Consider the following 109,178-nt stretch of genomic DNA (forward strand, 5'->3'; position numbering starts at 1 on the left):
GACATTTCTCCCAAGGATGAACCAGACTTTTTTCTGAGGTCTTGGCTGATTTATTTTGATTTTCCCATGATGTCAAGCAAAGAGGCACTAAGTTTGAAGGTAGGCCTTGAAATACATCCACTGGTACACCAATTGACTGAAATGATGTCAATTAGCCTATCAGAAGCTTCTAAAGCCATGAGATCATTTTCTGGAATTTTCCAAGCTGTTTAAAGGACCAGTCAATGTATGTAAACTTCTGACCCACTGGAATTGTGATACAGTGAATTATAAGTGAAATAATCTGTCTGTAAACAATTGTTGGAAAAATGACTTGTGTCATGCACAAAGTAGATGCCCTAACCGACATGCCAAAACTATAGTTTGTTAACAAGACATTTGTGGAGTGGTTGAAAAACAAGTTTTAATGACTCTAACCTAAGTGTATGTAAACTTCTGACTTCAACTGTAGTTCTCTTTCAAACATACTCACACAAATAGCTCACTGGACACAAACTGGTTAAATCGTGTAAGCGTAATTTGTCAATGTATTTTACCTTGGAATCTACGTGGAAAACACATTGGATTTGAAAAAAGTAATCAACGTAATCTGTTGTTTTCAACCACGTAATTCAGTCATCATAGTAACCAAATTTCAACATAGACAAACCTTGTATAAAATATGTTGAATTTGTACCTTTAAAACAATGTCAGATCTTCAACGTTATATCCACTATTAAAAAATATTAATATAGGCCGGGCAGCAACTCCTACTGGAGAACTCATCCATCTACAGCTACCCCTAGGTCTCTCATACAGAGTTTTAACCAAGCCCAGCCCTGCTTAGCAATGATATTTGTCACGGACTATTACCAATGTTCTATCATGAGAACGATTGTTGCGAGACCTCTGCTTAAAAACTAAATAGATTCACTGTTGTTATCGAAGTCATTCCAAAGGGTAGGTTTAATAAGCCACATACTATTGACTGGGGGTTATTTTGACCCCAGATGTGTATTTTTGATTACAGAGCAAAGGTGGTATATGAAATTCTTAAATATTTTCATGACTTTGCCAACTAGTTCTTAATCTAAATCACTGTTTAGTGTTTCTGTACCAATAAAGACTAACAAAATTCAAAACCTTTGGGGTCATTTAATAGATAGGACCTTTGCCTGAATCGAGGTTTCTCTGGAGACATAATAACAAGCTATACATACCATCAGGGGGTCGAGGAGGATCTGTATCAGTGATTTGGACCATCTGCACATATATAGCTCCCGATTTACTCACCTAAGATTTTCTATACCATGTAATGTATGACTGTACAAAACCAAAATTACCTTATTTTTGTACAATCTGCCAATGGTATAAAACGTCTGCCAATGATAGAACTGCAATACAGAACTCAGATACACTCTGAATTTTTTTGATAACATTATATAAATGTTAAATGATGTTTTGATAAGAAGTAGGTTGATATTTTACTATTATTAGTTGCTTTTTCCAATAGTTTCTTTTTAGGATAAAATTACCCCAGTGGATAATCCATGTATGTAAATAAAGTACCAGTCAAAAGTTTGGACATACCTACTGGTTCAAGGGTTTTTCTTTAATTTGACTATTTTCTACATTGTAGAATAATAGTGAAGACATTAAAACTATGAAATAACACATATGGAATAAAATAGTAACCAAAAACAAATCAAAATATATTTTAGATTCTTCAAGGTAGTCGCCCTTTGCCTTGATGACAGCTTTGCACACTCTTGGCATTCTCTCAACATGCTTCAAGAGGAATGGTTTTCCAACAGTTGAGGGACACTTGAGGGAGTTCCCACATATGCTGAGCACTTGTTGGCTGTTTTTCCTTCACTCTGCAGTCTAACTCATCCCAAACCATATCAAATTGGGTTTGGAGTCGGGTGATTGTGGAGGCCAGGTCATCTGATGCAGAACTCCATCACTCTACTTGGTCAAATAGCCCTTACACAGCCTGGAAGTGTTTTTTGGGTCATTGTCCTGTTGAAAAACAAATGATAGTCCCACAAAGAGCAACCCAGATGGGATGGTGTATCACTGCAGAATGCTGTGGTAGCCATGCTGGTTAAGTATGCCTTGAATTCTAATAAATCACTGACAGTGTCACCAGTACAGCACCCCCAAACCATCACACCTCCTCCTCCATGCTTCACGGTGAGAACCACACATGCAGAGATCATCCGTTCACCTTCTGTGCGTCTCACAAAGTCACAGCGGTTGGAACCAAAAATCTCAAAATTGGACTCATCAGACCAAAGGACAGATTTCCACCAGTCTAATGTCCATTGCTCATGTTTCTTGGCCCAAGCAAGTCTCTTCTTCTTACTGGTGTTCTTTAGTAGTGGTTTCTATGCAGAAATTTGACCATAAAGGCCTGATTCACGCAGTCTCCTCTGAACAGTTGATGTTGAGATGTCTCTGTTACTTGAACTCTGTGAAGCATTTATTTGGGCTGCAATCGGAGGTGCAGTTAACTCTAATGAACGTATCCTCTGCAGCAGAGGTAACTCAGGGGTCTTCCTTTCCTGTGACGGTCCTCATGAGAGACAGTTTCATAATAGCAATTGGTTTTTGCGACTGCACTTGAAGAAACTTTGAAAGTTCTTTATATTTTCCAGATTTACTGACCTTCATGTCTTAAAGTAATGATAAACTGTTGTTTCCCTTTGCTTATTTGAGCTGCTCTTGCCATAATATGGACGTGGTCTTTTACCAAATGAAGCTATCTTCTGTATACCCCCCTACCTTGTCACATGGATTGGCTCAAACACATTAAAAAGGAAAGAAATTCCACAAATGAACTTTTAAGAAGGCACACATGTTAATTGAAATGCATTCCAGGTGACTACCTCATGAAGCTGGTTGAGAGAATGCCAAGAGTGTGCAAAGCTGTCATCAAGGCAAAGGATGGCTACTTTGAAGAATCTCAAATATAAACTCTTTTGGTTACTGCATGATTCCATATGTGTTATTTCATAGTTTTGATGTCTTCACTACTGTTCTATGATGTAGAAAATAGTAAAAACAAAGAAAAACCCTGGAATGAGAAGGTGTGTGCAAACTTTTAACTGGTACTGTACATATGTTCCTTTTTTACCCCCACGCTAAACTGTCATGCCATACCACCAGGCCCCTCTCTCTCTCTCTCTCTCTCTCTCTCTCTCTCTCTCTCTCTCTCTCTCTCTCTCTCTCTCTCTCTCTCTCTCTCTCTCTCTCTCTCTCTCTCTCTCTCTCTCTCTCTCTCTCTCTCTCTCTCTCTCTCTCTCTTCTCTCTCTCTCTCTCTCTCTCTCTCTCTCTCTCTCTCTCTCTCTCTCTCTCTCTCTCTCTCTCTCTCTCTCTCTCTCTCTCTCTCTCTCTCTCTCTCTCTCTCTCTCTCTCTCTCTCTCTCTCTCTCTCTCTCTCTCTCTCTCTCTCTCTCTCTCTCTCTCTCTCTCTCTCTCTCTCTACTCTCTCTCTCTCTCTCTCTCTCCTCTCTCTCTCTCTCTCTCTCTCTCTCTCTCTCTCTCTCTCTCTCTCCTCTCTCTCTCTCTCTCTCTCTCTCTCTCTCTCTCTCTCTCTTCTCTCTCTCTCTCTTCTCTCTCTCTCTCTCTCTCTCTCTCTCTCTCTCTCTCTGCTCTCTCTCTCTCTCTCTCTCTCTCTCTCTCTCTCTCTCTCTCTCTCTCTCTCTCTCTCTCTCTCTCTCTCTCTCTCTCTCTCTCTCTCTCTCTCTCTCTTCTCTCTCTCTCTCTCTACTCTTCAGCTCTCTGGTGAGAGAATGCCAAGAGTGTACAAACCTGTCATGAAGGCAAAGGGTGGCTACTTTGAAGAATCTCAAATATATTTTGATTTGTTAAACACTTTTTTGGTTACTACATGATTCCATAAGTGTTATTTCATAGTTTTAATGTCTTCACTATTGTTCTAAAATGTATAAAATAGTAAAATAAAGAAAAACCCTTGAATGAATAGGTGTGTCCAAACGTTTGACTGGTACTGTACTGTATGTTGGTAGTATGAGTATTCATCAACAAATTGGTAGCAGATGGATGGTTTAAACCCATGAATTCGGTCCATAGAGAGTTGATGAGAGAAAAGACAAGTTGACGACTGATTCAAAGGACGGGCGACCTGTTTACTAGGAGCCATCGGGGATTCAACTCGCCTTAGGAAACTGATCTAAAGAGCTCGACAATATAAGGTAGGCAGAAACCTGTTAAATCAAAATCTGCATATTATATCATAGTCATTATCCAAATTATTGATCAGAAGTACTAAAGGCGTAGGTATGAATTCCTGTTAAATTTATGGGAAAAATTATCCGATAACAAAAGGCATTCCGTAATGATATCTGAGTGATAAATTGTCATTTCATATTCAAATAGCCTGACAGTGGTTGATATGAATCAATCAGGTGTACAGTGAGGAATTTGATGACTCTGTGATATATGGTAAATCTTATCTACATAGTCTGACACTAGACGATGTGACGATCGTATAGGTGTACAGTGAAGATTTGATGACTCTGTGATATATTGCAAATCTTATCTACATAGTCTGACACTAGACGATGTGGCGATCGTGTAGGTGTACAGTGAAGATTTGATGACTATATATTGTAAATCTTATCTACATAGTCTGACACTAGACGATGTGGCGATCGTATTAGGTGTACAGTGAAGATTTGATGACTCTGTGAAATGAAATGTGAAATGTTTTGTTAATTGATCGAGACGTGTAGCCAAGACTGGGACTGGTGGAGCTGGCATCCCACCAGGAGCCTCGGTTATAGATTAAGATTGGACTAGGAGTGAAGGAATTAAACCTGATCTCTCCAGATTAATGTCACTGATTGACCATTTCATGAGACCGAGTGATACTGACCACTGACTCTAAAATTGACCGCCGAGTCAAAAGTGGAGCGGGGTGCTGTGTAACGAGTTGATTTTTGTCCAATTCGAGCTGTTGGTGTTGCCTAGAATTAATTCGACCAATATTATAGAAGGCAGTTGAATACATTGACACTGACCCAAAAGTAGGCGTTAGGGACACTAACATTTGGCCAGGCAGTAGAAATGTGGGTAGTTGTAGAATTACAAAAAAATAAAAAATAAAATAACCTTAGACGCATAATTATCTCGCGAATATCCCTTTTCAATATTTTAGTACAGTCTACTCCAATAAACTATCCTAGACGCATAATTATCTCGCGAATATCCCCATCGATATTATAGTATAGTAATTCTACAAAACTCTTTGTGCACGAGGGTGAGACACAAGAGATAAGTCTGTGTGAGCACCGTGAATACATCGCTGGTTTAGACTAAGTGACGGGCTAAGTGTATGAAGATAGTTATTAAACCCAGACATAGTTAAACGACAGAATGGCCACAACCACCATTCCCAAACTCAAATTCAACGAATATTTAGATCTGAGAATACAGGAGAGATCAGGGGGAAAACAGGAATATAATTCTATAAAGAAAGTATGGGAGGGAATTAGGCTGAAATGGACACAGGCAGGTTACATTAGTGGAGTCGCCCCGTCAAGGGAACAGCTCGTCGCTATGGAGAGAGAATTTGATGAAACAGTGGAACACAGTAAAAACAGAGAAACAGAAGTAAATAGAGCCATTTTTTCAAAAATAAAGGGACAAAGAATAGGAAGAGCGCGGAAGCTAAGCTAAAAATAGGAACGTGGGCAATTCAAGAGACAAAAAGGACACGCCCACACAAAAAACCTGATATGATGGGCGTGCTTGCCGGGGCCTCAGATGACGTCAGAGAAGGCACAATCAACAACCACAAACCACCACCGCCCACCCCATCAGCCCCGCCCTCTCTATACCCACCACTGCCACAGGAAGAGGAGACTGCAGTGCCACCTCCCTATTCACAAAATCCATTCACACACCTCCCACACAACCCGTTTAAAACCCACACCACCCCAGCCACCGTACATGCCCCGGTCTTTATGGTGCAGGGAGGACAGCTAAAAGAGAACATGACTGTGGGGTTGATGGCGCTACCTTTAGCTCAGTTTAACTCCCATGTACATCACCACATCACCCAATTCAACAAGGAAAAGGGTGGAGCGGATACACAAGTCCAGTCCCTACAGATTCAACTTCTGAAACTTCAACTGAAAGACGCGCAGAGGGGAGACAAACCACAGAAACAGATGGTGGCCGAGGCATCTACAGACATTGCCGATATAATCACTAAAACAGTCACCCAGATGATGCAGCAACAAACTGTCCAGCAGACCTCCGCACCCGCTCCTGCCCCTGCGCACTTAACACCAATGCCAATGGCAGCAGAGGGGGGACCACAGGTTGCATTCCAGCCACAATGGATTCCAGGACTGCCTAAAGGGGGAGTCTGCTACAACTGTAGGACGCCCGGTCACTACTCAAGGGACTGCCCATATCCACTGTCTCAACCTCAGTCCCCACCCAGGGGAAGAAGGCCCTTCTACGGTCCACCTAGAGGGAGGGGTGGCTACAGGCCATCCCCTCAGCCACAACCACAGCCGCAATCAAGAATTGAGAGTGAACAACCTGCATACAACCACCCAGTGCCATTTGCCTCCTACCCACCACAGCAGGCGCCGTTCCAGGGTATGTCAGGAGAATACCCACCTTGGCAATGAAGCTGCCCATCATCACCACGAGAGAAGGACCTGACTCCTGCACCGAAACAGCTGCTAAAGAATTTAAACTAAGACCCAACCTGGGAAACACACCACTGACCAAACCTGACCTATGGTTATACACAGGTGGCTGCTGCTACAAAGGAGAGAATGGTGATGTGGCGGACTATGCAGTGGGACAGCAGGCCCAGACGGCTCATACGTTACCCTTGAATCAGCCATCATCCCTCAACCAGCACCTGCCAAATTAGGTGAAATCATCGGATTTGACGCAGGCCCTCATCAGAGGAAAAGGAAAGACTGTGAATATCTATACAGACTCAGCCTATGCCCATGGAGCAGTCCACACTGATGGACCCAGAACTTTTACGAGAAGCACATAGCCACACACACGAAGGCAAACTAAGGATTTTACAGAAGGTGTCTCACATCTGGTGGCACCCACACATGAAAATATGACAGATTTTTTATTTTATTGTTATTATTTTATTTGACGATTATTTATTTTCTGACAAATGAAATGTTTGTGACAGACACAACCCATTGAAATCATATCAAACACCAATGGGCTCATACTCAGTACCTAATGCATGTTTTCAGGATATTAGTATAGACCACACCGACATGGGCCCCGACAAGGTATTCTAAAGATAAACGCTATCTCTTAGTTATGATAGATAGGTTCACCAAATGGGTAGAAGCAGTACCAACAGCAAAGAACAAACCAAACTAATACCCAGGTATGGCATCCAAAGAAAATTCTAATTTGACTATTTGGCTCACATTTCAATAACAAACACCTGAGACAGGTGGAAGCGATTTGGCATAACACACAGATTTGGTTCTGTGTACCACCACCCGATCCCAAGGTCTCGTGAAACGCAGGTCAACAGTTTAAATCCAAAATAGCTAAAGTATGTGCCGGGTCGAAGTTGAAATGGGTCGAAGCCCTGCCCCTGGCGTTGATGGCCATGAGAGCCTCACCAGGGTCAGGCACCCATCTCTCTCCTCATGAGATAATGACTGGTAGAGTCATGCCTGGTCCACCAAGGGAGGGAGGTCATATGCCCGCCCTTGATGTACAACAAATTGAAATGTCTGATTATGTGAAAGAACTGACGGTTCTTTCTGCAGCCCTCTCTGTTCAGGTTCGCAAGGTCCAGGAGAGAGAACTGCCGGAAGCTCCAGCACCACTGAAGGTAAAATTTGGAGACTGAGTAAGGGTGAAGGTCCACAAAAGAAAGTGGCTGGAACCCAGGTGGACTGGTCCGTACGAAGTGAAGGAGGTTACTTCACACTCAGTCCAGGTCAAAGGTAAATTGGGCGCACCTTGGCACCACCTCACACATTGTACACCAGCTCCAACCCCTTCCCGCACACTGACGGAAGTCAGAACTGACCTAAGTGGTCTACATTCGGTCCCAAATTCTACATCTATTTAGCCAAGGAAAATGGGAGGTTCAGCCCCATACTCCCTGACTAAATCACACTTTTCCCCCTGGGAACGGTTGGGAATCTCGATACCCCAGTTTGTTATTTTTCTTCTCATAGGAGGGGTCACTCTACTTACACTCACATGGCTCATAGACAAGCAGATGCACCCACTACCGATTCACACACTGAATTCTACTCTGCCAGGTGAAACTAACTCTCTCTCTCTTCCCTCTTATCTACCACAAGACCATACCGTTTCTAGGCGTGAGGTGAGGGTCACTAAGTGCACCCCCCAGGAGTTGAAGAGCACCACCTTGTGTTTGCCTTTCAATGCCACCACCACCGCTTACCTGCCTTGGAGCCTTTTGGGTCATGCGCGAAATAGTCTGGGGCTACCTGCCTGGACCTATTCCAGTTTTAACTGGTATATAACCAAAGGGGGATATGGTGAGTGGTCTTGGAAAAACCTGGTGGCAGAAACAGGATATGACTGGTCCAGCTATTCCAAGGGACGGGCTGTCCTTGCCTGGCGCAAACGGCTTACACTTTCACGCACTGGTTTTCAAATGAAGCTGATTATACGGTCTGGGACCACTATGGGTTGCCAGGTTTTTACGTTGGCCCCATATGTAGATAGCAGCAGGGCCGAAGTCTATTTCATACTATATCTGCTTTACGCCACAACCACAGCCTACTTCTGTGACGGTGCGTGACGATATGGCGAAGCCACATACCCTACCCCTGCACAGGGATGGGTGGGGTTCTGCTGTTTTAGTGGCCACTACCCCTACCCCGGATGAGAACATTCTGGTTGCTACAGGTGTCTCAGGTTTGTCTAACAATTGGTTATTATTGACCGAACAAGCAGCCAATACAACCCCCACGTAGTTTGCATGGGTGCAAGACCATTGCTCCGCATTGTCCCGGCCACTGTCAACATCGGATGTTTAATGCCCCTTATGGACAAAGACAATCCGACTGGTAATTGCTCCTTGTGGGATGCAGTTTACCCTGTTGTCTCCGCTACGGTCAGGGCACCAGTATTTTCCTCTGATGTTGCCAGGGCCGAATTCTCCTGTATTAACATGACAGGGGGTATACTACAGTTAGGTTTGCTCCCTGTGGGTTGGTGTACAAATACTATCATAGTAGTGGGTGGTTTTAAGCCAGTGATCAGGGCTGACATCTGGTGGTGGTGTGGGGGACCTCGGATTTTTGACAGAACTCCCAATAATGCCACGGGTACTTGTGCGCTTGTAACACTTCTGCTGCCTATCTCTGTTTACCCTATAGGTGTGGGTGATTTGGTGACCCGGATACAGGCTGTGGACCCACAGTTTCTGCCTACCAGAACCAAGCGGGAAGCAGCCCCGACTGGTGGGGATCCCACATATATTGATGCCATAGGGGTTCCTAGGGGGGTCCCTGATGAGTACAAGCTGGTGGACCAGGTCGCCGCAGGTTTTGAATCATCTCTCTGCTGGTGGTGCACTGTGAATAAAAATGTTGACCGCATTAACTATATACATTTCAATGTCCAAAAATTAGGTAACTGGACTCAACAAGGTTTTGAGGCCGTACATGGTCAACTGGCTGCCACCTCACTTATGGCTTTTCAAAATCGCATTGCCGTTGACATGTTGCTGGCTGAGAAGGGTGGGATATGTTTTATGTTTGGGGAGCAATGTTGCACATTTATCCCTAATAACACAGCCTCTGATGGCAGCCTCACTTTGGCGTTAGAAGGCATGCGTACCCTTAATGGTAAAATGAAATCCCACTCTGGGGTTGATACCAGCATGTGGGACTCCTGGATGGATGCATTTGGTAAATATAAGGTCTTGGTCACTTCTATTCTGGTCTCTATCTCTGTGTTTGTCGCTATATTAACCCTCTGTGGCTGTTGTTGCATCCCATGTGCCCGCTCCCTGCTTTTTCGTGTTATTACTTCTGCTATTCCACCAAATAATGACCCTGCACTGATGTTCCCCCTCCTACAACAGGAGGATCCTCTGGTGGAGTTTGAAACATGCACATATGGATAGTTGTCACGTCTCTTTCGAGACGTAAAGAGGGGGACTATAAATTTTACTTGCTTTTAATTCATGTCACGTCTCTTAGGAGACGTGAAAAGGGGGATTTGTAATGAAGTGCTATTTCCTATGCAAATGACCAGCTTACTGCTATTGCATTGCTATAACTGTGACAACACATAGCAACGTATTTTCACAGTAAAACATGGAAGGGCCATACAGAATCTCTCACACACGCACTCACTGAAAAGACACACAGACTTGCCAAGACAGGAACACACACATCCACACACACGCAGCCCCTCCCCTTCTGGATGGGCTCCAAAGACAAAGAACTCCGTCGAGAACCAATGGGATACTGACACCAGGCTGGAGGAGACTGTCTATCATCTGCAAACAACCTATCAGAAAGCCAGGACTACTAGAATCTACCTACGTCATTTCAATGTATAAAATGAACTGTACGATTGTGACCGCTCTCTTTTCTTTTTCCAATGGTTCACATGAGAACTTGACGAAATGGAGCCGTGCACGTAATTGCCAGATATCATTACCCTTGAATAAACGGCCTTTACTATACCGTATCCACCTTGTCCAGCGTCTCGACTTGGTCTCGTTTCTCATATACCTATTCATCAACACATCCCATCTTGATTTAGCTTAGAGGGAGTATCATTTGTTTTTCAACAGGACATTGACCCAACACACCTCCAGGGTGTATAATGGCTATTTGACCAAGGAGGAGGAGTGTGAAAGAGTGCTGCATCAGATGACCTGGCCTCCACAATCACCTGACCTCAACCCAATTGAGATGGTTTGAGAGGAATTGGACTGCAGAGTGAAGGAAAACAGCCAACAAGTGCTCAGCATATGTGGGAACTCCCTCAAGACTTGGAAAAACATTACAGGTGAAGCTGGTTGAAGAATAACAAGTGTGCAAAGCTGTCAAGGCAAAGGGTGGCTACTTCAAAGAATTGTGGTTACTACATGATTCCATGTGTTATTTATAATTGATATCTTCACTATTATTTTACAATGTAAAAACTAGAGTAGTTGTGTCCAAACTTTTGACTGGTACTATATTAGAATGGAATTAGCAGATCTTGAGATGGCTAGTCAGTCAGGAGGAGAGGCGTCCTGCGCTTCAAACCTTCTCTCCATAGCAAAACTAGCTTAGTTTCTCACTGTCGCTAAGTTACTCACTACTATCCTTGTTTGTTGGTGATTAAATGGCAAAGACGCACCCAAGAAACACCCACATTAAACCCACAGTAATGGTCTCTCCATTTGTTATTAATCAGCACCGGAAGAAACAAACGCGGATTTGTGAGTGCAGTTCACCTTTTAATCTTGGAATGCATGACGAGGTAATCTTTAAAGAGGGATGAAAGTAACATTAAACAAGGTGCAATATGCAGAAATCTCCCTTTCGTGGTTGCTAAAATAGTTAGTGGGGCAAAAAAGTATTTAGTCAGCCACCAATTGTGCAAGTTCTCCCACTTAAAAAGATGAGAGGCCTGTAATTTTCATCATAGGTACAATTCAACTAGGATTTTCTATGAATTTGCAAATTATGGTGGAAAATAAGTATTTGGTCAATAACAAAAGTTTATCTCAATACTTTGTTATATACCCTTTGTGGGCAATGACAGAGGTCAAACGTTTTCTGTAAGTCTTCACAAGGTTTTCACACACTGTTGCTGGAATTTTGGCCCATTCCTCCATGCAGATCTCCTCTAGAGCAGTGATGTTTTGGGGCTGTTGCTGGGCAACACGGACTTTCAACTCCCTCCAAAGATTTTCTATGGGGTTGAGATCTGGAGACTGGCTAGGCCACTCCAGGACCTTGAAATGCTTCTTACGAAGCCACTCCTTCGTTGCCCGGTCGGTGTGTTTGGGATCATTGTCATTCTGAAAGACCCAGCCACGTTTCATCTTCAATGCCCTTGCTGATGGAAGGAGGTTTTCACTCAAAATCTCACGATACATGGCCCCATTCATTCTTTCCTTTACACGGATCAGTCGTCCTGGTCCCTTTGCAGAAAAACAGCCCCAAAGCATGATGTTTCCACCCCCATGCTTCACAGTAGGTATGGTGTTCTTTGGATGCAACTCAGCATTCTTTGTCCTCCAAACACTAGTTGAGTTTTTACCAAAAAGTTATATTTTGGTCTCATCTGACCATATGACATTCTCCCAATCTTCTTCTGGATCATCCAAATGCTCTCTAGCAAACTTCAGACGGGAGCCCCAGATCGAGGGAGATTATCAGTGGTCTTGTATGTCTTCCACTTCCTAATATTTGCTCCCACAGTTGATTTCGTCAAACCAAGCTGCTTACCTATTACAGATTCAGTCTTCCCAGCCTGGTGCAGGTCTACAATTTTGTTTCTGGTGTCCTTTGACAGCTCTTTGGTCTTGGCCATAGTGGAGTTTGGAGTGTGACTGTTTGAGGTTGTGGACAGGTGTCTTTTATACTGATAACAAGTTCAAACAGGTGCCATTAATACAGGTAACGAGTGGAGGACAGAGGAGCCTCTTAAAGAAGTTACATGTCTGAGAGCCAGAAATCTTGCTTGTTTGTAGGTGACCAAATACTTATTTTCCACCAGAATTTGCAAATTAATTCATTAAAAATTTTTTTTTTAAATCATGTGATTTTCTGGATTTTTTTTTCTCATTGTCTGTCATAGTTGAAGTGTACCTATGAAAATTACAGGCCTCTCATCTTTAAGTGGCAGAACTTGCACAATTGGTGGCTGACTAAATACTTTTTTGCCCCACTAACTTAATATTTCAGTTTGTGACATTGTAGAGAATCATTGTACCATGTAAACCGCTGCGAATTATAACCAAAAATATATTTTCAGCTGGTGTACAAAACTGAAAGTAAAACACGTTAAAAAAAAATCAACTTAATGGGAAGCATAGAAAAAGCACCCATAGAACCAATCTACCGCTTCGTAGACTTGCTTTCAATGAGTGACAGATCTATAACTCATTCATGAATTTGGTAGTTACCCAAAAGGTTACATACCTTTTTAAATAGAATAACTTTTTTTAAATGATCAGTTACAAGTTATTGGCAATAAGGTAAAATAGAAAACACAAGATAGATAAGGAGTGTAATATGTTTTCTTTATTAGTAGCAGTTATTGGTATATGACTCATCCTTAATTACAGTGGAGTATTGATAATTGGCACAAACAATATTCATATCCAGAATATTCTCACAATGAGACTTCCTGTACACAATAATACTGATTATTGATTACTGATTCCAAAAATAAATATCCAAAAAAATGAAATGAACATTAAAATGTCAAGTAATGTTGTAATGACAACTAGAAAGCGTTCAATAGGCCATCTTCTCTTCAGTGCAAACTGTAGCAAATTAAAAACAGAAAAAAAGTACACAATCGAATAGCCTTTGTGGAATATGCAGCCAGCCTGATAGAAAGGGGGGAGCAGACACTGTAAAAGACCGCTTCGGGCTACATGACTTCAAAACACAACATTTTCGGAATACCAGACTGAGAAATTCCCATTCTCTGAGCAAATTCCTACAGGACTGGGACAAGGAAAGCAACTGTTATTGGTCGTTCACTGACCAATTAAAATGTCTCTTCTTGAGACAGAAAAATCGAGAAGAGATTAAAAAAAAAAAACACAAGTAGCACTCTTCACAGCATAAGACTTTACAGAGGGGTTGAGGTGCCTCCTCTTAAGGAAATCCAATATGATTTCATTTTAAAACCCAAAAAGAATACAAATCAAGTCTTAAAAAGAAAAAAAACCTATGTATTCATGAAGAATAAAGGCAAGCAAACTATTTTATACAATCAGAAAATTACTTTTACATCGTGTGTACATGGAAGTAACTTGTAACACTTCAGTATCTCTAAAACGGTTGGAGTATGTCTCCCACTACTGGTTCAAATCAGTGTCACACTGCATACAGCAGCAACACACAAGTGCAGTAGTCTCATGCTTTCAATTTAGACTCAATAAAAAGGGAACTCCAAATAAAACCTGCCCAAAGCAAAAAGGAACCCATAAAGCACGCCCAGTCCAAAAATCAACTCCTTACGTTCAAATTAACCCAACACAGTCCTGGATATGAGAGGATCAGATAGGTATTAGACAAAGCACAACATGGTGGAAACTCAACCTAATCTACAAGGAAGCTAGGTGGTGCTCTTGTCACAGGTTTTTTAATATTTTTTTTATAGCTAATCCCATGCAATCCTTTGCACTCTACCACAGTATCTAGGAGAGATTGACAAGGAGGTGTCTGAGGGTAGGGACAAGGTTAGGGTTAGATTTCAGACAAGGCAATAGTTTAAAGGGCATTTGATTAGATGCCCTAAAGAACACTCGTCCAAAAACCCACCTGTATGCTATGGATGTATACATATTTTTTAAGAAAAACACTAGCAGGGCACATCGTTTTAACAGTTTTAGACACTATTGGAAGATCATTTATCCACAGTATCCTTACATCTAACAGGGTAAGCCAGTTTCCACCATGTTTGAGGTGGCTACTGTCAGATGACGAGGATATGCTAGTTTAGCTGCTCTCTTTCAGAGAAACAACGATATGGTCGAGACCCTGGATTAACAGACATCTGGGCCCCGTGTCCTTAAAGCGCCTCAGCGTGGGAGTGCTGATCTAGGCCCTTCAGATTTGATTCCTTGATATGATTATACGGACAGGTAGGGTCCCGATCCTAGATCAGCACTCCTAATTGGAGACGCTTCGTGGATACAGGCCCAGAAGTAGAGATATGTCATGCATAACTAACCTATTCAGGAATATAAGTAGTGTGTGACATTAGTCATATAGGCTACAATAGTTGACAACACCTAGTGTGACAATTTAGGACTATGATAGTAGTTGATCCCTCAGATATTTCACCAGTCAGACTGGGGTGCTCACCCAGGTAAGAGCCAGACAGCCTGAAGGTCTTCCTAATAAGGCACAACACCACCCTGATGCCACTAACGCTAAATGTCCACACGTCCTGTGTGTCCGCCCAATTTAGAGTAACCAAAAATAACCCTAAAGCACAAATCTAACACAATTCAATTAAAATGTTTGGTTGTCAGACACAGGAGAGTACAGTATAGCTAGGCTAAGCGCTGCAGTGTAAGACATTGATGTTATTGATGGTTATAATATTATGATGATTATGATTATTGGTTCTGTGGTTGCCATGGCATCATAACATAGCCTAGGCAAAGAGCTCTAAATATTTGTATTTATTTTGTGGGTTTTGACTGCTCTATATCCTGTGGTCTTGACTCTCAGATTTGCAGGATTGTGATGAAAAGTCCATCTTTTGGCTTGATAGCTAGCGGTTTGTCTGGATTCAAAATAATCCGTTTTTTTTGTTTAATCCGTTTGGAAGGATTACAGCAAGAACTGCATTTTGTAGCCAGAGGTAGCAGAGGAAATTCAGGGACCGTTCAGGGAATGCTCCTAACCACTGTCAAGATTTAGTGGCTTTTCAGCAGCTGTGGCCTCACCCAGGTGGGCGCTACATTCCTGACTCCAATCGAGTGACTGACCATTCAGAAAAGCAGGTGGTGCGCACTGTTGTAGAGCTCTGGGCCTGTTTTTTCAGACTCCCTTCGTTTCTCCTTGGCTGTTCTGTCGATGCCCTCTCCTCTGAACCTACAATGACTTTCCAGCTCAAATTGCCTCAACTTCATCCCAAAAACAGCAGATTTTCAATCGCCATCATTTCAATGTTTCACTTCGTGCACGCTTTGAAAAGTGTTAACCCAAGTATGCTAGGTCTGTGTAGCAGAGGCCTACTATGTACTGTCTGTACATTTGAGTCATTTAAATAGGACCATTAACGTTGTCATCCTCAATGATTTTAAACGCATTATCAACATGTGGTTGTACTGAGTTTTAAATGAATCAAATAAATGTTTGTGATTAGAAGTGGTCATAGAATGCTAAATGTCATTCTGTCTCTATGCAGTTGGGTCAACAGAGAGGAGGGGGGGGGGGGAAACAGAAGTGTGGTCATGTTCCAAAAATATAAACACGCAGACACAAAAGGTAATGACGCCTGAATCTGTGGGTCTTTCTGCTGGACTTTCTGTTCTGCACCGAGTGAGAAATGGGTAGAGTTGTTCAGAGGGAGAACACACACACACCGCTCTGTTCATCGCTCTGCCAGCGCGTGACCAAGTGTTTATCAGTCTCGATGGGAACCACTGCTCCTCAACAGCAGAGTGAATGATATGAGAAACCTTGGCATGAGCTTAACACAGTTAGAGATCTAAGTGCTCCCAGAATGTCCTCCGCTTTCCGGGGACGACAAGACCGCCTCCATGTACAGACAGACTTCCCAAAGGGGATAGGGGCATGGCCCTATAGACTTCCACAGACAGCGGTGAGACTGATCTCCATAGTAAGGACATGTTGAGCAGAGCTAGTCTGTCCGGTCCACAACTATTTTGCACCCCTCCCTCTCTCTCCCTCTCTCTCTCTCTCTCTCTCTCTTCCCTGGCCTCCCTGCTCTCTCCTCCAGACATGCCTAGTCCGCTATAGTACCTTCCCCTACATGGCAGCCTCAAACTACCTTCCAATAGAGAGTAGATAACATGCTGACTGGAATGCTGCCCTTAAAACACTGATCTAAGGCCAGTTTAGCATTGGATAACATAAGGACTCAGGCAGCTTAAGCTGATCCTGAGAAAGAATGAGTCTCCAATAATCCAGCAGGAATCTCCTGGCAAGACGCAAAAGCCCTCGCACAGTGAGTGAGTTGAAGAGCCAGGGTGGATGCCCTATGCTCCTAAAGGGACCAAGAGGATTAAGTCAAGTCAATCCAGTGTGAGGCCTTGGATAGACAAGACAGAAGGCTGTAAACAGTACAGGAGGAAGGAAGCAACACATTTTCAGTTCAGTTAACAGGCCATCACTGCCATTACCTCAAACAAAACATGCACTTACATACACTGATGTCAATGACTATACAACCTCAAATGTAAGCAGCAGGTTAAATAAAAAGTGCTGTTGACATGAAGCTGGCCATACATATAGTAGAACGAAACCTGTGAGTTGACATGAAGCTGGCCATACATATAGTAGAACGAAACCTGTGAGTTGACATGAAGCTGGCCATACATATAGTAGAACGAAACCTGTGAGTTGAAATGAAGCTGGGCATATATAGTAGAACGAAACCTGTGAGTTGCGCTTAACTGGCAAGAGTGACTGTCCAGAGGTCCTTGGCTGTGTCTGTGTGTGTGTGTGTGTGTGTGTGTGTGTGTGTGTGTAGTAGCGTACAGTAGGGTGTAGATCGGGACAGTAGATTCCGGTATCATTGTGACTCGCCGTTGTTGCTGGCTATAGCTGTAGTGGCAGTCTTCTTCTTTGGCATCTTTTTCACCGTCTTAGTAGTAGTAGTCGTCTGACAGGAGGGAAGAGATGCAAGGAGTTTACCGAAGAGAAAATTAGAATAAAAAAAAATATATATATATTCAGAGAACTTGGACAAGGGCACAAGAGCCGTCTAACTCCACATTTTCAAAGTGAAAGAAAGTTAAAGATTTGCCAAATAAAATTTTTACAAATCAACTGAAATATCATAATTGAATAAGTCTCCACCCCCCTGGAGTTAATACCTGGTGGAAGCACCTTGCAATTACAGCTGTGAATCATTTTCATAACACTTTTACCAACTTTGCTCATACTCAGTAAATTTGGTTGGGGATTATTGTTGGACAGCGACATCACATTTATTTCAGCACCCAAAGAATAGCTCAAAATGACACAGAACAATGTCGTGTGTAATTGCGGGCTATTCTTCAGGTGCTGAAATCTGTCATTTTTTAAACTATATATTGTGTAACGTCGACGCTCCAGTATGTCCACATTAGTCGCTGCTAAACGCCATCGTAAATCGTGGAGGTGAATAATATATATATTTTTTTTAATTTAAGAGTAGAGTAGGATGAGGTTTCCCCTTACATACTGATCTAAGGCAAGTTTAGCATTTCCCTCCACTAAGATTAAAGACTCAGCTGATCATAGAACTGTGTCTAGGGCAGCATCTACACAGCTGCCGGAGAAGGCGAGAGCTGATATTCATACATGATAATATATGAGAGTATTTCTATTGGAGGATTATACAGTTATACTGTGGGTGATTTGTGATTTGCACACACTTAAACATATTAGGGGTTAAGAGCGGGGCGAGACTGAATTGATCCTTCACTGAGGGTTGCGCTGTGACTCCTTAAAACAGTGGTATGTGCAATTTTCCTTTTTGATTTCCACATTTACACTCACAATACAGGCACACACAGCCAGTGCACTTAAAACCATGACTTTTCTGACTCACCTCAGTGCAGAAGAAGCAGTCACTGTCAGAAATAATGCATAAGCCCCAATCCACTGTGTGTGATCCCCTACCTCTGTCTTGGCAGCGGGAAGTTTTTTGGTTGCCCTGACGCTGGCTGTGCGTTTTACGGGGGCCTTCTCCAAGACGTCCTCGTCAGAATGCTCCGTGGTGATGCTCCTGGTGTCTGATTGGTCCGAGCTGTGCTGCGACGATTCGTCAAGATGAGGAACCATGGAGGAACGAGCTGTGGGATTGGACAGAGGGATTGTCATGAGTGAAAATCATCATCACATTCCCACTAGTGTGCCAGGGGTGTATTCATTAGTTGCAAAACATTTTGCTACTGCGTGCAACAGAAACCGTTTACACCAAACAGAAAAAGTTTTGCAATGAAAACAAGTTCAGGTAGGTCCCTCCCAGTTTCATGCTGTTTGCTTCATGGAGAATACATGGCAGGTTTCTAGGCTCTATCAGACATGTGGTTGGTGAATGAGACGAGAGTACATGCCTATAGCCACTAACAGGAGCTCACGCGTTAAACCCTCCAGTTTTGGTTACGGACATATTCAATCTCTCCCTATCCCAGTCTGCTGTCCCCACTTGCGTCAAGATGTCCACCATTGATCCTACCCAATAAAGCAAAGGTTACTGAACTAAATGACTATGGCACCGTAGCACTCACTTCTGTCATCATGAAGTGCTTTGAGAGGCTAGTTAAGGATCATAGATAGATCCACAGACCATCGCACTGTATGCTGCCCTATCCCATCTGGACAAGAGGAATACCCATGTAAGAATGCTGTTCATTGACTACAGCTCAGCATTCAACACCATAGTACCCTCCAAGTGCATCATTAAGCTCGGGACCCTGGGTCTGAACCCCGCCCTGTGCAACTGGGTCCTGGACTTCCTGACTGGTAGGAAACAACACCACTTCACTGACCCTCAACACAGGGGCCCCACAAGAGTGCATGCTCAGCCCCCTCCTGTACTCCCTGTTCACCCATGAATGTGTGGCCATGCACACCTCCAACTCAATCAAGTTTGCAGACAACAGTAGTAGGCCTGTTTACCAACAATGACAAGAGCCTACAGGGAGGAGGTGAGGACCCTAGAGGGGTGGTGCCAGAATAATAACCCTCTCCCTCAACATCACCAAAACGAAGGAGCCGATCGTGGACTTCAGGAAACAGCAGAGCACGCCCCTATCTATGTCAACGGGACCACAGTGGAGAAGGTGAAAAGCTTCAAGTTCCACGGCGTACACATCATTGACAATTTGAAAATGGTCCACCCACACAGACATGTGTGTGTGGAAGGCGGCGCCACCTCAGTAGGCTGAAGAAATTCAGCTTGGCCCTAAGACCATCAAACTTTTACAGATACACAATTGAGCGCATCCTGGTACAGCAACTGCACCGCCTGCAGTTCATCTAAGTCACAACAATAGACAGTGTGCTTGAAATAATAAACACAGTATTTTTCTTGTATATTTTGAATACCTAATTTAAAACAACCACAGTGTAGATTGGAAAAAGTATGTGAACCCCTAGGCTAATGACTTCTCCAAAAGCTCATTGGAGTCAGGAGTTAACTAACCTGGAGTCTAATCACTGAGACGAGATTGGAGATTTGTTTAGAGCTGCCCTGCCCCATCAAAAAAAACTCTAAATTTGAGTTTGCTATTCACAAGAAGCATTGAATGATATGAACCATGTCTCAAGCAAAAAAGATCTCAGAATATTAATTGTTGCCTTGCATAAAGCTGGAAAGGGTGACAAAAGTATCTCTAAAAGTCAGTCCACGGTAAGACAAATTGTCTATAAACAGAAATGTAAGTACTGTTGCTACTCTCCCTGGGAGAGGCCGTCCTACAAAGATGACTAAGAGCACAGCACAGAATGCTCAATGGGATTAAGAAGAATCCAAGTGTCAGATTTGACAGAAATCTCTGGAAGATGCTAACATCCCTGTTGACAAGTCTACAAAACGTACACCACGGAAGAAGCCATTGCTGTCCAAAAAAACAACATTGCTGCACATCTGATATTTGCAAAAGTGCACCTGGTTGTTCCACAGCGCTACTGGCAAAATATTCTATGGACAAATTAAAATAAAGTCCTGTTTGTAAGGTTGCACATTTTTGGGGAATATTTAGGTGTAAACTTTCCGTGGGAATTCACATTATTAACACCATTTAAAATATGTTTTTTGCATTGGATATATTTACCATATGGAGACAGAAAAGAACCTTACCTTATCATAAGTAGACAATTGCAAATGATTAAATCCTTCCAATAGAAAAAAAAAAGTTTAGTTACAAATTTAGCTTTAATTAAATGAGTTGACTATTGACATGGGATGATTTCACTGAACAAAATAAATATTGAATGATCTATCTCCCAAAAACATTTAACATACATCTGTAACATGATCTAGAAACCAAAGCTCAGGTATTCATGTCTTCTCCCTGGACCTCCTCATTGTCCACCTCTTGAACATCCGACTGAGGCTTCATCTTCAATGTCCCTTTCCAACCTTGATGATGGCTCGTTGTCAGGCTCAAAAAGCCTCAAATTTTCCCAGATGGCCATCAATTTTTCAACCCTTGTATTGGTCAGCCTGTTGCGTGGTTTGGTGTGTGTTCCCAAACGAGGTGGCTGATGTTGGTGGGATTTGGAGGATGATGGAGGCAACAGGGGAATGAGCCTCAGATCCACAAAGTCCCTTTCACCAGGTGGATGAGATATATTGCATCTCCATCCCAAAGCTCTTGCTTGGAAGTGTACTTCACCAGACTTCACCAGACCAGACTTTCCCTCATCCAGGACAAGGTGGCGCAAGACAGTAGTGATGACATCATAGGCCTTGTTGATCTCTACACCAGACAGGATACTCGTGCCAGTATACTTGGGGTCCAACATGTACGCTGAGGTGTGTATGGGCATTAGGCAGAAGTCTTCATGCTTTTTGATGCATTTCAGAACTGCAGTTTCCTCTGCTTGGAGAAACAGTGAAGTGGGCAGGGCAGTACGGATTTATTCTCTTACATCTGCAATCTGTCTCTTAATATCAGACAGGATGGCATTCTCTCCCTCAATCCGTGCAATGGCTACTGCTATAGGTAAGTAGCATGAGTTTCAGGCTGCTTCCCACACTCTCCCTAAATACATCATCCAGAAGGATCCTCTTGATGGCCATTTCTTGGAGCAACTCCTTCCCCTCCAGGAGACAGTCAAACATGACAACCCCAAAGGTGGTGTTGAGAGGAAGGCACTAGGCCAACCTAGTGTTTTTTTGCTCGTTTATTTGCATTGTTTGTAACTTCTTTTTTTTTAAATGTTAACTTATTTTGTACATAATGTTGCCTCTACCGAACTTCTAGACATCAGGTCTGCAATTACTCACCACGGCTAGCAGAATCCTTTTTATCCCCTTTCACGACTCTGACGAGCCCGACGTGAATGATAAACTGCTTTCTCGGGAACAGGCCCAGATTCCCACGATTTGAGTATAGAGGTGGAGAAAAAAGGGGCCAAAAGGCAGGCTGCCTTCTGAGAATTTGTAGGCGATCGAATAAACTCCCACTTCCCTCCATTCTGCAAGCAAATGTGCAATATTTGGAGAATAAAAATCGACGAGCTACCCGGAAGATTAAACTACCAACAGGACACTAAAAACTATCTTATGGACACTCATAACTATCTTACGTCTTTTAGTCGTGGCTGAACGATGACACTCAACGTACAGCTGGCTGGTTACATACTACACCGGTAGGATAGAACAGCGGCATCTGGTAAGACAAGGGGCGGCGGACTATGTATTTTTGTAAATAACAGCTGGTGCACAATATCTAAGGGAGTCTTGAGATATTGCTCGCCTGAGGTAGATTATCTCATGATAAGCTGTAGACCACACTATCTACCAAGAAAGTTTGCATCTGTATTTTTCGTAGCTGTTTACATACCACCACAGTCAGGCTGGCACTAAGACAGCATTGGATGAGCTGTATTCCACCATAAGCAAACAAGAAAACACTCCTAGTAGCAGGGGACTTTAATGCAGGGAAAATTAAATCAGTTTTACCAAATTTCTATCAGCATGTTAAAATGTGCAATCAGAAGAGAAAAAAACAAAACACTCGGGACCACCTATACTCCACACACAGATGCATACAAAGCTCTACCTCGCCCTCCATTTGGCAAAAATTAAAGCAGGAAGCACCAGTGACTAGATCAATAAAAAAAAGTGGTCAGATGAAGCAGACGCTAAGCTTCAGGACTGTTTTGCTAGCACAGACTGGAATATGTTCCAAAAATTGAGGAGTACACCATATCAGTCTCTGGCTTCATCAAAAAGTGCATCGATGACGTCGTCCCCACAGTGACCGTATGTACATACCCCAACCAGAAGCCATGGATTACAGGCAACATCCACACTGAGCTAAAGGCTAGAGCTGCCGCTTTCAAGGGGCAGGACTCGAACCTGGAAGCTTAAGAAATCCCGCTATGCCCTCCGACGAACCATCAAACAGGCAACGCGTCAATCCTGGACTAAGATCGAATCATACAACACCAGCTCTGACGCTCGTCAGATGTGGCAGGGCTTTCAAACCATTACAGCCTTTAATGGGAAGCACAGCCGAGAGCTGCCCAGTGACACAACATCAGATGAGCTAAACTACTTCTATGCTCACTTCGAGGCAAATAACACTCAAACATGCATGAGAGCACCAGCTGTTCCAGACAACGGTGTGATCACGCTCTCCGCAGCCGATGTAAGACCTTCAAACAGGTCAACATTCACAAGGCAACATAGCCAGACGGGTTAGCAGGAAGTGTACTGTGAGCATGCGCTGACCAAATGGCAAGCGTCGTCACTGACATTTTCAACCTCTCAGAGTCTGTAATACCAACATGTTTCAAGCAGACCACCATAGTGATCTTGGGCACAGGCACTAAATGACGAACGACCTATAGCACTCACGTCTATAGTCATGAAATGCTTTGAAAGGCTGGTCATGGCTCACCCACTCCAATTTGCATACCGCCCCAACAGATGATGCAATCTCTATTGCACTCCACACTGCCCTCTCTCACCTTGACATTTCCACACCATATTGATGAGCTTTGAGGGCACTAAGGATCAAATGGAACCTGACGGGCTGCCCCCAGGTGTTAAGAGTAGGTAACACATCCACCACGCTGATCCTCAACACTGGGGCACCTCAGGGGTGTGTGCTCAGTCCCCTCCTGCACTCCCTGTTCACTCATGACTGCACGACACCAACACCATCATTAAGTTTGCCAATGACACAAGTGGTAGGCCTGATCACCGACAATGACGAGACAGCCTATAGGGAGGAGGTCAGAGACCTGGCCGTGTGGTGCCAGGACAACACCTCTCCCTCAACGTGATCAAGACAAAGGAGATGATTGTGGACTACAGGGGGAAAAAAGGACCGAGCACGCCCCCATTCTCATTGACGAGGCTGCAGTGGAGCAGGTTCAAGTTCCTTGGTGTCCACATCACCAACAAACTAACATGGTCCAAGCACACCAAGACAGTCATGCCCTCATGACAAAACCCATTCCCCCTCAGGAGACGGAAAAGATTTGGCATGGGTCCTCAGATCCTCAAAAGGTTCTACAGCTGCACCATTGAGAGCATCCTGACTGGTTGCATCACCACCTGGTATGGCAACAGCTCGGCCTCTGACCGCAAGGCACTAGAGGGTAGTGCGAACGGCCCAGTATATCAATGGGGCCAAGCTTCCTGCCACCTAGGAACTTTATACCAGGCGGTGACAGAGGAAGGCCCTAAGAATTGTCAAAGACTCCAACCACCCTAGTCATAGACTGTTCTCTCTGCTACCGCATGGCAAGCGGTACCGGTGTGCGCCAAGTCTAGGTCCAAGAGGCTTCTCAACAGCTTCTACCCCCAAGCCTTAAGACTCCTGAACATCTAATCAAATGGCTACACAGAATATTTGCAGTGTGCCCCCCCCCCCCCGCCCGCTGCTCAACTAACCAGTGCCCCTGCACATCGACTGTACCGGTAGCCCCCTGTATATGGTCTCGTAAATATTTTTACTGCTGCTCTTTAATTACTTCTTATTGTCTGCATTTTTTTTTTTTTTTACTGAATTGTTGGTAAGTAAGTAAGCATTTCCCTGTAAGGTCTACACCTGATGTATTAGGTGCATGTGACTAATACAATTTTATTTTATTTGTTGTTGTGCTCCTATTCTTCTTATTTTGCTTGGTGAGGTAGATTGCTGCTATAACTTGAGGACCCTTCACATACCTAACCAATTCCTTGGCTCTGTTGTAGAATGTATCCATTGTTTTCAGTGAGATGATATCTTGAGGAGCAGATTCAATGCATGAGCAGCACAGCCAATGGGTGTGCTGTGAGGGAAGGACTCCTCCACTTTAGACCAAGCAGCCTTCATGTTCGCAGTATTGTCTGTCACCATTGCAAATACCTCCTGTGGTCCAAGGTCACTGATGACTGCCTTCAGCTCATCTGGAATCTGTTGTCCTTCGTGTCTGTGCTCTTGTAGAATACTGGTTGAGGGGTGGAAATTATGTAGTTAAGTATTCCTTGCCCACAAACATTCGACCACCCATCAGAGATCACCATACAGTCTGCTGACCTTCACTTGAACTCTGTATCCAGCAAATGAGTAGATTAAGCATGTCTGGTTGGAGGGGTGTTTGCTGGGCGAAGAACATTCAGAAATCTCTTCCACTACACATTGCCTGTGAGCGTCAGACGTGAACCAGTTGTATACACAGCTCGAGCAAGACATTCATCAGCATTTCCCTGACTACGTTCCTCCATTGAGTTAAAAAAACGGATTCCAGGAGGACCATGAGCTGTTGCAATCGATGAGGTGTCGGACTCATCATTTTCACCTCGAATAGAAGGACTTTTGTCAGAGGTTGCTTGTTGTAAGCACAGAGGGAACTTTATGCACTTGGCCAGATGATTCTGCATCTTTGTTGCATTCTTCATATAGGATTTGGCACAGTATTTGCAAATGTACATAGCTTTTCCTTCTACATTAGCTGCAGTGAAATTTCTCCACAAATCAGATAGTGCCCGTGGCATTTTCCTGTAAAGATTAGGAAAAAATGAGTAAAAAAATAAATACAATTTCATGTACAGATTAAACAACTCTTTTGTAAGATAAATGTTTTTAAATTAAATATATGGAAACAGGTGAAATAACACTCCTCAGTTAGCAGGCTCAAGTGAGCTAAAACCCACATGGTAGCAAAAACTATCTAGCAGAAATTATTTTAGGCTACTTTGCTGTAGGCTACTATTTACTCCACCCAGTATTGTAATCAAAACTTATCAGAAAGCATGTATTCCTTGGCTCAGACAGTGTAGTAGTGTGGGCTCAATAGCATCTTATTAGTGTGTAAGATCTTGAGAATCAGCTGTACATGTGATGGAAGATTGCACTGTGCATGCAGAGGGTTGCAATTCCATTGAATTGGGGATAGTTTAACCAAAATATGCCACAAGACCTAGAATTGCCTTGTGTATCCCACACAAAATGCCACTGTTATAATGAATTTAAGCAAAATTCCCCAAATTCCCAACTTCCAAATGGAAAATTCAGGATATTTCCTGACCCTTTGCAAGCCTAGTTGTTTGTAAGGAACACAAAACACTGTGTGGAGAACAAAAAGGCACAGCACACCAACAGCAAAAACTCATCCCAACTGTAAACTTTGGTGGAGAGAGCATCATAGTTTGGGGCTGCTTTGCTGCCTCAGCGCCTGGAAGCTTGCCATCGACGGAAAAATCAATTCCCAAGTTGATCAAGATATTTTGCAGGAGAATGTAAGGCTATCTGTCCGGCAATCGGAGCTCAACAGAAGTATGGTGATGCAACAGGACAACGACCCAAAAGACAGAAGTAAAACAGCATGGCTTGAACAGAAGAAAATACACCTTCTGGAGTGGCCCAGTTAGTCCTGACCTCAACCCAATTGAGCTGCTGTGGCATGACCTCAAGAGAGCGGTTCACACCAGACATCCTAAGAATATTGTGGTCTTCAACAGTTTTGTAAAGAGGAATGGTCCAAAATTCCTCCTGACAGTTGTGCAGGTCTGATCCGTAACTACAGAAAATGTTTGGTTGAGGTTATTGCTGCCAAAGGAGGGTCAACCTGTTATTAAATCCAAGGGTTCACATACTTTCACCACCCTCCAGTGTGAATGTTTACACAGTGTGCTCAATAAAGACATGATAAATTATAATTGTGTTTTATTAGTTAAAGCAGACGGTGTGCGTCTATTGTGACTTGGATGAAGATCAGATAACATTTTATGACCAATTTATTCAGAAATCCAGGCAATTCTAAAAGGTTCATACTTTTTCTTCCCACTGTATTCTAGTCAATGTCACTTCGATATTGCTCGTCCTAATATTTCCATTATTTTACTTTTAGATGTGTGTATTGTTAGACATTACTGCACTGTTGGAGCTTGGAACACAAGCATTGCACCACACCCGCAATAACATCTTCTAAATGTGTATGTGACCAATAAAATTTGATTATATATTTTTTGATGTTACCGTTTCCTGTTCTCTCTCTTTTACATGGTCTGTCTCATCGCTACACTAGTTCTCTTCTTTCCTGGCTTTCATGCCATACTGCCCATGAACTAGATTTATTCCCTTTCTAACCCATCCTCACTCTCCTTTTCTCCCTCAGTGTTTCCCCCTGTATTCACAATCTGCCAGCCCCACAGAGACAGAGCTGTGCAGTCAGACACAAAGACGCCCCACTGACATCACATGCTATCTCTCCCCCCCATCTCCTCCCCTTCTGGAGTGTTTCCTCCCTGGCATCCTGCAGGTTTTTTTTAAATCACATGACTTCACCAACTCCCTCCCTGTACCGATAAGAGCTGTTCGACAACAGGCACAAGAGTACAGACAGACAAGTCAACGTACTGTAATACTATGACTAAAATGGCTGTCATTTCTCGCCAACTTTTTTGACCACCGATCTGACAGGGGTGATCAGTTCCACATACCCCAATATTCACAGTGATCTGTACGCATGCATTATATACTCTGCCCGTATGGAAGGAGGAAGAGGACTGGCCACCCCACATAGCCTGGTTCCTCTCTAGGTTTCTTCCTAGCCTTTGGCTTTTCTAGGGAGTTTTTCCTAGCCACCGTGCTTCTAAACCTGCATTGCTTGCTGTTTGGGGTTTTAGGCTGGGTTTCTGTACAGCATTTTGAGATATCAGCTGATCTAAGAAGGGCTATATAAATACATTTGATTTGATGGCGCAAGCCAGCATGTGTGAGAGTGTGTGTGTTACCCACTCTGGCGTGTGGCTTTGGCGCGGGGCAGTGTGTTAGATAACGTGCTACTTCCAGTAACTGTGTCGTCCATGGCGTCTCTTCTCATGCGCGGGTCAGAGGAACGCAGGCCCAGCTCCTCCCCATCGTTGATCAGAGTCAGGTCCTGCATGCTGAAACTACGCAGCTTCTCCGACAGCACACCCTGGCCCTGCACAGCATACACATAGCTCAAACACTGCAGACGCCCTAGAGCATTCCAGTGCTAAGGCACATGAAGTGAGCATACAGTAAGAGCACACACCTCAAAACGCCTTGGGGTGACAAACACACAGGATGGCATATGCACATTGTAAGTTTCGTCCTCTCTTGCACACGGAAACACCATGTGCACACAGACACGCCCCCCCGGTCGGGGCCCGGCGCCTTGCTTACCTTGCTAGCTGCGGTGACGGCGGCTGTAGCAGCCAAGTTCAGCCCCCTCTTTCCAAACCTCATCATAGTCTCATAACTACGGTCTTTGGCCTGGGTGATGTACTCGTCTATTTCCTACAGGACAGAAGAGATGAGGTAAAAAAAGAAAAAGAAAACAGGAGAGAAACAAATGGAAAGCAAAAGCAGGTGACAGTTACACAAAACAAAGAGGAGACAAAGAAAGAGGAGTCAGCGCATCTAACCAGTAGAGAATTGACAGGCAGACAGAGCTGGATCTTATTGTGACCTCTAACCCTCTCCTTGTCAGACAGGGTTAGAGTTCACGGTTAAGAGTTACACATTACCTTCTCCTTGTTGGACAAGGTGGGGTGGACGAACTTGCGGTAGAGCACGCTGGAGCCCTTAGTGTACGGAGACAGGAGCCAGATCACAAAGGCTATCTTCAACTCAAAGTAGAAAGGAAACCTGCATGGACCACCACACCAGATACTTAACAGGCTGGAAAGGAAAATGAGCTAGGACTCGTTCAGAGACCAGAGGGTGTACCAAGCATTTGCTCTGATATCTTGGTACTTTTCAGAAGGCAATAGCCTACCTAGACCATGACAAATGTAAACAAACCCGAAGTTGATTTAAATATAGCAATCCTAGTGAGCACATCTTTTCAACCATGAATACGTATTGTCAAAGTATTTTGATCCTAGGGGCTAGTGTTGTATAGTGGCTGTAGGGCAGTGGTCAGAGATGACTCACCAGGACATGAACAAGTCAGTGAGGGTCTCCACTGTGGTGAATAACGCAAACACTATCCAGTACATCATCCATTTCACCTGGACACAAACGACGGAGAGAGCGTCACAAATATAGCACATGAAAGCATAGCCTACAGTAAGCTGCCGTAAGAATGTGACAAGACACACGTAGCGCATTCACGGTCTCCCGCACACACACAAGCATGCACGTTACAGCCCTTATAAACCGAATCAGTATGCATGGTCTATCACTGCCAAAGGATGGGCATGGAAATAAATCCAGTCAGTGGGTGGAGAGTGTACCATCATTTATTGCAATATAAATAGCAAGATGGTATGGATGAATCCTATAAGACACACTGACAGAGTGCAAACAAGTTAATACAGTGCCCTTCAGAACGTATTCAGACCCCTTCCCCTTCCCCACATTTTGATACGTTACAGCATTATTCTAAATACGGATTAAATTCATGTTTTTCCCCTCAATCTACACACAATACTCCATAATGACAAAGTGAAAAACAGGTTTAGAAATGGTTTGCAAATGTATTAAAAATAAAAGACATACATAAATATTCAGACACTTTGTTATAAAAGACTCCAAATTGAGCTCGGGCACATCCTGTTTCCATTTATCATCCTTGAGACATTTGTACTTAGAGTCCATTTGTGGTAAATTCAATTGATTGGACATGACTTGGAAAGGCACAAACACCTGTCTATATAAGGTCCCACAGATGACAGTGCATGTCAGAGCAGAAATCAAGCCATGAGGTCAAAGTTGTCCATAGAGATCAGAGACAGGATTGTGTCGAGGCACAGATCTGGGGAAGGGTACCAAAACATTTCTGCAGCATTGAAGGTCCCCAAGAACACAGTGGCCTCCATCATTCTTAAATGGGTGAAGTTTGGAACCACCAAGACTCTTCGTAGAGCTGGCAGCCCGGCCAAAATGAGCAATCTGAGGAGAAGGGCCTTGGTCAGAGAGGTGACCAAGAACCCGATGGTCACTCTGACAGAGCTCCAGAGTTCCTATGTGGAGATGGGAGAACCTCCCAGAAGGACAACCATCTCTGCAGCACTCTACCAATCAGGCCTTTATGGTAGAGTGGACAGACAGAAGCCACTCTTCAGTAAAACTGCACATGACAGCCAGGTTGGAGTTTGCCTAAAGGACTCTCAGAAACAAGACTCTGGTCTGACAAAACCAGTGAAATCCAGGAAGCTTGTATGTTCAGTCCAGATTGACACTACAACACAAGATCAATGCTCTGTCATAGTCAAATGTGTGACAAACGTCATGAGAGGCTTGTGGCTGTGGTGAAATGCGAGGCATCCACTGGACAATACTTTGTCCAGGTACTGAGTGAAGTACTGGAAAACATGAAGCCTGACATCAGCAAGCGCATTGGCAATTCCACTAATGGAGCCTCCAGTATGCAAGGCCAGTATAAAGACTTCTCTGCCCTGCTCTCTGCAAAGTCCACCAATCAAGTGCATGGGTGGTGCTATGTACATACATTGAACCTTGTTTTGGCAGACACAGAGTGTGTCTTGGCAAGTGGGTCACTTTTTTTCTCTCTCAATAACAACATAGCTATCTTCCTCAGTGAATCCTACTAGAGGATGAACATTTTGGAGAAGGAGAGCAAGAACCCAAGACAGACGTCTTGCTCCAATCGGAGAGACAGGCTGGTGGGCTAAAGACAGTGCCTTAAAGAAGGTCTTAGGAGCTTTTGGAAATCTGTATGTTGATGTCCTTCTCACTCTGTCAACCATACAAGATCAGAAAAACATCACTACTGCATGGGTCAAGGCACAAGGATACATTGAGGGGGTTGCTGAAGTATGAAACAATACATTTTTAAAAAATGCAGATATTCCAGGTCACCTCACCAATCTCAAAATATCTTCAAAACGAATGGACATTCTGTCCGTGCATCATATTGTTGTGTCAACAGAGGAGCAGCTGAAAGGAATGGCAAGAGATTTTGAAAAAGTCAAGGCAGCTGTAGGCACATTTTTTCAGTGGGCAAACAGGAAGTTGCAGGAACTGGATGAGGAAACAGAGCTGGAGTTAGAGACCACTCGGCCAACGAAAAGGGCTCGAAAGAAGAAAACCCATGCCTGGAGAGATGGCACAAGATGAGACTTTTACTGGGGTAGAGAGTGCATACAAGAGTGGGGTCCATAATCAAATTCTGGATACAGTTATAGATAGAAATCGCCGATGGATGCTGAGTAATGGCACTTTGTATGCCGACATTGCTCTTATATACCCTAAAAGCTTTAGTCAGCTAACATTCAGTGCCAGTGGCTTTCCACAAACAGCCCTTCAAGAACAAACGAAATACTTTATCCCTATTTGTTATATTGTTCAGTAATCTTGTTTACATTAAGTGTGGCGTGGGTTGTGGTGTATTGCTGGGGGATATTTGGTGGGCCGGTCTGAGACAAAAAGTCCAGGTACATATTTTGTTCTCAGTTTGTCCCTGCCTGCACCATCCCTACGATGAAGCATGGTGGTGGCAGCATCATGCTGTGGGGGCGTTTTAAAACGGCAGGGACTGGGAGGATTGAGGGAAAGATAAACGGAGCAAAGTACAGAGAGATGCTTGATGAAAATCAGCTCCAGGGCACTCAGGAACTCAGATGGGGAGGTTCACCTTCCAACAGCACAACGACCCTAATGCAGGAGTGCCTTTGGGACAAGTCTCTGAATGTCCTTGAGCAGCACAGCCAGAGCACGGACTTGAATCCGATCTAACATCTCTGGAGAGACCTGAACATAGCTGTGAAACGAAGCTCCCCATCCAGCTTGAGAGGATCTGCAGAGAAGAATGGGAGAAACTCCCCAAATGCAGATGTGCTAAGCTTGTAGCATCATACCCAAGAAGACTTGAGGCTTTAAAAATCGCAGCCAAAAGCTGCTTCAGAGTAAAGGGTCTGAATACTTAAGGATAAAATAAATAAATCACATTTACAAAAATGTCTAAAAACCAGTTCTGTCATTATGGGGTATTGTGTGTAGATTTGGGGGGGCAATTGAATCCATTTTAGAATAAGGCTGTAACGTAAACTAAATATAGAAAAAGTCAAGGTGTCTGAATACTTTACGAATGCACATAAACAATTCAAAGTACTCAACCCAGCTAGGGAATGCAGTGAATAGCCTGAGAAGTTGAGTCACATTGGGGGGGGGGGGAATATAAAAACAGGGCTAAAAATGGCATCCTCCTCTGTATCTCCCTCCCACTCCCTCTGTCAGTCTGCATGTGCCCCCGCTCAGATATTGAGAGTGGGGTTTCTATAGCAACCAGAGGGAGGAGACTAAGGAGAGTGCTTGGCAGAGGACCCCTCTTCCTTCTCTTTCTCATCCCTCTGCTCGTTGACAGGGATGAGGTAAGCTGGGAGGTTCCCCTTTTAAACAGATACAGTTGAACTGCTCCCGCATCCTCAGAGACAATGGAAACTTGCAGCATCCCATTGGAGAGAGTAAAATCCCACACCCCATTTTAAAAAAATTTAAAAGTCACTTTTTCCAATAAGAATATGAGCTGGCTGGCTACAAAAAGAGACTTTAAAATGGTTTATCCTACACTAATATACTGGAATAATAATACAAATAAATAGGTACAGTACTCACATATTCCTTCACATTCTTCGTCTTGACAGCCTTGTATGAGGAGTAGGCCGGGTAGAGGGTCCCGAAGGCCAGGCTGAAGGATGAGGAGGAGACATGGGTCAGAGGTTAAGGTACAGTAAACAACATCACCCGGGCAACATGACCTCAAGATGCCAACACTGAACAAAAAATGCCCCCTCTGTTTCAATATTTATCTAGTCAAATGTTGCTTAACACATGACTCGAGTCTAAAACCCATGATCTCAGTGTTAACATAAATAGGTTGTGTTCAAAGAAAGTAGGCCATATTCTGAACAGGCTCTAAAAATGTGCACTCATAAAAATAAAAAACACTGTTAGCCTACTTAGGGTACCAGCTGTATTGCAATAATACATGGTGACATTTAGACATAAAAAAAAAAGGCCAGTTTGTTGGAACAAATTCTCTCTCCAGGAAACAGAAGATTGGAAAACCATGGAGAGCGTTTCTGCTACTGTACTGATAGAGGGACAAAACACAAAAAGGGCTAACGACAGGTCACCCACCGTATGTGAACCTACCTGCAACACACACACAAAAGGAAAAATAAATCCAGTCACACACACACAATACTCTGTCCCGTCGGTCCGGCAATTACTGCTGATGTGACAGGAACTGAATGCTGAGCGAGGGGAGATCTAGGAGGACCACGCCTTACTGTCTGCCACACACACAGCCATCAGAGGCTGTCTGCTATCAGTGTATGTACATTATGTGCATTTCTACCACTGTAGGTTAAACTGTGATAAGGTGTACCACCCTTCGGTCAGAGTGATACTTTGTGTATTCCAAACTCTCTCTTAGGCTGTCTTGTGGAACTCTTCCTGCTATGGGATTTTCTTGTTCCATTGGTGTATGTCGTGTACACTGGGTCCATGCATCTGCCTAGGTCTGAGTGATATGCCCAGTCATACATGTTGGGCCAGGGCTGCACTGTGTTAGCTTTACATTGCGGTAAGAGGAGACGTTGGGCAGGGCAGGCCAGAGGACACCCATGTGTCACAAGTTTGGACAGCACAGTAGAGTACACTATAATGTACATATCTACTTTACTGTACTCTGGTCTACTGTACTGGCTACAATGGGAAATTATAGTAGTCACGAACTACAGTTGGGTCATAACAACCACCTCATTGACACAACTCTGCAATAAAGAAGTCTGGAGTCTGATGCCCAGTCCCATTGGCAAAAATGTATTAGAAACCAGTGGCCATCGACGGCCTTTATTTAAATTACTATTGCGGCCGCGAACGACCTTGTTTATCTATCAAAAATATCTGTGTCAATATCGCTAAATTAACTTGCTAACCACCTGTTGTCGTATTCGTGTGGCTGTCATCACATTTTTATGATTGCGTGCTGTCTCATGGAAATAGTCGCAGTGTTTAGCCAGCTAACTAGTTGGTTGTTTGTCTCGTTTCTACCGATGTCATTTATTTGAAAACGGCCCAAGCTGCTTTCTATAGCTAGCTAGCTAGGCTGTCAGGCAATAAAAGTTGTGTGTAGTGATACATTTGGGCAGCGCTCACGAAGCGTCAACCTCAGCTATCACTTTTACTAGCTAGCCATACAGAAAACCAGTTTACTAGCCACCGAAACGAAGGCTGGATTAATTGGTGTTTATCTGTTGGGCTTAGGTTGTGGTTTGTCATGTTTGCTAGGTGCAGATATTCATAGGCTATACATTGCCTCGTTTGTCTATTATTTGACCGCTTAGTTGTCGTATTAGAGTAGAAGATGCCTGCGCAGTGGAGCGCATATGAGTAGTTGGCTATTTGTTTACATTGCCAGCTAACAAGTTGCTTGTTTGTCCTGTTTCTACCGATGCAATTAATTTGGAAACTGTTCCAGCTTCGTAACTAATCAGCTAACATTGGCAAACTCTGCAGTTAGTGAGTGAGAAATGAGAAGCGTGTAACTACACATACTCATTAGGAAGAGAGTATGTGTATGGTTGAGAAATAGAGGAAGGAAGAGAGAGACTATGTTCCAGAATACAATTGTATCCCATTTGTTTTGTTGCTCCTCTCTTTGTTACTCTCGGTCAGTGAAAAAAGTGATATGGAGAGTCAAGGCTCAGCAGAAAAGGGCAGGGAGGAATAGAAGTTAGAAATGATTGGAGGGCTAGAGATGCGGAGCGAAAGGAGAGAGGACACCCGCGAGGGGAGCCTACGTGTCCATGGCGTGTAACTGCCCCAAGTCTCACCATTCACCCATGAACCACGAACCACAAACCACGGGGCTAAAGTGACAGTGGTAGGGGTTTTGGAATTGTTTTTCCTTTAAACATGGTAAGAACTTATGTTCCAGAGCTTGTAATGGATAACAAGAAAATGGGTGGGGTTGACCATCTTGACCAACTGAGGAGCTATTACAATGTTGGACGCATAGGCACAAAATGGCAGAAGTATATGTTTTGGGGGAGATGCTCAACATAGCCCTCAATTGCGTACATTGTGTGGGGGGGACCCTGCAAAGGCTTCTTCCCAGAAATCTCTTCTCTGAAGGCATTGAAAATGCAGCTTGTGCATTCACTTTGTGATATGGCTACAGTGGCAGGAAGAGGGGAGACAATAATGTGGCACCATGGCGTGTGGCCCGAGTTGTAACTCATATGAAAGCAGGTGAAGTTTGAAGGACACAAAAGAAGGTGTGTGGTGTGCATCCGGAGTGGACAGAGTAGGGCAACGAGTGGGAGATGTGTAGAAACCTCCTTTGTGTGCCACTTTGCAGGATGGGGCCGTGCTTCCAGGCGTTCCATGACATGTTGTAGTCTAAATGCAAACACTAAAGTGATGGTGTGAAACAAAAATATTTGTAGGACAAATTTGATATATCTAATACTTGTTACATTCACTGAATAGTTGTCAAAATAGGTTACTATTTCAACATTGTGTCAGGCCTGATCTGTACTAAATCTTGAGAGTAGTTACCTACACAGTTACAACTGTGACGTAGCTTCTTCCCATTTCCCGGCAACATCAAAGACAGTTCAACATGTATAAAGTCTTGGGACTTACTGTCTATATTTCAATTTTCACATCAATACATATATTTAGTTAAGACGATCGGGTTTTAACATGCCCACAATGGATTTGTTGTAGGAGAAATCGACCTTGGGCAATGATTTCTCTTGAAACAATGAGCAGTCTTTCGACGCGGACATCCATTACATTTCTGAGATAGTCTATTTGCAAGCTGGCGAAGGGATTTAGTGTGTCGTCAAAGTGCTGCTTTTAACCAGGGCAAGGTGACCGGAAACATGACCGAATACAAACAGTGTAGCTATTCCCTCCGCAAGGCAATCAAACAAGCTAAGCGTCAGTATAGAGACAAAGTAGAGTCGCAGTTCAACAGCTCAGACACAAGAGGTATGTGGCAGGGTCTACAGTCAATCACAGATTACAAAAAGAAAACCAGCCCCGTCACGGACCAGGATGTCTTGCTCCCAGGCAGACGAAATAACTTTTTTGCCCGCTTTGAGGACAATACAGTGCCACTGACACGGCCCGACACCAAAACATGCAGACTCCTTCACTGCAGCCGACGTGAGTAAAACATTTAAACGTGTTAACCCTCGCAAGGCTGCAGGCCCAGACGGCATCCCCAGCCGCACCCTCAGAGCATGCGCAGACCAGCTGGCTGGTGTGTTTACGGACATATTCAATCAATCCTTATCCCAGTCTGCTGTTCCCGCATGCTTCAAGAGGGCCACCATTGTTCCTGTTCCCAAGAAAGCTAAGGTAACTGAGCTAAACGACTACCGCCCCGTAGCACTCACTTCCGTCATCATGAAGTGCTTTGAGAGACTGGGGTTGAGATGAGTTCCAAATCATTGAAAAGTGAAAGACTAAAGTTACATACATGGGATGCTTTAGTGAATTTCAGAATGTCTGGAATAGAAAAGGCAGAAATAAAACAATTCAATAAACATTTGCAGCCAGTCAAGGACCATATCACCTCCACCCTACCTGACACCCTAGACCCACTCCAATTTAATTACCGCCCAAATAGGTCCACAGACGATGCAATCTCAACCACACTGCCCTAACCCATCTGGACAAGAGGAATACCTATGTGAGAATGCTGTTCATCGACTACAGCTCAGCATTTAACACCATAGTACCCTCCAAACTCGAGACCCTGGGTCTCGACCCCCGCCCTGTGCAACTGGGTACTGGACTTCCTGACGGGCCGCACCCAGGTGGTGAGGGTAGGTAACAACATCTCCACCCCGCTGATCCTCAACACTGGGGCTCCACAGGAGAGCTCAGAACGCACCCTCCTGTACTCCCTGTTCACCCACGACTGCGTGGCCATGCACGCCTCCAACTCAATCATCAAGTTTGCGGAAGACACTACAGTGGTAGGCTTGATTACCAACAACGACGAGTCGGCCTACGGGGAGGAGGTGAGGGCCCTCGGAGTGTGGTGTCAGGAAAATAACCTCACACTCAACGTCAACAAAACTAAGGAGATGATTGTGGACTTCAGGAAACAGCAGAGGGAGCACTCCCCTATCCACATCGATGGGACAATAGTGGAGAGGCTAGTAAGTTAAGTTTCTCGGCGTACACATCACAGACAAACTGAATTGGTCCACCCACACAGACAGCATCGTGAAGAAGGCTCAGCAGCGCCTCTTCAACCTCAGGAGGCTGAAGAAATGTGGCTTGTCACCAAAAGCACTCACAAACTTCTGCCTTATTATTATTCGACCATGCTGGTCATTTATGAACATTGAACATCTTGACCATGTTCTGTTATAATCTCCACCCGGCACAGCCAGAAGAGGACTGGCCACCCCACATAGCCTGGTTCCTCTCTAGGTTTCTTCCTAGGTATTGACCTTTCTAGGGAGTTTTTCCTAGCCACCGTGCTTCTCCACCTGCATTGCTTGCTGTTAAGGGTTTTAGGCTGGGTTTCTGTACAGCACTTTGAGATATCAGCTGATGTACGAAGGGCTATATAAATAAATTTGATTTGATTTGATTTAGATGCACAATCGAGAGCATCCTGTCGGGCTGTATCACCGCCTGGTACGGCAACTGCTCCGCCCACAACCGTAAGGCTCTCCAGAGGGTAGTGAGGTCTGCACAACGCATCACCGGGGGCAAACTACCTGCCCTCCAGGACACCTACATCACCCGATGTCACAGGAAGGCCATAAAGATCATCAAGGACAACCACCCGAGCCACTGCCTGTTCACCCCGCTATCGTCCAGAAGGCGAGGTCAGTACAGGTGCATCAAAGCAGGGACCGTGAGACTGAAAAACAGCTTCTATCTCGAGGCCATCAGACTGTTAAACAGCCACCACTAACATTGAGTGGCTGCTGCCAACACACTGACTCAACTCCAGCCACTTTAATAATGGGAATTGATGTAAAATATATCACTAGCCACTTTAAACAATGCTACTTAATATAATGTTTACATACCCTACATTACTCATCTCATATGTATATACTGTACTCAATACCATCTACTGCATCTTGCCTATGCCGTTCTGTACCATCACTCATTCATATCTTTATGTACATATTCTTTATCCCTTTACACTTGTGTGTATAAGGTAGTAGTTTTGGAATTGTTAGGTTAGATTACTCGTTGATTATTACTGCATTGTCGGAACTAGAAGCACAAGCATTTCGCTACACTCGCATTAACATCTGCTAACCATGTGTATGTGACAAATAAATTTGATTTGCTACGGATCGGTAAAAGGGTCTAACATTGCCATGTTGCGCCATGACGTTGTTTGCTATGGGGAAAGCTCAGAGAAGCCGTTTGTAAACAAACAATGGATATTTCACTCACCCTTTTTGTGGAATTAGTTGTATTTTTATAATGGAAGATTATATTACTGCATAAGATATCCCATGAGAATGTATACAACATGCCTAAACAAAAAATTGCTTGCTAACATATCTGCTTGTTTTCAGATGAGACCACTAGTGCTGCCTCCACCACAGCTGTGCCCAAGACACCAGCTGTGGTGTCCTTTCTAGTTACCTTTCTAACCATTTAAACCTGATGTAAAACTCTTAACTGTGCTAGGTACATCATGGTTAAATCAATTCTCCTAAAAAAAATTTTTAAAAAGAGATCAAAACCAAAAAAGTTGTAAACCAGAGTGAGTGGGGGGAGGTGCCTCCCACCCGGGAGACGTGTCTTCAGGGCATTAAATGTACTTTTTGAATGACCTCTGCCAATAGAAGAATAACTTTCATCTGTTCTAATTATTAGCTTTAGTCGAACAGGGCGAAAATGGTCTTCTCCATGCTGCAACCCATCTTGAGTTTTAATTCAGAGAAAGATGTTGAATTGAAAAGTAATTCCGATGGAGTTTAAACTTCTCTTTCTTACCTAAAACACTCTTTCGACTCGTTCCCTTCGGAGTTCTTTTCTGTCTTTTTGTTTTCCACAGCACCCCATTATTCAATATGACCCTCTAGTGACAACATGCTACCACCTCCGCTAGGAAGACATTTCTTTCTTGGCCATGTTGCGTATGTGCAGTACCAGTCACAAGTTCGGTCACATCTACTCAGTTCATCTTTATTTGTACTATTTTCTACATTGTAGAAAAATAGTTAAGACATCAAAACGATGAAATAACACATGGAATCATGTAGTAACCCCCAAAACAGTGTTAAACAAAGCACATGCGCATCAAGTACGGAAAATACAGGCTAGACATCTGGCAAATACAACATATGGTAAAATGCATGTGCAGCTGGTGGACATTTGGCAATAATCACTCTACACACTAAAGGTAATAGTTGCCTTAGATGTTATTATTGGTTATGTAATACAATGCAAAGTCAGACAGTAGGCTACATCAATATCCCTCTTCAAAGGGGGAGACACCCTGGACCCAAACTGTTACAGACCTATATCCATCCTGCCCTGCCTATCTAAGGTCTTCGAAAGCCAAGTCAACAAACAGGTCACTGACCATCTCGAATCCCACCGTACCTTCTCCGCTGTGCAATCTGGTTTCCGAGCCGGTCATGGGTGCACCTCAGCCACACTCAAGGTACTAAACGATATCATAACCGCCATCGATAAAAGACAGTACTGTGCAGCCGTCTTCATCGACCTTGCCAAGGCTTTCGACTCTGTCAATCACCATATTCTTATCGGCAGACTCAGTAGCCTCGGTTTTTCGGATGACTGCCTTGCCTGGTTCACCAATTACTTTGCAGACAGAGTTCAGTGTGTCAAATCGGAGGGCATGCTGTCCGGTCCTCTGGCAGTCTCTATGGGGGTGCCACAGGGTTCAATTCTCGGGCCGACTCTTTTCTCTGTGTATATCAATGATGTTGCTCTTGCTGCGGGCGATTCCCTGATCCACCTCTACGCAGACGACACCATTCTATATACTTTCGGCCCGTCTTTGGACACTGTGCTATCTAACCTCCAAACAAGCTTCAATGCCATACAACACTCCTTCCGTGGCCTCCAACTGCTCTTAAACGCTAGTAAAACCAAATGCATGCTTTTCAACCGGTCGCTGCCTGCACCTGCATGCCCGACTAGCATCACCACCCTGGATGGTTCCGACCTAGAATATGTGGACGTCTATAAGTACCTAGGTGTCTGGCTAGACTGCAAACTCTCCTTCCAGACTCATATCAAACATCTCCAATCGAAAATCAAATCAAGAGTCGGCTTTCTATTCCGCAACAAAGCCTACTTCACTCAAGCCGCCAAGCTCACCCTAGTAAAACTGACTATCCTACCGATCCTCGACTTCGGCGATGTCATCTACAAAATGGCTTCCAACACTCTACTCAGCAAACTGGATGCAGTCTATCACAGTGCCATCCGTTTTGTCACTAAAGCACCTTATACCACCCACCACTGCGACTTGTATGCTCTAGTCGGCTGGCCCTCGCTACATATTCGTCGCCAGACCCACTGGCTCCGGTCATCTACAAGTCTATGCTAGGTAAAGCTCCGCCTTATCTCAGCTCACTGGTCACGATGGCAACACCCATCCGTAGCACGCGCTCCAGCAGGTGTATCTCACTGATCATCCCTAAAGCCAACACCTCATTTGGCCGCCTTTCGTTCCAGTACTCTGCTGCCTGTGACTGGAACGAATTGCAAAAATCGCTGAAGTTGGAGACTTTTATCTCCCTCACCAACTTCAAACATCAGCTATCTGAGCAGCTAACCGATCGCTGCAGCTGTACATAGTCTATTGGTAAATAGCCCACCCTTTTCACCTACCTCATCCCCGTACTGTTTCTATTTATTTACTTTTCTGCTCTTCTGCACACCAATATCTCTACCTGTACATGACCATCTGATCTTTTATCACTCCAGTGTTAATCTGCAAAATTGTAATTATTTGCCTACCTCCTCATGCCTTTTGCACACATTGTATATAGACCCCCCCTTCGTTTTCTACTGTGTTATTGACTTGTTAATTGTTTACTCCATGTGTAACTCTTTGTTGTATGCTCACACTGCTATGCTTTATCTTGGCCAGGTCGCAGTTGCAAATGAGAACTTGTTCTCAACTAGCCTACCTGGTTAAATAAAGGTGAAATAAAATTAAAAAATAAAAATTTGCATGGGACTAGTATTACTACAGATTGTTGGTTACGTAATTATTAACCCAGAATATCTGTTATTCCAGAGGACGATTTGAGGGGATTTATTTTTTCAAATGAGTGGATTTGGCTATTTCAGCCACACCCATTGCTGCCAGGTGTATAGAATCGAGTAGACAGCTATGCAGTGTCCATAGACCAACAGTGGTAGTAGAATGGCCTTACTGAAGAGCTCAGTGACTTTCAACGTGGAACCGTCATAGGAGTCCACCTTTCCAACAAGTCAGTTGCCCTGGTCAACTAAGTGCTGTTACTGGGAAGTGGAAACGTCTAGGAGCAACAACGTCTCAGCCACGAAGTGGTAGGCCACACAAGCTCACAGAATGGTTCCGCTGAGTGCTGAAGCACCTAAAAGTAATCTGTCTTCGGTTGCAACACACACTACCGAGTTCCAAACTGCCTCTGGAAGCAACGTCATCACAATAACTGTTCGTCGGGAGCTTCATGAAATGGCTTTCCATGGCCGAGCAGCCGCACAAAAGCTCACCATACGCAATGCCAAACGTCGGCTGGAGTGGCGTAAAGCTGAATTGATGAATCATCCTTCACCATCTGGCAGTATGACTAGGTTTGGCGGATGCCAAGAGAATGCTACCGGCACCAATGCATAATGCCAACTGTAAAGTTGGTTGGAGGAGGAATAACGGTCTGGGGCTGTTTTTCATGGTTCGCCTCCCTCTTCATCTCACCAAAACATAATTGGTCTCACCTTATGAAACAGCATCACTGTCACAGCGACAGCTCCATGATAACACATTACACACCATGCAAGAGTGCTTTTTGTTTTGGATGATGTTAGGCTGGACAATAGAACGAGTCAAAATTCACCCAAGGCTGAAAAACGGCTTTAGAACGTTGCCTAAACTGGAACACTACATTAATAATGTATCCCTTTTAATTTTACCACTACAATCTGTTCTTAGGACGAAACTGAAAAACAACTCGTGTAGAAAGTAAACATCCGCACCTCAATGGTGCCAAGTGTGCCTATGTCTGCATAACGAGGAAGTAGGGGGGAATGGCAACTTCTGACTATTTCTGGTCTCGCGTTTGACGACAACGAGATACACATTGCGAGATATTTGGCGAAATATACCAGCATGCTTCTCCATCGGAAAACAATGGGGTTAGCGTTTGATGACGAGATACACTACCCAGCCTTACACAATTAGAAAGAGGCGATTCTCATGATTAAAATGGAGTCCATTTTTTAAAATCTAAATATACACATTGCGAGATATTTGGCAAAATAGACATACATACCTATATGTCCCTATAGTAAACAACGGGACGACTTCTGAGTAACGAGTAATTGTTTGTTGTTTGCATCTCAATTGCCAACTATATCGAAACTAACATTGTGACTATACAACAAAATGGGATTAGAAAGTTCGGAAGGCGAGTTGGTGCCACAGTGCTCAATAGAACTAATAGGAGCTGGCAGGGTGAAAAAATCCCTTAAAATAAGGCCTGTTTGTTTTCGTGATTACTTAAACTACGGCAGGCAGCTGGGGTATATGGTAATATTATGAAACTGGGCTCCACCGCGGATGCAATGAGCTACATTTTATTAGAAATAAAGCATTGTTACATGTAATGTGTCCAGCCTACTGATGTGTAGCCGACATTCTTCGGCACTTGACGCATGTGTTTCGCCTGTACGTCGGTTTGTAACACCGCACGAGTTGAAAATATTGAACGCAGGCAGTACACAACGCACCACAACCTAGTGTTGTGGACTGCTCCATTGACAATGAATGACTTCCGCCGGAATGCAAAGAGTGAAGCATCTGGTGGACATGAGGCGTTAAAGCTTCAATGTGTAACTTCTTTGAGCGACGGACCAAAATCACAGAAATGAGTTCTAGATCTGTCGTTCTCATCGAAAGCAAGTCTAAGCGGTAGATTTAAATAAATAATGTACAATGCTTCCTGTTAAGTTTCGGTTTTGTATACCAGCTTCAAAAAGCTGAAAATACAATATTTATAGCTATTGAAAAGATATTTAACAGCGGTTTACATGATACATGGATTCGCTACACATTGCTTGTTTTGTCAAAAACTGAAATTAGGCGAACTATTCGAATTTTAGCAACCAGGAAATTACGAGCTATTTCTGCATTTTGCACATTTAAGACAACTCATGAATGACAAAGCTCAATAATGTAAAATATTGACTTGATCTTGTTTGAGGTAACATTGGAATAGTGCATAATCCTGAATAGTGCAGGCCTGGCTTCTATAATCATCAAAACATATGACCGCAACTGCACTGCTAGCAAGACACACGACAGCCAGACAAAATCATTAATGATGCTAAATTATTTGGCTGTCAGCGTCATGCTAGCAGTACAGTTGCTGCCATGTTTTGTTGATCATAGCAGCCGGGCCTGCATTATTCAAGATTGTGCACGATTAGCGATAGCCAAGACTAAAGCATTTTTGCATTACTGATTTAGTTACACAACCAATATATGAATTCGTAAATTAGCTTCAGTAGATGGCATTAGCAAGCTTGTTAGCCATTTAATGTATTCCACCTTCACTTCAGTTGGCTAGCAGCGTTGTTTTTTCAACTAACCACATTAGCTAGCTAACGTTACCTTGCCAATTTTGCACTGGCTAACGGTGTTGCTGTAACGGTGTTGCAATTTGATTACCATCCTGGCTTTATGAAACACCAGTGGTCAAAATGCACATTTAGATAGATAGATCTACATATAAACCAACGACAATTTAATTGCTAGAAATTTGCTTGTTCGCTAGCAATCTGGCTATCAAGAAAACTGTTCGCGTGTGCTCTGGGCACAAGCCATGGCAGCGAACAGATGACAGCGCGAACTAGCGTATGTAGCTATAGAACGCGATAACAAACAGACGCTGCAGAATGCATACTCACACTACCATCCTGGAGATAATCCACGACACCATCTTAATTGTAGTGCGCTTTTCCTTCTTATCGGGAAATCTAACTAGCTGTACACCCCCCCATTCCTCCGTCCACGACCGTGTGGTTGTGATGCAAGTGCAGTTAGTTGCCTGCTGCTCCTGCTCTTGAATGCTCTATTTTACTGGCAGGTAGGCTACTGTGGATTCTGACTCTGCAGCATTCAACTAGCTGGAACTCCTCTTCTCTTAAAGGGGCAGGTCCACACTGTTTTGTCTTGTCCGTAGAGAAGGCAAAAACAACTGGTTACTGCCACAATGAAATAGGTCCTATGAAGGCTGCCACTGACCCCATTAGCTGAATTATGTAAGCCTAGCTAGATAGACAATACCAAAAAAGCTCTACAGTGAAACGTCAGATGCACTGATGTCCCAGACCATGTCTAGGCCAGGGCTCTCAAACCCTGTTCCTGGAGAGCTATGGTCCTGTATGTTTTCACTCCATCCTAATCTAGCACATCTGATTCTAATAATTAGCTGGTTTATAAACTGATTTAGATTAGTTATGACTGGGGTTGGAGCAAAAACCTACAGGGTTGGCCTGCTGTAGGCACGAGGCAACTGCCACAAGTCTGTCTTCATTCATTCCCTCGTAAAGAATATGGCAGGGTAGTGTGTGCAATAATCTTAGCACAAGATAGTTCTATGGCATTATGTAATACAACATCCGTTTGGGGTTTGGTAATTGAATTAGTACCACAACAAAGCACATGCGCATCCACAAATCCATCCAAAACATGTGGAGTGGAACTTTTTTTTTAATGAGCTAAATCATGCTGGTGCGTTATATGGACATATTGTTTACATAATCTTTAGCACCTGATACATACGTTACAATGTGAAGACATGTAACAGTTGTTCAACAATTGAGTCCAATGACACACAATAAAGTTGTATAAAATCACCTGAAATGACCAGTACATTTTATTTGTTGTGAACTTTATTTTGAAAAATCAAACAGACTGCTAAGATCATCAACATATATATTGATACACTGTTAACGGCCAGTAGTTTCTGTTCAGTTGGAATCGTGATTCTTTTACAACGTTTTGAAGTCTGCAAGTTCATCCATGCAAACCTTGGGACAACAAAGATGACCAAATAAATGGAGACATTTCTCTAAAGCCCCTCTCTGTCAAGCATTCAAAAAGCCAATACTCTGAATTATCCTCCGGTGTATAAAAGAAAACATGTTTAAGAAGTCCTTGCTTTTAATTAAAAATAACTAAAAACTAAAAATAACTAAAAATAAAAAAAACTTTGGTCTAGTTCACTTTGATACTTGTTACTTGCACAAGTCTCAATTCCACCACTAAAGATTAAAACTTCAACAAAAAAATATCTAAAAACAAGTGAACCCTCTCTTCTAAGGAAGAATAATAATATCAATTGTTGTCGCTAAAGGAAACATAGCCCAGTGCTCACATCTAGTCAGACGCTACAGAGATGCTGAACCGCCTCACGTCACATGCTCTCCTCTTCCACACACACAAACAGGACACACTGACCTTAAATACAGAGTTAATCAGAAGTGAATTGGAAAACAACTAAGACGTGTAGAGCATGTCGTGTAACAGCGATGATGTAGTACTGCCTTCATCCAAGCGCTGACTATAGACCCCCCCCCCGCCCACACACACACACACACACACACACAAAATAAGAGAGTTGTGAGCACATCACCGTGCCTCTCTCTGCACACAGACCTCTACTCTATAACTGCAGCTTGTGTGTGTGTGTTTAGCGGGCACTAAGAGCGTGCTAGCTTGGGTTCGTGGGCCCTCAGTGTTCCCACAGCGTCCTTTACAGCATGGTAGATGATGTTCTTCACCTAGAGAACAGAGATCAAAATTCCCGTCAGAATTGCAATTGTACCACAATATGTTACTGATTGTTTTAGCTGATTGATCAATCGACTCAATCCTTCATTCGTTCTCTCAAATAATTGGCCTATACTATAGTGGAGTCAGTTATAAGTGCTCTACTTTTGACCAGAGTCTAAACTAGTGCACTACATAGTGAATAGGGTGCCATTTGGGAGGCGACCGAAGTGTACCTGCAGCTTGTCCTCGTGGTTGGAGTGTGTGGTGGATAGGTGTCTGAACTCCTGGGTCAGTCTGAAACAGTGCTTCACATGCTCAGGGGACACAAAGTCCTCTGCCACCTTGATACAGCTGTACAGGTTATGCACCTTGGGGGCACATGAGAGAGGAGAAAGAGGCGAGTGTGTGATTTGTCTGTTTGAGAGTGCGAGTTGGCGAGACAGAGAATGTGTGAATGAAAAGAAAAGCAAGAGTATAGACATCATATAGCTAAAAAGGGATAACATAAGGGTATGCTATGCCCCTATGTAACCATTAAACAACACAAAAAGTCTCATTCTAAACCTCGACTGGTACGTCCAGTGTTTCCCCTAGTACCTGGTGGGGAGCCCCGGCGGGGATGAAGACAGCATCTCCCAGGAACTGTACGATGGCCCAGCCCTGCACGCCGTACTCCTCGTACAGCCTCCTGCGCAGCACCCCGTCCAGGTACCAGCTCTGGTCATGGATAGGGTCGTGGTCCGGAGGGTTCTCCTGGCCCTGCTCCTCACCCACCTACCACAGTCAAAGGATAAGAAGATATGGTAAATCATAGTAACATGGTATGGTATATCAGAGAGACAATGTCTACATCCAAAATGGCACCCTAATACCTATATAGTGCATTACTTTTCATCAGAGCCCTATTGGCCCAAACGTAGCACACCTGTATAGGTAATAGGGTGCCATTTGAGACTGATTTTATCATGGGAACAGTAGAACTAAAGAAGTCCAGCCACCATTTTAGATTATTTCCTGAAATAATGCATTGAAAGAAAATTAATGTGCATATTGACATTTCAAGGAATGTGGTGATTGTGAACCCTGACCTTGCGGAGCAGCTCCCGGATCTTCTCTGCGTCCTTGGCGGCATAGATGTGCCACAGTGCCCCGGGCTTCTCCTTGGCCTCGTACACCCTCCTCTTGGTCATCTCGTCTACATCACCCTCCTCGATGGTGCTCATCACCTCTGCGGGACCACACACAGAGAGAGACAGGGATGAGCAAACTCCAGCACCGGTCAGTCACTGACAGAGTCCATGTTCAAAGGGAATGATGTAGGAAAGAAGAAGTGCAACACTAAACATCACAAAGCACAGAAGTACCGCACACCTTCACATCCTACAGTTGTAGACACAGGAGGGAAAACACTACAATCCTTCTAATCTATCGGAATCACGAGGCGCCATCTCAAACGACACCCTTTACCTATTCCCCTATGCAGTACACCATCTTCTGACCATAACCTTGTGGCCCCTAGTCAAAAGTAGCACACTATAGGAGGAACAGGGTGTCATTTGAGACACAAGCCTAGGTGAAGTGCTGATTCATCATCAGTCATCCACAATCAGAGATGCGCTCGGCTGGCAGGGGGAAATGGAATCTCCCTGTTATAACATTATTGTTGGCCAGTGGTAGCTCTGGGTTCAACCACAACACAGAGGTTCCAAATGGCACCCTATTCCTTCTGCAATACACTACTTTTGTCAAAATGGGTACCATTTGGGATGCAATCAGAGCTGCTCATCATTTACTAATCAAGCAAACATTTAGGTGGCTAGTGATGAACAGGACTAAACAACACTAACGGAGCTACATGTTTTGTTCAAATTCCGGTCAATTGGACAAATTATCCAGATTGCCATAGATCAAGTTGCCTGCGTGGAAGAGAGAGTGTGTGAGTGTGTTCAATTGCTCTGACTTTGATCTCGGTTAGGCATAGAGTCCGGTACAGCTACATATGCTTGTCATGGTGATGTGTGTTTATTTTATAATCTCTCCCCCCGCATCTCTCCTCTAGGAAGAGATATCAGTCAGGGGGGAATGTGACTCCAAAAGATGGGCAGCTAGCAAGTTGCTGCTCTTTTCTCTCCTTGAGAGTCAGTGAACCTGTGCAGGGATACAGATAGTACCTACACCTTCATACATCTGGCCTTCCCCAGTCAAGGCCAGAACACCAGTTGTCCCAGATAACAGAAGATGTAATGAAAGGAAAGACGTACTAACATCTAACAGCATGAAAATAAAAACAGCATAAAAGTTGTGTTAAAAGGTTTTAAAAAACAGAGTTTGGCTGACTGACTATCAGAGCATTACTGAAGGTCAGCTCTACACTGGAGGGAAGACCGCAGGCAGACTCCACTCAGACCACAAATAAACCACAAACAGACAGATGAGCCACAGTAGTGTTCTGGCCCCAACCGCACAGGGAGAGGACATGAGGATGGGGGAGTGGGAGAAAGAGAGAAGGGAGAAGTTAGTCAAGAAAAAAGGCATGCTAAGGAGGTGATGTTATAAAAATGCACAGACCTTTACATCCAGCGATATCCGTCTCTGTGAATGAGAAATTTGACCACAATCAACACGTGAGACCCATTAAAGGGCCTTACCAGGGTCCTGTCCATTGATGCATGGGGAGGGGGGCTGGGTTAGCCTCGTTGGGCTTGTTTCACCAGAGTAGGACAGAAAACAGCATTTCTTACCTTTTTTTTTTTTATGGGTCTCTACTAAGGTGCAGGTGCCTTAATATGCATTTATGATGTGTATGTCGTTGTTCCTCGTCTAGTCCTTCTAATCATTAATGATGCTAGTGTTGATATAACAATGTCCCAAGTTGGGATGAATAAAGTTACTCTAGTCAGAGGCCTCTAGTAATATACAGCAGGGTGGGAAACCTAGGAAAGTCTATAGGAGTGACTGAAGACAGGCTTAAATGTAACATTTACACCATTATTCGGTCTCAATGCTGAGGAATGGCTTCCTGTCCTTAGTTTCCAGAAACTGGAAATTCTGAATGGGACAGTAGAGGGCGTTTGATCTTTGTGTGAACCTATAGACTTTCCTATAGGAAACTTTGGAGCGCCTTTCAAATCCAATTGTACATGAGCGGGTCATTTCGGAGCCCATGTGGGTAACAGTTAACATAATTTTTGAAAGATTTTGCAATGTTTTTTTTTAATTTTACATATACTCTTTAGACCAGGGTTTCCCCAATTTCTGTCCTCGGCACCCAAAGAGGTGCATGTTTTGGTTTTTGCCCTAGCACGGCACAGCCAATTCAAATAATCAACTAATCAACTAATCATCAAGCTTTGATCATTTAAATCCGCTGTGTAGTGTTAGGGCAAAAACCTCAAACATGCACCCTTTGGGGTCCCGAGGTCAGAGTTTGGGAAATGCTGCTTTAGATGTAAGGTGTTTTAACCTGTCATAATAAAACTGCTGAAAAATACCAGCAGCAGTCAATGGAATTGAAAACATGTCTGTTCAAGGACAAAGATCCAAGGACCATCTTTTATTTACCTCACAAAAAAACGATGAATCTTTTATGAGTGTTGCTGGAGGAAAGTGGTAATGTCAGTGTGCGTAGTGCATTACTGAAACATACCACTCAGTGCTAAATGGACACTTGTAATTGCTACCATGCCAATACACACTTGTGCTAATTGCTAGCCGTGCTGAAGGTTACATTAAGTGCAGGGGTGTCAAACTCAATTACCGCACGGGCCATATTGAAAAAAGTAAAGGAATTCGCGGGCCCAGACCATCAACTGCATACAACTGCGACCCAAACTGGCAATTGTTTTATTTTTATTTTTTAAATATACCCTTTTAATATGACCACTTAACTTACATAGGATGCTGAATAACATTTTAACAAATAAAACTAAACTATAATATTTGTCTAACCTTTGCTGCTATGCTTGCAGATATGCATAATCTGCTGCGACCCTAACCAAAACATTATTTTTTTTTTTAAACTGCAAATAACAAAGGTTGTTGTAACATTTACACTTAAAACACGGTTTAAATGTTTCGCGCTGCATGGATCACCAGTGCGGTTGATAGCGGCGTCGCTGTATGTTGCACATGAAATGTATTGCAGGCTACTGCTCAAATGTTGCTGTAATAGGCCTACATGTTTCCCCTTTGCTTGGTGTTTTGTTGCAAGTTTGTTGGTTATTCATTGTCAAGCTTTAAAAAAAACAATGCCGGGCTACATTTTAGTAGCCTGGGACTTTTGGCATGTATGTGTCTGTGTACTTTCCCTCCCCTACACGCTATTAATGAGACATGTAAAGCAGCGCAATTGACGTTGAACACACCAATACGTGCAAGTCGGACTGTGTAATTTCATAAAGTAGATGACTCAACTGTTGATTCATTTATAGGCCTTGTGTCCTTTAGTACAAATTTATATTAGCATGTAAATCCTTTACCTAATCATTTTGACAACAAAAATGAAATTTCCTGTAGTACAGCAATGACCCGTTGGAACCGAAACTTGGTATCAACATTTTTTTATTTTCGGTCATTGCCATTAAGGAAAACAGTTGGGCTGCTGCAAATGTAATATGATACAGCATACTGGCTGGATCGTGGGTGGATGTGTGTGGCATTGCACATACAATGGGACTTGTAGTGCAGCGCGGACGGAATGGAAACGGGCCAAAATTTATTAAAAACCCAAATCATTGTGCGTGCCGGATTGAAACGTGTCACGGGCCTTGTGTTTGACACGTGGTTGAGTGGGATGTACGTCAACGCTGGAATGAGTCAGCTGTGCGAGTCAGTGTTGCTGTGAGTGTGTGTGTATAAAGTTCTGCTTCACTGTGCGAGAGTGTGTGTCGGTCCTACTCACCCTTGACGTGTTCCCCCTCTCCCTCGGGAATGCCCACGTACACCATGACGTTGACGGCATCAGACACGTCCAGATGCAGGTTGGTAGTGCCAACACTCCGGTCTTCGGTCTCGATCAGACCTGAGAGTGGGAGGGACAGAGAGAGAGATGGAAGGTGTGAGAGAAAGGGGGGGTGAAAAAGGTGTAATAGAAGGAAGCATGGAAAGTATCAAGAGGGAAGAGGTGTAAAAAGAGAATATAAAAGGAAGAAATAGAAACAGAGATCAGAGACTGACATCCCTTTAAAAGAGTAAATGGGCTCATTACTAATCTTGCATCTTCTCCATCTCTGCCGCCTCTCTCACCGTAGGCATTGTACATCTTAGGCCCCAGGTCTGGCCTGACAAAGAAGTTGGGCAGGCGGGAGGCCAGGTTCAGACGGCCGTCTCGCTTCGTGTACTCTGGGAGGGGCAGGTTCTCCATCAGATCATCAAAGCGTGTAGGCATCATGTCTCTGAAGTCTTCTCCGGGAGGCCAGTCCTTCAGCTTCAGAACCATGGGCTGACCATCACTACCCTTCAGACGCTCTGGAGAGAGAGAGATAAGGCGAGATGAACGAATGAAAGAACAAATAAATGGATGAATGAACGAACGGCTGAATGAACGATCCCGTTACTTACTAGAGATGACCTGGAAGCCGTCCCAGAAGTCACGGACCTTGACGTCAGAAATGATGGCACAGTTCCGACAGTTGACCAGGTCAACATCCTGGTCCCCAAACTCCTCACTGAAGGCCTCAGGTCGCCACAGACCCCCCTTCAGACGCTTATGGATACCAGACACCAGCACCGGCTGGAGAGAAGAGGGAAAAAGTTCAAACAGAATCATCACCTCACCTCTTACATTACACATCTCCCTCTTCCAAACTTCATCCCCAAATACTCTCTCAGTTCATTTCCATCTTCCACACCACCATTTTACTCACACCGCCTTAGAACTACTCTTGGTGAGCACATATTTTTTATAAAAAATGTGTATTTTAAAAAAGTATTTATCGCCTTTCTACCCCACAGAGAGGTCTCTCTCACCTGGCCCTGTTTCCAGCACTCTCTGAAGATCTTCCAGTTGTTGGTGTTGGAGGGATCCTGCAGGCAGAGCAGGCGTCCGTCACAGAGCCAGGAGTGGGAGGTGTGGGGGTCCAGCACGCTGAGGCCCATCACCCCGTCCCTGCGGCCCACCCCGCCCAGCTCGCTGCCCCCCTCGCCCGTACGACGGCCCTCCGCCTTCTTGGTCTCCACCACCGAGGCAATGATATGGTCCAGGAAGTTAGGCAGGCTGCCCTTCATCTTGTCCCCCTGAGAGAGGGAGGAGGGGTTAGACCTGCAGTCTAGGGCTCCCATAGGGCTCTGATCAAAAGCAGTGCACTATATAGGGAACGGTGTCATTTGGGACACAACCTAGAACTGTGAAGAATTCTGGAATGGTCCCCTGTAATGTAATGACATAATGACATATGTAGGCATTATGGAAGGATCCATATCTGGGCACTCTGACATTCTGCATTTGAGCCTTCTGAAATTATCTGAATTCTCCTAGCCAACTGAGGAAAGCTGAAAGACACTCACAGCGGCTGAGGTGGAGAAGACTGAGGGGAAGGGTATTCCAGTGTCTCCGGGGGCCTGGGGGAGCCTTCCGGGGCCAGAGTTGAGCAGGTCTCGGAGGCTGGAGCCCTCTGGTTTGGGCTGGGTGTTGCTGGAGCCCAGCAGCAGGCTGTTGAACAGTTTAGGACTGGAGGAGGAAGAGGAGGAGGACGAAGGCTTGGACAGGGCGCTGAACGAGTCAAGGCCGAAGGGAGAACGCGTGTCCCGGCCCATCGCCGAGCGCAGCAACCCAGAGTCTAGAGGTGTGGAGAGGAGACGATGGTTAGAGATGGTCAAATCTAAACACATGTACGATACATTTAGAGAGTATCATTGAGAATATGAGTTAGGATTGAAAGAGACCTTTAGTCCTCACCTTTAGTGTCCTCCACCTTGGCTTTCTGAGTGGCCAGGTCTGCCAGCCAGTGCAGGGCGGTGGAGTTGCCCTCACCTGTGGAAGGGCGGGGGTCCTTGGGGGTGGTGGTCTGGGCAGAGTTAGGGGGGCCACTGGTACTGTTGGTGGAGTTAGTATCAACCCCTGCTCCTGCCGCCTCGGATGACGTTGTGCTGGATGTAGGCTGTGTTTTGACCACTGTTGTCTCCCCCCCCTCGGGTTTAGGAGTGGTTGAACCCGCTGGCCCCCCACCACCTGTGATTGGTCCACTACCACTGCTCCCTATGCTGGAGGACACTGCAGACTGCTGGGACAACAATAAGGAACATTTTACTGCATTCTAATGAAGCCCTTGACAAGCAATATGCAAAACAAGTGAAAACCATATGTGGATGGTAGAAATGTAAAATATTGATCTTGGTTTGACATTAAAAAAAGGGGTGGTGCAGTACCTGTGAGATGCCGTTGGGGGCACTATGGCGCACTAGGGGCCTGTGGTGCCGGCTGGTGCAGGGGCAGTTTGCCTTGATGCCCCATTTGCCCCGGGCTGAGTGCACCATATCCCCTATGTTATAGAGAGCTGAGGGAGAGAGACTGAAATGTCAATATGGGACAACTCTTATGGAAATACACAACATAATAATTGGATGGTATAGTTAGGGCTGGGAGTTTGTCCAGACCATGTGACATGAGCAGGAAAGACTCCAGGCCCCAGTTCTAGGCCCAATCCTATATGAGGATTTGATTGGTATAAGGAATGTGGTGAACATTCTACTTAGCCTATCAGAGGGCAAGGTGGAGCTGTTACCATATTGCTTACAACTGTCAAATCCTCTCTGACATCCACAAGTGCTTAGGGGTCCATTTGGGCCCTAGGCTTCTACACGTATCCTGCTCCATGTTACCTGTTCCAGGTATGATCTGTGTGGGCATGAGGCTCTGGGGCTCGTGTCTCTGGCCTTTGACACACTTCAACCAGGAGAACACCTCGTCATCAGGCCCCTCATCCACCTCTGAGAGACAAAAACAGGAAGGGTCATTTATAAAGGGGCTCTGCACTGCAGCTGACCCATTGCTTCCAGCCACTCTGGGTATACAGCGGGGGTTGGGTTGTTCATAAATACAAAAATGTCCATTCCCTGTAAGTTAATGGACAATAAAGTACATCTTATACCAATTCTTTCTTAACAATTTAGCAGCAGCTATAGCTTTACTACTTCAAAACAAAAACAAACATCACTGAAAGACCACTCAATGTTACCCCAGCCCGTCCCTGTGTGTTGAGTCTATGGTGGCAAAATTCCGGTAACTTCCCCCAACGTTCCCCAGGATTTCAGAAATCCTAGTTGGAATATTCTCAGATTTTCTGCTTATTCCCTTGGAATTCCAGGAATCTTCCATCCAGGATATCTGGAAAACCGGAGAATTTCGGGAAAGTGACCGGAATTTTGCCACCCTAGTTGAATCTCACACATTCTGTATGTTCTCTGGATTCTATATGGAATTCTATGACTCTCACCCTCCAGAGGGCGGTTCCTCCGTTGCCGGTAGCAGTCCAGACACACCCCGAAGCCACACTTCCTGCAGACCCAGTGGATGTTGAAGAGAGTGGTCTCACACACATCACACATCTCCCTGACGCCGCGCACTGCCCGCTTCCACGCCACTTTCTCTGTAGGACACAGACAGATTGGGCCTGGGTCAAAAGTATTGCACTATTAAGGGAACAGGGTGCCATTTTGGACGCAGACTAAGAGCACTCACGGTGAGGCTCGACCATCATCATGGCCTCCTTCTCAGACATGACGAGCTGACAGAACTGGTCTCCCACGTTGGCCAGGATGTACTTTGAGGTGTCCAGGTCCAAGCCCTCCTGTACGGACGGCGAGGGAAGCCACAGCCCCATGGCCATGGCATCGCTTTGCTGGGGGCTCAGGAAGCCCTCCACACGCAGGATGCCCTTACGCGTGAACGCCAGCCTGGTTAGGAGGCAAAGGTTAGAGGTTGGAGGACAGAGTAGTGGAGGACGCGTAGAAGAGTAGAACACGTTGGATTCTAAATGAGGTTGATGAAATTACCAATATTCGTCTTCGCATTCCTTGTAAGAGGATACACACCATTGCCATTTCTCACACACACACAGTGCTTGGACACGCACACACGCGGGAAAACACAGTCTTTGGTACACAGACAGGCACACAGACGGTACCTGCGAAAGTGGAAGAAGCGGCAGGCCACGTTGGGGTCGTCGTCGTCAGGCTCCTGCTCCCGGTACTTCCTGTAGCGCTCCATGCGACACTCGCGACACTTGTGGAGGTGGGGCGCCACGTTGATACAGGAGCCGTCCTGCAGGAACGACTCTCCTGATTGCTTCAGACGACGCACCTTAGTCACATCCTTCAGCACTGACTGGCCCACTGGAGAAAAAGGAAAGACCGAAGAGTTATAATTAGGATATGAAGCGATACAAAACAACGCAATGACAACCTATTCATCAAAGAGTGTAGGAAAGGATAATGGAATCATTAGGGAAGAGTTGGTCAGCAACTTTTCTTTACCATCAATCCTGCTAATGTTTCATGACCCTGACCACAATCTAACTTGCCTCAACACTGACGAATAAAATGTTACGAATGATTGGGAAATGCATTGACGTACTGTAGGAATACTTTATTATCAGAGCCCTATCCCGAGGCTCCAGGTCTTACCTTTGAAGGGCTTGTTGCGTGGCCGGCTCTTGGCTACCCCGGGGCCTTTACCCTTCTGCAGTAGCATGGCTCCCTCCTTGACAGGCCCCGGGAGGCCCCCAGGGACCTGCCCTCTCTCCAGCCCCTCCTCAGTCTCACTCAGGTCTGACAGGTCACTGTTATCGCTGGAGTCAGAGTCACGTTTAGATACCTGGCCTCGCTCCTCCAGGGCAAACTTCTGGCCCTGGTCAAATGGCATGGGCGCATCCTCACCACTCCCCCCAGGGACAGCGCTCCCAAACATGGGGTAGCCCGAGGTGGAGCTGGGCCGGTCATCCAGAGACCCACCCTCAGCTGAGGAGCCCTGTTCCCCTGTGGAGGCGCCCTCCCTGGGCTTGGAGGGGGCATCAGACTGGGGCCTCTGTATGAAGGCAGGTCCTGGGGCTGGGGAGGAAGAACTGGAGGCAGCGGAGCCTGAGAGGGAGGCGAAGGGGGAAGAAAGGATGCCCTTGGGCGGCTCGGACATTGTAAATAGGTTGGGTTTGCTCTCCGAGGCAGTGGCAGGGCCCAGGGTCTCAGGCTCCAGAGGGGATGGTTTGCCGCTAAAGGGGCTGTGGGAGAGCTTCTCCCCATAGGCCAGGAAGGGGTTGGAAGGCTCCTTGGAGCCCTGGAGGAACAGGTTCTGGTGGCTGTCTGTCTTGGTGCTGAAACCACCCACCGCACCACCGTTAGTGCCACTCCTGTTAGCACCACCCAGAGATCCAGAAGCCGGAGCCAGGGGGGTGCCGATCACAGCCATTCCCAGAACAGAGCTCCTCATCCCCCCAGAGCCGCCGCTGAAGGAAGACGAGAGCTTGTCCCCTCCGAAAGGCTTGTTGAGCACTCCGTTGCCTGCCGGCTGGGTCTCAGGCACTTTGGACTGCTCTTTGAGATGAGCTGTAGCTGAGCCAAACAGGCCAGTTGAAGCGGGGGCTAGAACAGTCTTTTTGAGTCCCTCTGTGGAGGCGGAGGGCTTGAACAGGCTAGGAGGCTCCTTACTCAAGCTCTCTGACACTGCTGTGAAGTAGTTGGTGTCTTTAGTCTGGCTCTGACCCAGGCCTGAAGTCTGGTTCTGATTAGAACCACCAGGGTTCTGGCCAGTCTTCTGACTCATACACTGGAAGAATAAGTTCTGGTCTTGCTGCTGCGGTTGGGCTTCGTTGTTCTTGGCGCCTCTGAAGGAAAAGCCGAAGGGTCCGGGGGTGTCCTGGGAGACTGACGCTGTGTTGGAGGAACCGTTGGTCTGGGAGCTTACCTCTCCAAACACAGAAGCACCAGCAGGCTTGGACTGAGGCAGCCGGAACCCAGCCGCAGCCAGGATGGGCTTAGAGCCCTAAAGAAGCATGATAAGGAAATAGTATATTAGTGAAAACAATTATAGTTAGTAATTACAGTGTTACTACACAGGTTAAGAGTAAAGTCACGTTAAGTGTTACTAATTCACCTCCGTCTGGTTGGGTGGTCCTGTCCAGGCGGTTAGTTTGGGGCTGAAGCACAGGGGAGCAGCGAGGGCCACGCTGGGGGCACTGCCCTGCGATGGGGACGAGATGGTCACCGGGCCGGGGGACACCAGGGCAGCCGTCTTGGGGTAGGTAGACTGGGATGGCTCCTCGCTCTCTGTGATCAGGGCTGCTGGGGAAGGCTTGGAGGCCGGAGCTCCAGGGACCAGGCTGGGCATCTGGCCCAGAGAGGGGAAGGAAGTGTTGGAGAATGGGGAGGGGGCTGGTTTGAGGGGGGGTGGGGTGGGGGTGACTGTAGTGGTCGAGTCAGCAGACCCCTGTCTGTCCTGTGTGGAGAGGGAGCGTCCGTTTTCCTTGGGGTACCGCGGCGGAGCTTTTGATTGGTCCATGTGGGAGGAAATGCTGTTCGGGGTGGCGTGACCTTGTGTGACTTCAGAGGAACTGCTGTTATTGTTGGTAGTGCTGTTCACTCTGCCTCCTCCACCCACTCCGTCTTCTCCTCCGGTTGCTACCTCCTCACCCCACGTCACCATCCCCTTGGTGGAGCCGCTCCCGTTCTGTCCCTCCGCTGCTCCCTCTCCCGCCCCCTTAAAACGCTTCAGAGTCACGTCCTCCTCGCCTTCCGACGATGTCCTCCGTCTACGGCCGCTCTCGCCCTTCACGCCATCGCTCTCCTTCCTCCGCCGAGCATTCCTCCCGTTCTGACCGCGGAGAGGAAGGAGCCATGTAAAAAGGATGAGGAAAATGCAAACTAAAACAAGTCGACCAACAAAAGCACAAGTATTTTGGGAAAAAAAGCAAGGGAGGGAGGAATAGGAGTGCATACTTTATCCAACTTACCTCATCAAAGTGATCTTCAGCTAGTATTACGTGCATTACCCGAGGATCCACCACCTGGGTCTCCTCTCCCTAGAACACAATAATAACACTTAGCTAACAGCTGTCAATACCTCCGCCATATTACCTAACATCTAAAAAGGTACTACGAAAGGCACATCCAGGCAGTGTGTGTGTGTGTACCTGGTCCATGGTAATCTCCATGATGTGTGAGTTGGGGTCGTGCCGAGAGACCAGGCCCAGGGCCCAATGCTCGTCAAACTCACACTGGTAAACCTGAACCCTCCTGCCCTGGATTGTGTAGGAGCCTGGAGAGACAACACAACCAACAGGACAAGGCTCAAAGACCCGTGGAGTAGCGCGCCAGAAGGATATTATGGAGGGAGTGAAAAGTAAGAAGACGGTAAGAGAAGAAGTTTGAGAAGGCCAGTATTGAGAACTGCAGTGTAGGAAAACATGGGTGAGCAATGAAAAGGCAGGAGGAAAGTCAAAGTACACAGCACAATAGGTTTCCATTCATTCCAGAGATAAGTCTAACAAAGACTCACCCTTCCTGAGGATCTCCTGCAGCTCAAAGTCACTGTGCCAGCTGGACACTGCAGCCTGCAGAGATGGCAGCTCCAGCAGGAGAGAGTGTCCCACGTCTTTCTCTACCTACAGAGCAAGACAAAATTCACAGAGTGATACCACACACACACACACACACACACACTTCAAATGAAAGTTGACACACACAACCTTGAGTAAACCCACCTCAAATCTCTGGAGTGAATTCCCGTCAGGGAGGAAGTCGAGGGTTCGGTTCCCGAAGAATTCCACAGGGACCAGGGAACCCAAACCCACACGGTCCACTAGAGACCGGAACGCCTAGCGGGCAAAGAGGAACATCGTTAGGAAAAGAACCACTAACTCTGAACGATATTATGTAGGCGAGCATTCCTCTCTTTTTTATTATTTTTTCCCCCCACCTTTATTTAACTAGGCAAGTCAGTTAAGAACAAATTCTCTATTCCCTAGGAACAGCGGGTTAACTGTTCAGGGGCAGAACAACAGATTGTTGCCTTGTGGGCTCGGGGATTCGATCGTGCAACCTTTCGTTTACTAGTCCAACGCTCTAACCACTAGGCTACTCTGCCGCCTCTGTTAATTGGTGGAGTGGCTGGAGAATGATCTCTAATCTTATCCTCTGGCAAAGCATGAGGGAGCCCGTTGAGCTGTTTTTCTACTGAGAGGAGCAGCAGGTTGCTGCGCGTGTTCTTCTTATGTAACAGTAACAGGTCCTCCAGACATCCCTTGCCGGGACAATTGCATTTCCACAAGCTGGCCTGGCCTCACTTCAAGATGCAGGTGTGCCTCAGGGAGTGTGAGAGGAGAGTCACATACATCATACATGCACCCTCTGAACTAACCTTAAAAAGGAGAGTGTAGTACCTATTTCTCCATGCCAGACACGCATATAATAGTAGCTTAAGAGCACCCCAAGAAAACATTCCAAAATTACAAATACTAAAATCAATCGTTATAATACTATGTTGTTCTAAAAGTTAGGTTTGAGGTTCTCCAAATCAGCTCTTACTTCGGGAAACAATGCCACTTCGGAACCAATGTATATTAGTTAATATAGTTAGCACCAACTACATAAATATCTGTTATGGTCCATTATTTGCTACCAGGACTTTTATTAACCCAATTTTACAGCCCATGACCTAATAGTCTCCCCCAATAGATGTGTTTGTAGGTGACCTCCCAGCATGCTGTTGGCAACTGGTTCAGATTAGTTGCTTAGCTGTGGTTCCATGTATTTTAACTATCCCAGAGCTAGCACACCTGATTACATTTGTCAACAAATCATCAAGTCCTTCAATTGATGAATCAGGGGAGGTAGTTCAGGGCTACAACAAAATTGTGAAACTTCTGCAGGGTCAGAGAGGAGAGGATTGAAAACCCCTGGCGTGGCTCAGTGTTACAGTCCAAACATTATTTGGTAAAACCCTAAGCCAGAGGTGGCTACTCACCAAGGCAGGCCAGGCTGTCCCAGGGGCTCCTCCAGCTGCAGGGTGGTTCTGGTTGGGGTCGCTGCGGTTAGCCCAGACGATGGAGGACTCGACCAGTACAGCTCTCACCTCCTCCCCGTACACCTGTACCCAGGACCGCCTGCGCCACGCACAGTCCTCAAACTCCACAAACACCTACAGGACAGGGGGGGCCAGCCACGGACAGAGTCAGCAGGACAGGCCTTGTTAGGATCATACACAGTCAGCAGAGCCCGGGCAGCACTAATGACTCAAACACAGCACGTCTACTCCTCAAAGTCTGGGCAAGGCACCATCTCTCTCGGTAAGAGCAGTCACTTATTAGAAATAGGCAAGACAATTCAAAAACGGTCTCACTCTCATTTACCCCTCATTGTCAATAAGTAGCCTAGTGCGACATTATTGATGAGAGGATTACAGTGAGTATGGTTAAATGCACACAATGCGATTGTGAATAGTCAGACTAATACAATAGTTTGATTTAAACATTAAGATGCTTTGCAAGAACATTTCTCTAATAATCCTGTTTACATGGACACATCTGAAATCAAATCAAAGTTTATTGGTTGCGTATAGCGGCGTTATAGCAGTGCAGTGAAATGCTTGTTACTAGCATCTGACAATGCAGTCAAGTCAAACAATGTAAATGTAAAGAAAAATATTGTAAAAAACTAAAACAGCAAGTAATCAAGAATGAACAACCCAAATAGCACTGTAGCAGTATCAAGATGCAATCTATATATAGTGCATTTGGAAAGTATTCAGACCCCGACTCATTCCACATTTTGTAACGTTAGAGCCTTATTCTAAAATGGATTAAATTGTTTTTTCCCCCCTCGTCTACACACAATACCCCATAATGACAAAGCAAAAACAGGGGTTTAGACATTTTCGCAAATTTATACAGAACCAGTCAAAAGTTGACACAGAGCCTCCCAGGTGGCGCAGTGGTCTACGGCGCTGCATCGCAGTGCTAGCTGTGCCACCAGAGACTCTGCGTTTGAGCCCAGGCTCTGTCGCAGCCAGCCACGACCGGGAGGTCCATGGGGCGATGCACAATTGGCCTAGCGTTGTCCGGGTTAGGGAGGGTTTGGCCGGTAGGGATTTCCTTGTCTCATCGCGCACCAGCAAGTCCTGTGGTGGGCCGGGCGCAGTGCACACAAACCAGGTCGCCAGGTGCACGGTGTTGGAATCATGTAGTAACCAACTAAAAAAGGTTAACAAATCAAAATATATTTTAGATTCTTCAAAAGTAGCCACCCTTTGCCTTGATGACAGCTTTGCACACAACTGGCATTCTCTCAACCAGCTTCAAGAGGAATGCTTTTCCAACATTCTTGAAGGAGTTCCCACATATGCTGAGCACTTGTTGGCTGCTTTTCTTTCACGCTGCGGTCCAACTCATCCCAAACCATCTTGGGTTGAGGTCAGGTGATTGTGGAGCCCGGGTCATATGATAAAGCAATACATCACTCTCCTTGGTCAAATAGGACTAAAACAGCCTGATGGTTGGTTTAGGGTCATTGTTCTGTTTAAAAACAAATCATAGTTCCACTAAGCCCATACCAGATGGGATGTTGTATCGCTGCAGAATGCTGTGGTAGCCATGCTGGTTAAGTGTGCCTTGAATTCTAAATAAATCCCAAACAGTGTCACCAGCAAAGCACCATCACACCTCCATGCTTCACGGTGGGAACCACATATGCGGAGATCATCCGTTCACCTACTCTGCATCTCAAAAAGACACAGCGGTTGGAACCACAGCGGTTGACCAAAGGACAGATTTCCACCGGCCTAACGTCCATTGCTTGGGCCAAGAAACACGAGCAAGTCTCTTCTTATTGCTGCCCTTTAGTAGTGGTTTCTTTACAGCAATTCGACCATAAAGGCCCGATTCACGCAGTCTCCTCTGAACAGTTGATGTTGAGATGTGTCTGTTTCAGTTTCATCATAGTGCTTGATGGTTTTTGCGACTGCACTTGAAGAAACTTTCAAAGTCCTTGGCATTTTCCAGATTGACTGACCATCATATCGTAAAGTAATGATGGACTGTCATTTCTCTTTGCTTATTTTAGCTGTTCTTGCCATAATATGGACTTGGTCTTTTACCAAATAGGGCTATCTTCTGTATACCACCCCCATCTTCACACAACTGATTGGATCAAACGCATTAAGGAAAGAAATTCCACAAATTAACAAGGCACACCCGTTAATTGAGATTTCAGGTGACTACCTCAAAGCAGGTTGAGAGAACACCAAGAGCGTGCAAAGCTGTCAAGGCAAAGGGTGGCTACTTTGAAGAATCTCAAACAAATCCAAATGTAACACTTTTTTGGTTACTACATGATTCCATGTGTAATTTCATAGTTGATGTCTTCACTAGTATTCTACAAATGTAGAAAATAGTCCAAATAAAAACCCTGGAATGAGTTGGTGTCCAAACTTGTGACTGGTACTGTTTCTCTGCAGACGCTCTCAAGCTCTGTCAGGTTGGATGTGGAGCGTCACAGATGTTCAATCGGGTTCCCGTCCGGGCTTTGGCTTATTTTCCACCATAATTTGCAGATAAATTCATTAAAAATCCTACAATTTTGTCTGTCATTGTTGAAGTGTACCTATGATGAAAATTACAGGCCTCTCATCTTTTTAAGTGGGAGAACTTGCACAATTGGTGGCTGACTAAATACTTTTTTGCCCCACTGTATATTAGTGAGCTATATCACAAATCCAGTATAAGTAAATAAGCGGTGTGTATAAACAGAAACAAAAATACAAATGTACAGTAACAGAAATATTAGAATAGACTGTCAGGGACACATTATTTAAAATACAGTGTGAAAATTAAGTGAGCAGTGGTTCAATGTCTCTATAACATGGGACAGCAGCATTGGCTGCATGTGTGTGTGTTGTGTGAGTGAGTGTGCGTTGCCTGGTGGACAGCTAGTGATGGCTGTTCAGCTGTCTGATGGCCTGGTAATAGGTGTTTAGTCTCTCGGTCTTGGCTTTGATGCACCCGTACTGTCTCGGTCTGTTGGATGGCAGCCGAGTGAACAGTCGAGGGCTCGGGTGACTGAGGTCCTTGATGATCTTCTTGGCCTTAGACACCGGGTGTAGTCAATGTCCTGGAGGTCAGGCAGTGTGGCCCCGGTGATGTTTTGTCGACAACACCCTCTGCAGAGCCATGTGGTTGAGGGCGGAGCAGTTGCCGTACCTGGCGGTGATGCAGCCCAACAGAATGCTCTCAATGGTGCATCTGTTGAACTTTGCGAGGGTTAAGGCGTCAGCATACTTTGGTTCAGCTGGCGCCTAGCTGAACTTGGCTAGGCGAACCCGAACGAGTGTGCTCGCAAGACCTTCAATTGAGAAACTAGAAAAAAGAAGCAAGTACTTTGTCCATCTTGAGACGATATAGCCAGAATACACTTCTTCAAAAGTCATAATTAATCCAAGACAACGCAAGAAATCTGCCATTAATTTGGATGTTTTTCCAGAGGAGACCGTGGTCACGCAATTTTACACCTAACTAATATGTTTGGTGCAGTATTTCTCAAATAAAAAAAATATGCATGAAAACAAGTCTCTCATTGAATGAGAACAAACACCTCATTGAAGAATTCCTACTGTCAACCAATCCCAGACGAAAGGGGCGTAGCCCCATATACTACCCACCACTGCGACCTGTATGCTCTCGTTGGCTGGCCCTCGCTTCATATTCGTCACCAAACCCACTGGCTCCAGGTCATCTATAAGTCTTCGCTAGGTAAAGCGCCACCTTATCTCAGCACCCACCCTCCAAGCAGGTATATTTTACTGGTCACCCCAAAAGCCAATTCCTACTTTGGCCGCCCTTGCTTCCAGTTCTCTGCTGCCAATGACTGGAACAAACTGCAAAAATCACTAAAGCTGGAGACTTGTATTTCCCTCACTAACTTTAAGCATCAGCTGTCAGAGCAGCTCACAGATCACTGCACCTGTACATAGCCCATCTGTAAATAGCCCATCCAACTACCTCATCCCCATATTGCAAATATATATAAAAAAACATTTGCTCCTATGCACCCCAGTATCTCTACTTGCACATTAATCTGCTGCACATCTATCACTCCAGTGTTTAATTGCTAAATTGTAATTACTTCGCCACTACGGGCTATTTATTGCCTTACCTCCCTAATCTTACCTCATTTGCACACACTGTATACAGATTTTTTTCTAGTGTGTTATTTACTGTACGTTTGTTTATTCCATGTGTAACTCTGTGTTGTTGTTTGTGTTGCACTGCTTTGCTTTATCTTGGCCAGGTCGCAGTTGTAAATGAGAACTTGTTTTTAACTGGCCTACCTGGTTAAATAAAGGTGAAATAATAAATAAATAAAAAGATGTCGGCTTGCCTCGTGAGAAAAATGCTGCGCAAGAACAGCCCCCCCAAAAACTTGCCTAAGACCAAAGACATTGGCACAATTTATCCATGAACTGTTCCAGGTTCATGCTGAATTTGAGCCATTTAAAGTTGTAGAAACTCTGTTGCACCTTCTTCACCACAATGTTGGTGTGGCAAGACCATTTCAGGTCCTGAGGGATGTGGAACTTGAAGCTTTTTTAACCGATCCACTGCAGCCATGGTCGATGAGGATGGGGGCACGCTCCCCCTTCGGTCTCCTGTAGTCCACAATAAGCTCTTTCGTTTTGTTGATATTGAGGGAGAGGTTATCAGGCTACTTGATCTGACTTTGATAAATGCAGAAAATCACCATTCAAATAAACATTCTACCACAGACCATGTTATTTTTGTGAAGACTATTTGATTGAGTTCAAAAACATAGTTTGTATGTCAAAACTATTTCTAAGATAAATACTTTGAGTTTATCTGAACTCACATCACTCGTGCAAAAGAAGGAAGCTTGTGCTGCTTGTGCTAGCACATGCTGAGCAAATACTCCATGGTAACTTGGATTAAGGCATTTAAATGCCCTAATTATTCTAAAGATTGCGCAGAACACCAGGTGGTTTAATCGGAGTATGCTTACTTTGATTATGACATTAGTACACCAATTAAGATAAACAGAGTAAGGTGTTAACATGACTAATGCCATACTCTGCCTACAGCCATAATCAGTTTAATATCAAATTATTAGTGTGCATGTAAACATACTCAGTGTGACAATGGATTGCATTTATATGGGCTAATGCTCTACTTTAGGTCTCAAGGCAGGGGCAAGATATATTTGTCAGCAGAAGTCCATTTTAAAATGTGAAACTTGCTGACTCACTCAGCATACAAGCCCAACTTGGACAGTCTTGTGAATTTGAACTGTATGGTTCTGTGAGAGGAGAAACAAGTGCTGTGATTTGAAGAATACCTTCCTACCAAGACCAGATAACCTGCACATAAGACATTGCATATAGACATTATGATGATCAACACATAGTCCATGCGAAAGCAAAATTATACAGACATATTTACATACAGTAACATATCTCCTCCGAAGAGAAACGAGAACAGGAGTGGAGAGCACTGAGCGTTGTCTGTAGTTACTATCGGCACTAGTTTAAAAGCCTATTTCCCAAAAATGGTCCTGGAGACTTCCTTGAAAGCTGAATAACTACTCCAACCAACACCTGTCCCTTTCAAAAAATCTGGATTTGACCATTGCTTTGGTACAACAACCAAAAAAAGACACCTGACATCATTTATCCTCTGTAATTCTAGTTATGGCATGCCTTGTCATCAATCATATGATGCATCATCAAGTCAGACAGCTTTTTCAGATGTATTTATACTCTCAACCGCAGAATCTTCCAGCTACATCATCCACATTGATCAGTGAAATGATAGGAACACATAAGGGGTCACGCAATTACGAAAAATGACTTGTGAAAAATATGCAGTTGGTATCATGACGTTGAAGACAATGCACGCAACAAATTACACCTAACTATGTAGGCCTAACGTTAGCTGTATCACCATCCATATCTACATTCAGTCATTTGAGGCTAACAAATCTAATACACCGAAGTTCACATTTGAATGAGGCTATGCCTATTGCACATGAATTTCATTCTGGAGACTACGCTAAAGTTGGCTAGCAAGCTAACTAAGTTAAAAATCTGTCGAAGGCCCAAAATCCCCGGGCTAAATTACGGGGACAGTGGCTATCTGGCAAGCGCAACACAGCGGCACGATTGGCTAGCTTTCGCTATTCACAATGTGTTAGTTGGATCACATAACTTAAACATAAACGGACCATTAATTATTTGTATGCTTTCTCTTTTCAGTTTCGTTAAATACGTAGCTAGCTAGTTAAATCATGCGTTCAGCTTGTTGGCTAGCTAACAGTAGTTTTTATTCACATGAAAACACTGACCGTCAGCCCCGCAGCTGCTGCTGTTGTTGTTGTCGCCTCTCCTCCGCTCACCTCTACCCCTGGGCTGGCCAACCCTATGACGCTGACCGCCCGGACGGTCCCCCGGAGCCAGTCACGAGTCCAGGCGGCCTGTTCCACTTCGGATCCGGCTGCGGATCTGCCATCGTTGAGGAGCAGCAGAAGTCGCTTCCCAATCAGTTCAAGAGAGTCTCCCATATTTAGTTAGCCACTGTGAATTGCAGGAGCAACTTCCTTCGCATATATTTCTGTTGGGAACTCCGATGCACTTAGCTAACGTTAGGTAGCCAGCCAGTTAGCCAGGTTAAATCGGCCTAAAATAAGTGACAGATTTAAACCTCAACTATCGCAACTTTGCTGCATGCACCGGAGTCCCCTCTTCCGTAGGATGCACGGGAAAATACGGCGGACCAAGTCACGCCACAAATAGAGAAGTACCGAGATGTTATTGTCCGCAAAACCGCTATCCCGCTCTATCCGCCATTGAGGCTTGCAATTGCAAAAATCAAACACACTCCTCCTCGTACTAGCTACAAGGCTCCACTGCGGAGATAGCTAGCGGGCGTGTGAATTGCAACAGCGACTTATGCTGGCTCACCGGTGTACTACACAGAACCCGTTCAATCTGGAATGCCAAATAACAGTGTCTGGATATCTGGAAAAAAAATACAGTTGGCCTAAATGGATTTCCATTTAGGCCAAAAACTACTTTTGCTCGGACACCACAGATATGCTGTATACTCAGCACAATTGAGATACACACATCACATTTAGTAGCAGTAGCCAATTCTTCCCCATATGCTCTCCTTCATACAAACGGTATCTAACCATTTTGTTCACAGTCTATCTACTGCATGCATTTTAGTCTTGGATTTGAATCATACCGGTTGGAGATGATATGACTTTGAAACTCTGTATTAATTCATTGAGCTGAATGGACCTCCAAGTCTGCTGACATAATTTAGGGGCCCCATAAATCTGTGAGACCAGAACAAACCATATAACTAGTTCTAGTTCTAGCGTGAAGCACCTCTTGTGTGCACTCTGGTAAAGCATACATTTTCTTCTTTCACCTTTTATATTTTATTCCCATGTCCTGTTTGACAGTGATTACTTTGCACACTTTGGCTCTTGCATTACATTGATTGAGCTTGACTACATTGATTGAAAAAAGAATGAGATTGTCGTCTACTCGCAAATTCACGTGTCCCTATGTTAACCACCAGGTGGTGCCACAGCATTTCAAAACGCACTGTAGTATGTCCAAACACCACACAACAGCATAGCAGGATGGAAATAATAAAAGCAAGATATTATTACATAATATATTACAATATATGCTTGATAATTAATTATTGGACTATGAAGAGTGTTTATTATGTACAAGGTTTTTCAAAAATGTTCAAACGTTTACAGCCAGCACAATTTGGATCAATTATTGAGCTTTGAAAAGCGCTACAGACTAGCATCATATCCAGTGGTTGTATTTGTACATCATTCTGGCTTGGACAAGGCTTAGGCCTACTTACTTGAATAATGCTACAAATGCATTTATTTCTTCATTCAACATTAAGAGTGTAGTGATTTGCCCTCTTGTATTTCTGTTGATATGACATAGCCTTCACGGTATCAATGTCCATGTCGTTTAATGATATTTATGAGTGACTCCATGTCTTTATTTAGTAGCCAAAGGCCTTGGCCAGACCAATAAAGAGGTTTCAATATTGTTAAAATTACACTCTGGCATACAAGACACAAATAAGTTCATGTCGTTGTGGATTACTGGAACTCCTATTAGACATAATTCAAGGGCGTTCTTCAGTGTGACAGCAGTTTCACATTTGGACAAGGCTTTTACATGACTAGCATGTAAAGACTGTTTGGTTCCAAATAACACAGGAGTTTCTATTTACAGAAAAAACCTCCACATTTATTTCATGAGTTACACAAGATACAACGATACAACAGAACATACAGTATATACAAAATATGTCCTACATATTAAGAGAGACAACAGATATAACTGCTCTTGTTTTTGTTTTTGTTTTTAAACCTGTATCCCTTTTTCTTTTATGAAACCGCCTCGCTCCATATTGGCTAGGGTTTTCTGACATGGGGTACTGGGCTACAGTGAGCCATCATCAGTTGTGTCTTGTGAAATGGGTATTTATACATCTGTCTGTGTGGTTATGTTGAATGATGGCTGAGCATCGTATAGGATTCCCATGTAAATCAATGCCCCGGTTTACACAAAGTAAGAGTGTATTATTTGTGTACAAGGGCATGTGTGTGTGTGTGTGCCAGTGAAGATCCTCTACATAGTTGCTGGTCTCTCATGTTCACTGATAATGGCATTGTGCTCTTTTGTCATGTGGGTACTTGTCAATCAGTCAACAACAGTGTTTCTCAATACAAGTCAGGACTAGTTGGTCTTTAGATTGCTAGAGTACTCCATAAAGACCACACCAACAAGTCACTGCCACTTAAGACTTATCTGGGTCTAGAGATTGTGCGTTCTGCAGTGAAAGAGTCCATTGCTTACATTATTGTGGTCTGTGTATGTTTGAGTCCCAGTGTTACCATGGAGACTGCCAGGGGTGTGGCTCCAATTAGAAGTTCCCCCTAAGCACAGATCTATGATCAGCTTACAGTCCCGAATCCTAACCTTACTGGCCTAAACCTAAAACTGACTTTAAATCAGTGTCTTGGGGCAACTTCACCCTATTCTGTCGGGGGTCACTGGCGCTTCAGACAGTTGTGTGGTGTGCACTCGGTCTGTTCCTCCAGCTCGGGGCAGGGTGTACCGGCGTTAGCCGGCCGCAGGAGGATGTAGCGGGTACGATGGCGGACCCCTCCCCTGGAACAGGGCCCCAAACACAGACCCCAGGACGACCACATAGACACCTCACAGTCTAATGGTGTCTCTGAGATAGGGAGGGAGAGGGAAAGAGATGTGGTGAATGAATTAACACAGAAATGAAGTGAATCGATATAATCACAGAGAGAGAGGGAGAAAGAAAGAGAAAGTGAGGGAAAGAGACGGGGGATGTGTGCATGTAAACCTACCTGAGAAGCGTTGAGGGTGGATAGGGTGAGGCAGAATGTGATTGGACATGGGAGTTTGACGGGCAGATGAACGGCTCTGTCTGGTCAGCCGTATGGAGGCTATGGGCGGGAGCTCTGTGAGACGGGGGTAGAAGAAGGAGTTGGCTGGGTGGTTGGGCATCTGGGAAGTTATCTGGAGGGGGACAACAACATATAGAAAACAGTCAACAACAAACCCTAAGACACACACTAAAACACACACTAAAACATACACTAAAACATACACTAAAACACACACTAAAACACACACTAAAACACACACTAATCTCAGATTATTACCGGTACTTCTTAATAATTCAAAGCTGTGTGCTTTAACTGTGACTTTGTGTTAGTGGAAAAAGTTCAATTACACTTTCAAGTCTTCCTTGTTAGGGGAATGTTAGTAGCATGCCTACACCATAGTCATTATAGAGCAAGGGGCAACCTCCGTGGCCCTCTTTCCCCCTTAGGTGAAAGTGAAACGAGGGGAGAAGTCGTCTGTCTCACCCGTGTGATGTTTTCCTGAGGGACGGTGGGATAGTTGGGTGAAGAGAAAGTGAAGCCGCTGTCCGTCCCAGAGTCCAAGGGTTGGAGGTCAAGGGTCATTTCCTGTTTCCACTGGCCGCCCTCACAGAGGTTAAGACTGTCCACTCCCACAAACCAATCAGGGCTAGGGATCACCTTCACCATCAGAGAGAGCTGTGTCCATAGAGGGGGGGAGGAGAGGAAAGAGGAGGAATGAAATGAGGTAGAGAAATTAAATGAGAGTTTAGTTACACTACAGTATTCAGATCATGTGTGTGTAATATTGGCTGTGGTAATCAGACAGGATTATAGCTGAAGCTAACACATGCATGGACAAAATTGGTCATTGGCTTTACACATCCTGGTTGTGTAATAGCCTGACGTGTGTGTCCACCCGTTCCAGCACACCCGCTGTTTCCTGTGTGGGGTTCAACTCTATGCTCCTCTACTCCCCTCTCTCCTCTGTGATGGATGTTTCCTGAAAGACAGTGACCTCATGCAGGAAGCGTCCTGGGAACCGGCTCCGGGGTGGCAGGCGCCCAGAAAACAGCACATTAAAGACCAGGAAGGGAGCACAGCCTCCCTCGGGACAGGACGCCTGCTATTTGTGGATCTGGGCTGAGGTGGGACAGGATGGGGTAGAGTGGACAGGCTTGTATGGGGTGGGATGGGGCAGACATCAAAGTGCACTAGGTGCATTAGGGTGGAGTGGTGTGGAGAGTTTGGACTCTGGGAAGCAGCAGCAGCAAGCAAATGAGGATGACATCAGTGGTGTGTTTCTATCCTGTGACACACAGTGAGGGATGAGGAGTTAACAGAGACTAGAGAGACTACCGACTAGCCCAGGGGCATCTCTACTATTCCATCCGCTTTGACAATTATCCTTCACTGACCTCCTCCTTCCTTCGCTCACATCCCTCCTTCCTTCCCCACTTCCTTCCCTCCCGCCCTCACTCCCTCGCTCGCTCCCTCCCTCCATCCTTCCTCTCATCTTTCTAAACCTTCTCTCAAACGGTGGTTTTTCCAGGAATCCCTCCTGCTATATCCATTTCATTGGCCTGTGCAGCGAGTGGGAAGGCGGCGTATCTATCGTAACACGTTCTGGCTTGATCTGTCCACCGCGGGGGCAGCGGTTTTTACATGAAGGCCAGAGACACTCGCTGACACACACTGATACCCACTTATAGTCCCATAATCACACTCACACTCCATTTAGGCATGCTCTCCCCAGGGCCCACAGAGGAGTCCCAGGCCCAGAGAATGAAAAATCCCCAACCGCAACCCGTCCAAACCTGGCAGTACCAGAAGCTTAAAGAAATATGCATAACTGGTCGCACTAATCTGTCGAAGTGCGGTGGTTTCCTAGTGTAGAGTAGACTCGATTGGTTCTGGTAGTTGGTGAATTGTTTGTTATCTGTCTGGTTCCAATTTTGTGCTTGACAGAAATAGAAGTTTTATGAATATGGAGATGAGAATCATGTGGGGATGTTTGGAGCATTGCAAATGTGTTTGCTTTGTGGAAAAGAGAATGTGTGTGTGTGTGTGTGTGCGTGCGTGCGTGCGGGCGCGTGTGTAATAAGCATAAGCCTACGTGTGTATCTCTTTGTGTATTTCCAGAGAAGGACAATTTGAGCCATCATTGTCACGTTCCACACAAAGACACACACATTTCCATGCCCCCATTCTCCGCCTTGCTACCCACTGATCTAAAAACAGATTGGCCAGGCCAGCACAAATACACACACCACATACCTCACATTTAGATCAGAGAATGCCAGACAAACTCCAGCCTTCAGTATGGGGCAGGCAGCAGTGGAGAGAGATGCTTTTTGTGGGGGTTGTTTGCACAACGGGCTCCAGGTGCGGGCAGGCAGTGGAATTACTAATAAACAAAATGTAGATCACCAGCTCCACTCTGTGGCCCTTCTATTTCCAAACCCCCAGGAGCTACCCTCCCTCCCTCTCTCTCTCTCTGCCCCTTTCTCCCCCTCTCTCCACTTCAGTCATCAACTAAGTGCGAGGGCAAAGATAAACAAACAGACACAGGCCCCAGGCAGCCTAGAATCCACCTAGAATGGCTAGCCTCCTGCCCAGCCTCAGTCCCAAACCCAGCCCCAGCCTAAGCCACAAGCTCCAGCCCCAGCCTATCGTTCCAGCCTCACTCCCTTATCCAGCCCCAACCCCAACCCCAACCCCAGCCCTTGCTCAACCCCAACCCCAACCCCCAGCCAAAGCCCTAGTCTAAGACCCAGCCCTTGCCTATTGTTACAGCCTCACTCCCAGCTCCAGCATCAGCCCCATGAAGCCCCCTCCTGGGCCCTGAGTTCAGCGGGGGAGACAGCAGACATAGTCCAGACCAGGCAGGACGGATGTGGGCGTTTGTGGCCGTAGGGCTGGATGCTAAACTTAGTCTGATTGGAGCACTGTAGAAGAGTGATTAAGTGTTTGGCCAGAGAGGGTGGAGTGAGTCAAGGGGTTTGCCTGTGGTGGGATCGGGTCATGAGTTGACAATGGATTGAGTAAAGGAGTGTGTTTGTTGGTAAGGATTTGTGGTTGGAGTGGAGAGCAGAACGGATGGTGGAAAGGTTGTGAAGAGGTTTATGTAAAGCAACAAAGTGTGTGTGTGTTTGTGTGTGCATGCATTGCGTGCCTGCGTGGGTGTGTGTGATGCCTACCAGTGGGCTCCGAGGTTGCAGCAGCAGTTCTGTGGAGCTGTGTCCGATGCCAGTGGGGATGCCCGCTGTTCTGTACATGGCACCGACCTCCCGTCTCTTCCTGGCATCCTTCGCCCCCTTCACCAGCTCCACAGTTACCCCCACCTCAGCAAAGTTCTGCACCCCTATACTCGCCAGCGCCCCCTCCTGAAACAGCCGATGCTGCCCATTGTGAGTGATAGCTGTTGGGAGAAGACAGGGAGGCAGTGAAAAGCACTGAAAATGCATCTTTTCTTCCATTCTCCTTGCCTTGATGCCATCACTCTCATCTAGATTGAGTTAATCTCACTGCATTAATGATCTCTTTACACACACATGACTTGCCTAGTTAAATAAAGGTTAATCATTTATATAAAACTACAAATTCATTTTCTTTCTCTTGTTGTCTCTGTTTCTTCACTCCCCATACCGTTTACCTCCTTCCCCCCTTTCTGATGTCTCACATTTCTGCTGTTTTCTTTACTCGGGATTGTTGCCTTTGTTCTCGCTTTGTCCTTATTAAGAACTGATTCTGAGTCAGATGTCTGTTCTTTGTCCTGTCACTCTCATTATAAGCCACACTTGGCCCGGGATCAGTGGTTATAAGGCTAGCAGAGGGTCAGTCAGACAAACTAACAACCACACAGTCTCAGTCTCTTTTATAACATCTCTGCCTTAGCCAACCTCAGGATCCACGCACACACACACACAAACACACACACGCACGCACACACTCACGCACGCACGCACACACACACGGGTACGTGCATACACACGCACACTCCCGACGCACCCACAAAAACACACTTCACACACTATCCTGTTTCTCCTCAACCCCCGTCACTTATGCACTTAATTGAATTTCCATACTAGCAGGTTTCCCACAAGCGTCAAGTTCCTGAAACCCAATAATACAGATTAAGATTCGGATTCACGTAACGTTTCAATTTCTTGCCGCAAATTAACGACCGCCCTCCTCAACTCCCAGTCCCAAAATGAGTCATGTTTTTCTTCTTCAGTGACTAATAACTCTTTTATATAACTGTCTTCCCTGGGCTCATTGTCCCTGGCCCCCTCCAGTCTAAGTCATCAGAGGCGTGTCCATGTCCCCAGGGCCTATGTGCAACGTTACTGTCTCTATATGCAGCAACAGGCCATCACCCACTGGCAGGCTGACAGGGCATGGCTGGAAGTTCTGGAAGCCAGACAAACCCACAGCGGCCACATACAGTGATGCAGAGATCAAGTCTGGCACACGCACACCTCTGCCATCCATCCACGCTGGCAAGGCAGGGCAGAGCCAAGTAGAGCCTGATGCCACTTTCCTCCCTCCTTTAGGGAGGGAAGACATCTGACCCCACCACACTCTAAAAACCACCATAGCCCCTAGTTGCCTCCAGGACCCCAGCAGCCCCAAAATTGAGAGGAGGAGGGTGAGGGCGAGGGAGAGTGAGCTAGAGTGAAGGAGAGAGAGTAAGTAAGAGAGAGAACCTGTGGGGTACCCGCCCTGTATCATCTGGTAGCATTTAGCCTCTCTCTCTCTCTCCCCCTTGTGTGTGTGGAGGTGGACTGGGAGCGCAGGGCCGGGCCGGGCCATGGGGGGAAGGGGAGGCCCGGAACAGGTTAACTGGCCAGCTGTGAGCCCTCCAGCACATGATCAGGTGAAGAAAGGAGCAGGCCGAGCCAGTATCCCTGTCAGGCCTACTATCCCTGATCTGCTCCCTGACCGCAGGGGGGAGAGGAAGAGGAAGGAAGTCAGCAAGAGAAGGGAGGTGACCACAAATAGAGACATGCCACTCTTAAGACTGCTGAGAACAAGGCAGCCTTTGTATTTTACCTGGTCTGTCAACTCACCACAAGAGTTCCTTGAGCATCTCTCTCTCCCCATCTCTCTCTGTAACATGGTTTTCTCTAGAGAGTATGGAGAACTGTGGGTGGTCTACTCTGTCTCTCTCTCTCTCGCGCGCGCTTTTTATCGATCAATGTCTCTGTCTCTGTTGTTTAAAATAGCCTCGCTCCTTCACCCTTTTTCCCTTGTGAGCCCTGATGTGAAAGGGTTTTATGTTTGAAAAGTGATGTGTCCTTTCCATTCCACCAACCAGTTGTCATGAGGGGAAAAGGCAAAGAGAGGAGGCCATTATAGGTCATTGAGACGACTATAAGGAGTATACGCTGTGTCTGTATTCTGATCATCAAGGGGGTATCATGAAGTGTCTAGAGGTAGTGGTTAGGGCCTGATTTTGGACTGAGCTAGTGGTTCATCTCACCTATGAGTTTGGACCACTGTGCAGGGGGTCGGAACAGTGGGTACTGCTTAGGGAATGTCTGGGGGCTCCAGTGACCCGTAAATACCAGGATGTAGGAGGCAGGACCTCTGGCCGTACACTCTGTCCCATTAGTCGGTCCAGCAAAGGATAGGGTGAGCTTCAGAAGCACCACCAGCAGCTGCTGCAGCCAACCGCAGGATAGGAGCTTCGATGACATCATCTAAACTGGACACAGAGGGAAGAGAAGAAATGTCAATTACAAGTGTTCGCAACAGAGTAGGATGGAGTTTCATCAAGACGCTGACACTAAGAGTCCAGGTCAGGATGTGTGACAGTTAGTTAAACTAGTTTCCTTGTACTCTACTCTATACTGTATCATCCCAGTATGTCGGGTCAGGGCAGGGGCAGTCAGAGGGCAGGGTAGAGGGTAGAGGCCATCGAACTGTTAGCATTCATCAATGTCACTGTATTGTCTGGATAAGACCCTGGTCCAAAATAAACATGGCCGACATTCTAAGGATAGACATAAAGCCTGCTGACTGACCTCACTGATTGACCATCCTCAAAACATCCCTGACCCTGACCTGACCACTGCTGAGTCACACTGGATGTGCTAATGGGAGAGTGGACCATCCATACCGTATATGCACATGTTGGTTGTCTATAAAGACATCTGTGTATCTGCAGGTGTACATGCGTGTGCGTGTGCGTGTGTGTGTGTGCATGCGTGCGTGTGAGCGTGTGTGCGTGAGCCCCGGTTCCCTGTACTCTGCCACTGTACATCAGGGCTTAAGGGGGATTTACAATGCTCCCGGAGATGAGTGTAAATCAGCCGTACTGCCAGAGCCACGCTGCCTGTCCTGTGTCGTCGTCCCCCCCCCCCCCCCATCCTGATTTACCGCCCTGTCTATGAGGCTGGTAGAATTAAAATAACAGAACAACAGCCTGGCAAGGCTATTTTCAGTGTGCGTGTGTGGGTGCGTGTGTGTGTGTGTGTGTGTGCGTGCGTGTGTGTGTGTGCGTGTGTGTGCGTGTACGTGCGTGCCTGCATGCGTTCGTGCGTGTGTGTGTGTGTGTGTGTGTGCGTGCGTGCGTGTGTGCGTGTACGTGCGTGCCTGCATGCGTTCGTGCGTGTGTGTGTGTGCATATGCCTTCTGTCCCCACTAAGGTGTGTGTGTGCAGACAACATGGTTTCCGCTCTGAACAGAGAGGGAATAGACTATGACTGCATTGGCGTTTCTTTTTCTCGGTTATAGTCTGAACACTGAACGTCCTGGGCCAAAAAGGGCCGAAGAGGGTACAGTGGTTTTGCAGCTTATTCTCAGACTGCCCTCAGAATGTGCGGGTGTGTGTGTAGGTGTGTGTGTCGCCAGTGTGACCCGTCCCTTCTTCCTGCAATATGGGTACAGCAGACCTGCAGCCGCTGAGATGATCAGATGACAGAGCTGGCTCCTCTCTGCCTCCATACTCATGGTATTTTTACCATGCCTGTTAAACTTTGCGGTTGTAAATATAAGTGTAGAGGAGAAAGTAAATGGGTAACATGCACACTGACATATACAGCTGCAGACAGTAAACTATCGCTGCAGCCTACTCGTGATATGCCATCAGTGATGTAGTGGTAAAAAAAAAAAAAATTGGTGTGATTGCCGATCGGGGTTAAAAATGTAAAAAAGCAATGCTCCCGCTTACTTTAAATGCATTTCTCCGCAAAAGGTGGATAACTGTCAAGCAAAAAAAAAAAGGTGAGTAAACTAGGTTGACTTGTGTTTACCCTCCACTACAACACAGTACGCCATGAGAAAAGACTTTGAGTAGAGTTTTGGAGCAGCCTATATTGGAGAGGTAACAGTATCCACAACTGAAAATAGGCTTCAGGGACAATGTGTTTTTGTGTGTGTGTGTGTGTGTGTGTGTGTGTGTGTGTGTGTGTGTGTGTGTGTGTTTGTGTGTGTGTGTGTGTGTGTGTGTGTGTGTGTGTGTGTGTGTGTGTGTGTGTGTGTGTGTGTGTGTGTGTGTGTGTGTGTGTGTGTGTGTGTGTGTGTGTGTGTGTGTGTGTGCTGTTTGACTGGCCCTGTCTGCATCATGTGCCTGCTGGCTGCATAGGGGCACAGATACTGTATCTTAACCTATAGAAACATCATATGCAACAACCTCTCAACATCACTTGCCCCTTTCCCTCTAGAATCTAGACAGACAGTGTCAATGGAAAGCTGTTTGGTGCTAATCTCTCGACAATCTTTGGCTGCCCAAATCTGGTATTTATTTCACTAATTGGTCTTTTGACCAATCAGATCAGCTCTGAAAAAGAGTTGACTTGGAAAGACCTGACGTGATTGGTCAAAACACCAATTAGTGTACAAAACATGATAATTGGGCTGCCTGTGTAAACATAGCCGTTATGTCAAGGAATGGGGCGGCAGATAACCTAGTGGTTAGAGCGTTGGGCCAGTAACCGAGCTGACAAGGTAAAAAATCTGCCGTTCTGCCCCTAAACAAGGCAGTTAACCCACTGTTCCCTGGTAGGCCGTAATTGTAAATAAGAATGTATTCTTAACTAACTTGCCTGGTTAAATAAAAAAACATAATGAATCTCTTTTAATCTAAGGTTAGACATGTAAGGGCTGGAAGTGCGTCAGGGCAGTGGGGTACAGTCAGTACTCAGCGGAGAGGATGAACAATACCACTGACTGACACGCCGAGATTAACACGGCACTGACTACTCACTGTCAATCTCCATCAGTCACATAGACACAGAGAAACACAGGCACAGCATATTGTAGGCACGTTCATTCTCATCAGCGTAGAGACAGCACGGGCTGGAAACACACAGCACGTTAAGTATCATCAGTCGACACAGACATAGCCCAGACGCAGCCTCATACATAGACACACAGCTAAATGCACACGTTAGGATTCATCAGTCGACCCACTAGCAGACTTAGACAAAGCAGTTTTTCTGGATTTCTCTGGTGCACGAGACACAATAAAACAAGGGGATGTGGAGTGATGCCAAACATGTTGCATGTGGACCTACACTGTGTAATTACACCAACCTCATGCAGTGCAGGACTCACACACACACGCACGCGCACACACACACACACACACACACACACAAACCAGCATACACATTTAGACACACACACACACCATGAAAGGAGGTCAGATAATTCCTCTCTTCCAAATGCAAGCTGAAGACAAACCACAGCGATGCCAGTGTAGGCAGGAGTTAAGAGAAGGAGAGAAACATGCAGATGAATGCAGGGTTTGAGAGAGGGACATATGCTGAAGCATTCACCAGATACCCGGCTTTGTTATTTTATTCCAAACCCTCAGCAGAAAGAGAAAGAGTAGAGAGGAGGGAGAGAAGAGAGAGAGGCAGACAGCACTATCACCTTTGCATTTTTGGTAACAGGAGCATACACACAAATACATACCAACTCACACATCATGTAGAAACAAACTTACACACTAAGGGATGCACAAATAGAGATGTACAGTAGGGACCAGCACATAAACATACACATACACACATGCCAAACCCAGACCTGGGTTGAAATACTATTTTAAATATCTCTATTACTTTGACATACATTCAAAGTAACTATTTAGCTATGTTTCTTTTGAAAAGACAAGTAGTTGAATATTTTCATGTATTTGGAAATACACTTAGAAAGTATTTGAACAATTCTAATACACTGACTCAAATACACTCCCAGGCATTTAACCCAGGTACTTGAAAATAGTATTTGAAATAAGTATTTGAATATACTGTCAAAGAAAAAGTATTTGAAATACCAAATACACATTTATTTGAACCCGGGTCTGACAGAACCACACACTCATGCACATACTCAGAGTCTCTGAATCAAACCTTCAGGGTTGTAGATTGAGTTTCTTACCTGGGAAGGACGACTCAGTAAATGACAGAGGGTATATCAGCAGGACAGAAAGACAGCACGACAGCAAGGAATACTCAGCTCCAGTCACTCGCTCTCTTTCTCTTTCTCTCTCTCTCTCTCCACTGGCACAGTCCGTCTGGTTGCGGGAGGCAGGGAGCCTTATCACAGTCTTCCTTCCTCACTCTACTCTATCTCTCTCCAAATCTCCCTTTCTTCCACCCTCCTCCCTCATTGTATCCCCTTCTACCCCCCCCCCCCTCTCTCTCTAGCTTTCTCTCTCCCTCCCCTTCTTTTCTCCCCTTACCTCTCCTTGTATGGGAAGGCAGTGCACAGCACCCCCCTTCTCCTCTATAGTATCTCTCCCTCTTTCTTCCGCCCTTTTTCTCATTCTCTCTCTGTGTGTACACACACAACTTCTCCCGCCGTCTCCGTGTTGCTGTGAAAACTCAGTAACCCCTAACCTCATATTGCTGACATGGTCATCAAACACCATGTTGCCCACAACTTAATAGATCTTACTTGGCAGTCGGTGCATTCCGATTGTACAGTGTTAACGTTTTCCCTGAACTATTTTAATTATTACATTTGGGGCGGAGAAATCCCAAAAGTCTGGTTGTTGAATGTTGACAGATCAGCAGTCTGGCTCTGGAAAAGGGAAGTGCTTCCATCCAATAATGAATAGAACAGGGTTAAGCCTTAGTGGTCAATCCAGCTAATGATTCCACTGGAGAAACTTCCTCTGGTCAGTGAAGTGAAGGAAGGAGGGTGTATTAAAGCTCGCTCGCTCGCTCTGTCTGTCTGTCTGTCTGTCTGTCTCTCTGTCTCTCTGTCTGTCTGTCTGTCTGTCTGTCTTGACATAACTATTCCGCCACAGCTGGTAAACACATGGGCAACTTAGGAGGGGCTCCATTACCGAGCTGGCTATTGATCCAGGTGTTGGGCAGCAGTGTGAATGAGTGTATGTGTGTTTGGTTTTACTAGGACTTCTGGTCCTCACAAGGATAGTAAAACAACGAAGTGGGGACATTTCGTTGGTCCCCGCAAGGAACAAGTCTATTTTAGGCTCAAGGGTTAGGTTTACGAGTTAAAATTAGGGTACGCACACACACACACAAAAAAAGCACACACACTCTGAACAATCATGTAATCTCTAAATATTTAAGCCTTGAGCTATCCTCCTCTCAAAGCAGACCGTGGAGTCCATTTAAGATCCTCCATCCTCCAGACCATAGGTGTGGGCTACCACAAAGGTCAGGGTCTCAGACCAGGCTTATCCCAACGCTAAGGACGTTCCTTCCCTTAAGCTGTTCTGTGAAGCAGCCTGGGTTACCTGGCCACTATGGCCTCACCGTGAACCCTCTACAAACCTTTTTTTACATTTTTTTAGATGTATTTTTGGGGGTGTGCTCCTGCCTTGACTGTAGTATCTGTTGTAGCATTTTATTGTGTCATTTGCTGCTGGTCTTGTCATGCAGAGCTCCCTTGGAAAAGTGACCTTGGTCTCAATGGGACTCCCTGCCTAAATAAAGGTTAGCATAAATAAATAACATAAATGAATAACTAACTGGAAGGGAAGAAAGGTCGAAGAAAGGTCGAAGAAAGGTCGAAGAAAGGTCGAAGAAAGAAGAAGAAATATGAGTGACTTCGTTCCAACAGCTTCTTGCCCCTTATCTTCCTTACCTCCTTGTTTCTCTCCCTCTCTATTTCAATTTCTGCTCCCCTTCCCTCCCTCCTTCCCTCTCACTTTATCCCCTCTTTCCACCATTCACTTATCTAGCCCTCTCTCACCCGGTCTCGGTCTAGTAGCGTTTCCATGAAATGTGTCTAGAACATTAATATCTTATATTCTGAGAACATGGCAACCATGTTCTGTGTATGTTTGGTGTGACGCTGATGGAATATTATCGTAAACCGTACACAGGAATGTTCTTGCAATGTTCCCATGAAACGTGTCTATCACATTAATATTAGAATGTATGGAATGTTCTCCTAACTGAACGCCAGAACATGCTAAATAGTAACAAAGAGGTTTTTGCTAACATACAAGGAATATTATTCTAACTAATGGGAAACTGGACACTTAAGCATCCCGGAAACATTACGGGTAACATTACAAAAACGCTCTCTCTCCCTAGAATTGTTTGCTGTGTTCGGTTTGACAAGACATGTTCTCTTGGAATCTGTTCTTGCACATCACTGGAACATTCCCATGGAAACAAAAAGGTAATGACCCAATGAGACTCTTAACCCCTAGAGCAGTGGTATTCAAAGATATATATGTATATGTATTTTTAAATATATGATGAACAAAAATATAAATGCAGCACAACAATTTTACTGAGTTACAGTTCATGTAAGGAAATCAGTCAATTGAACGAAATTCATTAAGTCGTAATCTATGGATTTCACATGACTGGGCAGGGGCGCAGCCACGGATGGGCCTGGGAGGGCATAGGCCCACCCCCTGGGGAGCCAGCCAATCAGAAGAAATTTTTCCGCACAAAAGGCCTTTATTACAGACAGAAATACTCCTCAGTTCCATCAGCTGTCCAGGTGGCTGGTCTCAGATGATCCCTCAGATGAAGAAGCCGCAAGTGGAGGTCCTGGGCTGGCATGGTTACACATGGACTGCGGATGTGAGACCGGTTGGAGGTACTGCCAAATTCTCTAAAAAATGACGTTGGAGGCTTATGGTAGAGAAATGAACATTCAGTTATCTGGCAACAGCTCTGGTGGACATTCCTGCAGTCAGCATGCCAATTGCACATGCCCTCAAAACTTAAGACATCTGTGGCATTGTGTTGTGTGACAAAACGGCACATTTTAGAGTGATCCCCAGGACAAAGTGCACCTGTGTAATGACCATGCTGTTTAATCAGCTTCTTGAATTGCCATACCTGTCAAGTGGATGGATTATCTTGGCAAAGGAGAAATGCCCACTAACAGCAATCTACACAAATGTGTGCAAAAACGATTTTTTGTGCGTATGGAACATTTCTGGGATCTTTTATTTCAGCTCATGAAACATGGCACCAACACTTTACATGTTGCGTTTATATTTTTGTTCGGTATATTTTTTAGGAACAAAAAATTAAAAGTGCAGATATTTGTATAGTACAATATACAAACGTTTTAAAAAATATATATATTTTTTTTTTGTAAAAACCTTGGGGATGTAAATTTATTTATTGGTTCCTTTCATTTTGATAAGTGATGAAAATGTAGTGAATTGAAGGTTATTTGATGTAAAATATTTTATGTACCGATTTGAACAAAATGAGATTTTGTGTGGGATGGAGTAGCGAGAAGTTGTCATGAAAAAATGGGGTACCCAGAAATTGTGGTGGAAAAATGGGGTTCCCGCCGAAAAAGTTTGAATACGGGGGTCTGGGGCAGGGGCTGGGTTTCTACTAAGCTAACATATGGCATTGTTTGAAGATGGTCACAGCAAGGATCATTTGGCTATTTGATTTGGAATTGCATGACTCCTGTAGGTATAAAAAATGTATCTATATATATATAGCCTTACTGCTATTAGCCCAAAGAAACACATTGAATAAAAGATTCATACATGGAAATACATAAAAAGAAGTATGTTTTGAAGTGTCTGTTCTATATCTGAGAGATTTAAGAAACTTTTCCTTATTTTTTTTTTTTATTACAGTGGAATGACCCGTATGTATACCTTTGACATGGACATGCCCCATTCACTTCCCTTCATTTTTCGGCCCTGTACCGGATTACCTTCAGACGAGTTCTGTGACACTTGTGGAGGTCGTAGAGCAAAACAGAGAACACCATCGGAGAACACAATGTGTTTGTGAGACTCTCATCTTTCCATATAGGGGTCATATTATTACTGTGTCGCCCAAACCATTCAGACGCTACAGATGTTTTTGTAATGCGACCGATTTTCGGAATGCCTGCTGGTCTGACAAACACAGCTGTAGCGGTTTATCAAGACGCAACCCATGCAAAAAAAACAGATATCTCTAGTTTAAACTGACGGATGTTGATGGGCATGTGTTATGTTAATTCGATTTGGCCGTGAACATCGACTCTAGGGGGGAGGGTCGTTCTCTATAGTTGTGGGAGCATTTGTTGTTTGCTGGGAGGTTACAGGGAAAACCTAGACTTCCCCTGCCTGCTGATTAATGACAGAGAGCTGGGCGTCAACACTGGCTGGCTCGCATTGGCCTAGAGGAAAACGCCTCACACACACTTAGATTTACACATTGAGACACATACACATAATACTGAGACATACAGACCACGAGCAGAGTGGAACGTCACACTGGCCTGCCCTGAATTTGAGTCACTGCGGAGTGCACACATCTGCAGAGCAGATAACTAGAGCGCTAGTCGATAGGAGTCAACCACACATGATCAATGTAGAACCCACACACAGATAAGCATACACAGTCCCCTCGTCAAACACCCGCTCACACTTGCCAAGTAAACAGTGGCAATAGCCAATAGCGAGAATAATATTGACAAACAATGGCTGGTACCATAACCACGATAGCTGGGTTTGTGCCATACTAGCCACAGCTGGAGTTTAGGGTTTATAAGTCCATTATTGAGACACCCTCATAAGGGATACCAGGGATGGAAAAAGTAGGCCCAATAAATACTGTTCTATTTCTATTCAGACACTGTAAACAACATTTATTGACCATCCACTTGTAATGTGTCAAGTTGATCCATTGATCTAATAGGCTACACACACACACGGCACAGAGTGAACAGACAGTACGTACCGTACTCAGGACTATCGGGAATAAACAGGGAACTCTACCAATGTCACCCCTTATGATGCAATCTCCAAGCCGTCCATTCATTGTCAAGACTAATATTTAGATGGGAATGAGAGCATGGGTAAATATTTGTTCGCTTGTCTTTGGGTTGCTAACACAATCCTTTGATTGAGCATGAGGGCCTGTGGAGTCTCTTGTCGTGGTTAATTAATTCCACATATACATGCACAGAGATGACATGAGCTCGTCTTCTGTCGTGTCAACAAGAAACACTTTTAATCCCACTTAAGTACCACACCACACTGAGTGTTGATCTGCCGCTTGTCTGGCGATCAATTGGCGCACTGGGTTTCAGGGACGGCCCTCCCTGGTGGATGTCAGACTGCCAACATTCTCAAGTGATTCTAAATGTAAAAATCGGTTTGCACTCGGTTGGAAAATTACAGCCGGAACTCTGTTCAGAGGTGCTAAGTACTCTCGACTGGCAAGCGCTATTGGTGTGTCCGAGCCAAGACCAGCGTTTCCCCAACTCCAGTCCTCGAGTATCACTTTGGGGCGGCAGGGTAGCCTAGTGGTTAGAGCGTTGGACTAGTAACCGAAAGGTTGCAAGTTCGAATCCCCGAGCTGACAAGGTACAAATCTGTCGTTCTGCCCCTGAACAGGCAGTTAACCCACTGTTCCTAGGCCGTCATTGAAAATAAGAATTTGTTCTTAACTGACTTGCCTAGTTAAAATAAAGGTTAAAAAAAAAAAAAAAAACTTGCTCCTATATCACAAGGGCTGGACTTTATAAACAGGAGAAGAAGGCGGCAGGCAGCACACCTGGATCAACACTGCTATATAGCAAACCATGCACTATGCACACATTAAAATTGCGCACGCACACACGCGAGCAACGGTCAGTCAAATGAGTTAAAGGTTTGACATATGTTTCACACAGAAGAAAGCAGGGCGAGAAAGCAAAGGGTACATTTTTTGGATTTTATTAAAATACGGTGTGGAGTTTACCATCGGAAATTACCATCACAAACATGATTGTTTCTAATACAAAAAGTAAACAAAACAAAACCAAAGCTTAAGAGCCTAGTTACAGGAGACGTTACAGGAGTCTGGTGAAAGTAAATCAATGAATTCACGACAAAGGATGAGTGAAAGACACCCCCCCCCCCAAAAAAAATAACTTTAAAAAACTCATGTTCACATGTTGTAAAAATACATTTCCCAAATTTCAACATTACACACAGCTCATTTAAAACATGTATTCATTCATTGCTAGATGAAGGTTAGATGTCAGTGCCAAAGAACAGAAGGTAAAACCAAACAAGAACTCACGGTGTACGAATGAAGGGAGAGAATGGTGAGGGCCTTCTGGAAGTCAGGAGACTGCTCAACATTCTGAGGAGCGCAGAACACAGAACAGACAGGGAGAGGAAGAAGCTGCGGGAGGATGTGTGTGCATTTCAACCCTGAGAGAGAAAATTGACCAATTGTATCCATCCTTTTCAGCTGGTCTGACAGACCACATCAGTGTCCGCTGTAGCCCCCGGGGCTGGGGGGCTCGGGGCTGGCCATGAAAGACTTTCAGAGCGCCGGAGCAGGGGAAACATTCTCACACCCCAGAGTGAAATATCAGATGGACTTTCCTTCAGTCTGTAGCACTGACAGTGACCTACTCAACTACATGTATGGGGAAATTCAATCAAAATGGCTCACCCGGTTAACCCAGAAATGTTCTTTCTGGACTGAGAGAATGCATATTTTGATTGATGTACTCAACAAAACATTTGCAGTGTGAAACTTAGACACTCAACTGCATGTCAAATCAAATACACTTTTTAGCTCTGTGGAGAGCATGTTATTGTTGACTTATCCGGGAAACCTTGTCAACCAGTGTTTGATTGAATAACGTCCTTACGGTGTGAGTTGTTAGCGGGGTTTCATCTGACTGTGTGTCTCTCCTACCCCACCTACTGTGGTCAACTGTGTTTAAGGCAGTGAGTGTTTCCATGGCAACTCTACAGCTACTATACAGGGAGAGGCTAAATACAGCAGGGCGGCTAAGACAACAACAACAAAACAACTCAAACGTTTGTTCCTGAAATGTGTCAGTACAACATGTAGAACACAAAGTGAGCACGATTACAACTGAAGAGTCAAAAAAAAAAAAAATGGATTTGAACACATTGATGAACTAAAAACAACCAAAAAAAATGTCATCAATATCATCAATGGCAATTTAAGGTCACTATTTAAGCTCATAATTCAAACTATGGGGGATATTTAAAAAAATATATACTCATCACATGACACAGGAGCCTATAATGTCCTCATGTCCATGTCCTCATAGACTCTGGTAGGAAGGGGGGAAAAAACTGTACATCACTGGTTACTGACCACCACAAAATGGCAACTTGGGTTAAGGGTTAAGCACTGGGGAGCAAAGGGCGGACAACAAGATGACAATCTTTAGGCCAATAGCGTTTGCCCTCCAAAAATACCTCACATGCACAATAGCTAGAGCAGCATGACATTAGGGAGAGTAGAAAGGCATACAGTTCTACATTCTAGAAAATAAAAACGGATCATGCTGACACTTTGAATTTGAATCCAAGTTTCATTGTGCTGTAGAACGGGTGGTTGAAGAAGCTTGTCAGATCAACTGGAATCTGATGTCGAAATGGAGAATCACGGGAAAGCATTGTGCTAATTTTTTCCACAGAGAAACAAATGAAGTATAACATTTAAGGTGAAGATGAGAGATAAGTAACTGGTCTCGGTGCCTGAGATTTTTGACAGTGAAAAAAAAAAAACCTGCAGACAAATCCTAAAAAGTTGTTTGGTCAATTCGGTTATTGAGTGGGGTTCTTATTTATCATCGTCATTGTTACAATTTTCACAACCCTTCTGGTCAAGAATAGCAAAGTGGTCTCTACAAAAGCTGTACAAAAAAGAAAAGGGTTTGAACGTACATTCAATATCTGTTACTGAGGTACTATAAAAAGGTATTCCCTTGAAACAACGAGAGACGACAGCGTTAAGAACTACTCTTTCAGAAAGACAACAACTTGTCAAAACAACCAATGAGGGGGGTGGGAGGGGTCCACATGCAGACCACACGGTCGCCTTTGAAAAGCCACTATGATCATGTAAGAATAAAGACTCCACACACTCTCCCTTTGGCCTTAACGGGAACGGTGAATCTCCGTCTTCTTAAAGGGATGGTTGAATCAACTCGCTGGCAACACTGCCCATTCTTAAAGGGATGGGTGGATCCACACTTGCTGATAAAGCACTAGTGGAGAGCAGAGTTCTTCAAGGGCTGGATGGGGTGAGAGAGAGGTTGGGTGGATGGACTGCGATAAAAGATCGGAGAGGTCTGGGAGAGAGAGAGAGAGAGAAAGACAGCGAGTCCTTGCCTTGTCACCCGTCCTGGTTGTCTTTGGAAGTCAGCAGGTAATTAATGACGTCACGGCAAAAGAGTTGTACTTCACTTTCCCTGCGGCTGACTGCTTCGTGTGGACGCGTTAAAAAAACCCAGGGGTAGCTGTCAGGCTGGTTACACGCAGCTCAGCGCTGCAGCCAAATCACTGCCCCTCTCTCTGAGCACAGCCTGCAGACTGAGCATTCAGATGGCAGTGGTACCCCCTGCTGGCCAAACCTCAGTCCTACACAGCTGACCTGTGCTGCCCACTGCTAACAATGTTGCAAGCTCGCTGTGTGTGTCCGTGTGTACTTGGTGCTAAGTGCCTCTGAGAAACAAAAAGGCCCTTGAACAATAGTTAGACTTTTGGGGGGGGGGTGGGGGCACAATCCTACTGATATGAAACTGTTCTCACGTGATCTTGAAGCTACACACCGGTTCAGGGGACAGCCTTTACAGAATAAACATTTGACATAACTGTTGCTGAGTATAAGACCACGTCGTGGGCAAGGGCCTGTTGAGTGACGACACAGAGCACAACATAGGACGCCATCCATCTGACCTTTCAACAGGAAGTGACTGGCGCTGGAACAAAAGGAGCTCGGCTGTTAAGACCACCAAAAGGGGATATAAAAGCAGGAAAGAGAATTGTCGCCTGCCAAAGGAGAGGGTTCACCATCTTGAGGAGAAGAGACAGGACTCACAGGGTTTAACACAGCCCTGTAGCGGCAGAGGAGACGTAACACGCTTTGCTCAGGTTTCAGCTCTTCACTGACATTATTCATCCCTACACTAGCCAACAGACAGGGAATCAGGTAGCCTGGACCCATATCTGTATGTGCTTTAGCTGACTTGGCTAAAGCTAGCTAGATAGAGATCTAGGATCAGGCGAGGAATAATCGGGACAATAGAAGCCCGATGTGTTGTGTGTCTTACTTTTGTACACATTTTCTAAAATATGAGAGAGCGAGAGCGAGAGCGAGAGAGAGAGAGAGAGAGAGAGAGAGGGGGGCGTAAGAGAAAGGATTGCAGTAACATCAGAAAGCCACTAATGTACGCCGGGCCAACCCTTCACGCCTTTCTGACGGATCATAACAGCCAGACTCTCGGTCCAGCTTTGCTGGAGAAATGCTACTCAAAACAATAACTAAATGTTTTGTTTTTCCTCAAAAGAATAAAAAAAAATATGAAAATACCAATCCAATTGAATACTTTAGAAGAGAGTTATTGCTGAAGGTTTGTTGTTGTGGGGGGAATATGGATAGAGGGGAGATAGGGGTCCATGGGGGGGTTGAGTGGGTCCGAGGAAGGGTTACAGAGGAGGGGGATTTTGTGGACGGCAGGTCACTCCTGGGCTGGTACTGTGTTCTGAAGGACTGGCGCTTGAACAGATCCAGATCGAACCGGATCAAACCGGAACCCCAGTGTCAATCTGCCTGAGGTCGGAGAGGAGGGTTGGTGGTGATGATGATGGTGGTGGGAGGAGACGGTGGGGTTGTTGGTTTCCAGGGGTGACGGAGGAATGTTGGGGTGCTATTGGTCAGAGGGGATGTCTCTGTCTGCCTCTGCCTTGCTGGGTTGCCCTGGCGACGAGGTGTGGGGGGGGTGGGACACAGGGGCGATGGCGTGAGCCAGGGCCTCTACCCCTGCTCCCGCCCCCGTCAGACCCCCTGCTGCTACGCTGATCAGACCCACAGGAAACCTGACGCGTAGAGAGAGCGAGAGAACGTATCAGGGCCTTGTTCAGGAGGGAACAACATTGCAGCACATTCATCAACAACCAAATCTACTGTGAAGAACAGATATCGTATTTTGCATAAAATGAAATATAATTATAATAATCACGATACACTTCCTGACTTGGTTGTCCTCCTGTGCTCACCTTAACCGCTGAGGGTCTCACCTGTATGCACCACCTCCGTTGAGTTCAGGGTGGACTGTTGCAGCCTCCATACTGGGCCACTGGGACGCTGCCATCAGATATTCCTTATTCACACAGTTCTTCAGACTGTCTGGGATACGCCCTAACAGAGGACAGACAGGGGACAAGGGCTTAGCGTGTAAATCCCCCAATCTCCGTTTTAATAACCAGGATACCATTTTCGGGACAGGTGGCATATAAGCCACTCAGGGTGTTTTAGCTCTCCTGCACAAGCAGCTATTTGTATTTTGTTTTTTTTTACCATTTTAAAAACTCTCACAATATTGATTAGCATTTTTCTTGTGTGCAAAAAAAATAAAGAGTGTCGGTAAGATATAACACCAGCCCACTCTAGAACCTCAAAAGATGCAGCCATACTCAAGCTACATAAAGCCACTGAAATAATAAATGAATCACTACGTAATAACTAATAATACAAAGTTAGGATGGCGATGGAAGCCCAGGCGGTGTTAACTAGCTGAAGCGGAGTGTTAGGGGTCTTACCAGTGATGGCACGGCGCACCTCCCTGGCAGCCTCCTCTCTGGCCTCGATGGAGGCCTGCTCACTGTACCAGGACGTGTGGGGGGTACAGATGAGGTTGGGAGCATCCTTCAGGGGGCCCTGGGAGAAACTACAACAACAGAGAGAGGGTTAGAGGGGGAATGAGAGGGGGGTGGGTGCACGATCACACTTGTGGGGGTTCGAAATCAGGCTAGGATCCTTCAGTGGGCTGTGTGTGTACCTGAAGGGCTCTGTGTCGTGAACGACTGAACGTCCAGTGTGTGTGTGTACCTGAAGGGCTCTGTGTCGTGAACGACTGAACGTCCAGTGTGTGTGTGTACCTGAAGGGCTCTGTCTCGTGAAAGTCCAGTGTGTGTGTGTACCTGAAGGGCTCTGTGTCGTGAACGACAAAACGTCCAGTGTGTGTGCGTGTACCTGAAGGGCTCTGTGTCGTGAACGACTGAACGTCCAGTGTGTGTGTGTACCTGAAGGGCTCTGTCTCGTGAACGACTGAACGTCCAGTGTGTGTGTGTGTGTACCTGAAGGGCTCTGTGTCGTGAACGACAAAACGTCCAGTGTGTGTGTGTGTACCTGAAGGGCTCTGTCTTGTGAACAACTGAACGTCCAGTGTGTGTGTGTGTGTGTGTGTGTGCCTGAAGGGCTCTGTCTCGTGAACGACAAAACGTCCAGTGTGTGTGTGTGTACCTGAAGGGCTCTGTCTTGTGAACAACTGAACGTCCAGTGTGTGTGTGTGTGTGTGTGTGTGTGTGTGCCTGAAGGGCTCTGTCTCGTGAACGACTGAACATCTAGTGTGTGTGTGTGTACCTGAAGGGCTCTGTCTCGTGGACGACTGAAAGTCCAGTGTGTGTGTGTGTGTGTGTGTACCTGAAGGGCTCTGTCTCGTGAACGACTGAACATCCAGTGTGTATGTGTGTACCTGAAGGGCTCTGTCTCGTGAACATCCAGTGTGTGTGTGTGTACCTGAAGGGCTCTGTCTCGTGGACGACTGAACGTCCAGTGTGTGTGTGTGTGTGTGTACCTGAAGGGCTCTGTGTCGTGAACGACTGAACGTCCAGTGTGTGTGTGTACCTGAAGGGCTCTGTCTCGTGGACGTCTAGTGCAGCTCCTCGTATCCGTCCTTCCTTCAGGGCCTGAGCCAGAGCCTTCTCATCCACCAGCCCTCCCCGCGCAGAGTTCACCAGGAATGCTCCCTGGCGCATCTACACACAAAACACAGGGCTACTTTATACAGACACGCACTCCCATAATTAACTCAGGAACCACACCTATGTGGAAGCACCTGCTTTTAATATACTTTGTATCCCTCATTTAGTCAATTGTTTCTATTATTTTGGAAGTTACCTGTACATGCATGTAAGAACGTGAATTTACAAACATACTAGGGCTGTTAACGAGTTAATAAGGTGTTAGATTTTTAAAAAGGCATTCATTTTTCACCGCACGGACCCCTTTCAAGCGCACGTGTTTCCACACAGACCCTATTCCGCACGGACCCTGCACCATCTTGTAGCTGCTGTTATGTGGCGCTGTCTGTCTCTTAGGGTGTTTTCACACTTGGTCCCCTTCAGACAATTTTTGTGAATTCAGTGCGGTTCCCCTCATTTTTTTGTGGCGTGCGAACACTCCAAAAGGAACACCGTGGAGTGCGAACACTCCAAAAGGAACACCGTGGAGTGCGAACACTCCAAAAGGAACACCGTGGAGTGCGAACACTCCAAAAGGAACACCGTGGAGTGCGAACACTCCAAAAGGAACACAGTGGAGTGCGAACACTCCAAAAGGAACACCGTGGAGTGCGAACACTCCAAAAGGAACACCGTGGAGTACGGACACTCCAAAAGGAACACCGTGGAGTGCGAACACTCCAAAAGGAACACCGTGGAGTGCGAACACTCCAAAAGGAACACCGTGGAGTGCGAACACTCCAAAAGGAACACCGTGGAGTGCGAACACTCCAAAAGGAACACCGTGGAGTGCGAACACTCCAAAAGGAACACAGTGGAGTGCGAACACTCCAAAAGGAACACCGTGGAGTGCGAACACTCCAAAAGGAACACCGTGGAGTGCGAACACTCCAAAAGGAACACCGTGGAGTGCGAACACTCCAAAAGGAACACCGTGGAGTGCGAACACTCCATAGGAACTTAGAGGCCTCAGAAGAGCACCCTAAGCAAACCGAACTGAGACCACCTCGAGAGGTGGTTTGAGTATGGTTCGCTTGAATTCGGAAGTCCGGTTCCCCCTTCTTTTTTTTTTTAGGACAAGGTAAACACAAAGCTCCCCGGATTTGCTTGTAATTATTACCGCACCACACACTGGACTACTGGAACACCGTTTCCTCTGCAATAACCCCTTCACATTGGAGAGAGAAGAGGATGTGCCGGTTCACATAAATAAATGTGTGCTGATTAGCGATTGTCAAGGACGCAGAGAAATTCTAAAATGTGTGTGTGGAGTTTTGTACTGACGCGATGTTCAGATTCTCTGTTTACAATATGTTGACCTACAGGCTAAGAGAGGTTCATAAACTGTTTATTGGAATGTGGGGTATGAATAGTGTGAAAAGGCAACATGAGAATCACAACATGGGTACAAAATTCATTCTAGCTGTTGAAGAGTTAGTAGCCTACAGCATTATTTAAAATCGCCAATTCATTTACTGGTAGTTCATCTGTTACCAATAATATTTACATGTTAATATTATCTTCTGATGACAATTATTATGTCTCATCCTTTTACCAAAATGCAATCTGTTAACTTCCAAAATTTAAGTAGTTATAAGTAGGTATACATTCTAATGGAATGACTTTTCCTGTACTTTTACTAGAGTGCATTGAGTGAATGTTGGACAAATATCTTTGGTTCCTTTCTAACAAAAATTTGAAATGCGAATGTAAAAGAGGACTCGGACCTCAAAAAAGGCGAAGTGAACTGGCAAAAGAGTTGAGTCCTCATTCAAGGGCAGTGTGAATACAAAGAGAACAGACTTCTTTAGATTTCTTTGGTTCACTTTAAACAGGACTGACACCACTTATTTTAAAAGAGGACTAATATGTGAAAACACCCTTAAAACATCCACTTTGCGCGCAGCTTTGAGCCACAATTTTGAAGGAAGAAAAAGCTCAACCATACACACATTCTCAGGTGTTTCTTTAGATAACAGCAAAAACATATTTTGGACAAAAATAGCTAGCAAGTTATACTAAAGTTCGCTAGCTAACCAAAATAATGTTTACAATGTCATGGTTGAATGCCTCTTGACATAACTAACTACCCACAATGGTTTTAAACCAGAACAGGACATCCATTCCATTTACAGTGCCTTGCGAAAGTATTCGGCCCCCTTGAACTTTGCGACCTTTTGCCACATTTCAGGCTTCAAACATAAAGATATAAAACTGTATTTTTTTTGTGAAGAATCAACAACAAGTGGGACACAATCATGAAGTGGAACGACATTTACTGGATATTTCAAACTTTTTTAACAAATCAAAAACTGAAAAATTGGGCGTGCAAAATTATTCAGCCCCTTTACTTTCAGTGCAGCAAACTCTCTCCAGAAGTTCAGTGAGGATCTCTGAATGATCCAATGTTGACCTTAATGACTAATGATGATAAATACAATCCACCTGTGTGTAATCAAGTCTCCGTATAAATGCACCTGCACTGTGATAGTCTCAGAGGTCCGTTAAAAGCGCAGAGAGCATCATGAAGAACAAGGAACACACCAGGCAGGTCCGAGATACTGTTGTGAAGAAGTTTAAAGCCGGATTGGATACAAAAAGATTTCCCAAGCTTTAAACATCCCAAGGAGCACTGTGCAAGGGATAATATTGAAATGGAAGGAGTGTCAGACCACTACAAATCTACCAAGACCTGGCCGTCCCTCTAAACTTTCAGCTCATACAAGGAGAAGACTGATCAGAGATGCAGCCAAGAGGCCCATGATCACTCTGGATGAACTGCAGAGATCTACAGCTGAGGTGGGAGACTCTGTCCATAGGACAACAATCAGTCGTATATTGCACAAATCTGGCCTTTATGGAAGAGTGGCAAGAAGAAAGCCATTTCTTAAAGATATCCATAAAAGTGTCGTTTAAAGTTTGCCCCAAGCCACCTGGGAGACACACCAAACATGTGGAAGAAGGTGCTCTGGTCAGACGAAACCAAAATTGAACTTTTTGGCAACAATGCAAAACGTTATGTTTGGCGTAAAAGCAACACAGCTCATCACCCTGACCACACCATCCCCACTGTCAAACATGGTGGTGGCAGCATCATGGTTTGGGCCTGCTTTTCTTCAGCAGGGACAGGGAACATGGTTAAAATTGATGGGAAGATGGATGGAGCCAAATACAGGACCATTCTGGAAGAAAACCTGATGGAGTCTGCAAAAGACCTGAGACTGGGACGGAGATTTGTCTTCCAACAAGACAATGATCCAAAACATAAAGCAAAATCTACAATGGAATGGTTCAAAAATAAACATATCCAGGTGTTAGAATGGCCAAGTCAAAGTCCAGACCTGAATCCAATCGAGAATCTGTGGAAAGAACTGAAAACTGCTGTTCACAAATGCTCTCCATCCAACCTCACTGAGCTCGAGCGGTTTTGCGAGGAGGAATGGGAAAAAATGTCAGTCTCTCGATGTGCAAAACTGATAGACATATACCCCAAGCGACTTACAGCTGTAATCGCAGCAAAAGGTGGCGCTACAAAGTATTAACTTAAGGGGGCTGAATAATTTTGCACGCCCAAGTTTTCAGTTTTTGATTTGTTAAAAAAGTTTGAAATATCCAATAAATGTCGTTCCACTTCAAGATTGTGTCCCACTTGTTGTTGATTCTTCACAAAAAAATACAGTTTTATATCTTTATGTTTGAAGCCTGAAATGTGGCAAAAGGTCGCAAAGTTCAAGGGGGCTGAATACTTTCGCAAGGCACTGTAGGTACGGTTTTTCTTGCATTTCTCAGGTCAAAAGATTTAAGCAAATAATCTCCATTTTTGTAGAACCAGCTTGTGACTAGCTCATGTTGAAGTAGCCTAGGCTACATCTAATAGCTGTTATTACATGAACTCAGACCTGGCTGAGCTATTGTCTTCTGTGGAATTCATATCATTGTTGAACAGGTATAAAATGCTCCTTGTGTCCATAGAGTCAGTTCTGTTTTCCGGTACTTAACCCTCCAAATCAGAAATTGGGAGAACACTAATTGAGAATGCCTGAAGCTTTAACTGTTTGTTTGTGTGTGTTCGCAAGTGTTAAAACGTCAAGAACATTAATAAGAGGGAGTAAGTATATTTAAAAGAGCTACATGTAGTATTTTTGGGCCCGGCAAATCTCTTGTCAAATTGACTGGGGCTGAACGATTTGTATAAAGTATCGCTCACTAACGGATTCGGTTAGCATGCGGCCCAGTCAATTTAACAACAAGAGCCAGTCCGTCTTCTGTTGACCAATAAGAAGGCTGCACCAATAGAATGCAATTTTGTGTGGGCCCAATCACTTTTTTGGAGGAAAAAAATATTGTTAAACACTATCATTCCACTATTACTTCAGATATATTAATGACATTTTCTGAAATTACAATGCAAAAATATTACATGTAGCTAATTTAAACATTGTGAGTATTTTATTTCTTATACAGATTGTGTTTCCGTCCCTTACAATAAAAGCATAGTAAACCTGTAACTCAACAAAACTGCTTTTTAATAGGGTTATTTTTTCTTAAGGGACAAATTTGAGCAAATTAAAACATTTAGATGAATTGTGATTATTTAAATCGTTTGACAGCCCTAAAACATACATAAAATATGTGTGTACGATGTGTGTTTATGACATCGTGTACCTGTTTGATGGTGAAGTCGTTGATGAGGTGGTGGTTGTGTTCATTGAGGCTGCAGTGTAGAGAGACACAGTCAGAGTGGATGAGCAGGTCTTGGAGCGTAGTCATCCTCTGCAGGCCCAGGGAGCGCTCCACTCCGTCAGGCAGGTAGGGGTCGTAGAAGATCACCCCGAAACCAAACGCCTTGGCCCGCAGAGCCACCGCCTGGCCCACACGACCTGCAGAGAGAGGAACGCACAGGGGTAACTAGTATTTGTATATCCATTGTGGGGCACATAGGCACCCATAGCAATTCCAGGGCCTCTCGTAGCCCCAATTGTCAATTGAAAACAGGCCAGACTAGGGGCCACTAGTCAGAGTAGCCTAGTGACCACTAGTCAGGGTAGCCTAGTGACCACTAGTCAGGGTAGCCTAGTGACCACTAGTCAGGGTAGCCTAGTGACCACTAGTCAGGGTAGCCTAGTGACCACAAGTCACTAGTCAGGGTAGCCTAGTGACCACTAGTCAGGGTAGCCTAGTGACCACAAGTCACTAGTCAGGGTAGCCTAGTGGTTAGAGAGTTGGACTAGTAACCGAAAGGTTGCAAGTTCAAAACCACAAGCTGACAAGGTACAAATCTGTCGTTCTGCCCCTGAACAAGGCAGTTAACTCACTGTTCCTAGGCCGTCATTGAAAATAAGAATTTGTTCTTAATAATTATCCTCTTGGTGTTAGGGGGCAGTATTTTCATTTTTGGAGAAAAAAAAGTTCCAGTTTTAAACGGGATATTTTGTCAGGACAAGATGCTAGAATATGCATATAATTTGACAGCTTTGGATAGAAAACACTAACGTTTCCAAAACTGTAAAGATATTGTCTGTGAGTATAACAGAACTGATGTTGCAGGCGAAAGCCTGAGAAAAATCCAATCCGGAAGTGCACCAGGTTTTGAAAGCGCTGCGTTCCAAATGACTCCCTATATGGCTGTGAATGTACCATCAACGAGCTTACGCTTTATACGTATTCCCCAAGGTGTCTACAGCATTGTGACGTAGTTTTACGCATTTCTGTTGAAGAATAGCCGTATGGGGGCACATTGCGTAAGTGGTCACATGGTGGCTCCGAGAGAGATTCTCACGTAAAGTGCAGAGGTAGCCATTACTCCAATCGGTCCTAGAGAAAAAGGAATTGTTCCGACGGACATATTATCGAATAGATATTAGAAAAACACCTTGAGGATGGATTCTAAACAACGTTTGCCATGTTTCTGTCGATATTATGGAGCTAATTTGGAATATTTTTCGGAGTTGTGGTGACCGCAATTTTCGGGCGATTTCTCAGCCAAACGTGAAGAACAAATGGAGCTATTTCTCCTACAAAAATAATATTTTGGGAAAAAAATGAACTTTGGCTATCTACCTGGGAGTCTTGTGAGTGAAAACATCAGAAGTTCAAAGGTAAACGATTTAATTTGATTGCTTTTCTGATTTCCGTGACAAGTTTGCCTGCTGCTAGCAAGGCATAATGCTATGCTAGGCTATGATAAACTTACACAAATGCTTGTCTAGCGTTCGCTGTAAAGCATATTTTGAAAATCTGAGATGACAGGGTGATTAACAAAAGGCTAAGCTGTGTTCCAATATATTTCACTTGTGATTTTCATGAATAGGAAGATTTTCTAGGAAGATTTATGTCCGTTGCGTTATGCTAATTAGTGTCAGATGATGATAACGGTCCCGTTCACGGGCTGGGCGTCACTACAGGTTAACTGACTTGCCTAGTTTAATGAAGGTAAATAAAATATTTTAAAAATCAGCTGCTCTAAATCAGCCCCCTTCTCCACTACCCAGTAACTCCATCAACCTCCCTACCCTAGCCCAGATGACCCCCACTCACCCAGGCCGATGATGCCCAACGTCTCCCCCCGGATGCGGGCAGCTCCCCCGGCCACCTCCCTGATCTGCTCCACGCTGGAGGCCCTGGTGCCCTCCCTCAGGGCCTGATGCATCCAGGTGACGCGGCGGTACAGGTTCAGGATCAGACACATGGACGTGTCGGCCGTCTCCTCCACCGAGCACGCTGGCACGTTACACACTGCGATGCCTGGGGGAGAGAGATGGGGAGGTGGGGAGAGAGGGAGATGGTGAGATGAAGGAAAGAGAGGAGTGTGTGTGTGTGTACCTGTTCATCGGCATACTGCGTGTGTGTGTATTCGGGCATGACTCACCCAGCTCAGCTGCAGCTTTGATGTCGACGTTGTCGAAGCCACTGCCGATCCTGACAATGACTCGGAGGCCTTTGAACTTATCCAGGTCGTCTCTGGAGAGGGTGATGGTGTGGTAGAGCAGAGCCCCCACTGCCTCGTTCAGCACCTACGGGGTTAATACACAGACACCGTTATACAGTTGGCAATACAGGGTTAACACACACAGTCAGACAAGGCCATCACACAAATGAATACAGCCTCGTTCAGCACCTACAGGGTTAACACACATACTGCTGGTTAGACAGTATCATAAATACTCAAATAAACACATGGCTAGCAGTCAGGAGGTAGTCCTGAATAACTTTTTAAATATTTTAGAAATCAGGAAGTGCCGCTTATAGCCAAATTAACAGGAAGCTTACAACCAGACAGTGTATGTTGCCTTATAAACACTGAGTGTACAAAAGATTAGGAGAATCTCCCTAATATTGAGTTGCACCCTCTTTTTCCCTCAGAAAAGCCTCAATTTGTTGGGGCATGGACTCTACAAGGTGTTGAAGGTGTTCCACAGGGATGTTGGCCCATGTTAACTCCAATGCATCCCACAGTTATATCAAGTTAGCTGGACGTCTTTTGGGTGGTGGACCATTCTCGATATACACAGGAAACTGTTGAGTGTGAAAAACCCAGCACCGTTACAGTTCTTGACAGACTAAAAAAGGTGCACCTGACACCTACTACCATATCCCGTTCAAAGGCAGTCTTTTTAAAACATATTTTGTCTTGCCCATACACTCTCTGAATGGCACACACAATCCATGTCTCAAGGCTTTAAAATCCTTCTTTAACATGTCCCCTCCCTTCATCTACACTGACTGAAGTGTCTTTAACAGGTTACATCAATAAGGGATCATAGCTTTCACCTGGATTCACCTGGTCAGTCTGTCATGGAAGGAGCAGGTGTTCCTAAAGTGTGTGTGTCTCACTCTACCTTCTCGTGTATCTCCTGGGTGGACTGGGCATCACAGAAGGCCACAGTGGCCACATCCTTGAGGATGGGCATCTCTATGGTGCAGTCACGCCCGTCCAGCAGGGCCACCAGGGGCCGAGGGTGCATGGGCCCGTTCAGGATGGGGGGGCGGATGCCTGCACACAGGGGAGAGCGGGACAGTTAAGACATGATTTGGCATTATGAAAGGTCACTAAATTAGTTGCATTCTAAAATCGTATGTGCTGCTTTGGTTCCAATGGCTGGCTAGGTTGGAGCATGGTGCTTGACACACTAATGGTTGTGGATAATTTTTTATTTATTTAATGTCCATATTATAACCATCAAACTATAAGTGTTCATCTGACGTTTACAGTCCATTTTGAGTTGACCGTTCGCCCAGACAAAATGGCTTCCTTTGGGGGATGTGTGATAAAGTCAAAAACACTGCATACAGCGCACCATGTTTTCCCAGATGGGACTGTTCACTGAGGTTAGTGAATCAACAATGTTTCTGGAGTCTCTGGACCAGGGCAAAATGAATCACTGCCGTAAACCTTCTACACGCACCATTGCCTTGACCATTACAACACACACGTGCACACCATTAAAGTCCCTCTGAACTTGACCAGGCATGACAATAGCCACTGGCATCATCAGTGCTGGGGCCAGAGCAGGCTCAACCCGAATAGTGAGTCTGACCAGTGACCACTAACATGATTACTACTACCAAAGCGAGTCCCATGATGCTCTCTTCTCCATCCCCACAAACAGCCAGGGCCTTGTCAACACTGGCACCCTGAGGGATCAGTGGCTGCGTGTGATGGTTACGCAATGGTAATATGTAACTGGATCTTCTGCTGCAGAGAGCACATCTGAGATGACAAAGAGACGGGGGGGTTCCAACACCATCACGAACCTACAACGTCAATACATGCAACCCCACGGAAATCAGATGCACATGCTATGACGACACATGTAAGACACACTGAATGACACACCACCTACATCGCTGACTCCAGCCAGAGTGGAGGATGAAAATGCTTGTGGAGCTACACTGTAGCTGGCTGCAGTGCCAGGGGAGGTCGAGTGTGACGGTTGGGGGAGGGGCAGTAGAGGGGTTGAGATGCGGGGTGCAGGGAAGAAGGGGGGAGGGGGTAGAGAGAGAGTCTGAGTCATGACCTAAATTCCCTCCTCTGGAGCCCCCCCAAACACACACACACGTTCTGTACACACATCCGTAAACACACGCCACTGATACATGGCTACACTTGTCCACCGTGGTCCTGTGTCTGCATCGAAATCCTCAATCATCACTGAGCACCAAGTGGCAGAATGCGAGACAAAGCACAAGGCTAACATCTGTGCCAAAGGTCACTAGAGAAATGTGGCCAACTGGAACAAAAGCTAACATCACCACTGATACCATCATCATAAGACATATTCGTGTGTGTGTGTGTGTGTGTGTGTGTGTGTGTGTGTCTTAGCGCTCTGCCTCTCCTTCACACTGAACTAATCATGAACTGGCCTTCTGAATCAGAACGCACTGCCCTTCTCACACACACACACACACGTAACACACACCAGACCACACCACTGGCCCCTAGACCAGAAGCACACACACAGTCTCTGCGTGACAGGTGTATGGTCTGGGGTGGGGGAGAGGGACAAGAAGGGGGGGGGGGGGGGGGGGGGGGGGGTGCATGTGTCTCGCTGGAACATTCACATGGACAGAGGGCAGGACGCATGCAGGGACAGACACACAGACAGACATCCACATGCACAAACACTATGTCCTGTGTCATAGTGGGGGAGGGAGAAAGAGAGGGGGGAGTAGGATAGGAACTGGTGGCAGGCAGGCGGTGGAAGACAAATATTTGTGGACGCTTCCTGTGACGTCAAAGCATTTCCCAAATGGGCCTAGCCGAGAAGGCTTAAGAAAGTGAATCTGCATCTCATTAAAAAAAATAACAAAGCATTTTCCTTTATCTTAATCTCCACATGCCAGAGATCACAATGGATTCACAATTACTGGTTAACAAAAGGCAGCCTCAGAAGCGCAAAAACACAAATATTTAGAGTAAAGGACGCTTGCGTACAAGGCTTATGGAGCACAAGCATGGCCGCGCACACAATGCAATTCATTCAGCGCTTCATTCATTCTCCCTCCCTCCTTTCCTTTCCTCCTCCTCCTTTCTCTTTCCCTTGGTTTAAGGAGTGTGAGAGAGAGAGAGCAGGGAGAGGGGGAGGGGCAGGGTAGGATGATAATGCAGCACTACTCCACCCAACATCCAGCCAGACACACAATAACACACATACACGCAGGCGCCGTACACACACACACACACACACACACACACACACACACACACAGTTGCTCAATTCGCTACAAGGACACGCTGAGCAAAAAGGAAACGACACACACACTCGTCGGCAACACCACACCCAAGCCCATATCACCCCCTTCCATCTTCAAGCTCTCCTTCACAAACACATTTAACGACACACACCAGCGCGCCTAACCTTGCATTATGAAGTTTGCCAGCCTGTCTTCCTCTCTCTCGCCTCGCTCTCTCCCTCTATCGTTCTTTCTTTTCTCTCTCTAGTTCTGTCAGACTGTTCTCGGCTGGCTAGATCCCTGCTGTCATCCACACCCAGCCCCTCCCCCACGGTCCGGCTCCAATCACGGACGGCTCCATTGAGGGCCAGCCAACCAGCACTAACCTCATTAGCATAGCCAGGCAGTGGCTAGGTCTGGTTTGACTGTTGTTGTTTTTTAAAGAGACAGCTGGCCCGTTTCCCTGTAGCCACGGCCGCGACCCCTCACCCTGCTCCTCTCACTCATCTCAGGGGACCTGACTCTCCCAGACAACTCCCTCCATTTTATCTCAACATCACCCAAGGGCTGCATTTCACACCAATTTATTTAGTTTGGACTGGGGTAGTACAGACCAGAATTTTGTCTTATATGTCCAGAATTTAAAAGATATTTTATATGATTTCATTACCTTTTGATGACATTTGTATACACTACAAATTGAGGCTTAGCATGACTTGCAATACCAATTTATTTGTTTTACATCTAGGCCAAAGTGATACCATTCTACCTTTTCAGTTAATTTCAGTCTTTGTAAAAAAACAAACACAAAAAACACTGATCATGTTGTAATCTAACTGGTCTATTATCCTAGCCTGTCATGTACTCTGTCATCCTCATCATTTGTACCTTGCCTTGACATTCTTTCTCACGGCTCATAGCTCAGGCACACCAGCTTGGCCACCCACTAACCCCTCTTGAAATCCCCACAGACAGAAACAGGAAGTGAGATAAGGGCATTTTGCGCTCTCTCTGACTATCCCCAAGCCATCACTACACTATTCTACTAGTGATGGGGGGAGGATCAATACAGTTACATATCAGGATTTTATTTTTGGACTATATTTTCACAATATTGCAATATTATTTTTTAGCTAGTTGGCTGTACCGGCACCAAAACTCCAGTACTTTTTCCTTAATAGCTTGTTCTGCATCTTCTTTTGAAATAGGGAGACAAATTTATTTTCAGCACTTTTATTTCCATGACTGATGAAAACTAATTCTCATGCCCTCTCATCTCTCTGCAGCAGGAACACTGAATCACAAAACATATATAACAGTGACTGTCGCAATACATATCGTATCGCCACCAAAGCAATGTAATCATTCCCAGCCCTATATCCCATCTGCCACTCCACAAACTAATAGGCTGATCATTAATAAAAATACATTCCATATCAGCAGCTGATGTACAGTGCATTCAGAAAGTATTCAGACCCCTTCACTTTTTACACATTTTGTTACGTTAGAGCCTTATTCTAAAATGGATTGAATCGTTTTTTCCCCTCGTCAATCTACAACACAGTACCACATAATGATAAAGCAAAGCAAAATATATATATATACTTACAAAAGTATTCAGACCCTTTACTCTGTACTTTGTTGAAGCACCTTTGGCAGCGATTACAGCCTTGAGTCTTCTTGGGTATGACGCTACAAGTACATGTATTTGGAGAGTTTACTCCCATTCTACTCTGCAGATCCTCTCAAGCTGTCAGGTTGGATGGGGAGCATCGCAGCACAGCTATTTTCAGGTCCCTCCAGATATGTTCGACCGGGTTCAAGTCAGGCTCTGGCTGGGCCACTCAAGGACATTTATTCAGAGACTTGTCCCGAAGCCATTCCTGCGTTGTCTTGACTGTGTGCTTAGGGTCGTTGTCCTGTTGGAAGGTGAACCTTCGCCCAAGTCTGAGGTCCAGAGTGCTCTGGAGAAGGTTTTCATCAAGGATCTCTCTGTACTTTGCTCCGTTCATCTTTGTGACGTTTGGCATTCAGGCCAAATAGCTCAATCTTGATTTCAGACCATAGAATCTTGTTTCTCATGGTGTGAGAGTCCTTTAGGTGCCTTTTGGCAAACTCCAAGTGGGCTGCCATGTGCCTTTTTACCCCCTTAAAAAATGCCTGATTGGTGGAGTGCTGCAGAGATGATTGTCCTTCTGGAAGGTTCTCACATCTCCACAGAGGAACTCTGGAGCTCTGTTAGAGTGACCATAGGGCCCTTCTCCTCCGACTGCGCAGCTACAGGAAGCGTCTTGGTGGTTCCAAACTTGTTCCATTTAAGGATGATGGAGGCAACTGTTCCTGGGGACGTTCAATGCTGCAGAATTTGTTTGGTACCCTTCCACAGATCTGAGCCTCGACACAATCATTCAATCTCATGGCGTGGTTTTTGCTCTGACATGCATTGTCAACTGTGGGACCTTATATAGACAGGTCTTTCCAAATAATGTTCAATCAATTTAATTAACCACAGGTGGACTCCAATCAAGTTATAGAAACCTCTCAAGGATAATCAATTTAAACAGGGTGCACCTGAGCTCAATTTCAAGTCTCATAGCAAAGGGTCTGAATACTTAAGTAAATAAGGTTTCTGTTTTTCATTTTTAATACATTTGCACAATTTTCAAAAAAAACTGTTTTCACATTGTCATTATGGGGTATTGTGTATAGATTGATGAGGGGAATTTTCCCCCCATAAATTTTAGAATAAGGGTGTAACGTAACAAATGTGAAAAGACAAGTGGTACATTCCGAATGCACTGGAAGTGCAAAATATTATAGACATAGGCATGTGATAATCACACATTCAATCAATTTGAAGAAAACTGCACATCCTCTCTGGAGGATGTTCTGATACACCAAATCAGACCTGTAGAAACCATTTTGTATTATGAATTTGTGATGGAGGTGTGAGAATACTCATTACCATATGACTATAACCTGATAAAAATGAATTGTGAAATCTTAATATTCAAATGCCTATTATAGAAAAATACAAGATGTAAGATGCGCAGTCTGTGTATGGTCAGTGTGTGAGTGCGTGCGTTAACTGTAGGTCAGTGTCTGTGTGCGCGTGTTTGAGTGTGTCGCAAAACATGGCTCCTTACCCTCACAAATGCGGTCAAGTCTTTGTCGCTTTACTTTGTGTTTGTCCATTAGAGCCATAGGCTGGCAGTCCTAACCCAGGACACAGCAAGACAACAGCACAGAGCGCTAAGGAGCCCCTTCAACAGAACACCAGCACCAGAAACCACTACTGCCCACTGAGCAACACCTGCACAGAGAGAGATATAGCAATTGACAGGGGGAGAGAGCGCAAGAGAGACAGAGTTGTGACCGGGTAGAACGTGAAAGGTTTTATTAGTCATTTCTGTTGTACTGCTTCTGCAATATGGATTGCTTATTTCGTACAAATAAAGTTTGACAATTTGAGAGGGGGAAAAAACCCACACTATCACAGTTAGTGTAGGGTGCCGTTACTGCTGCAGGATCTTCAGAGGTTAGTTGATGCAAATGTGGTTTCAAGTTTAGCAGCCTTAAGATGTTACAATAACAAAGGGCACTGAGGTTTAGGCGTCTACTAAACAAATTATAATCCTATGTTCTTACACAAAAAAAAGTGCGTCTTCTTTCTCCCTCCCAAATTCTCTCAAACTTTATTGGTACAAAATAAGCAACCCAAGTTGTTACACTTGCATTGTACAATATTGCATCAAACTAAAATCGGAACTTACACCCAAATAAACACTTACCCATGTAGTGTGGTATTGGTGAGTGTGTATTCTGACTTCTCCTTTCTCTGTGGTAAATTTAAACCTAGGGCCTGTTTCAGTACTTTGACAATGCATCCATTCTTCTCTCCCTAAAGATTATACGTACTCTGACTTGACTGGATTGGTGAAAGCCATGTAGTTGATAACCCTTGCTTTCACCTATCCAATGGTGTGAGATAAATGACCTAAACCAGAGGGAAAGAGATGGTGCACTTTCCATTTTTCAAACTGGAAAGACTAGTAACCATATGGACGAGTGGCTGACTTACCAGCAGGAGAATCCTTTCAGTGTCTGTCTGCTTAGATCTCACTGTCAAGCAAAAAAAAATAGTCTTATTATCCGAGGGTCTTCTTCACTCACTCACACAAACACATGCATATTGATTAGATAACTGACAGGGGTTCTTCAACTTTTTCATCTCAAGACGCAAATTAGAAGTTGACTGTGACCCAAATCATCCTCCAAACGACCCAATATAAAGAAGAAATAGTGTGTGATTATATACGATGTATTCTCATAACTACCGACCCACCTCTCACATGCCCAGGGCCCACTCATAACAATAACGTCAGTCACTTCTAGGCCAAACCCATATAAAAAGGTGAGTGCTAAACATGGAGTACTTTGGCAGAATGACGAAAGGCCTTATAACAAAAAGTGCTTGTGGAACAGTAGTTAGGCCTTGATCACTGTTAGATGAAGACTAGTGTCTAACATTTTGGACAGGGGTGTCTGCCATATTATAATGTGTACAAGTTATGCTTTCCAACTTAAGAGAGAACAGTTAACACTAGTTGGCTACCATTTGATGACGTACACTGGCATAATGTGAGGAAGAATTAGCCAGCCTAACTTTCCCTAATTAAAAAATATCCATTCAAACCTCTAACTATGACACTTAGATAGAATCACATAATTTGAGAGGTTGGGATAACGTTCCAAAACGTATAAATGCTAAAAGTAGCGATGATTAACGTAATGCATTCCAAACTTGAAACCCATCACAATGTAAATCAACAGTGACTGGGTTATGGAAACAATGGCAGTTAATAATTTAACAAGAGCAAGGTTGATACAAAGTATCCAATACAGTTGTTTGCGAACTCAACCCATTACAACATATGGCTGATAAAGTACATTTCACTATCGAACAGCTAACTACAAGTTTCAAAACTCTGCAGAAGCCGCCATGATAGCTAGCTAGTTAACATTAGCAATTAAATTAACTGTATGGCTACTAATAACGACCGTTTATCGCATCTGGCTAGCTAGATAGCCAGTAAGCTAACATTAGCTAAGGTTAGTTGGTCAGTTAACCGTGCCAGATAAAACACATCGTTACTTATTATCGGAACCATATTTGGATTAAACAAAACGCATGTTAAGCATCCCAAAAATACACGAAAAGTTCGACTTGGCGGTGGCTAGTTTAACGTTATATTTTAACAAACATATCAAACTACCGTTGGATAGTTAGCATCGCAAGTTAGCTTGCTTGCTAGCCTAACGTTACGATGTGTGGGAGACGCGTACTGTTGGAGCCCATTTCATCCGATTCGTTATTAGCGAATTGCGCTACAATGTGAATATCTGAAATTCAGAAACGAAAGATCACGGAGGAAACGTGGATATCCCCAACGTGCACGTTAGTCGTGCATCATTCGCTACCCCGGTAACTGAGTAATGCACGAGCGGCGAATTATTTACCTAAATAATTGTATTTCGGTTGGATTGAGACAGTGTGCGTGCTTCGGTGGTCTTCCCTCTCTCCCGATCGCCATGAAATCTGAAAAAGAGGAAGTCGCCGGTTCGTGGGGGGTCAGGCCTCCCGCCGTACCAGTGTACACAACGTGTGACGGACAGGCAGAGTGCGAGGCATTGGTAGGAGGGGAAGGCAGAGCGCCCTCAACTTCCACGGCGGTGGTCAAACAGTGCACCCAAATCAGGGTTGCCAGGTCCAGCTAAAATGTATATCCAATTTGAAAACCTGACACAAGGCCTGAAAACTATGGACGAATTATTTTTTTTGCAGCAGGAGGAGTTGACACATTTGGCCCTGCTTCGAGGGCATTATCACTTTTATACAATGGGTTACCAACATATTCAAATAAATGATTTATATATATTTTTTTTTATTCATACTATTTCATCCTTCCACAAGATCTTGACCCGACACAAATCTAAGGTTGCTACCCAAGCCCTCTGGTCGGTCGTTCGGTTGCCAGAGACACGACCCAGTCGATCAGTTGTTCTGTGGTCGCGACCCAGTCGTTTGTTCTAAATAATCTATTGCCATACTGGCTGGCAACGTTCTTATCCCTTGCTTGCTAGCTAGCCAACTACGGCTAATTTACAGTCACGTCAAAAAGTGCAGCAAGAATAACAGCAAAGTAGCCGCATTTGTATTTGTTTAAGCTGTTTTCTAGAGACATTTGGATATCCATAATTATGAGCGAATGAGGCGCAATTTCCCCTGGTCAGAGGAGCTAGCCAACAACACAGCTAACACAATCACTTCAAACAGAAGTTTTTCAATTTACATTTATTTGTATATATCCATAAAAATGATGCTAGCTGATTCATGATGTTGACTAGCTGAAAAACGCTGCCTGCCTGTCTGTCTCATCCCGACTCCCTACACATTCATTTCTATGGGACAGATAGAGATCAAAGTTGAATATTGAAACAATGTTGCAAATGTCGGACAGTCAAACAGCAAGGTTTATACAAATCTCCGCGGTTGTTTTTATAGTGGAGATCAAGTTTATAAAGTGCCTGGCTGGGCTGATGAGACAGTGGATTGTTTTTGTAGGTACCACGTTCATCTGTACAAACAATAATACGCAAGTATAAACACCATGGGACCACGCAGCCGTCATATCGCTCAGGAAGGAGACACGTTCTGTCTCCTAGAGATGAACGTACTTTGTGTTGAAATGTGCAAATCAATCCCAGAACAACAGCAAAGGACCTTGTGAAGATGCTGGAGGAAACAGGTGCAAAAGTATCTATATCCACAGTAAAACGAGTAATATATTGACATAACCTGAAAGGCCGCTCAGCAAGGAAGAAGCCACTGCTCCAAAACTCGCATAAAAAAAGCCAGACTACGGTTTGCAACTGCACATGTGGAGAAAGATCGTACTTTTTGGAGAAATGTCCTCTGGTCTGATGAAACAATAATATAACTGTTTGGCCATAATGACCATTGTTATGTTTGGAGGGAAAAGGGGGAGTTTAGAACACCATCCCAACTGTGAAGCACGGGGGTGGCAGCATCATGTTGTGGAGGTGCTTTGCTGCAGGAGGGACTGGTGCACTTCACAAAATAGATGGCATCATGAGGACGGAAGACTATGTGGATATATTGAAGCAACATCTCAAGACATCAGTCAAGAAGTTAAAGCTTGGTCACAAATGGGTCTTCCAAATAGACAATGACCCCAAGCATACTTGCAAAATGGCATAAGGACAACAAAGTCAAAATATTGGAGTGGCCATCCCAAAGCTCCTATAGAACTGAAAAGCGTGTGCGAGCAAGGAGGCCTACAAACCTGACTCAGTTACACCAGCTAATTTATTTTTGATTTAACCTTCATTTAACTAGGCAAGTCAGTTAAGAACAGATTCTTATTTACAATGAAGGCCTACACCGGCCAAACCCTAACCTGGACAACTTGTACACCACCCTATGGGACTCCAAATCACAGCCAGTTGTGATACAGCCTGGAACTGAACCAGGGTCTATAGTGATGCCTCTAGCACTGAGATGCAGTGGATTTGACCACTGCGCCATTCGGGAGCCCAAAATGAACCCGATTTTAACATCAGCAAAATACTTATTTTTCAAGGTCCGGAAAATATGCCTTTTCAATGTTTTCGAAATGTTCAATGTTCTCGGAAATATGTATTTTAAACATACGGAAAATACCTTTACACCTTCCATTCAGAACCTAACGTCAACTTCTGGAAAATACGTATTTTATACGTCTTTTCAATGTCATTTTGCTTACTGGGACTATTCTAGTTTTGTGAGGGGCAGCATTTTTTGGTCTTGCGTATGGCGGCGGAATGGCACACACACCCCTTCACCCCTCAACCCTCTCTATCTTTCACTCACTCAGTAACAGCCTGCACACTGCCTTATAGTCATGCGCAGCAGTTCACAGTGAAATATATTAGAAGTAGCCCAAAAAACAGACACCCGCGACCAATCCGCGACATCGTTTTCAAAGTAGCCTAATTGTTGGAAAACTGCGGACATAGCAACATTGCACCCAATGACGTTCTCCATATAATGTGTTCAAGTTGATGACATATTGAAGAAACTATTACGATTTATCATGCAATGTTCTTTGCAGCTAAATCTATATTTTTTTACTGGGTCACTGATCTCTGTAAAGTTATAGAATATAGAGCAATGCATTGTTATATTGTCTGTGTTTTACCTTCCTACATATCTTACAGGAATTAAATAACTTTATATCTCAATGATT

General features: G+C 44.9%; 4 protein-coding genes across 13 annotated transcripts; all 4 read right to left on the reverse strand.

Annotated features, from left to right (window-relative positions):
- Nucleotides 1–13,234: 13,234 nt before the first annotated feature.
- On the reverse strand, nt 13,235–44,650 carry LOC109864592 (receptor expression-enhancing protein 2). Its single transcript, XM_020452439.2, has 8 exons — nt 44,198–44,650; nt 32,654–32,726; nt 29,009–29,085; nt 28,600–28,720; nt 28,256–28,369; nt 27,845–28,031; nt 18,555–18,727; nt 13,235–17,550 (listed from the first exon to the last, which is right to left on the reverse strand). The coding sequence occupies exons 1-8, from the start codon at nt 44,227–44,229 to the stop codon at nt 17,461–17,463; spliced, it is 867 nt and encodes a 288-aa protein (XP_020308028.1). The 5' UTR covers nt 44,230–44,650; the 3' UTR covers nt 13,235–17,460.
- Nucleotides 44,651–45,147: 497 nt separating this feature from the next.
- On the reverse strand, nt 45,148–66,998 carry LOC109864593 (lysine-specific demethylase 3B). Of its 3 annotated transcripts, none has more exons than XM_020452441.2 (24): nt 66,399–66,997; nt 60,019–60,192; nt 58,757–58,870; nt 58,552–58,657; nt 58,187–58,311; nt 58,007–58,075; nt 57,151–57,867; nt 55,689–57,039; nt 55,190–55,397; nt 54,745–54,959; nt 54,500–54,652; nt 53,886–53,993; nt 53,433–53,560; nt 52,963–53,284; nt 52,572–52,843; nt 52,035–52,301; nt 51,627–51,798; nt 51,312–51,533; nt 50,968–51,087; nt 48,636–48,659; nt 47,156–47,295; nt 46,665–46,841; nt 46,301–46,435; nt 45,148–46,075 (listed from the first exon to the last, which is right to left on the reverse strand). In XM_020452441.2, exons 1-24 carry the CDS (start codon nt 66,612–66,614, stop codon nt 45,995–45,997), a joined length of 5,616 nt encoding a protein of 1,871 aa, XP_020308030.1. In that variant the 5' UTR covers nt 66,615–66,997; the 3' UTR covers nt 45,148–45,994. The 3 variants fall into 3 exon arrangements, with proteins under 3 accessions (XP_020308030.1, XP_020308029.1, XP_020308031.1); XM_020452440.2 differs by having other exon boundaries at nt 52,963–53,287; XM_020452442.2 differs by lacking the exon at nt 48,636–48,659 and having other exon boundaries at nt 52,963–53,287; nt 66,399–66,998.
- Nucleotides 66,999–67,764: 766 nt separating this feature from the next.
- On the reverse strand, nt 67,765–79,212 carry LOC109864595 (spondin-2). 2 transcript variants are annotated; one of them, XM_020452444.2, is made up of 6 exons: nt 78,891–79,212; nt 74,986–75,210; nt 72,701–72,921; nt 70,008–70,199; nt 69,483–69,654; nt 67,765–69,340 (listed from the first exon to the last, which is right to left on the reverse strand). In XM_020452444.2, the coding sequence occupies exons 2-6, from the start codon at nt 75,203–75,205 to the stop codon at nt 69,153–69,155; spliced, it is 993 nt and encodes a 330-aa protein (XP_020308033.1). In that variant the 5' UTR covers nt 75,206–75,210; nt 78,891–79,212; the 3' UTR covers nt 67,765–69,152. The 2 variants fall into 2 exon arrangements, with proteins under 2 accessions (XP_020308033.1, XP_020308034.1); XM_020452445.2 differs by having other exon boundaries at nt 68,325–69,340; nt 74,986–75,205; nt 78,891–79,094.
- Nucleotides 79,213–84,614: 5,402 nt separating this feature from the next.
- Nucleotides 84,615–106,601, reverse strand: LOC109910104 (C-terminal-binding protein 1-like). 7 transcript variants are annotated; one of them, XM_031797660.1, is made up of 12 exons: nt 106,390–106,600; nt 104,951–104,991; nt 104,661–104,866; nt 104,016–104,182; nt 98,535–98,689; nt 97,565–97,709; nt 97,234–97,440; nt 95,362–95,576; nt 90,581–90,711; nt 89,494–89,621; nt 88,972–89,092; nt 84,615–88,770 (listed from the first exon to the last, which is right to left on the reverse strand). In XM_031797660.1, exons 4-12 carry the CDS (start codon nt 104,071–104,073, stop codon nt 88,602–88,604), a joined length of 1,329 nt encoding a protein of 442 aa, XP_031653520.1. In that variant the 5' UTR covers nt 104,074–104,182; nt 104,661–104,866; nt 104,951–104,991; nt 106,390–106,600; the 3' UTR covers nt 84,615–88,601. The 7 variants fall into 7 exon arrangements, with proteins under 7 accessions (XP_031653520.1, XP_031653525.1, XP_031653522.1 ...); XM_031797665.1 differs by lacking the exon at nt 106,390–106,600 and adding an exon at nt 106,146–106,246 and having other exon boundaries at nt 88,951–89,092; XM_031797662.1 differs by lacking the exon at nt 104,661–104,866 and having other exon boundaries at nt 106,390–106,601.
- Nucleotides 106,602–109,178: the final 2,577 nt, after the last annotated feature.

Source organism: Oncorhynchus kisutch, linkage group LG19, assembly GCF_002021735.2.
Source record: "Oncorhynchus kisutch isolate 150728-3 linkage group LG19, Okis_V2, whole genome shotgun sequence".
Lineage (NCBI taxonomy): Eukaryota > Metazoa > Chordata > Actinopteri > Salmoniformes > Salmonidae > Oncorhynchus > Oncorhynchus kisutch.

Excerpts from the sequence above, each read along its gene's own strand:
- LOC109864592 (XM_020452439.2), bottom strand. The coding sequence starts at position 44,229 with ATGGTGTCGTGGATTATCTCCAGGATGGTAGT. Across the intron at positions 28,721-29,008 it reads ACTGACTTGTTCATGTCCTG|GTTTCCTTTCTACTTTGAGT; the intron begins GTGAGTCATCTC and ends TGGTCCATGCAG. Across the intron at positions 28,370-28,599 it reads CCTTGTCCAACAAGGAGAAG|GAAATAGACGAGTACATCAC; the intron begins GTAATGTGTAAC and ends TCTGTCCTGTAG.
- LOC109864593 (XM_020452440.2), bottom strand. The coding sequence starts at position 66,614 with ATGGGAGACTCTCTTGAACTGATTGGGAAGCGACTTCTGCTGCTCCTC. Across the intron at positions 54,960-55,189 it reads CGCTTCTTCCACTTTCGCAG|GCTGGCGTTCACGCGTAAGG; the intron begins GTACCGTCTGTG and ends CCTCCTAACCAG. Across the intron at positions 52,844-52,962 it reads CAAGGTGGAGGACACTAAAG|ACTCTGGGTTGCTGCGCTCG; the intron begins GTGAGGACTAAA and ends CCACACCTCTAG.
- LOC109864595 (XM_020452444.2), bottom strand. The coding sequence starts at position 75,205 with ATGATGTCATCGAAGCTCCTATCCTGCGGTTGGCTGCAGCAGCTGCTG. Across the intron at positions 72,922-74,985 it reads ACAGTGGTCCAAACTCATAG|CTATCACTCACAATGGGCAG; the intron begins GTGAGATGAACC and ends TTCTCCCAACAG. Across the intron at positions 69,655-70,007 it reads CTCAGGAAAACATCACACGG|ATAACTTCCCAGATGCCCAA; the intron begins GTGAGACAGACG and ends GTCCCCCTCCAG.
- LOC109910104 (XM_031797662.1), bottom strand. The coding sequence starts at position 104,073 with ATGGCTCTAATGGACAAACACAAAGTAAAGCGACAAAGACTTGACCGC. Across the intron at positions 89,093-89,493 it reads GGTGCGCCGTGCCATCACTG|GGCGTATCCCAGACAGTCTG; the intron begins GTAAGACCCCTA and ends GTCCTCTGTTAG. Across the intron at positions 88,771-88,971 it reads AACGGAGGTGGTGCATACAG|GTTTCCTGTGGGTCTGATCA; the intron begins GTGAGACCCTCA and ends TCTACGCGTCAG.